Genomic DNA, 121,763 nt, shown 5'->3' with positions numbered 1-121,763 from the left:
ATTAAAACCCTTCTGCAGCGGACTACTCATGGGTAGTCTCCCCGCCCGAGCCTCTGCCTCCGCACCTTGTCCAGCACCAAAGCAGCGCATAGAGCACACAGTGCCTTCACTGTCTGGTGTTCGGCTTTGCTTACCACCCCCTTCCTCCTCTGCTTGTCGATGGGCACTTAAAAATCATTTTCAAATTATTATTTATGGGGAAAAGTATGGAACATGCAGGCAGCAATGGGTAAAAAGCTGCAGCTTACAGAATTTAGGCTTGTGAATGGCTATAGGCAAAACTATGTTTCACTGAACACATTTCAGGATCTAGAGGGTTAATAATAGCAAACTTCACTGTGAAGAGATCAAACGGCCACAAGGGCCTACACATAATTTCTCTTTGTGTTTGGAAACTGTTATCTGCCTATTTCCATCAAACATTGCTATCACTTTGGGTACAGAGAAAACAGTCTGATGTGGCATAATCTTCCAAACATGGGGGGACACAGTTCCACATTTAATTGCATTTAGCTTTTCATTCTCAACCTTAAACAGAGCATGAAAGGTTTGCTGACAAAACAGTTGTTGGAGCTGATATTTGCAGTGGCATATTTATTAGGATTATGCTATTTATGAACTAGGTTCATCTGACTGAATTCTGACAGTTTGACAGTTCAGTTTATCCAGAAATCCTATAAACTCCCAGAGCTCCTCACTCACTTTGTCCTCATTTTTAAATGCCTTGATGAATTTCTTAATGAAAAGAAACTGACTCATCTGTCAGACAATTTTCATTCTATGCTGAAGAATGTAAAGGATACAAAGCACCTGAGTATTCAGCATGGTTGTCCATTGGTTTCACTGTGGTGTTGACATAAGGGATTGCAGAACACTTTGAGCCCTCCTGTCCGGATGTCACCTACCAATAAGAAATGTGTTGAGTGAGCAAACAGCAGTGTCCGGTTAGCAAAGACACTTGGGTAACTTGCTGCAGAAGCAGAGGGGTGGAAGTTCTCTCCCCAGTTAACTCACAGGACAGGTTAGATGTTGCAGATTGAGGCTAGACTTTTTATTTCTCTTTTTTTTTACTATTATTTTTCTTAAGACTAAATGATTGATTCTGACCTGTGAAAATTCACCACTCTGTTAGTAAATGTGGAAAGTAAGAACAGTTGATCCTCTTTAAACAACAGGTCAGTGAGATTTCTTCCATATGTACTGCTCAGTATTTCCTTCCCCAAATACAAAGTACTGTTGGTCTTCGGGTAGCATCTTTGTTGGCAAGTGGCATTTGCCAGAACACGAGTTACACAGGGGAAACACTGATTCTCTTTAGAAACTGCCAGCTTCTTATCTCAAGTCATGCAGACAAGTTTAAGTGTCCCAGCACTTATCTCTGATCTGCTACATTATCTCATCAGTTTAGTGAAGCATGGCCTTGTTCTTTGCCTGCTGAGCATCTATGACTCCTCCTCGCTATCAGTAATTATATCTTGCAGCAAATCACAGAATCAGTTCCTAAATCCTCAAAACTTTTGCTGTAAGGACTTCACTTCTTTAATTTTCTGCCCAGCTTCCTTATAACACTCGAAGCAGGAGAACCCCCTCATTTCACAGTTGATTCATGTAAACAGAAAGTTCCTCATCTTGGAAAATACATTCCTTATTTCATGCATGCCCTTCTTTTCACAAACAGGTCCAGATGTGGAAAGGGAAATAACAGCAACTTATTTCTAAGTGAGATCATAGCTCCAAAATTAGAATGGCTGAGAGCGTACAGTGCTTCCTTTCACAAAACAGAAAGTAAAAATTACTTTGCCTCTTGTCTGATATCTTCTGATAGAAGATGAAACCCAGAATCTTCCAGAGCTCACACTAAACATCTCCTGGTTCTTACTTTCCAGAACAAGGGAACTACAGACAACTGTCCCCCTCAAACCCTCTCCCCACACACTGTCAGTGCAAACCTGCATGCTGAGATATAGGTTAAACAGTTACTTTTGTTCTATTTTAACCAATATGCTGCAGGTTCTTGCACAATTTTATCCCTGTCACTGCCAAGATAAATACTGTCAGACTGCTATAGCCTATGTAGAGCACTTGTACACAGTATTGCAATACATTATTTTGAAAAGTGATTGGTTTTGGCCCACTGTTATTTAAATTGAATTTAAACTGTTTAAATTTAAACTGTTATTTGAAGTTCAGGAACCAAAGGTTTTCCAAAGCTTTTTTTTTTTTCCTTTACCAATGGAGACAGACAGCCAAAAACCTTCTCCAAGTGATTGTTTCGGATGCAGTCTGCCATGTCATTCTCATTCTATATTTACATTGCCAGAAGAAATTATTTCCTTATATGCAAACAAGTCAGCCAGGGAATTACACGGTTTCCATATTTTGACTGGGGGCAATGTTTCATACAGCTTACATTCTCCGGCATTACTCTTTAAACACTAGATGGTGCTCTCCTCATTCACATTTGCCGTTTGTGTTCTCTCAAAATGAAAAAGATACAAACGTTGAATAAGCAGGGAAGTTTCTAATTCCGTATCAGAAAGACCTAATTTAACTTCGGTTAATGTCTCATATAAAAGCAGCTGAATATAGTAAAACATTAAATGCGTTGGATTTACTTTCTGTTGCACTGGATCTTACCAAGAACTCTCCACTATGAAAAACCAACAGTTACACAATTCAGTGAATGGCAGCATTGATTTCTAGTAACACATCTGTGATCTGACTTGTAAAGATACCGAGGCAAGTTGGTAGCCATGTAGAAGAAAGAGAGTCAAATTAGACCCCTTATGAATAGAAAAGCAGGAACTACTTAACTGCTGCAACAAACTGGGCAATCCGTATGCACATAATCATTGGTTTGTCAGCATTCATGTAGACCCAAGCTGGCTAGAGAATGGCTATAGAACTTGATAGGAATGCTGAAGAGGATAAGCAGAAGGATTTAGAGTACTGTTGTAGGGATGAAAAGATTAATGGGCAAGAGATATAAACACAGATAAGGACAGTATTACTAAACGACAATTGTTTCCGCTGCTTACATTGTAACTTATTTCCATATGTACACTCAGTTCTCAGTGGAGAACATAAGAATATGTACATATAGTGGGGATTTACAGAAGCATCCAGTAAACTGGAAGATTGGAGGAGATCATAGATTAGACTTTAACAAAAATCTTCACACAATCCTTTTTTTGTGTAATTCTTCACATAGAAGAATCAGGCAAGACCCACTGGGATAGAATGGATCACAGAAGTTTTATATCCACTATTTCACAGAGTGAGAAATAATTTAGTGAAGGCTTTATTCCTTGTGTAGCAGCTAAAGTGATGCTGGGATAGAGTTTAAAGATGAACCCAGAACATTCTCTGGAGAGATGCTCCAAATTACTTTTGGTAATCAGTCAGATTTTCTTAGAATAGGAAAGAAAGATGTTGAAGAGTCATCCTGCAAAGTAAGAGCCAAGAGAAAAAGCAAAAGAGGTGAATACAATTAATTTTGAAGTCCGTAATACGTAAATGTTCTTGTGGTCAGAAATCCATCACTGGAGTATCAAAATGGAGGAAGGGGATTTTTTTTGGATCAGATGGTCCAAACAGAGAGCTGGGCTAGTAAACAGGAAGACATGTTACCTTGGAGCTTCTGGGATTCCTTGTCTTGTTCTGTGTAAGCGGATTCATAACAGAATTGCAAAGTGTATAAGGAAAATTTCCATTCACCCTCTTTCAAGAAATAAAATCCTCTAGTAAAGGGTAAAAGTATTGGTCAAATGGGATAAAAAAAAAAACCCTGGAGACAATGAACTGAAAGACACAGAATCTATAGGTGAAATAATCTTATCTAAAGCCAGATCTAGCCAGACTCTTTGGTCAGGAATCCAGGCTACATTCATCACAAAAAAAAAAAAAAAAAAAAGATTTTGCAGGAAATATCTCTTGTTTCTTTTTCTGCTCAAGACAAACATGACCAGAGCAGCTTTTCCTGTGGTTTTCTGTTCTGGAACGTCAGGCCTTGGCTTTGAATAAAGCCAGGAAGCACATGGAAAACTGAGGAAATATAGGTTCAAGAATAAGTCACAACATTCAAATCTGGAGCCAAACTAACCCCAAGTCATTTCTAACTCAGACAGATAACAAATAATAGTGCCATCTAAGAAAATGTGAGGGGAAAATGTTCCTATCACATCCAGACAGCTGCTCTCCCGCACCAATATATGCTAACAACATATGCCAAATTTCAAATTACATTTAACCACTGGCTTACCTGGCAGTAACACACACTTGTCCTGATCCTGGTTTTTAATGTATTCCCTTTCTTGTATAGATCCACAGGTTGTTTTCTGCAAAAGATCCAAACAGTAATATTTAGCATATTATATGACCATTCTTGTGGGGATATGACTGTTCCTATGGGATTTGCTCTTAGGCATTAAAATTTACATTTCTTGTCTCTTGTTCCACATATATGTCAACCAGTGAGTTTTATAAAAATGTGGTTTAGCTTTTATTGATTATATCAGTTATAATTCATAACCTCCAAGCCCTCACAACTGGTATTGCTGGGAAAAGCGTGACAATCAGTGTCTTCTGAGAAGGTGTAATTGGCTTTGAATCGAAGCAGCAGGGATTTTTCCAGCAGTGTTATTTGGTTTTGATATACTCAGCCTTCCAAAGAGCAACTCCCTGTAGCCACTACCAGGCATGACCTGTAGAGAAAAGGTGTACATAGATGTCAGTCAGTATCACTGGAGACAAATGAGAACATACAGATAAAGACAGCTGTAAGCATCATGTCACACATTCCCACCTCTCTTCCAATTGCATGGTATGGAAATCCTAATGCACAATATACAAGCTATTCTTAACTTGCAAAACATATCCATAGCAATAAGGATTTATCCTCAACACTTTCTGCTTTAGTGTTTCTTGTGGTTTGCATTTTGTCTGTAGGATTTCAATTCAAAACAGCAAGTCATGCATCTCATTCAACTTATTTCATGAATTCAAGAAGAAAAAGATGAAACATGCAGCCAGCAACACTACCACAGCATCACCATTAGCAGAACTATTAAAAAGAAGGATGATATTAAGTGAAAAACAAAAGATTAGATTAGGTGAAAAGCAAATCCCATTCACAAGAAGAATCTTGATGATAAATTATCACCACAATTGCCTTTTCCCACTGTCCCTGTAATAGATTTCTAACCTAAAAAAATGTTTAGAAACTGGCTGCCTCAGCAGTCACAGAAGTGATTGAAGGCTCTACCAGGGGGCAGAATAAATCAGTAGATGACCAGGGAAGTGTCCTTTACTCTCTTTCCTTCTGCATACACTTCATTTACCCCTTTTTTAATGGGACATGAAAAGGAGATTAATGAGAATCAGAGGCCATATAGAATCACTTTTATTTGTAAATTATTAGACTCAATAGAAGGGGATTAGCCATCAATTTTTTAAAAAATATCTACCTGCTTTACATCTTAAGGTAAATCGGATATGGCAATCCAATTGTAGGTAGGATTCTAACCCAGCTCCCTGGGATTTCATTACAGGATTCACAACTACCTCAGTTTCTTCTTACTAAGTCCAGATTTATTTTAGGTTTTTCTAACATAATAGGCTTCATTTTCCCTCCACTAGTATTCTCAAGCTTAATACAACAGATTAATGTTGTATTAGTATTCAGTGCTCTACTAGTTCCTTGCTGAAAATAAGTAAAAATTAAGAAATAATGAGAATGTACTATGAATAGGTCACTAACTGCTTTGCTTTTCTAACAAAGCTATACTTAGAGTACACTGAATACAATGGACTGTATTTCTACAGCTGTGTGACCAGAATAAGCCTCAAACTTCTTGGCAAACCTGAGAGAGCTGGAGCCAAACTTACTGCACTGCATCAGTCCTCTGACTAGCATATAACGCACAAGAGAGACTCCGTGGGTGACTCTTCAAATGATACACTGACATGTTAAGGGATATAATAAATCTCATGTTTCTTCCCAGGAGGAGTTTGGTCAAAATATGTAGATACTGTTCAAATTATTTACTTTGGCTTTACCAGACTTTGTTTCATCAGCTGAGTACTCATCATGTCAAGGGCAGTGGTATTTAGTGGTAAGCCTGCAGCCTCTTTGTGTACAAAATGTACTCATTTTGAGCAAGCAGATGCGAAGGAATGTTATCTGAATTCACTGTACAGTTGTACAGGAAATAGCAACACAGTGCCAACTCAGATGCCTGTCTTCTTTGCTATACCTCAAATATTGTTTGTTTAGAGCAGCAAGAACATTCAAACAAAACTTGTAAGGCACAGATTAAATTATACAGGAGGACTTTTTTTCCATTTTTCAGTACTCTCAAATTAACTATTCATGTTTTAATAAAGTCACCAGAATCAAAGAGGTATACTAGACATCGTGGTGCTGTTTAACACAAGTAGTATGGTACTGCTTCCCCAGTTCAAAGGGCTAGAAGGTCTGGTGTCTGCCTCAAAATTTAATCTGGCATGATTTAGCTAACTGCACACTTGAAGAGGAAGGTGAGGGTATATGAAAGCCTATACCTTTACTGAGAAATGCATCTGCTTCATTCAGACTGTTCACCAAGGATGCTAATGTTTGTTATCCCAAAGTGCTCCTTGTGCCTGCTCTTCACTCACCACTGACAGGCACACTTCTGGCATCAGCGCACTGTATGATGGCAAAGGTTCCTCTCTCTGTTGTCCAGGACTCCTGCCTGCTTATTGGCAGAGCTGATGAATGGAGGTTGGAATAAAGAACTGTGGCCTGCAGTCTGGAGGATTTGAAAGAGACAATAATTAAAAAATTCACTTCACAGCCTATTAAAATGATATGCTTTTAGTCACAGTAACACAGTGAATTACAGGAGAATTTCATAACAAAAGAGAACTTTTGCTCCAGAAGGGAACACAATTAACACAACTAGTTATAAATACGATACTTGCATGAAGTTTGAAGTACCTTGTACATGTGGTCCTGCAGAACACGGCAAGAGCAAAGCTTTGTTTCACAAGCTGCTCAGAAAATCTTCACTTTCCAGTCTTTCAGTTTCAGGTTATTCCTAGAGGGAATTCTCTCTGAATCTACACAGTTTTTGTATGCAGAACCGTATATCTGCATGGACAAAAAAAAGTCACATGACCATTTTCTGAAAACCAAAAAGACTGTTTTGGTGAAAATCCCAATATTCATTTTCTTCTCACTGTCTACTAGGCCGTAATGACAAAGTTGAACAGATTACTAAATATAAGATCCATCTTACTGGGGAAGATGGAGGGGGGAAACCCGGGTGAACATGTTTATTTCTAAGTGCTACTGAAGTAACCCTGAAGATTAGATAACTAAAATAACACGACCAATGATCAGCCTCTGGGGTGAAATGAGGAGCAGCTCAGAACCACTAGGGATGAAAGGCCTGTTAAAAAGCTGGATCTGACTTCCAGACAGAAACCAGACAGATGAATACTTCCTCAGACTGAAATGAGAACCATTTACACAAAGAAAACAGACACCTGATGCCTGCTTTCTCACAGAGCTTTACATAAAGGACAAGACACCCTTCGAGGATCAGCTACCATTTCCTATAGTGTGTTAAGCTTTAGCTATGTGGAACTGCCCAAGCTGTGTCTGAGCCCACAGTAGTGAGTTGCCTTGCTCCAGGCAGGCTGCCACATCCACTGATTTCAGTTGAGAAAAGCTGTAGGAACACCAAGGAAGTGGCTAGGCTGGTGCCCATATCCTTCTTAGCAGGGTTAAAACAGTTGGCCGACATCTTCAGGCACAAGCAGCCTCAACCTTCATGCACATAGAACTGAAGGAGAGTGCTCAAATCATGGTTTGTACTGCAGGGCTTTTGAGGATGCACTCAAAAACATGCATGGCACATTAATGATGCTTGTGTAAAACATATGGCATGCATCATGGATCTATGTATAAACACACTGGGATCTGAACAAATCTTAACTGAGAAAGAATAGGGGGAACAAGTGATTTACATCACAACAACAGAGCACACAAAGGCTGACTGATCATGGGTCCTGCAAGTAAGACAATCAAAAGAACAGGGCAGGAGGGAATTTCATTTGGAGTTCAGATTGTAAAACGTTTTTTTACAGACAAGCAGGGCAGAATTTCCAGTTAAAGGTACCTGCCTCTGCAATACTGATGCTCTCTTAATTCTACCGAGAACAGTCTCTTTCTTTTCCCCACCAAAGAGAATTTGATAGTTGCTTGGTGTCATTAACATCTCTACAAGACAGCCATAACTGCAAAATAATACAGAGAGAAAAGCAGAACATCTGTTCACTATGCCCTTTACTTCTGTCTCAGATCTTTCTAAAGACATGAACAACTATAATTTTATTATCTTTAATGTCTTCCTCATCTAATTTCATTCCACTGTCTGTCCCAGCTGAGGTGTATTGGGCAATAACATTATAAACTCTTTTTAATCCTGCTGTTATTTCAGCCCACATTGATTTATTGTGGATCTTTAGCTGACAAGTGTCATATTTCTCATTCCACAACAAAACTTAGTCTCTAGCTTAATCTATTATTGTTATTTCAGAATATAATCTAAACCTATTAAATTCTCTAGAATATGTGTTTTTAATTTTTCTGCAACAACATTCCTATTTGTTTAACTTTTAATGTACATTTCAATTTTCAGATATTTAAAAAAAAACAAACACTTTTAATATGCTTTTTTTTCCATTAAGAACAACACTGGAACAGATTCCATCTCTGTAAGAAGTCACATAATATTGTATATGGTGCCTTACCTCAGAGTTTGACCTTAAATCAAAGAAACACACCTATTCAGCATGTGGCAACACACTGTTCTGAACACTAGGCCTGTGCCTAAGCTCCATTGAAGGTGAAACACAGCTCATCTGAGATGGAGATGTTTCACAACAGTCAAATACAGAATTTTTCAACACAAAACGTTATGGTAGAGAAACTTCAGTGCATCTAAAATGATCAAAGTTGAATTAATCCATTCTGATGTTTTCTCATACCAAGAAAAAAATATAAATACCACAGACCACCTATAAAGACTTCAACTTAGTGTTTGTCACTGTTCTCTAGGCAACAAACCAGCATAACTTATAAAAGACAGACAATAAAACTTTCTATAAACCAACATTTGCTATTATATGCAGCAGCTGCAGCCGCCAGATTTCTAGAGAACACATGACAGACGATGTGAAATAGTGATTTTTACAAACAAAACACCACGAGGCACTACTATTACATAAGGAAAAAACAGTAAAAAAATATCCAATGATACTAAAAGACAGCAAAATTGAACAGATGGAATTAAAAACATTAACTCATGAAAAGGGGAAAAAAACCCAGCCACTATTATTCTGATCAATATCAGATATCACTGACATCACACAAAACCAAATAGAATCATAGTATAGTTAGGGTTGGAAAGGACTTTAAGATCATCTAGTTCCAACCCCCCACCATGGAGAGGGACACCTCACACTAAACCATGTGACCCAAGGCTCTGTCCATTGAACACCACCAGGGATTGAGTAACTATGGAAAATTACACTATCAGCATTAGACACAGCTGAAAAGAGTATAAAGGAGTATTGTCATTATACTGGTCCCAACCCAACTGAGGTGTGCATCAGGAAAAAAAATTCTCATGTACACAAATTATTCTATAAAATCAGTCCGTTTTCATGTCCTGTTTCTAAAGCTAGTTTTGCCCCTTGTAAGATTTAACTTCATGAATCTGATCAAATATGAGACTTTCTCTGTAATTATGTGCAGTTCTAAAATCAATTCACCAAGTTTTCCTCTTTTTGTTTGTGGCATCACAGATCCTATACGGTACCCCACAGCTCAGGGAAGTTGAAACAATGAAATGAAGTCATGGCTTGATTCGATGTTATGGTGCCACCTTGTGATGCTGGATCAGAAGTGCCTCCAACATGTACACGGAGACAAAAATAAGCCCTAGGGGAAAAAGGAAGAAGACTGTTTCTATATGATTCTGAGAAATTGCAAGAGATTCCAACCCTGAGCCTGCTGCCAAAGAGGACCAGGTGGTTATTGACTAACAAAAGAGCATTCAGCATTTTAAGATTACATTAAAAGGGCATGAGAGAGCACAAAGAACTGCAGCAAAAACCCAACTGCTTTCCTCAATGCAGATCCAATTACAGAAATATGAGTTAATTCCACTGAACTCAGCAGAGTTAATGCAGATTAATACAGAAGAAATGAAGATCAGGTTTTGGACTGCAGGTTGTTATAAGTCTCCATTTATGGCATTCCTTTAAAACAATGATAAGCTAAACTGCATTAATAAATTACATAGTTGTTACTTGCTTTTTCACAGTGTTTTATGCACTTCCACCAGCTCATTTTTGTCCCTAAATTGCTTTGAATGTGTATAAGCTGGAGATAACATACACACACTCTTAGCTATTTTAATAGAGGCTTTAGGTAATACTTTGTCTATTTTTGAAGGCAGATAAATATCCATTCATATTCCAAACCTTTTCTGCAGTACAAAATCTATATCCTCTTTCTTTTAGGCCACATCCAAAATTGTTTTAAATCTCTTTTACTGTTTCAGTTTCTTTCTCAACAGCCTGATAGTTTCTTTTGAATAAATAAGCCAGTTGAAGAAACACTTGCTAGTTAGTGAATCCATCATGCTGCACTTCTAACTCAATCAACACTCTTGCTATAACAAAAGCTTCAGTTCTAACACAGACAACTTAGAAACCACAAATACAAAGCTTGTTTAGAAATGTATCCCTTACCTTTGCTATCAAGTGATATAAAAACTTACCTACTGCTGGATGGGATTCTTTTGCTCCAGAAGCATTTGGAGTACATCTCTCTCTCAGACTCCAGGAACACATAATGTTGATGAGGTTTTTGTTAGAGGAGGTGAATATCAGTCAAAAAAAAAAATAAAGGGAGTTAAGACAATTTCATAACTTGCATCTGCAGTATTCTGCAAGAATTCTCCCTTAACTATGGTCAAGCATATTCCTTCACAGGGTGCTCCTGATTTCTTTCTCTCTGTTTCTCAGCTCAGTAGGATAACTCAAGGGTTAAATACCTGACTGCAAGCCCAAGTGTCTCTTCAACTGCTTTGTGACTTTCAGGTCAGGAAGGACATAGGGAAAAATATACTGAGCAGCTCCAAGGCAACTGAGGTCTTCCTTTAAGAGAAGAGGAGGATCTAATCGTGGAATAACATAGTGTGAGGAAGAAAAGAATTTTAGCCAATAGAAGTTTTAAAACATAGAAAGAGAACCCTAATGTTAAAAGGAAGTGATCTATGTTATCAGCACTGGATCCTTCTTGTCTGAATCATCTGATCCAGAATCCTGCAACCTGGTATTTCACAATACATAATAATTGTGTCAGGAAAACACATCTGATGAGGCCTTCTTAAATGGCCTTAAGTGCCTGTCTTGAAAGAAATAAAAACTATTATGTTGGTATTTTGAGGAACAGGAAGTAATTTTTAACATAATCTCTCTTAATGCCAATGTCTTGCAAATTGTTTGAACCAAGCAATACATCTAACTTAATCTGTTCCTTAGAAAGATTCAGGTTTATAGTAACTGAAATAAGGACCAGAAAGGAAATTAGTATGTGCTTAGCCCAAGAATTCCCAAAGCATGATAGAATGCATCAAAAGGTTTAATTGTGATGACTTTGATACAGAAGCCATGTAAGTGACAGAGCCCTTCTATTGACTGTTAGAACAGTAATACACATATGATTGTCTTCAGGCCCCAGTACCTAAACAATACTGGAACTAACACAATGAAAGAACAATCTAGCTGATTTCCAGCTGGAGAGGGAAGAGAAATACAGAGCTGCATTCATGCATTTCATGGGAAGGATTGCATAGCTGTTTTAGAAAGAAAACGTCTTTTCATGTCCTTAGTAGTTGTTCTGTGCTTCTTTAACTTCTTCATGAGTTATAGATGATCAGATTCTTCCATTCTACATTATCAGCCCATAGAATGAGTAAAATGCAGGACCCCATTTGAGAATAAGGACACAGTTTTAACATTTACCTTGGGAAGAAAGGAATTGTGTATACAGTTCCCATATACAAAAGGCAAATATTTCAAGTTTCATAAGGACATGACAATCCATAAAATATCAGTTGAAGGTAAGCACCAAACCCAGCAACTGCCATTTCAAGAACTGAAAGGCAACCCAGGATGTGGTTGTCTTCAACACTGGGAGCTTCATCTTGACTGTAGTTCTTTCACCTAAGGGAATTTCCATGCAAGATCCCCAGCTGTACAACACAGTGATAGAGGCATCTCATTACTTAAGGCCCTTGCTTTCTTTCAAATACTTTGGGAAAAGTCATCAAAGCTAATCTTTCTGTCTATTTTTTTGCACTTTTCAGAGCAGTATTAAATATTCATAAATATAAAAACTATGTGGAAACACCTTTAACAATATTCTGAATCTGCCTGTTTAAAAAAAGACAGGAAAAAAAAAAAACAACCCACAACCCAACAACCAACCATCCTTTCCCCAGTGCTTGGCCAGCAGTGAAGATAAAAATGTGACTGTTCCAGCTATCCTATGGATCACATGATGCTTCTGTCTCTTCGAGGACCAGAATGATTTCAGTACATTCTGCTGAGTTCTAAGAAGCCATAATTAGAGGACAAAAGCCCCCAGAGTGCCTGAGATTCAGAAAGGCTGGACTGGCAAGTCATTTCTGACAACACTGGTCACAGAAACACCATCAGATTCTTATGTGGAAAGTACTGCAAAGGAAAGAAAAAGATTAAGAGATAGAAACACATCTATCATTATGCACAACAATTTCCTTCAAGTACAGAAAGGAAGGTGCTGTGTAATATATCTGAATCTCTTCTCTTGTGCTCCCAGGAAGATTTAAGCATCCTGGGAGAAAACTCAACCTTCTGAAAATGTGAGCTCAGGGAGGCAAGCTCAGCACTGGAGTAAATCAAGTGTAAGTTGACCTATTTATTGGATATACAGCAGAGCTAAATGTTTCCAAGTGGTACTTTTGCTGTGGCACAGCATTTGGGTTCCTAAGCAAGTCAAATTATATAGATAAATTTGTTGTTTCTCTTGCTAGGACCAAGTGATTCTGATTTTATCTTCTATTTGCCCTCTTAAATAGGCAAGCAGCATGCCTTACTACTGCCATCACTTTTCAGAAGAACTGCTGAGCATCTTATCAGGACAGTAAAAGGCAATTTAAAGAGGGCACACTGAAAGCTCACTTTCTTTAGGTAGTAATCTCTGTTCAATGTCACAACAGTATAAACCATACGCTTCTTTCTTCACTGAAATAAGAAGGGATTATTACATATTTTTATGTGTAAATTCTACCATTTTGATGCCTATACTGAAAGAAAACTATCGAGGTTTAAAGTATTTGGGAGGTTGAAAAGTTCTGGATATACAGGTTTTGGATTTCATTTAAAAAAAAATGCTCTAACTTAGCCACAGCTATTTGATGTGAGTCAGGAATTCACTGAAGCAAGCCCTGTATGTATTCAGAGGATACAAAGTGGTACCTAGGAACTCTGCATGTAGGAATGTCTTCTGTCTGGATGACACTGAAAGATAAAATGTACAGCAGTCTGGCACACTAGCGTAAGTACTGTGAAAGAAAGCACACAGTGATGTAAAGAGCTTACCAGCACTAGTGTTTTAGAAAAACAGAAAGATGAACATCTTGTTCACAACTCAGGCAATGTCTAGAGCTCCACATTAATCCAACCTGTTGGAAAGTTAAGTTCCACACAGGCAATATCTAGGAGCTAAAAAGTTCACAGCATTAGATGTGAAAACTTTCTAGTCATGACTCCGTAAAAACAAAAAATCAAGCCAAAACCACTTCAATGGGAATCTCTATTAGAAATGTCTTGTATCATTTTGGAGATTAAGCTTTTTCTAAGAAGCAGTTAAAATATTCTGTGAAAAACACTGACAAAAACTATTCTCTTCCTCTGCTTTCTCACTAAGCATCTCATGCCCATTTGTCACTAGCTCTAATTTTAATCCTTGAGAACTAGGTAATCTGCATGTTAGGATAGGTCTTATGACATGTACATTTCTCATAAGAGAGCTTCTGTTACTTAAGTTTCAGGTAGGACTGGAGTCAGGGCATCCACTGTTGTAAGGGTGAAGGCCCAGTAAGGTTTCAGAAAAACTGCATTTCCAGTAACACCTTGTTGTTTCTCTGTCTAGTTCTGGCAGCTCCCAGGTGTTCTAATGCCATATTCTGCTCAGATTCCATTTCCAATTGTTATAGTATGTTTCACCTTCAGGCATTCAAATAAGCTTAAACTTTCAGGATGATTTATAGAACAATTTCCTGTGGAAAACGTAACCAGTCTTGTAGAACAGAACACTTAGCTAGTGCCAGTTCAGACTGCTAATACTGCCATTAAACTACAACTGGCTTCTTAATGACAGCAAATTTGAGTGAAATAAGCCTACTGGGATCAAATTTTCTGAACTAACAACTGACATTATCATTTACAGCTTACTCAAGCTTCTGGGATAACAGCCAAAAATGCATATATCTTCTTCCCTGGCCAACCATTAGCAGTGTTTTCTTCTTGGCTTAAAAAAATTCCTCAACCACAGCAGTGCAAATCAAGCAGCAGCCTTGTACTGCAGCTTCATTTGCTTGACAGCAGTACAGAGCTTGCAAAGGCTGTCTGCAGGAGATTAAACTTGCACAGGGTCATTAAGTAAAGGCTTGAGAAATAAATAAGAAAAATCAGTTGATGTACAGTGGAGGAACTTTAGTTTGCACCAGGTCAAAGCCTGAATAATGGTGCCAAAACTAACACCTACTGTATCTATTAAGTATGCATGAAAGGATGACAGCTTAAACAGACCCAAACAACATATTGAGCTGTGAGAAAAAGGGCTTCAAAACCACAGTGCATATTGTTATGGGAGTCTGGCCTTCAAAGGTTTTCCACAAACAGAGTAAACAAGGTATTCCTCCTCAGTCATTTCTTACATTTATGATGATGATATTTTACAGTTGGATAGTTCATATGATAAAAGTTCTTAATGTTTGTCAGAAGTCAGGGAAGCACTGGTCCCTTGTAACAGAGTAGAGATCACCTGCTCAAGCAATGGCAAAGCATACTTGCCACTTCATCCCTCTTTTTACTCATCTTCTTGCATTGCTGAGTATACACCACTCCGGTCTTTCACCTCATATCCTCAGACTCCCAGAGCATCACAAACTTGGAAAACAAAAATAATTATGACAGTCATTCCAGTGACTACCGTGGCAAATGCCCCTCTGCTTTCTCAGGAAATGACTGGATCGCACAGCATCCTCAGCTTGGAATTTTCAGTCAGCAGTTTGCAAGCGTCTACAACACAGCAGTGAAGTCAGTCATGGCACAGGAAACTTCTGAACCTACAGCTTCTGCTGAGTCTTCAGATCTGCCTTCAATTCTTCACATTTGATCTCTGTTCTATACCAGATCTGCAGGTACACTACAGCCTTTTGACTGATTAAAGGAAACTACCTGACTCCAGCAGCTTCTAATATGGATAACAGTATAAAGAGAACATTTTCCTAGATGGGAATATATGTAAATAAAATATTAGAATACCAACTCAGCTGATCCTTACCATAATGACAATATGTATCTTGTTCTAAAAGAGTTTCTGTTGTTACACTTGATTAGTCAAGGAATACCTGACGTGTTTCTAATGTATAAAATGCATCCACAATAACTTTGTGGCATATCCTCCTGAGATGCTGATGTTTCTGAGGGTTCACAGGAATCATGTCCTCACACTCTATTGCAGAATCATTTTAATAATTTTATTATAATGTCTGTCCTCAGAAATTTCATTAATGAAAGAAATAAACTGTTCTGTATTCTGCAGGACACTTAAAACTTGCAGGCAGTTGTTGGATTATTCATTTTCCTAGATGTTAGAATTTAGGTGTTATCATCATCGCTAGACATACAGCAACAATATCAACTTCACAACAGTGTCTATGAGCAAAAACTTTTTCAGGTTATCAAGCATTTACTATTAGACACAGTTAACCTAGACCACTTAATTTTGGGGAGGAATTTAGACCTACATTTTAGCTTCAGCTTACTCTGCCAGTGGATCTAAGATTCAAATATGAACTTCCAGTCTGGGAGTATGTTATTTCACTGTTTGGTTCACTGTAACTTCTTAAAGAATGTATATCCCTCTATTTCTATAGGCTTAACTGTAAGTTTATGTAGGATGTTTTATTAAGGTGTAAAAATATCAAGTTATTGTCCTTTTCAAAAAGTCTCTTTAAATATGAAACATGCAAGAAAAACCTTCTTAAGATAGCAGGGGTTTATCTGCAGATTATTAGGAAGAAACTCAGCAACAATAAAAAAATATCAGTTAGAAGCAAACAAAAAAACACTGAAGTGGTTAACAGTGGAGATGGAATTACTGCAGTAACGCATCAGTTTAATTGATTTTCTGCTACCAGCATCAACTGTACCACTGTAATGTCCTCTAGCTCTCATCTTCACAGCACAAAAGATCAATGTGTTACCATGTGTATTTGGAATGTGGATACAGTATTTAGACCCATACCTATTTAGATAGCCTGGATCCTTGCTAAAGACTTGAGAGCAATATGAATTCTACCTTTTTTCAAAATCACACAAAAAAGAAAACAAAAAACAAAGATGATAAGCTGTCAGTCTTCAAGTTAGGAGAGATCTGGAGTGTGCTCTCGAAAAGTAAACTGAGTTAGGGTAAGAAGTCATCCTCTAGTCAGCTCTTTAGTGAAGTATTTATGTCTGGCATTTCTTATATTTCTTGTATTACACAGTGTTATCTTAAAAAAAGTACCTGATAACATGCAAGAGACTGTCTTTTCCTTACAACAATACCTGAGAAAGTCTGGTGCTTTGGAAATCATGTTTTCAAAGTCTGCAAATCCCAGTTTCCCATCACCATCCATGTCAGCTTCTTCTATCACTTTCTCGCAAACCAAAGTGATTTCTTCTGCTGTTAGCTCTTCTCGGGTCAGCTTATTGAGGGTTTTTTCCAAGTCTGATTTACAAATGAAGTTGTCTGTGTTAAAATCTAAACAATAAAAGAATCAAAGAAAAGATCACCAGCAACCCTCATACTAATTTATTTCAGATGAAGAAGGCACACAAAAGCATCCCAATACAGTACCATAGATCTTGAAGGCATAGATTGCTTTAAGCTCTCTGGGAGCCATTTCACTGAGCACAGAGAACATATCCACAAAGTCATTGAAGCTGAGGCTACCCTCTCCATCTTCTGAGAAAGATTCCACAATCCTTTCCTTGAAGGGATTCTCCTGTGAGAGACAGATATATTTTGGGTTTAGTATTTGGAAGGTCAAAACCCCACAGGTCCCATGTTAATGAGTATTTCACTCCATGGTTGGCTCTTTGAAAACAACTTTATTTTCCTTCCAAAATCCATCTAAAAATTTCCATTGCTGTACTTTTGCAGAAAGTGACAGCAGAAGATGCTACTGCTTTCTCAACTCCATTGCTATTCATTCTCTCTAAACACTTTTCCTGTGTGGAGCACATGCTCTGTAACTGTAAGGGTAAAGATACTAAGAATGTGAAGATCATTTGCACAGAATAGGCTCCTGACAGGGTGTAAGACTGTCATGGTCAGGAGAGTTACAGCTCCTACATTAAGAAGATAGCACATATGAACTGGACATGAGAGAAGGGGAAGGAAATGGGGAGACCAGGTGGAAAGCCAATGAAGCAGAATGAGGCCTTTATGCCACCTGGCCTAAGGCTGTAGGAACAAATATTATTTATGAAACCACTTTAGAAACCAAATATCTGCATTTCACACCTGACTGATGTGGCACTATCAACCAACCAGCAGCCAAACCAAACCTGTTTGTTAAGGATATAGAGTAACATCCCAGTAGAATATTGAAGTCTTCCATTTTCACTCATACACATCAATACCCTACCTCTGGTTGAACTGACCACAGACTCTGGAGTTTTAAATGAAACTTCATTTCTGCAGGAGATGATACTAGCATCTCTTTCTAACACTCCATCAGCCAAGTTGGTGTTGAACCTATCCTGAATAGGGCAATATCCTAAAACCATAAACACACAAGCAAGCACAAGTTGCTTCATTACGCTGAAGTCCAAACCCAATGTTTTTACAGTAAGAAGACATCTTCCTCACAATTATGTGAAAACCCAAAATGAATTATACCTACAGCTATAAAACTGGGAAAATCTATTCAATTCTTTACTGTGAGGGTGGTGAGGCACAGGTTGCCCAAAGAACTGGTAAATGCTCCATCCCTGCCAGTGTTCAAGGCCAGCCTGGGCAGGGCCTCAGGCAACATGGTCTAGTGTGAGGGGTCCCTGCCTATGGCAGGGGGTTGGAACTGGATGAAATCAAGTTCCTTTCCAACCCAAACCATTCCAGGATTCTATGAATTTAGCTGAAAATGAACAAACTGCACAAACATAATTTGGGCTGTGAGCAGCACCTCATCAAAGCTGTTCTACAGACCACACCTGAAGCCAAGACACTAACATACTGATGTCCTATAGCTGCCAGCAGCTTTGGTGGTAGCATATCATGTTCATTGTTTTTAATATGCATGCACCATTTTATTGGGCTTTAGAAAAAGCAGTATTGTGAAAACTCAGAGTTCAATTGTATATCCATTTAATTTCTTATTTTCCTATAAGTTTAGCTAACAGGCATTCAGAAATCACTCGATTACTTTCAATGAAATTTCATAAAACAGCTATATTTGAGGTAAATGACCAGAAAATATTATTTTTCACTTTACTTTAAGTCTTTCTTTATAATTCACACATAGAAGAGATGCATCTATAGAACACATTTTCTGCATGCCCATGGAGATTAAAAAAAATACAAGCAGCATGTCTCCATTTAATGTCTCCATTTAACTCCATTTAACTGGAGTGTCATCAATTTGATAGGTGGACCACTTGGTGGATAAAGAACTGGCTGGATGGTCGCACTCAAAGAGTTGTGGTCAACGGTTCAATGTCTGGCTGGAGACCAGTAACGAGTGGTGTCCCTCAGGGATCGGTGTTGGGACTGGTCTTGTTTAATATCTTTGTCGCTGACACAGACAATGGAATTGAGTGTGCCCTCAGCAAGTTTCCCAATGACACCAAGCTGTGTGGTTCTGTTGATACGCTAGAGGGAAGGAATGCCATTCAGAGGGACCTTGACACACTTGTGAGGTGGGCTGATGCCAACCTCATGAAGTTTAACCATGACAAGTGCAAGGTCCTACACCTGGGTCGGAGCAATCCCAGGCACAGCTACAGGTTGGGCAAAAAGGAAATTCATGGTAGTCCTGCGGAGAAGGACTTGGGGGTGTTAGTCAATGAGAAAATGAACATGAGCCAGCTTCAGTGTGCGCTTGCAGCCCAGAAAGCCAACCATATCCTGGGCTGCATCAAAAGGAGTGTGACCAGCAGGTCAAAGGAGGTGATCCTGCCCCTCTACTCTGCTCTCGTGAGACCTCACCTGGAGTATTGTGTTCAGTTCTGGTGTCCTGAACATAAAAAGGACATGGAACTGTTAGAACAAGTCCAGAGGAGGGCCACGAGGATGATCAGGGGACTGGAGCACCTCCCATATGAAGACAGGCTGAGAAAGTTGGAGCTGTTCAGCCTGGAGAAGAGAAGGCTGCGTGGAGACCTCATAACAGCCTTCCAGTATCTGAAGGGGGCCTACAGGAATGCTGGGGAGGGACTATTCATTAGGGACTGCAGGACAAGGGGTAACGGGTTGAAACTTGAACAGCAGAGGTTTAGACTGGATATAAGGAAGAAATTCTTTACTGTTAGGGTGGTGAGGTACTGGAATGGGTTGCTCAGGGAGGTAGTGAATGCTCCATCCCTGTCAGTGTTCAAGACCAGGTTGGATGAAGCCTTGGGTGATATGGTTTAGTGTGAGGTGTGTCTGCCCATGGCAGGGGGGTTGGAACTAGATGATCTTGAGGTCCTTTCCAATCCTAACTGTTCTATGATTCTATGTCCAAAGCAAAGGTACTTGAACAGACTGATGTTTTATATTTATCTAGTATCCTTCACCTTAAAGGAACACAAAGTACCTTACAAGAATTGGGCTACTTAGCACTAATATGCAGCTGCCTCTGAAGTGAAATTCAACAACTGTTAAATGGTGTGCAGCAGCTTACAACAAGAGCTGAAGATAAAGGTGTTCAACTGAATCAAGGGGAAACTTGGAAGAATAATGAAATCTGTCACCTACAGAGAGATAACATTTAAGATATATTTTGTTTTAGGCTCAAATAGTGAAAAAAATTTAAGGACTCTTGTTAAAAGACGAGCATAACATACAAAAGCTTAATTTCTCCAAGAGAAATGGAAGGTGTGCCAAAAGACTCCAATTGGAGTCGGCCAAAAAGGCAAATACCCATCTAATGACAAGCCATTTAAGTGTGTGTGTCAGTCTTCTGAGGATAGGTGAGATCTGAGAAACAGACATTGGAAACATAATTCCCTAAGACAGTCAGGATTTGAGTACTGTGTTCAGCTCTGTGCCCCTTAGCACGAGAAAGACATTCAGGTGCTGGAGCAGGTCCAGAGAAGGGCAACAGAGTTGGTAAAATGAACTGGGCTGAAGGAATTGAGTTTGTTCAGCCTGGAGAAAAGGAGGCTCTGGAGGGATGTTATTGCTCTCCACAACTACCTGAAAGGAGGAATAGGTCAAGGTGAGTGTCAAGTCTCTTCTCCCAAGTTATAAGTGATAGGACAAGAGGAAACAGCCTCAAGCTGCACCAGAAGAGGTTTAGACTGGACGTTCAGAGAAATTTCTTCACTGGAAGAGCTGTTAAGCACTGGAACAGGCTGCTCAGGGCAGTGCCCAAGTCATCATCCCTGGAGGTATTTAAAAGACATGTAGATGTGGCACTTACAGACAAGGTTTAGTGGTGGACTTGGCAGTGCTGTGCTAATTGTTAGATTCTACAATCTTAAAAGGTCTTTTCCAACCTATATGATTCTAAGATTCAAAATTCACTACTAAAAGCCAAGATCTTTTTGTTTCTGTCTTTCTGGCAGAAACAATGGCCAGAAATAAGGCTGCTCTAACAGATAGGTGAAGTAGGGACCACAAAGCCATAAGATCAAATGACAGCCCATTAAAACAGTCAATACTAAATTCAAATTCTCCTTCAGGGTTCCATGACCAAAGAAATTCCACAACAGGGAGCAAGATTACGGATTTCAAAGGGGACAACAGTAGTAAGCTTACTGTGCTCCGAGCTGAATATGTAAGGCTGAGCTCACAGGACAAATAAAAATAACTAAGACATTAAATAGAATAGAAAAGAGGGATTCCTGAAAATGAAAAGACAACAGCCTCAAAAAAGCAGCAGGGTCAGGTCTCTCTATAGTCTTAGAATGAAAAACAACACTCCAGAATTAGCCAGATGGCTGAAAGTTGGTGTAAAAGGATACATAATGATCACTCACATCATGTGAGCAATGTGTAGAGGAGGCACAGCAGAGGTGCATCTGTGAGTATTGCTAAGGCTAAAGTAAACGACTTGAGTGTTTAGAAATATGCCTGTTTTGGTATGAATATGCATACAGATACACAGTGAAAAACAATGGGTTCTATTGTTTCAAATTGTCCTCTTATTAATAATCCAAAGTAAGATTAATTTGGGCTGAAATACATGAAAAAGGCACATTTTCTTCCTAAAAATACAGAAATAAAAAGATTTATTTGTTAAATATTTAATATTAGAGATTACTAAACATCAGAGGAAATGAGAAAATGTATTAGAAAAGTAATTTTTATTTCTAAAGTATATATTGCTTTCTTTGGAACAAACCTCATCAAACTAAGTGTCATGGTAACAGTTGTAAAGTGACATCTTAGAGGCAGTATTGGGTAACAAACAGGGAGTACACAGATGCAAATGGCCCTATCAGCAGTGCGTATCAAACGCAGGACTTTCTGCATTAGAAATGCTAGGCATGAGCTCCCTGACTGAATAAGCATATTGCAGTTGCATAAGATGAATTATCTATCTGGCATGTGAGAGATCTTGAAAATATAGATGAATTAACAAGGAATTCAATAGAGATCTATTGGGCAAAGAGTTATTTAAGAAGCATGCTTAGGTCTAAAACCTAAATGAAAAATAAAATCTTTCCTCATATTGATTCCTTTAACTTTCTCATATTATGTGTCTTCAGGCAGTATATCTGCAGCTTACACAATGGAAAGTATTAGCTTACCTTCACAGATACTTTTCACATCCTTTCTGTAATTTCATTACCTCTGCTCTAAAGAGCACAGATTAGGGTTCCATCATATTTAAAGGAAAAGCTCTGGGGGAAGGGAGTAAAGGAAATGATACTGTTCCTTCAAAGATTGCTTTCCATCAAGCACCAATTGTTTAAAAAAGAATAATTTTAAAACTAGAAACTTACCCTTGTCTTTTTAAAAAGCTACTTCTGTCCTCTCACAATAAAAATGAGAGGGGAGACAGAAACAACAAAGAACTTTGTTACAGCTGAAACTCTGCTGTTTTGCAGATGGATGCTGCTGTAGTGGCTTTGGATAATCCTCCTAAATGTTCCATCCACCTTGTTAACAATCACTTTCTCTACTCAGATAACTGTGTGAGAACACATGACATAACTTTTTGAATGTCATGTGGCATCTATTCCAACACACATATTTAGAACACATACAACAACACATAGTCATTAGTTTTCTAAGAAATTATTATAGTGTTTACTCCTAAAATTACAGCTGAAAATTACCAAGTCACTTGTTACTTTCGCCTCTTTCCCTCACAGGCTCTAGGAAAGAACTGAGCTGTCTTTTTTGCCCTATCCATTTTGCAGCTTGACAAATTAAAGTGCTGTATCCTATTTTCACCAGCCGACTGTGCTTTGAAAATAAAAGGTTGCAAGTAAAGTTGTAAGACAGGTCAAGGTAACTGAGGTAGAGATGCTGAACAGTCATTACAAAACGCTTCTCAGTTTTATGTCTACAGAAACATGATGATTATTTTCTCTTTTGTATTTAAACATAAGTCCCCACTGACATTAGCAAAGATAGTTTATGTAGTTATGTAGAAAATTTCCTGATATCTAACCTAATCTCCCCTGTTTAAGTTTGAACCCATTGTCCCTTGTCCTGTTGCTACAGTCCCTCTCCAGCACCCCTGTAGGCCGCTTCAGACGCTGGAAGCTGCTCTGAGATCTCCATGCAGCTTCCCTTCTTCAGGCTGAACAGTCTCCATTTTCTCAGCCTGTCTTTGTATGGAAGGTGCTCCAGTCCCCTGGATCATCCTCATGGCCCTTTCTGGACTTGTTCCAGCAGTTCCAGGTCTTTCTTATGTTGGGGACACAAGAACCGTACTAGAAATAAACTGGATGCCGAGATGAGCTGCAGGCAAAGACTAGCCAGAGCAGGGGTGGGGGCTTGGGAAGAATGAACCTGCTCCCTCAAGTGTCATTGCAATTACATGGAAAGCTTGCAAACTGTGGACCCATTGAAATCACTTCTAAAATTCCATCCTATTAGAAATGTAGGAAGTGTTTTAATCTTTTTTTGAAGCCATTCACATGCAGTCATGTTTAGACTTACCAAAAATAGGGTGCTAACACTGCTTCTGAAATGTGTGATCAATTCACTGTTCCCTGTGTGTCCTTTCTTTCTCCTGACTGATTTCTGTGGTCAGTCTGTTTCCGTAGCGTGTGGATTTATGAACTACCTCACTCACTGCTGCAGCTAATGACAAGGCCTGTGAGGATCAATGAAGATAGTGCATGAGCCAAAAAAAGAAAGCAACGGACTGTAAAGTGAATGAAACAAAAATGGTTCCCCCCAGGAAGTCCTCTTATGCCCTACTCCTGACAGAAGAATTGCTCTACACTACAAAAACAAGATATGGGCCACATACCAATTTGAAGGTTCAGACAATTATGGATGGATGTGTCACAAAGAAGATGGCCACCCACTTGTACAACTCACACGTGATCTCTGTCATCAGGTTACATTCCTGCATCTCAGTTTGTGGGAATGATGGAATAATGTGAGTGAAATCAGTTTTGTTTTGAAATAAAGATTCTTTTGCTTTCTACATGGTCTTATCCTAAACAGCCCACATCATTGTTACAATCCTGCAGTATTAATTGCTGCAATCTCACAGGAGCCCATATGCCCTCAAGTTATTTTATTAGACTGCTGCCTGTGTCCAAGATTGTCAAAATTAGAGAACAGAGCCTGCACTGAAACAGATGGAGTAAACTAGCTCTGGTAACTTCAGTGTAATGGTAGATCTAATCAGCTTAAAGCATCTGCCCCTTATTTATTTATTTATTTCTTGTCCTGACTTTCAACTTTTAAGAATCATGAGCTGGTGAATAATTCATCACCAATTGAAGTAAGCAAGCATCAGCTGGGTTTTTTATCATTCTTTTTAAATCAAAAAATCCTGGCTCAAAACATCAAAGCCTGAGGTAAAGATCTTTCTTTATAGTAGCAGAATCTAATTTAGAAAAGTGCATCATTGATTCTACCCATTTGTCAGAACGTGCAGTGGTATTGTGCTCAGCATTGCCAGTAACTAGAAATGTAATGTGTATATGAAAAAAGCCAGGTGCATTGAAATTATCACTAATTTTATTAGAATTCAATAGACATTCAGTTCACTTAGTTCTATTTTAAAATTTAAATGTTGGCTTTGTCCTCACCTTGATGAAAATTTACTGAAGAAAAAAACCACCTCAACAATTTATTTAGTGCTCTGGTCAAGTTGCAAAGGTTAAAGATGTATTTTTTTACTTCATAAATATGAGTTAAACTTATTACCTAGTTAGCTTGGAAAATGAACTCTAGGGGAAAGACTCTTCCTGCCCTCTCCCATCTGGGCAGGTACAAAATGCTCCATGACCATATTGACTGTGGTTTATAACAGAGACTCTAGGTGGCATTTTAATATCTTTTAGTGTCAACGTTTTGAAAGAGTTAGAGGAAGATCTGCTCTCCTCTAACTGATGTTTTACTGGAAACAAGCTCACTAGCTGTTGAAAGCACTTTCCCTATGAACTGCTAGAATTCCTGAAATAAAATGAGTAGCTTGACAGCAACATTTCCAAGGTTCTTCCACAGCCTTAGGAGACTTCGGAGAGACTTAGTATAAAATCTGACATTGAGTATTGTCCTCTTATTTTTATAAAATAAAGTTAGATGACACTGGAGACATTTGCTAAAGCAGGGTCAGAAAGCCTCAAAGACTTGATGTTGTGCAAGAAGATAGATTAGGATCCACTCACATATGGAAGTCTATAAGGAAGCCTATTATCATTACCACCTAAGATTGCTAAGGTAGTGAGATATGCTCCTGTTTTTTAAATCTAATCATAGTCCAGTATAAAATTTCTGGTTTCTTTCATCTTAAGTACCAGGCTTCTTTGTAAATATAGTAATCTCTGTGTCCTCACAAAACAAGCTGTTCCTTAAATCATAGAATCATAGAATAATAGAATAGTTAGGGTTGGAAAGGACCTTAAGACCATCTAGTTCCAACCCCCCTGCTATGTTCAATCCTGTATCACTGAAGCCAAAAAGAACGTGTGTGATTATCATTTCTCACCTTCCTTACTGAACTCAGCCTTTACTTTTCACAAGGCAACTCTCAGTAACCTGGCAGCTCAACTCTGAAGTCACGTAACAGAGACAGAGAATTTCATACTGCACTATCAATATCCTAGAGATAACAACATAAAACTTAAAGAACACTTATTGTCCATTCCAGAAGTGCCAGTAGAAGCACCTAAGATGCTACAGTGATGAATGATCTGCAGACATGTTAGAGAGATAAAACCACTTGCAGTAATGGATGAATGAATCACAACCACTTGGAGATGATACATTTTACCACAAAGAGAATTCAATATTTATGCATAAGCAGAAATAATAGATGGCTGAAAACAATCAGAATACTTCAAGATGCTCCCACATATTTAGACAATACTATTTCATCCTCCCCACTACTAAAAAAAGCTGCATAGTTTATATTCACATAGTTAAGACTGTTAGTAATTTTTCTTGTACTGTATTCCATACAACACTGATTTGCATTTTTAATACAGCTGTCCATCCAAAGTAAGAGCACTTCAGTAAGTCAGGCAAATATTCCTATTTCAAGATGAACCATCTTCTTCCTTTTGTACTAGCTGGTAAGCTTCAGATGACTGGTTCCAAGTAACTGCTAAAAGCAGTCCTTTGATTAAATCACCTTGGGTAAATCCAGCAGGTCTAGGGATTGCTTCTAGGGGAGATGTACACAGCGATCCTTCTAATAGCAATCTGTAGCATTCTGCTCCAAAAAGCACTTAAGTAATTTTTGCAGACTAATGCTGTCTTTGCCAAAATGCCTTGTGGCAATGAGTTCCTTGATATATCCACACTATGGCAGCTGGCTGTAGGTAATTTCATGGAATACTTCCTTGTCCTTGTGAAAAGTTGTGCATGACTGTTCTCTATTCATCTGCTGATATCTTAATCTGATCCCATGATCTCATACAAAGATGACTTAGATCAGGCATTCCAATTCCTAACCTTTAGCTCCATTGAGTCATTTAATACTAGACTTCAGAATACAGCCCGAGGGCCTCATTAGGTCCGCTTGTGCTAGCAACTTCTTGCAGGCTACTGGTTTTGATACCTAGTTATGTCTTAAATCTAATTTTAGATAATCAAGTTTTAAATCTTTGTTGCTATCTCCAAATGGAACTCAATTTGAGGTAACTAAAACACAGGGCATTTTTCACAAGTGTTAGTCATTTTGCCAGTTGCCTAATTTCATTATTTATGTAATAAGAAAAACAATGCAAACATTTGTGTTGTACAAAACTTACGTGCAACATTTATAAGACACCTGAATGGTTATGGCTGTGCTTCCCCCCCCCCCCCCCCCCCATATTCGATATCTTACAACATTAAGGAACAATTTCTAAATCATTAAAATGAAGTGGAAGGCCATCAGTTACAAGGTTTTTATGTTATGGCTGTTAAAAAGCTTAACAATACTTCATGCAAGTGTAACAGTGAACAAATAGTTGTATCTACATGATAAAACTTTAAAGCTGTCAAATAACTGCCATCCATGAAAGAAAAGCAGAATTCGATGAACTGTTAAAAAAATAAATGAGAAAAATCTGTATTTATCCCACTGAAACCACATTAAACTGCGGAACTGACAAAATAATAACCAATAATCTGGTAAATTTCCTGTCAACACAATGAGGTAAGAACTTCTGCTTGCTAACCAGCTTTCACACAGAAATCCCACTGGCTTCTAAGAATCAATATATGCAAAGTGGAAAGACCACTTGATTTATATTTCCTACTCATTTAATATCGACCCTGAGTACCTCTGCAAGACAGACATCCACCTAAATATTTTCCAGTTTCTGTCGCTGGTTTTGCTATTGAACAGTAACAAGAAAGGGTAGACCTCAGCATGCCACATTGCTTCAGGATATCAAACTCACACAGCAAAACCTCTGGCAGATAAACTACACAACTTAAGATACAGTTTGTAAGCAGTCAGAAGTGATACCTTTAGCTCAGGCATGTTTATTATAAGCTGCATAGGTAGTTTAACATCTGGGTCCTTTGTATAGTCCATGGGCACAACGTTTGGTGCCATTTCATGGTATCGGCCATGCAACCTGGAAACAAGCAGAAAGAAAACAGCCAATAACCAATTTTAAGTAACCAATTCCTTTTATACAGTGATCAGACACAAATCTGTCTTGCAGCTCTCGTTATAATTAGTGACAAGACCGAGCCCACCAAATTCCCGTCTTTTTGACAAAAAGAGGGCTTTGATGCAGTATCTAGTGTAACTGCTACTAACACTCATGCATAACTTGAGGTACATAACTAAGTGGTGTTACACACTCCCTGCATATAGTATATAAACATTGTACGTATTGGCACATGCACAGAAGTAGACCTGAGCCAATGTACTAACACTGTGAGTATAACCCAGGGATCACATCTGAGTGTGATATAATTAGCATGAAGGTATGACCTGCCATTCCTCTATGAAATACCATATGTGTAAGAAGATAGGAAAGAAGATTAGGTAGTTGCTGCTCACAGAAAACTTAGAAAACATCATAAATGTAATGTACTATAAACTGTAACTTTTATAATATGTGAAAATTTTGTCTTACATGTAATTCTTAAACTGCTTAGGGCAGAAAGCAATCATTTTGTTGTCTTATGTACTACCACAAAGTATTCTGGTCTCTCATTAGGTCACATGTGCTATTTATATATATTTAAAAGCTATATTTATTTTTTTGTTATAATGAAAATAAGTCACAATACAGGGTATACTATAAACTGCAAAACAAGATTAACATGTTTGAAAGAGCAGAACATAAACAAACTGGTAATACAGGAAGTAATATCTCACCAACCCCTGCACCTTTCCAGCTCTACCTTCAGCAACCCCTCAGTCAGTCACACATGAAACTGAGCTATTTCAGATTAATAAGGGCAATAAATTTCTAAAACTAGGAGGAAATAATCCACAAGCATCTCTTTTCTCAGCATTTCTTTGGGCATGATTATGATGTGCCACACAACATGTGAAATGGAACATAGAAACATGTTTTGTCTGGATCTTAGGAAACTCATGTCTTTACACTGTACATCAATATATTGTGCCATACAGGAAATCAAATATCCACTGATCTCAGCATATTTCAGCTGCTGACCACAGCTCACCCTGACATTTCATCAATACTGTGTAATTCAAGATGCAATAGCCATTTCCCACTCCAGCAACTGATTTCTCTGTTGTAAACAGCAGCTACAAAGATGCCCCTGAATACAACAGAAAAAAACAGCTTAAAAGCACTTAAAGGAAAGCAAACCTTTCAAATCAAATATCCACCTATGGATTTTCCTTTTAAAGCCAGAATACTAAAATGGTGTTCTGGTCTTCATGAAAATAACACATTAATCATTGGAACAGCTTGACCATTGTGGGCACCATTCCAAAACACACCAGCCAGCAAGGCCTGCTTATTTTAACTGCCAGGATTGTCTTAACTGTTTTTTCCAGTATTAGACCTCTCTGCATTTGATCTGCCTCATCCAACAGGACTATGAAAACAGACACTGAACTGGGCATCTTAAAGGAGTAGGGGGGCTATAGGGATGCTGGGGAGGGACTATTCATTAGGGACTGTAGTGATAGGTCAAAGTGTAATGGATTAAAACTTAATCAGGGGAAGTTTAGATTGGTTGTAAGGAAGAAAATCTTTACTGTGAGGGTGGTGAGGCACTGGAATGCGTTGTCCAGGGAAGCTGTGAATGCTCTATCCCTGGCAGTGTTCAAGGCCAGGTTGGACAGAACCTTGGGTGGCATGCTTTAGTGTAAGGTGTCCCTGCCCATGGCAGGGGGGTTGGAACTGGATGATTTTAAGGTCCTTTCCAACCCTAACTATTCTATGATTCATAATGTGTTTCAGAAGACACAGATGGGATTGGGATAAAGTGATCCGTGTTTCATAGTTTACTAAGCTTATTATAGTAATCTAAAATGCAAGGTATGGAATTTCTCCTAGTTTCCAATAAAGAACTCTCAAGAAACCTCTTGTCTGCAACAAAAAAATATTGCTGCGTCAATTTCTACTGGGAATGAACATGTGACAAAAGTCTGGGAATGTAGTGGGAAAGTATCTGTTACTGAATCACAAGCATATCTCAAGAACCTATTAACAGTGACAAAAAAAACCACCCACAACAGTGGGAATTTAAAGTTCCTTTGTACTGGGAATAACACAGTGCTACAATAGAAACTGAATCCTAAGATGACAAATAAAAAGTACTTATTACAGGTGCACAAAGCAGCACTTGACTGTCACCACTGTGACCCACAGAGACCTAATACTCAGTACTATTTTCACAGAAATATTAGCTTCTTATGATGCTCACCAAATTAAGTAAGAGGTTATGGAACAAATATCTACAGAGCAAGGAACATTATTCTAACACAAGGAATACCTTCGTAAGGCATGTGACAGGTGGCAATGTTGTGTCCAAGGCACTATCTGCTGTGAAGCAACAATCTTGTTTCAAGGATGAAGGCTTAGAGGGAGAGAGATCAAAGAGAGGACACAGCCATAGCTCTACTAGCTACTTACTGACATTTCTCAGGACAAAGGTTTAGTCCCTTTACAACATGTAATATCAGTGCAAAGTAAACCTATCATTTATTTCTTGCTCCCGGAATTGACCATCTTGCCCACAGAAATGAAAACCACCTATTTATACTGAAACGATTCCAAACTCTACAGCAGCTGGAAGAAGAATCTGACTTTTCAGCTGGAAGGATTTGGGATGTTAATTGAAGGGCACTTAGAAGAGCAGCTAGGTTTTGCATTAGAACTGCCTTTCTTGTCCCTAGGTATCAGCTACTCTGTCTTTCCAGATAAGGCCAGCAAAAGCACTCCTCTTACTGTGGTAGGGCATCAGTGGTGGGTCCATCTGATGGCACCAGGGTAAGCACAATTACTTCGGTTTTCCTACTACTTCAGACAATGAGCTTTTGCAGTTCCATCAGGAAAAATGATCCTAGCCTAGCCCATTCACACCTCCACACAATGTAAAATACACTCATTTCAGAAAGCATCTCCCAAAAGCCCTCAGAAGGGATTAGATTTTAGCTAAAAACATTGCAAAAGGACACAGAATAAACAAGTTCCTTTAGCTTGCTGCCACAGATTATAATGGAACAAATTCCTCTTTCTTTTCTGCAAGGAGTCATAGCCAGAAGCACCAAGTTAAACACCACATCTGCTAACAGAACTCAATTTTTGCAATCAGAAAGGAAAATGCATGGCCCAGGGATGCGAGGTGGGGAAAAACAACCAAAGCAAGAAGACAACTCCCCCACCAAACATCTTTAGCATAACACACATCCCTACCTATACATGTTAGTATGTCCAGTTTCTACACCTCTATTCTATTCAGAAACATCCATAATGCAGATAAGATTAATTTTCACAGAAATCTGTTAAGATAATATGTTCCCAGTCAATCCCTTTAAAGTCTTTCTTTTATCTCTGAAGAGGAGCAGAAAGGAGTTGCCAGCCACTAGTAAGCAAACAGCTTTCCAGGACATAGCTCAGCAGGACTCTGCTAGGACAGTTGGAAGGCTTCTGATGGACACAGAAACCTGCAAATAACTAACCACAGATCTGAGGGCAGCTCTGGTACCCTGTTCTCCTCCCACTAGCTCTTCCATTGATTCACCAAATCGCTCTGATATCTGTAGGTGTAAGTGCTTTCCACCTGAGTGGATTTCACACTAAAGCATCCAAATGAGTCTGTAGCAAGTAGCTGTGATCCAACTTCTGCAAACTAAATTACAGCAAATTTCACACGATTTTATCTGCAAGAATCCTGCAACTCTATTTGTGCCAGCTTCATTACATGGCATGATTAGCTAACATCACAGTGAAAAAGGACATAAGATTTCTCTAGTTTAGGTTCCAAAACCAATATGCAATATGCTGCACAGGCTCCATTAGCCTTTATAGTAAAACAAACACAAAATCCCAACCAACTGAACAACAGAAAATAGTAACACCTTCTCCCACTCAAAGCTCTTTATGCTAGCAATTTTTTCAGGGACACCATGCACTGGTTTATGGCAAACTGCATTGCCAGTTTCTCAAGTGGCCAGATTTTGTAGATAACAGGTTAAAGAAATGACAGAGCTGCCTCAGCCTCTTCAAGGATTCTGAGAAAGCCACATGTCTTTTTGCATGAGTTTCAGTAATGCTTCTGTTTACTGGAGTAATCCACATTACACTGGGTGAATACCTACTTTTTGGCAAGTAAACTGGATGCATTTCTGATTGTTCTATACCACAATGTAAAGATCAGCAGACATGAGGTTTATTTACACCCACAATCCTCCTGGCTTTGTGCAATACATCACTACATCAATTTATCATGCCACTGCCATGCTTGGACCAAGTACCATGACCAGTGCTGTGAGTCAGACTCAGTAACCATCTCCCCAGTGCTGCACTGTTTGGTACTGTACATATTACTATCTCCTCTGACACATCTCTCAATAACATTAATTACTAACTATAAATAGAAAATAAACCAGTCTCTGTGGTAAAGGCTGTAATATTTCTCCTGTTCTTAGAGAAGCAGAAGGCACTTCAGGTGAGTTGAATACATCAGAGCAGTTGTGACCTACAGAGGAAAGGCTTTTTGCCCTTTTACTCAACAAGAAGCATCTCTGAAAATAACCTAAAGCTGCTTTAGTTGTCAGAGCTCATCACAGAAACATTTGTGTCTTGTCAGGGGTTTTGCAGTGTCATCTGAACACATAGATTTGGGAAGATTGCCATTACCACATACAGACCACTACATATGCTCAGAAGGGCAGGCCCTGCAACCAGCCTCACTGTCTTTGCAGTAGTAATTACAGATCATGGAGTGATAATCACTTCAAAACAATTCTTCTGGATACATGCAGAAGCATCTTCACCTTCCCGGATGGACTCTCTTTGTTTCCAGGATGCCTTATGTATCTGCATGGAAGAAGGAGAGGAAAAGCTGGCAGTGTTGGCTAGGGTCTTCCCTTCACAGATGAGAGCATTTAAGCTTGATGTACTATATTCAAGGATTAAGGCTGTGATTGTGTATCACTTTAACCTAGTCTAAACTCAAACTGCCCTTGCAGAAGTTCCAAGCCCATCCACCCACCTCCCTTGAATAAGCACTAACACTTCAGAAACTGCAGTGAGCTTCAGGAAAATTATGTGTTTGAAAACACAAAAGTTTTCAGTCATCTCCTTGAAGTAACTGCACATTTGCAACTGCAGCATTGCCTGTGCAAGTAAATAGGAATTTACTGTTTGTATTCAATTAACCTAATCAGTAAGAGCAGAACAAGTCTCACCCCTGTAGGCAGCTGAAAGTTTAAAATCTCTTCATCTTCCCATCAACCAATGAAAACCAGAAAAGCTGTGCTCAGAACAAACCCCCACCAAGGCACTGTACTGCCTCCAGACAGCTTACTGCTTGTCTATGCTAACTTGCTTTCTCCCACTTTGGGTATTTTACACAGTAAAAGGTGGGTCAGAGTCTGTCCCCAGTTCTCAAGGGTGAAGCATCCTGAAGTCAGCAAGGGTGACACTGCGAGGTTATTTGCTGGACACACTTGACTGGGATGTCTCTAACCTCACAGCAGAGCCTCCAGCTGTACCTGTGCAGACCTGGAAACAGAGATTTCCAAGCTTACACCCTGCAGGGGTTGTTTTAATTTGCTATTTCACTTGAAATCAGATTGCACCCAAGGTCACCAGTGGGTGGGTTAAAACACAGAGCAGTCTTCCTTGGCTTCACATACATAAATCACCATCATTAAATGGAGTGACAACATTTTATAGCTAGCCGGCAGCCTTTGTAATAAGAACTTTGCACTAAAGGAGTGCTGAAAACAAAAGATAAAAGCTTGTAACAGATAGTTTATTAGAAATAAGAAGAGGCCTTTAAAACCTAAGAAACATCTCACCAACTCTCCTGCCTTCATAGTACCAGTCATTTGATTTATGTTGAAAGGGAAAACATTTTTATTCAGCAATATATACCCAGTTTACTCCTAAATAACAGGAATCCACTCAGACTTTAACATTACAATCAAAACCACCCCAGGAGTAAATTCTAGATTGCTCTGCATATTCACAGAAAATAAGCAGCAAAATGGCTTACTCGGAACAATGAAAGAAACCCATGAATGCTGATGAACGGTCCCACACAGGGCTTGTGCATGACCTGACCACAGACTGCCTGTACAGAACAGAATAATCTAGGGAAGCAGCAGGTCCGGAGAAGCTTTCTTGCTGCTGTTCAGTTGCACTTTCAGTTATTCACCACTATCAAAGCTATAGGCTTTTGTCCTGATGCCAGAGTTGAGCAGAACAGCTGGAGAAGGACTTTTTGTAATATGCAAAGAATTCACCACTCCAGAGATCAGCAAGAAAGAGCACTGACAAGCCTACTCTAGAAAAGGACAGATCTCAAGATGGGATCGCACAGACCACAGAACAGAACACATCAGGCTGATGCAATGACACTGATGGGAACTGATTTACAACTGATGCTGCAAAGACTGTTGAGGTGCACATGCTCTCTTGTCCTATACTGTTATTATTGCAGATGGACACATGTGTGATTGGAGAGCTGGGGAACAGATCCAGAGAGACTTAATATCCTTAAGTCTGCAACACACAGAGAAGAAGTTGCCATTGCTCTGAGAGAAGGAGGTTCTTTAATCTGGGACTGAGAAACTGAGGAAGCCTTAGGAGCTGCCTGCAACTCACAAGGAACGTACTTGTAAAGTCTCACATTTATGCTATACATTCACAAACTGCTTTGGCAACAACAGTTAAATGTTGCATATGGCAACTAAGGCATAAATCTCTACTGCAGCATTCTCTCAGTGAATTCCTGCCTCCAAGGACTGCAAGAGTTTAGAACAGTCTATTAGGGAAAGAGGTCTACCATACGAAGCTAAAACAAAAATGACAGGAAACTTGGTGCCACATCTGAAGGCACCAGTCTGATGGAAACTGGAATCACAACTCACTAAATTGCCATCCTTTGACGAAAGGATAAAGAATAAAGAATAGTGGGAAACTCAAGCAGGAGGAGTTAAAAGGTGAAGGCACTTGTTTACATTTCTGTTACTGGCATGCCTTGCCCCTTCTATGCTTTCACTTGAAGTTATTAACTGGACACAGAAATCAGGTTGTTAAAAGGCAGCATAAAAGGAAGAGAAAGAGCCTTCTGCCAGCTCTTAGTTAACATGTTAAGTCTTCTTTTATCTCTGCAATGCAGCAGTGGAAATTCATTCCAGACAATACCAGGTAAAAATCCTCCTGAAGCATCTGCAGTAAAATTAAAAAGAAATTGTGCATGAGAAATGTTTGGGGCAGATCATTTATAATAATAAATTCATTCTAAAAGATCTAGTTGCACTTAGGAAGGCTTTGCTTTTCTGTGCATGCAACTGCTGTTCACTGTATGATGCATAGTAAGTATAGAGAAAACCACGTTGGAGTGGTTTTTCTTCCTTGAAGCATCATGAAAATCCTGCTCCCAGGCCTCTCTGCTGCTGGCAATTAAGTATTAAAAATAAAAATCACACAGTGAATGAGGCTGCAGGGGACTTCTGGAACCATCTGCTCCAACCCTGTGCCAAGCAGTGGCACCTAGAGCAGGTTGCCCAGGATCACGTCCAGATGGCTTTTGAATGTCACCCTCAAAGGAGGTAAAAAAGATTATTGTTATTATAGAATCACAGAGTGGTTTGGGTTGGAAAGGACCTTAAGATGATCTAGCTCCAACCTCCTGCAATGGGCAGGGATGCCTCCCACTAAACCATGTTGACCACATCTCTATCCAGCCTGGCCTTAAACACCTCCAGGGATGGAGCATTCACAGCTTCTCTGGGCAACCCATTCCAATGCCTCACCATCCTGACAGTAAAGAATTTCTTCCTTATATCTAACCTAAACTTCCCCTGTTTAAGTTTGAACCTGTTACCCCTTGCCCTACCACTACAGTCCCTAATGCTCTCCAGCATCCCTGTAGCCCCATTCAGATATTGGAAGGCTGCTATGATGTCTCTCCACCATGTTCTCTCCTTCAGGCTGAACAGCTCCAACTTTTGCAGCCTGTCTTCACACAGGAGGTACTTGAGCCCCCTTATAATTTTCATAGCCTCCTCTGGACTTGCCAGTACTCCAGATTCCATACACATCAACACTGAGCATTATTTTGTCCTCACCTGAGTCTAGCAAAACAGGTACAAACTGACTAAAATACAGTAAAATGAAAGCTTGATGGTACAGGAGATGCAGGAATTGTCTAGAAGCATTTTTTCTTTTCTTCATTTATAGAGGATACAGAAACATTATTCGTAACAATATTAGAAGCATAATTAACAAGAAGATGAAGAGCAGCTTCAGAATATATGTTCTTTTTCTATGTAGTGTTGCACTAAACTCAGGAAGATTCCCAATAGTATAGAGCTCCCCCAAACTTTATTCTCTTGGTACTCACTTCTTTTTTTTCCCAAGCTGACAATGTGGGAACTTCCCCTTTCTGCATAAGAACCCAAAACTGTTTGGAAAATTGGATGTTACAAAAACAGGAGCTGGATTCTAACCCTCCCTGCATCTGCAGATCAGCTTGTTCCACAGGGGCAAGCACCTCCTGCAGTTTGCTGCATTTGCTCCCTTATAAGGAAGGCTTTCCAGAGGCTTGGAAGGAACCAATCCTTATCTCCCCAGCTTCACTCTCAGGCAGGTCGCTGATTTAAAACCCAGATTGTAGCTCAATTGGCTAGAAGGGTTTCTCTGCACCTCACCTTTCACCCTTCAAGAACATGCCAAGAAACAGGCAGAGAAGGCACAGAATTACTGTTTTTCTTCTACAGAAAGGTTCAAAGCTGGTGCTCCATTCGGTAATTTAGTGCCATGTTCCCCCAGCAGTTGTCTTGCTGTGTTAAGTTAGTCTAAAGCTCTACAACTTGAATTTACATTCCATATTCTTTGGCTAGGACACACATCCAAGAACACCTGCATCTGAGTCCCTGGGTACTCGCCAATCACACTAGTCTGCAGGGACAAAGAGAAACAGATGTGCTGGCAGACAGAGGAGCCTTGTTCCTGGAGAAAAAGCTGGTCTGCTAGAAAATCAGATTTACAATACTGAATAATACTGCCTTGTAAGAGACAACTCAACTATTTTTTCCCATTTACAATAATAAGAGAAGCACATTATGTAAACACATGCATTGCCACAAATAAAGTGTTTTTCCAACCTTTATTCATATGTAATTGTCATCTGATATTCCCGTTTCTCTCCTGTTTTCCAGTATGACAAAATGTTTTTGAATGGTGATGCCCAAAACTGGACAGTTTCTTGCTACTGAGGTCCCAACAATGCTGACTGGAATGGAATTCTTCTGGTTTATGGACAGTGCTGAGATTAATGCATCCTAATACACATTTCCCTCTTCTGCAAGGGCAGCAGGGGGTTTTGTGTCTGTTACAATGGAGCTTGCATTCCTCAGACCAGCTAACTCCTTGCCCTTGGGGTTTTGGTTACAGTGTATTCTGTGCTTGAAAATTTTTCTCAGTTCCCTGTACTTGACTGTCTAAATGTACTGTAGCTCATTTTGGATCTAATAATTCTTCTAAGACATTGAGCACTGCAGAAAAAGCTCATCTTGATCTTCACCGCATCTGCACCCCTCTTCACCTCTGTTTCACACCATTCTACCATTCTTACAGATTTTTTAAGTAGGTTCAATAGCACCTTAGCCAAGAGATCAGCACATTTACACAGATACAAAAGGACTAACACATACAGGAATATATCAAAGGCCTTAGGAAAATAAAGATATGTTGCATCTGTTTCTTTTCTCTTACTCATAAGAGCAGCCACTCAAAGGAAGAGATTTGCTTTTCACAAATGCACAGTGGCTGCCTCTGGGCAAGTTCTAGACACTTAGGAAGTCTCCCAGTGTGTTTTGGCTTCTTTCCACGTACCAAGGTTGTGTCCTGAAGTTCTACACACTGATCCAATTTCCACATTCTCCCTAAGAAAAAAGGCATGTTTTCAAAGCCCTAACACACACACACAAAATCACTGCAGTCTAATTTATTTTTCCCTACATCCATTTTCATTACTCTGCATTTAGTTCTTCTTTACCTTAAATTCACAAATTCTACTATTTCCTAATTATTTGCAAATTATCCACACTCAGATCATGTGTCCTCAGCCCCTGCGGCCACAGCCTGTGTTTGTGTTTACTGAACTTGATGCTGGTACCAAAGACTTACACACTCAAGTTAGACTAATCCAGTCTAAGACCTTACTGGTACTGAAACTGGCACTCTCCTCATTTTCAGTTGCATCTGCTCACTCTGGTTCTTGTCCAGCTTTAGCACTCATCTGATCCCTTGGAGAGCTGATTCAGCTCATTAAACCAGCAGAAAATAGATTTGTTGTTGTTTGGGCTTTTTGATGGGTTACTTTTCCTGCAGGGACAGATAAAAACACTTAGACCATTTCACCTAATTGCAGTCTCATGCTGGCTTACATCAGTTTGAATCGATCTGAATTAGAGCTGCCGTCTTCATCTCTTTCCCCTCACCTCCACAACTGTGCCCTTTCCCTGGTACTGTCACTCCCACTCCTGCTAATGGATGGTGAGCCAGCCAAGGGGGTCATAACCCACCATATTCCCACTCACTAGAGCTTCACCTCAGACATGCAGAGATACCTCTCAAGTCTAGTCTGTTCCCCAGACAGCATCGGTATTCAGCAGTTTGTATACAGTAAATACTTTTGATTGTGTTACTATCTGCCATATCATAAACTGATTACTTATAGAGGCTCCCAATAAGCAGAAACATCACGTTCTGTGGTGAAGGCAGAAGAGGAAGTACAATGATTCGGAGTGACTATTCTTTCTCACATGATTTTAGGCTTTTACAGAACTACTCTTATGATTTTATTCTTCTAAGGTTTACACAATCAAACATTAATATTGAGCTTTATTCATTTTTCACAGTCCTTTATTCATTTTTCACAGTTTCACAATTTAATCTCATACCCTTTTACACAAGCACATTCTAATGTTGCACTGTTTCTCACACATATTTTGGGGTTTTCTCTTTTTGATACAGACAGGTTGCAAAGTCATGCAGGCAATGGCTCCCTTATTTCCTATACACAGCCCAGAAGCAGAAAAGTTTTCTTTAGCCTAACATCAATAATGTAATTGAATCCGAGTGCATGTTTTGCTCTCTTCTCAGCAAACAGATTGTTACCTTACAGCTTCATTTGTAACATACAAAATGTATTATTAGGCTTTCTCTGCACTCAAGCTGAGGGCCATCCCATATTTCTTATTAGAAGCTACACTTCAATTTCACAACAAATTATAACAGTTTGTGGTGTTATCATTAGCATCCCTCATGCCCTTCTATGTTACTGAAGAGAGAAAAGCAAACCAAGATGGAATTCTTCATCTATATTTCTATGCCTTTTAGACAAAGAGCACTTACTAAAAATCTGTCAGGGTTGGTTTAACTTGCACACTGTTTGCCACATTCAACGCTTCACTGTTCTATTTCAATGACCAGATATACCAGATGACAATACCAACTCCCAGAGATACCAGAAGCCCCAAAATAATATTCAGAACAGCTTTTTAAGTGCCATAAAATGTAAAAGCCACAGCTAAGACCACTTTCAGCACACAGTGTATGAAAACAGTTCTCATGATCCTTATCAGGCAGAGCCTGCAATCTAAACAGACACAGGAAATATTATCTTCATACTCAAAAGTCATAGAAGGATTAAGCGTAGTTAACACAAATTACATGGTAATTTTTCAAAGATGCTCAGAGTAATAAAGCAAATGGGAGCTTCCAATTCCCAAGTCCATATCCCACCCACAGTCCCCGTGTCAAGCTCTCTTAGCTAGAAAAGCATTCACTTCTTGAACAGTACACAAACCTTTTCCATAATGCAATGCTGCTTGCCTTATCATTGAGCCTTATGAAATACAGTGACCTCCTTTTCTCTGTCACACTTGTCATTCAAGGGAAAAAGAAGATTAGAAATCATCTGTCTGCAAATGTAGTTTCAAATTACAGTTTTGAAAGAGATAAACAGTGTTATGTCCAGGACGGTGGCATTTGTGGTACTGTCCAAATACTAAATCAAAGAGGAAAGAAAGATCCACTTCTACTCAGATAGTCCTTTATGCTGCCAACAGTCCTGCAGGACAATGGAGTGTTCTCACTTGCTGAAGTAAACTGGCCTGTTTTACTATTACCAAAGGTCCAGTATGCAGTCCAGCAGCAGGTTTTGGATATGGCGCATACCAACAAACAACTGCAGACTACTGGTAGGTAAAACACATTTGCAAATCCAGATCATTTATTGCTATTTTTAGACTGTTCTGACACGTTGCCTTCAGTGTCCTGATATCAAACTTCAGCACAGGTTCTGTCTCACATGTCTTCATTTCAGTCAGTTTTCACCTACTTTGTCCAAGCCACACGTTGCAAACTCATTCTCTACAAGTAGTTTTTTATCCACTGCAACCCACAGAAAGAACAGAACTTGCCAACTCTTCAGTTCACGGCCAGATTTTGCAATACTGTGAATTCTCTTTGCCAACCATACAATGGCATTTTCTGATTTCATTACTTTAGAATATCTTGCCTTGAAATTTACAGTGTATTTTTCAAGGTTCTCTTTCTGTGCCTTCTCTGTTGCACATGATGGTTCAGATTTACAGTCTGGAAATGTTTTCCAGATCAAAAGAATGTCTGCCTATTCAGATACAGCAGTTACCAATTACAACTTTTGTGGAGACCTTCAATTCTTTATTTTACAGTTCTGAGGCCATTCTCCCCTGGCCAATGTTACAGTCTTGCTAGAAAATTGGTTGGATTCTATGTCATATTCTTTAAACTGGGGCTATAGTACATATACAAATTTAGGTTAGATATAAGGAAGAAATTCTTTGCACTGGGGGTATTGGGACAATGGCACAGGGTGCACAAAGAAGCTGTGGTGGCCCTATCCCTGGCAGTGTTCAAGGCCAGGTTGGAAGGGGCTTGAAGCAGCCTGGTCTAGTGTGAGGCATCCCTGCCCATGGCAGAGGGTTGGAACTGGATGCTCTTTATGTCCTTTCCAAGCCAAACCATTCTGTTATTTTATAATTTTTATTTAGGCTGAACGACTTTTTGTAGGGTGTCACAAATCCAGAATGATAGCTCTTCACAGTCAGCAATTGCACATCATTCCTAGAGGTTGGCAGCCTGACATCTGCTTTGCCAAACAAGTTCCATCCAGGCTATGGTAATTCACTTTTGTGCACACTAGTATCTCCGCTGGAGCCATCCTGCATTAATCTGAGCTTATCTTTGGGCTAGCTATCACCCACTCACTGCACACATTCTGATCAATTCAGTCACACCATTATGTATCATGAAAATGTACTCCAGCAGTGTGAGTAAATTTTAAACCATAACAATTCTATGAGAGGGTCCTGGACCAGGTTAAATCCTGGCTTAGGTGGTGGTTTGCAGTGTTCTTACTGCATAGTGGTTTCAGAGATATCGTGCACTGCTGAGGAGTGCACCATACCTCTGTGTGTAATGAGAACAAAGTATGCAAGAAATGAGCTTGAATACCACCTCCTTTTTTTAGCAAAAGATAAAGCACTCCACTCAAAGCCAGACCATAAGTTTTTGCATTTAACAGTCACTGAAGATCAGTCTTCCTGAGGGTTACAGCAACAGAGCAGAGGCAAAGAATGTTTCTCTCGGAGACAATGTCTATTTTTGATCTCAAAGCAGTTACTAATGTTTATGGAAAAAACATGATTTTTTAATGACTGAGAAGATATTCAAATTTGAGAATCCTGAAGCATTATGAGGTCCAAGGTCTAGATACATACCACAGATTTATTCTCACTCCCTAAAGGGGCAGACATCCTCTGAGAAACAGCAGCAGTACTGACAGGACAAGATCTATGTCATACTTTTATAGATCCTTAATCTGAATGGTTAGAAGGTGAAGAACCCACGGCAAGATCCAGGGCAAGAAGTCAGCATATACATAAGCAGGAATTATTTCAGTTTGGTTCAGTCTATCACCACTGAGAAAAACCCAAGTCCCTTCTATTGCAAACAGCATCCCCAATATTTATGATTTTCTGTAGGGAAAGTCTGTGCAGACATAAACATTCTCAGTGCTCTGTAACTGAAGTTCCACCGGTTGTTCCCACACTTCAGCCCATACCAAACCCTGAACTGACTGAATGGTGTGCACTCATTGGTGTAACTGAGCAGAAAGGCAGCAAATGCCTTTCATAGAAAGCTGCTGGCTCGCAGCTGTTCAATGGCTCATCCCTAGAAAAGTTGATGATATTGACATTAAGCTGCTCACTATCTGTTTTCTTAGACACATTCAAATATTGTAAGTATATCTTGTGTCAATCCTACACTCATTCACTCACACGGACTACCTGGCTTTATGTGGTTTCCTCACAAGTTAGAAAAGATTTAGTCCCTTCCATACTCATCATGAAGAAAAAAATGTAATGCAGTCTACTTACCGAAGGATTTCCTTCCGAGTGAAGAATGTGCAATCCTGTTAAAAACCAGAAAGTATTATTGTACTAGAGAAATAGTGAAAAACAATCCTGCAAATAATCACTTTTCAACCTTTTGGAAGCAAACTTAGATCTGGTAGAAAAACATTAAAGATTGTATTTGTGTACCATCTGCTTCTGACTCAGAAACAATATACACTGTAAAATAACTGAAACATCCTAAGGACAGGGCTATCAGTAAAAATATATTGTTAATGTGAAACTTTAGGAGAAAAATAAAACGTAAAACCAACAGGCTGCTGATGTACTTCTCCACTGTGGAATGACCAGACCAGAAACAAAAATAAACCAAAAAGTAATGTATAGGCCAAAAACATTCAATAAATGGATCTAGAAAGCTACAAGTAACAAATAGGTAAAGGAAACTATCTTCTACCTTGGAGTATTCCTCTATTAAAGACACTCAATTTAATAATAAAAATAATGTACTGATTTATTAGTTATTAATTCTTTTTGCTAACAATGACTTTGCACTGTAGTCACTGGCAAAGGCTGCAAACTCCCCAAGTCAGAAACATGGATAAAAGGAAAGGCCCTGCTCCAAACAGAAGGCAAACTGTCCAGCCTCCCCTGTGTATCAACAGAAATTGAAATAACTTACTAGAATGCAAAGTAGAGCTGGCTGAACCTGAAAGAGGAGCTTACAGGCATTAACTTGCATTCTAAATGGCTCTGTGGTGGGACTGCATTTACACTGGTTTAATATTCTCTTCATGAACATCTTGGTTTTGCTCGAGCAATTCTCATACTTCACAGAAGAACCACAATATGATCAGAAAAATAGTTTGCATTCATGTATTTCTGCATCAATCACACAAGCAGTTATATATTCAGGTGCTGTGAGGAATAATAATCAGTCTCATCTCATTAACAGATATATTCCCTAATTCTCACTATTTTACCCAATATATATTTAGGGCATATTGTGCCGTGCATTTGAAGCTAGGAACACTGGCAGCAAGGATATATTGGATGGCCAGTTTAGAACATTGTTCAGGCCATAAATTCAGAGAATATGCATCTTCTCGTCTTAGAACTAGTGGCTGATGCGCGTGTGTGTGTATATATATATATATATGTATATATAAGGAGCAACAACTAAGCCACAAAATTCTTCTTGATTATCCACTTCTTTCACAGGCCCATCTGATGTGATAAGGCATTTGCCTAACAATTCAGCTCTTAGTCCTTTTCCTCCCTCCGTGTAAACACATTTAAAATATCACTAGATGACTTAAAAATACCATATAAGACAACATGAGAAGTTGTACATACAAGTAGTATTACTCCCCTAGTCCTGCTCTTCAGTTAACTAGTGAAAAAGTATTTCTATCCTAAACTGATAATCATTCTGGCTAACTGCCTGTTTCTTCTAAGAAGGGGAAAATGAAGTGATCACAGCTAGCTGAAGCAGTCAAGCAGCTTGTCTCAGGTACCCAGCTATGCTATCAGTCCTTCATGGTATCAATTATTGAATCTGCTTGCTCTCCTCCATATAAAGTGGCAGGAGAAGCAGCTCCTCCTTCAGTGTATTGTGTAGCAGAATAGCATTACAAGGCATAATAGGAAGCACCTTGAGAGCTGCTGACACCCATGTCACATTGTATGGAACTGCACAAAGTGAAATAGGAGCCAGCTGGCTAAGTTTTCATTAATTCCAGCACACTCAACACTTACAGGCAAACTGTCACTTAAGGATGCTTCACTTATTAACTAAAGGCAGATGCAATCTCACAAATAATTGTCATGCCCTCAGCAGCAATCATCCTGTAATTATATAGGCTTGAGAAAACACTGTTACTTAACTAGGAAGCTGACAGGGAATTGATATGCAAATGGAGATAAAGATGAAAAGGTAAGTTACCCTTTGCCTTCCAGAAATCGTGACAAAATGCCATTGGAAGACACACGAAGGGGGCAAACCATAAACCTGTTATGCTCAAGATCCACAGAATTTGGTTTTAATCCGAATCATTCTTTGACAAACACTATTGTCTGAGGTGTTTTTTTAATCAAACTTTTTTTTTGCTAATATAATCCAAAACCCACTGATACCAGAAACCTTTATAACAGAAGTAGTTGCAAGTATTTGTCTAACCATGCTACTGACTGCAGTGCTCCAATTATGTTTGCCCATTACATGGAACTGTGTGTCAGGGATGAGGGGATGTCAAAGAAATAGCACAGTGGTTTCACAGACCACTTGTAGAGATCTTAAAGCTACTCGGGGTCACAGCACCACAAATAATTTGTTACTTGGCTTGTACTTTCAATCTACAGCAAAGCTATAGACACCACTCAAGAAACGCTTTTCCATTAAGAAGCCTGTCTGGTCTCCAATGGCTAATGTGAAAGCCAGGGCTCCAAGTGATCTCTGAAAGGGAAGTCCAGCCATCCCTCTTGCTTCTCCAGCTTATTATTTCTGCCTCTTCCTTTATTCGGACTTCACACCAATGAGTAGTATAACTGCATCAGAGGATGCCAAAGGAAAGAACTAACGTGTTTGGAAACTAACCTAGCAAAATGGACTCATTTCCAGCTTGGATAATTTCTTTTTAGTGGCTTAGAATGTAGCATCAGTAGTGCTGGTAACAGGAGGTAAAGCTAAGACAAGTATCTACTGGTGGCAGGAAAGAGAGGGGTGCAGGACTGCCCTAAATCAGATTAATGTCATGATGGAAGAAGGGTCTAAAGAACATAATTACATTTTATAGTTGCTGGAACTCCAGCAGTTTAATTCCAATTTAATTAAAGACTTTTTGGGGAAAGAAACACGGAGGTGAATCACCCAATTTTCTTCTGGCTCCTTCATTCATACAGAAAATACACACTGATGGACAAAAAATAGAAAATTACCATGCAAAATTAACTACCTCATGGGCAAAGGTGAAGTGGATCCTAGAAAGTATTTACCATTTATGCATGCAATGACATTCATCTTCTTTCAAGCCAGAGAGATCATGGACAAAAAAAGCATACGTTTGCTATTATATGGACTGTGTTTGAATTTGTTATGACCTTAAAAATCAACTTATCTATTCTGTCTGGACACTAAAGCCACTGGGAGTCCTGCTAGAAAAGCATGAACTAAATACTGAAAACCACAAACATGTTACCAGAGTTTCCATAACCCTTATCAATTCAAGATTCCTGGCAAGAATTTATCTGGACAATCACTGCTTTTTATTTCTAATGCTATACAATGGCCTGAAAAACACTACCAGAAGGCTCCTTGTGGATTTTAGGTTATGGAGAATAGAGCTTCACCTTGAAAGTTCATTTACTGCAGCCTCTGAGAAAATACATGCTCTTTTCTAAGATCAACCATCCCCACTCAGTCTGTCCTTGTACCCTTAATAATCAAATTAATTACAAGTCCGACAAAGGATCACTGCTGTTTTTTTGGAGGTAAGATACCACTGAAACCCATCTGTAATTACCCACTTAACTTCCTTGTGTTTGTCAAAGTGAATAAAATGAAGCAAACAAAAAATCCCATTGATTTCAGTAAGCTCATTAGCTTATGTAATGGGACTTGGTTCTCAAATTTGCCTCTTAAAATACTTTAAAGAGAATGAGACAGACAGCTGGTGTATTCAGGTGCCATGGCTGGCTTTGCTCTTGGCTTGTAATGTGACTTTCTGCAAGTCATTCAACATTACTTGTAAAGTAGGGTTAATGGTCTCTGCTCTTCGAATTTACTTTATAAAAGAGCAGAATGTACATGCTGTTTGAGTTTTAGTCTTTGATTTCCTATGTCAGATGAATGCAGGTTTTGGACAAAACAGGAAAAGAGTGAAATGTTGGTCCACTACCTTTTCCAGTACTCTGCAAGACTTGACTGCAGACTCCTAGCTCAGTTCTGCTTTATGTTTAGTTCTACAGTGATTTAAACAATAACAATAACAACAACAACAATAACAACAAAGAATTAGAGATAACTGCCCTGAGAATGCTGACGCTTAACTTCACGTACAGTGTGCACATACAGCGTAACAGGAGGTATGTCTCCAGAATCAGAGCACATTAATTTGTGCTGTTGGATAGATTGCCAATTCCAGATCACAGCATAAGCATGCAGTCTGTGAATGGCAGCAGAATCAAAGATTATCACTTACCACTTCTGGAAGCAAGTATCGGTGTGCATAAAGCACAGCTTGTTATAAAACTAATTTCACATAGATAAGCACAACACTTGTCTGCAGAAAACAAGAAAAACAGGTGAAAGTAACAGTAGAAGGAAAAACTAGCAATGCTCAAGTATGCAAAGCTCCTGTGAAATAATATTTCTTAAACCCATTAGATGTATATTTCTCCTCTAAGACAATACTTCTCTATTCTCCCCTTTATACATAATGTTTAAGGGCAGGTTTATCCTGATCCTGCAACAGCTCCATTGGAAAGTTTTATAAATAAGGAAATATTATAAAATAGGCTTAGCAACACAAAAATAACTCTAAATTAGAAAAACAGTCTCAGACAAAAGCCAGCAACCCACAGATAAAGTAAACCAATGACTAACAGAAATATCCTCAAGGCAAGACAGATTACATCCATATAGCTACCTGACTGAGCAGCTTTTAAGAAATAAGGAGTACTGAAGACTGCAGCATTTTAAATTTTAATATCTTAAAAACATAGAATCATGGAATAGTTTGGGTTGGAAAGGTCTTCTAGTCTAACCCCTCCTTGCAATGAGCAGGGACATCTTCAACTAGATCTGGTTGCCCAGAACTACATCCAGGCTGGCCTTGAAGTCCTCCAGGGATGGTGCATCCACTGCTTGTCTGGGCAACGTCCCAATATTTATTGCTCTCATTGTAAAGAATTTTCTCCTCACGTCCAGCCTGAATCTCCCCTTTTTCAGTTAAAAAGCATCACCCCATATCCTATTGCAACAGGCCCTGCTAAAAAGTCTTTGCTTCTATGATCACTGTGAAGATATAAATATATATAAAGAGTCACTGGGTATCAGTGAGACTAGCACCAGCCTTTAAATCTCATAGCTGTGCAAGTTCTTTAGTGAATCCAGATTTGAACACTGACAAAAGAATTCCTAATAGTATTCAGTAACAGCATTGGTATATGGACTTCTATCTTAAAAAATAATGCTGGTTGCATCAGAATGTCAATGGAAATTTTAACATCCAGCCCATCTTTAGTTGTAATCACATATATTTTACAGCTACAGACAGAACAACTAACAGACCTACTGAGTCTTAGGAGACAAAATCTGCAGCTATAAGGAACCAGTTTGTATATTTATAATGCCGCATGGGAGGAAAGAGTTGGACGTTAGCAAGGTCTGAGGAAGAAGCAAACTGTCAACAAATGTAATTTTGCTCTATAATCTGTATATACATCAGTTGGTAACATGAAACCAAAATCTGACTAAAGAATAATTGCACAAAAACCTTGTTCTATTATGCCAATTAAGTTTGAACATTAACAGTAATACTCTACCAAACTGAAAAGTATGTTTTACAGGAGATCCTGGGGAACCTGTGATGAATGCATTTTCTGTATTCTTGTGAAAGGTTCATTTTCACCAAAGATCCTGATTGAGTCAAGCACAGCTTTTTAAAATCAAAAGATAACTTGATGACCTAGTTTCACTTTATAAGGAGCATTTCTTGACAGATCATAACCTAATTTGTTTTATCTGGTATTGCATAATTCTCATTAAATGCAGTTGAATCCCACTTTGACTAAAATTTTAGTACAAGGAAAACAGCTCTGTCATAGACAAATCCTTGTGTAAAAAATGCAAGTCGTTATTTCATATAATATCCTTTATTGCAATAGTGCCTAAAAAATAGCCAGGGTAAACATCAGCTTGTTTTGAGGGTGCATTAAATAACATAGAGGACTTGATCCCACAAATGAACAAATACAAAAAGAAACAGCTTGCAATAAACTCAGTAATATCTGATATAAAATATTTATGCTCTACATTCTCTAGGTTCTGCCTATTAGGAAAAACATTACACCCAAATTTATGTAAAATGCAGACTGCTTATTTGAGTAACCCCAGAAAAGGCAATGAGTTTGATCAAACAATGGAGGGGGTTGTCCACAGCCCAAGCACAGCTTCCGTGCATTTCCTACTCAATGGGATTGCTTCTCAGTGAGAAATGCAGTACACTGAGGCCAGCCCACAGCTCTGCTGCCACTGTACTACCTCAAGTATCTTTAAAGAGCATCACTCAAAGCGCCCTAAAACACCTGTTCATTTTCTTTGCTTTTTATGAGACTTGACCTCCAAAACCCTGAATACTGTCTAAAGATAATTTCTTTTAAAAGCTTAATTTTAAGATGTTCTTTGATTGCAATGAAATACATGGGTTTTGCTGATTAAAACTTAACCTCTTCCCCAGCCAGACCTTGGTTAGATTTGCATTTTGTGTATAAAAAAACCCAACCAACCAAACAAAACTCTGACCCACAAAGCCAAACCAAACCACACCAACAAATAGCCATGTACTGTAAAAGGCATAAAAGTCATGAGTCCCCAGTAGAATTCATTTCCTTTCAAGGCTAAATTTTAAAATGAGATGAAGCTTAATGAGGAAACCAGAGCTTACAAAAGCCTGATTTCCAAATACTTCACTAAACTTATGAAAACATAAAGAGCTGCCAACTAGAACGCTATTTTAGTAACAGATAATACAATCTTAATAACAGGTGACATGCTAAGGTGTCAGGAGATTTGCTGCTTTCCAGTCTTTAATTTGCCTCTAACTATTTAAAATAAAAGAAGCCGAGAGGTTTAATTTTATCAGTTCCTACTACACATCTCTTTTACAGTTTCAACTGGCCACCCATCACCAGTCATAATGAAGAGTATTAAAAACACTTGTTTGCTAAAGAAATTGAGGTAATCTTGTGGGTGACCAGCTTTACAATTACTTAATTTAAATTTAAAAGTTCTGCTAAGGAGTGCCTCTTCTATATGATAGTTTATATGCAAAAACAGTTCATGCATAGGCATGTCAGAAAGTTAAAGACAAATCAAATCAGGTTATTCTGTTCATTTAATATTATATTAATGATTTGAGATTTATGCAAGCTAGCTCTTCAAGCAGATGATTTGCCTACAGCTTCATCTTTACTCCTGAAAACCAATGCCTTCATACGGTTTTACCATATTTTAAGCACAAAAATGTCTCAATTCTCCATCTCAGCATCTCCTTTGGATCAAGAGTTTAAACCATCATGCACTAAAAAAAATAATAAAAACTTCATTACTAAACTAGCATTTAGGTGCTATAATCTCAGAGCAATTTGTCTTGAAGACAAAAATGGTAGAAGTTACAACCAGATTATACAACAGCCAGAAATACATTCCAATAAGGAAATGTTAAGTCTAACCATGAGGTGAGTGAAGTTTTGAAGAGGCTTCTAACAGAAACTGTGGGGAAGTCAAGAAAACCCAAACAACTATATTACAAAACAGATGGAGTCAACTGTTTTGCTTCTGCCATCCCAATACTATGGATTCTGTAGCCCTGAGTATTATTGTGAAGAGAACAGCACTAACTTACAGACATACAAATGCCTGGTTCTCAGATGCTGGTACATAGTGTTTGGTTCAGAGGACCTGGCAACTCAACTGCTGGGTCAAAAAGCTAAAAACCCCCTTTTTAAACATTATGGAACCATTACCTCATTCTCCCTTTTCCTATTCTGAAGTAATCCCACAAATGAGAAAAAGCCAACTAAGACAGCAAACTCCAAGTCAAGCAGCTCCATTTATACTACAGCAACCAACCACACAGTGCCCCAGAAGAGGCAAGAGGTCTGCATGTCAATGGCTACAGCAGTGAGCCCAGGATCCCTGCATTAAGAGATTGTATGAGGAGGTATGCAGGAACTAATGGATCAGAGGCTAATCACCCTACAGCTGAGGTCTTGATCTGACTGTTCATAGCATGAGGCTAATATTCTTTCCTAACAAATTCTAGAGGTTTTTGTCTTCAACCTTCTTATCTTTTTGTACTTACCATATATGACAAGTGATAATTACTATTCAAAAATTACCTAGCACTATAGTAACGAACTACAAGTCTGCCTGTAACAGAGAAATCCCACAGGCTAACTCAATCCACTGGACCAAACTGCTGCCAGGCTTTGAGATCAATTACCCAGCATTATGAAAGGCAGGGGTTGCAAAAGCCATTAGGGAAAGGCAATTTCTACATGAAGAGTAGTGAATTAGGTATGACATTTCATCTTTTGCATTTGCCAGTTTATGTCAAGAAGATAACATTAATTGCATTTGGATTTTGTTTTGTCTCACTGCAGTTGTGCTCTGTTCTGTGTTCAGTTTCATTGTTAGTAGAAAGACAGACACTGGTATTTTACAGATCTTAGATTTCTCTCTTGCCTATCTAGCAGGGATGTAAAAAAAAACAAAAAGCCTTTTTGGATCTTAGGCTACCAAGTCTAAGACTGTTAACATACGTGAATATATTACAGTATCACACTGCTGGTGAGGGTGACATGTGCGACCAAGTGGAAATTAAAGAAGCTCCATTTTTGCATTTCCTACAACAGCAAGAAAAAGGATGGGCATTTAATAAAAGCATTTAATTTATGCCTTATTTTCAGCATGGGGTGACATTTTAAAGCATTTTAGTAAATAACCCTAGCCTATCTGTGACTAAATATCTACACCTGTGAGAAGTCCATGATAGCAGTAACTCCAAAGAAAATTGGTATTTAAAATCAGTTGCTACTTCAAGGGCTTGAGCCACAGATCCTGAAGGTAAAAAGAAAGTTATTTACTTCTGTGTGCACTGGATCTGTCCCTTCATTATCAGAAGTTAAACTAAACCTCAATTTCCTGAACTGTTAGTTCTGTCTGTGTTTATTGCTTCACATAAGAGAACAGAGCAGTGCAGCCAGCCCTGTCAAGCTGCCTCCTCCTTCAGCACACTTCATTCCATAGATTGCCTCACCGTATTTTCACAAACTTGTTCAAGATGCCCACTGTGCAGCAAGCTTCCTGCAACCCATCTCAGTCAGATCTGTGGTGTGCTGAAACATGACCGAAAACTGGGAATTATTACTTTTTTTACCCTATGAAAAATCCAGTTGATGTGACTTGAAGTACCACCAAAATGATATGCCTGGACATAAAATAAAGACTTTCTTTATAAGGTAAGAAACTGTCATCCAGGAATGGATGCAAGCATAAGGATACCTGTTTTGGAATTACATTAAGCATGTTTCTAGGACTTATACTTTGGAGAAGTTAATTTAGACAACACCTTCCTCCCCTCCCCCCTATTGTCAACAAAGGCATCAAGGAGAGAAAAAGAGGTTATTGCCAGTTTCTTATCTACAAAACACTCAGTAGAAAGATTCTACTAAGAACTCCTGTTTTCAGGCTGATCAGTCTTTTTAATCCTACTTCCTAGTCCAGACATTGAGGATTTGACTCTTTTCTCTGTATACAGAAAAGGGAATTAAACTGAATATATCCAACAACCCTGCCTTAGAATACTATTCCAGTTGCTGAAAGGAACAGTAGAATACATGCATGAAGACTGCAAATGAAGTTTTCATTTATTTCTGGGAAAAACACCCCCAAAACAAAGAAACAAGATCCAAAACCACAAACATATGAAAATTATTCCTTCCCTGCCCCCAACGCAAACTAAGATACCTTACCTGATAGGCATCTAGCTGTTCATCAGTAAATATCGTTTGCTTATTACCCATCTTAAATGAGGAGTTCTTCCTCTATGCAAATACATCCCATTAGAAGTAGTTGGATTCTTCTGTACTGTAGGCATTTAGGTCACGTATACTCCTTGAGAGTGCTGAAAAAAATCCCAAAGCCTGCATTGAACTGGTTTTGGCTGTACCTGTCCAATGAGGAAGGACGCAGGATCGGGAAATCTTTGCAAAGGATTGACTTGAGTGTGCCAGGAATGAAAGTGTTAAAATCACATACAGGTGTCACCCAAAAGCAGCGATGCCATTCTCCATTCTCCCCCTTTTTTTAGATGCTTTTCTAAGAGGCATACAGAGCTTTTAAACCATAAACCCCGAGGAGCCAGTACCAAAAGAAATCAGCTCTCTATTGCCTCAGTTCACGCTCCCTTGTTCACTTCAGGGCTCTCCTGCTCGGCACCTTCACGTTTCAGAGCAGCTTTGCGTCACCCTGTGCCGTCGACAGCGCAGTCGTATTACACGCACACAGAGCAAACCTAATAACTAGCAAAATAGATTAGCAAAGACAAGGTTTCTGCAGCTGCTCTCCCCACAGATAAAAGCAAGTCCTTGTCAGTGCTTGGATCTAACCTGCACGCAGCTACTGATGTTAAACACAGCTGGAAGGCGGCTCAAAGCGTCCAGAGCATACCCACAACATGCCGCGGGGGCTCCACACTAAATGCTTATCTACACTGTGGTTATAAAGAGCCCTGACTATCAGTGATGTGAGCTCACTACCAGAGGTGCCAAACTCCCAGGTATACCAGTGAATGCAAGCATTCCTTCTCACGTTAAATAATTATATTGGAAAAAAAAAAATAAATCCGAAGGACTGAAGTAGTTTAAACAGGCACTAATCTGACTCCTTAGGCTCCAGCAAGCAGAGCTGGTAAGAGAAAAGGCTGTGACTGCAGCCCAAAGCAAAGGTAAAAGGTACCGCTAGAGGGCACAGTGAATTGCAACTATTACAACCCTGATTCCAGATTTCCGGGGAAATCTTAAAAATGAAAGAAATAAACGTGTAAGAGATACAGTCAGACACAATGAATAGTTATCTGCAAGATAAGCTCTTACAAGAGCAGGAGAAAGAGGGCTGAGCGGGAAAGAATTGAAACAGAGAGGAAAGATGTAGATGTAGAGTCAAGTTTCTTTGAACTGCTCACTTCCCGTTTGTGCACGTCAGAACAGGAGAGAGTGAAACTCTTCCTACCTATGTATTCCTATGTACATCTCTGCCAATGGCCATGATCCTCTCAGCAAGCTAGCGTCTCTAATAAAAACACCTTGTCCTTTTTCCTACACCTTCTAATGATCCTGACCAATAGGATTGGGTAAACAGCAACTCAATTTGCCTTCACGTATAAGAACACAGAACAAACATTTAATAATACTTAAAGTAAATCTATTGTATACAAACTAAAAACTGTCCTATGAGGTGTTGGATATGTACTAAAAACCTCCTGTGAAGTGCTGAACCACAGACTGCTGCAAGAGCCAACTTCTTTAGATTGTAACATTTAGAAATGCAGATTTGATTCAATGCAAACCAACAGTGCCCTGAGCAACAAACCCACAAGGTATTACCATAGACACAGAATAAAGGGCTTAGGATAAGAATGTTTTCACCAAGGCAAATTAGCAATAAGCAGACATCAGCATTTTAACAGCAAAAGAAATGGACTCTAACAGTGTAATATACTGCAGAACAATTTCAGAATAATTTGAGACTAAAAGCTTTTGCAGCTTTGAAAGTTCATACATGTCCTCAGCTCTGAATGAGCTTTATCACTGGCTTTGGTGGTTACTGATCTAATGAAGCATGTTTCCTATCTACTGTCTGGTGGTACTGAAAGGCAAGAGCTAGCAGCTGTTCTCAGTGAGACCAGACCAATACTTAGCTAAGTGATCTGATGAAATAGGCACTCCCTTCACAGCCACCTAATTCAAGCTGCCTGTCTATGAAATCAGATTAAATATAAATGGCCAAATTATCTTTAATGCTATTATACAGAAGTGAACTGACACCAGGGGTGCATTGGCCTCCAGTATCTTTTAATCAGGAAAATTTGTATGGCTAAAAGAGCTAATTGCTTTAAAAGAGGTAGAAGTTCTTGCTTTAAAAGAAAGACTCAGGTTACCAAAGTAACTGCACCCACTGGGTAGATGGACAGAAAATAAAGTGTTTCTTAAATTTTTCTGTCTGCATTCTGGAGAGTATCTTTTATTAGTAAATAAAATTTAAGTGTCTAGATTTTTAATAAGAGGATTAAAATGTTGAGTGTTGAGGGTTTCACTCTACTAGTTAGCTCTTCTGAAACCTGCTATAATGGTAACTATTTCACTGCAAAATTGTATTACTACAATAACTGGTTAAAATTTAAAGAGAGTATAACGTGTAAACTCTTTTTCACTCCTTTCTGTTTGTATGTATCAAAGATCAGATAATCTTTCTGTTTTTCTTTACTTCTTCTATCTGTGTTTATCAGAGATTAGCTTTATTTGCCAGTTGGGTGTTAAGCAGTATTTACTTCTAGTGTAACCTACTGCAACAAATCAATACTTTTCTGTGTGCTCAGCAAGACCTGATCTTAACACTGTCAGCACCAGCCTTTCATCACACTTTATTGTATTTCAGTTTCTCTAAACTGTTTGCCAAAGCAAGTGATTTTAAGCTATTAGCAACACATAGCACAGGGCATCTTGCAGTCAGTGGCTAAGTCTACTGAGGAGGATAATATATACACAATAGTCTTGCCATTATACTGTCCATCATACCAGAGAACATGGTGAAGTAGTCACTGTTCATCTGCTTTAACAGTTTAATTAATGGAACAAAAATCTGCTACCAACCCCATACGCCAGATTTAGTATTTTATAGCAAGATGTCCATCAGCTGCAATGGCTCAACATCCACCTAAGGCTGCACTCTGAACTTGTTTCCATAGCCACAGCTCAGGGAGTGGGACAAAGTGGGACCAGCACTTCTGAGCACCCTCAATGCAGTGCCCTGTTCTGAACTGTTGGTAGCCATGGCACCAGGTGACTTTGATTCATTAGCAGAGGTGTAAGTGCAATAACCTCCAATGGACAGGTTGGAGGTTATTAAATTAATTTGCCTCTGTGAATTATCCAGTAGGAATTTGACTATGCTTTAAGTATGGAAACTCTGATTCCTCATCAAAGGAGGATCAAGCTACTATGAACAGGTCACTTTACCTGTTAGTGATTGGATCCACACAGAGTTTTAACGATAAAGTTGCTTATCTAGTGCCTTCATTGCTCAAATTGGTTTGCTGCAACTTTTAACTGGGGAAAAAAGAACCTGCAAGATTTCACACCCATTACACACAAAAAAAAAAAAAAACATTAAAAAAAAATCCGATTTTTCTCTCCCACAGGTGTTTCCTGGCAGGTTAGCTCTATATAAAGGTTCACTCTGTTAGCAAAAAGAACAGTTTTGACCTAGAAGGGCTGCCTGCACATTTATTCTGTTGCTATTTTCTGGGAATCATTAAGACCCCCTTCTACTGCAAGCATAAGTAACAGTGATAACTACTTGCACTGATTATAAAGCAGAAGCTCTGTCCTCCACTGACACTGTAGAAATTCCTCTTGAGTCTTTGGGGCTTGTTTTATTTACTTGAAAGCTATTCACAATTCTGTTTGCTCACAGGTAAATGAGGAATAATAATGTTCACCTACATTAGGTGCTGTGGAGGTAAAGTAATTAAAATGCTTGTGAGTTCCTTAAATAAAGATGCTATGGAGCTTAATAACATTACCATTGTAATATGCTACAACAACTGTCACAATTTGCCTCTTATTTGATCGTTATTGCAAACTATAAATACAAGATTAACTGTAAATACACAGTTACAAAGTACAAATCCTAAAGTAAGTGAAAAAGACAGTTTGATGCTACTGCAGTACATAAGAAAGTTGCTTTTCCAGCACACATACAACATGAGAACTCTTAGACCCCACTAGATTTGTCTGAAGTCCTGGGCTGTAAGAGAATGCTTCGTGGGACCAAGCCCTGCTGTACAAATGACTACCCAGAGCTGGAAGAAGATGCAAAACTCATAGCCCTCAAGCACATGAAAGATGCAGACTATCTACCTTAACTACATTTGTTATTGGGATAGAAACCTTTCTGTAGAGAGTTTTCAATGCTAAAGTAAACAAACAGAAATTGTGCTAAAGTTGTTGTATTTATAATGTTATCCCTCTAGCTTAATAAAATATGTAAGTAAAATATAATATCTTAGAAGATGGAGGTTTCTGACTGCATTTCATTAAGCCTAATTTAAAGTAAAAAAAATAAATTTTCTAAGAAGTTTTATAAAAGATAATGCTTTGCATCAGGGACAAAATAATTAAAAAATTAATGGTTTCCTATGCAGACTGAATTGAATATAATTTATTTCCTCATATGGAGTCACAATACAGTGATCACCAAAGGGAAGAAACTACTGTTACTTCTATATAGGCATCTATTTCCAGGCAAAATAACTACTGTGTTGTTCAGCCTTTCTCTGAACAGACCCAAACTAGCTACTGCTAATGGCATAGTATTGTAGTATTATTATGGTAGCACCTGTAAGACATAGATCAGAAACCTGCTGCAGCAGCTGTTAATATATGTAAAATAGAATTTCTTCTCTCCCCTCAATTTAGAATCTTAAGAGCAAATCCAGATACAGAGTAAATGCAAATACGGCTAGGAAATAGCAGGAATGCACTGGTCAGCTTAGTATAGCACATAATCAACTTAACACCCATGGAGTTCTTTGGTAAGCATCATGGCTAAAGAAATAACAGTAATTAAGAAAGGAGTAAAGCAGATGTATACATAAAGTGAGAAGCAGTGCAGTAAAAACATTAAACATTCAGCTACTGTGTCCTAGAAATATTGCAGATCAATCCAAGATAGGAGCAACCTTCAATTTACAAAAGGGAAGGAAAAAAAAGCAGAGAACAGTATGTGTATACTGTGGAAATCAAAACATACGTGTAGTAGGCTGTACCAACAGAGGAAAAATTGTGAGTCCCTCTGGTGCCGTCGCTAAAAAACAAGAAAAAAAAGCAAGTGACCCCCAAAAAATAGGGGCTACTAATGTTGTATATTGTCAAATATCAGTTCTGAGAACTTCTACACACACTTTAAAGACAACAGTAATCTGAACACAGTCTTAGTCCTTAGTTTTCAAGCATATACAGGATAGAGGTAAGCAAGTGGAGGTAAGACATACACAGGTAAGAGGTAAGCAAATGGAAAAGCTGCAAGTAATCTGATGACTCTGTCACCAAAACCTGGCATGAAATTATACTGAGAAAGAACCCGAAGCTTTATGTTGCCAAAGCATGAGAAACCAAAGTTAGATTTGGTTTTCTTTTAAATTGTCTTTTAAGCTTAAACTTCCAGGAGATACTAGACTCATATTTTATATCATCCTTTGCAGGCACTGGCTTTAGAAATCCAGTCTTGATTTTGTAATCAAAGCTGAGAGCCTAATTTACTCCTGTAACTGTCTGAATTGACTGCGAGGGATGGGGCAGCCACAGCTTCTCTGGGCACCCTGTGCCAGTGCCTCAGCACCCTCACAGGGAAGAGCTTCTGCCTAAGAGCTCATCTGTCTTCCCTCTGGCAGGTTAAAGCCATTCCCCTTGGCGTGTCGCTGCAAGCCCTTGTCCAAAGCCGCTCTCCAAGGGATATAACACATTCCAAGCTCCCTTACCACCCTCAAGCACACAGACCAATGATTCCATGGCTGCTTGAAGCAGGACTTCAAGGCTGCAGTCTGTCTCTGCCCCCTGGGGCTCGGGAAGGCGCACTGCCCGGCCGGGGGGGTCTCCCACCGCCACAACCTCGGCGGAGCCTGCAGCTGACACACAGTATCAGCAACGTGCTAACAAATAACGAGACAAAGCCTATGTTTTGCACTGCCCCGACGCGAACAGCTTTGGGTTTGACACTTTAAAGTGCATGGGTTGCTTCATTTTTTTAATTTGCTGCAACAAATACCTGAGACTGTTGCTTTTTAATGACAACTGCTCCTTCCCGTAAACGGCCCAGTTCTGGAAGCTAAGATTTTATAGGAATACCAAACGCTTCAGAACCGCTTTGGAAGGCCGCTATGCAGATGCCATAACGGTACCTCCTCAGATAGGCACCGGGCTCCCCGCAGCACCTCAGGCACCACCGACAGCAGCGGCTCCCCGGCAACATTCCCTGCGGCCGGGCCTGGCCGCGGTACCTCAGCGGGGCGCGGGGACTCAGGCTCCGCTCAACCCCAAGGGGAACAGGAAAAACATTCCCGACCGCCCGGCGCCACGGAGGGAGCTGAGGTACTGCCGGGGGAGGGGCCTCACGGCTGCGGGGGCGGACCCTGCCGCTTCTCCGCACGCCGGTTCCGGTCTCGCGGCGGGCGCGGGTGTTTTCAGGCCTCAGCGACCCGCGGTGCCCGGGAGCATCATGGCCGCGGCCGCGTGGATGCCGGCGGTAAGCAGCGGGGAGCAGGGACTAGCACCTTATCCGTGTGCCCTGGGGGGGGGGCCCCGACCGGGCCGCGCCTGTGACCTTGGTCGCGGCTCGGTGACGCCCGAGGCGGTGCCGCCGAGGAGGGGGCCGCCTGCAAGGTCGCGGTGGTGCCAGCCCCGGGCAGCGCAGCCGAGGGCGGCAGGGTTGGCGGGCCCGCTTTTACCTCATCCCCAAGACGGAGTCCCGCCATGGGTGGGTGCCGGGCGGGCCGGTACTTCAACGGCCGCTGCTGCCCAGGGGAAGGGCCGCGGAGGGGCCCGGTAGGTCGTGCCGTAGAGGTCACGGCACTGCAGGCCGCGAGGGGCCCGGGCCAGGCGGCAACGGGGGCGCGCGGTGTGCCTGCAGCCGGGCTTGTCCTTCTCTGCGTTCCCACAGCGAAGGCAGCAGGACGGGTCCCTGTCCCTGAAGGAGGTGCCGTGCCTGTCACTACGGAGGCTGCTGGGGCAGTGCTGGGTACTGCCTTCGGCAGGCTTCTGGCCTGTCCTCGGAGATCTTCTGAGTCCAGATGTTCGGAGATGGAGCCCTATTGAGGCGCTGCATTTTGCCTTTAGCAAATGGCATTTTTTAGCGCCTTTAAATAATATAAAATAATAGCCCGTGGCGGCCGAGTCATTGCAGAAGTCCCATGTCAAGTATCTGCTGAAATGCGGAAGAACTGTCAAGAGGGTTTAATGGCAGAAGACATCAAGTCTTTCTGGCCTGATTCTTTGCTAGCATTCCAGATGTTGAACTGAAGTGTGATGTACCAGGCCCAGGATTTCTGGCAAGCTCAACTGTTCCTTTCCAGGGCTACTCTGGAATATGAATCCTGACTGTGCATGCAGGAACTGTACCATGAGGGCACTTACACTTGTGTATTCAGTGCTTTCATTTAATCGCTTCAGCTGCTGCTTCAAATTCATGGCTTGCTGTGATGAACCTTGCTTGCCTGTCGCAATGACCTTGTACATGTCATGTCAGGTCATGAGTAAAAATAAATTCTAGCTTAAATTACTTCTCCCACAGCATTCATTACAACATCCCTGAGAACTGCATAATTTCTAATTGTTTCTGTGAGTGACAACATGGTTTGTCCCCTTTGCCATATAGCTATGTTTAAGCATACGTGTCAGTAATGATAAGAGATTGGAGAGGAGTACAAATTGTCCAACACATTCCAGTCTAGCCTGGTAGCTGCAAAGAGGAATGTGGCAAAGTCCTCCAAGTGTTGGCACTAGAAATCTTCTGACTCCTAAGTCCCAGAAGCATGAAAACCCTGGAGAGGAGGGTAAGGCTGGGAGGCTGTGTTTTCTCTGCAGTTCAGTATTGGTACTGATACAGTTAGGGATTTTGTCTGTGGTGTTCAGCCAGGCAAGAGCTCAAGCTGAGATACCATCCCAGTTGTGAAGCTTAACGCCAGTTTGGAATATTCAGATGTCAGAAAGAGCAATTGTTTGACTAGGCCATGTCAACTTGTTGCTATGATGGATTTTGTCTTTAATGTGCATGTCAATTCTGCTTTTAAATACTGTTGGGCAAACAGAAGGCAACAGCACAAAACCTGCTTATGTGAAAGGTGGAAGAACAAAACCCACCGCAGTCAGAATGGAAGAAGTGACACTAATGCAAAGCAGTTTTTAAAACGTTACTTAAAATGTATAAAGATACTGTCCACCATATTGCTAGTGAAAGTGTGTGATTTTTTCACTTTGCTTTCCATGAATGTTAATCCTTAGCATATCCTCTGTTTAGTTACTAAAACCTTACTTCAAATGTGTAGAATGCAATGACTCTCTGTTGTGCCATAACCTTGCCTCACCGCAGGCAATGTTGCATTCTGGGTTTACCTTGTGCTAAGAATAATCCCAGGATGTGCCAGTGCACAGAAGGTTAGAGAGTAACACGGCTAAGTGTTCCTTACTCGTGTTTCATATGGATCTTTATGCTAACTTGAGATAGGGTGTTTGAAGCAATATGATTTTAAAATGCAGATTTGCTGCAATACTGTTAACTTTGAAAAATCCCATTTGTGTAGTAAAATAGCATCTCCTTGTTTTATATCCTTGCAGGTTTCTCGATTGCTAGGTGCTTTCAAAAGCCAAAAACAGGTGACCAGAAGTTTTAGTAGTGCTGTGAGTATAATAGTACCATTTTTCCTTTCTTTTTAAGAAGTTTCTCAAGAAAGTGGTTCAGATATTTATAACATCAATGTTGTTATTTTTACATTCTCAAGAAACAAGGCCTAAATAAGTGAGCATACATGCTCTTAGTGCCATGCTGGATTCATATTGGCTTACTGTCTTTGGCAATCGCATATTAAAGCCTAAGTGATAATACAAAAGGCTCCCACAAAAGACAGAAGTGGTATGAAAACTTTTCACTCAATCTGGACATGAGCCATCTTCTGAAACTCATCTGGCATTGGGCAAAGGAGACAGATTGTTGAGAAGCTTCTCATTTTCTTTACTTTGCAGACTTCCCTTCAGGCACTATGGTTACTTTACTGTTGCTTTTAGAATACCTCATGCTTAAAGTTGTGATTCTCAAGGTTCTCTTTGAAGTACTTTAGATGCTAGTGGCATATTTCCTTATAGATGTTTTACCTTCTTCACATATATGTATTTGAAGTGCCCATGGGCTTTTTTTTTCCAGTGAAGGCTGCCCTCAAAATGGCTTAGGCAGGGGCAGGCCTCAGCACCACAGCATGCACCCTTAAGCAGGACTTAATTTTAAAGAGGAACTGTGGCTTTTAATTATAAGCCTTGTAGAACAGCATGTGGAAGGCCTGGAAATGAGACTGAAGGGTTGCTCATATCTTACACAGTTTAAAAAGGTTGTAGAAGGTGGGGCACCCCTGGTTCTGTTTTTACCACAGTCCTGTGTCAGGCGAAACATTCTCTGGCTCAGGCGGAGTCCTAAGACAGCACAAAACTAGTCTTGAGGCATTCCATCAGCTATGTGCTTGCTCAACAGCAGGGTTCTTGTATCTGAAGCTCTGCTGCTTTTGTTACATACAGTGAATTTCTTTGGCTCACATTCGTTAAAATATCAGTCAGTATATATTGAGATCCTGAGTATTATGTGTGGAGCAGGATGGAAGCATATCTTGTGATTCTAGGTCTGATGCTTTATCTGAGTTGCCTTTTCTGGTAGGTAATAATGAGCCCTGACAAAACCTCTGGAGATCTTTAAATAAAGCAAGAAGAGTTGGTGGCATGGAGGATTAGTGACCACCATCTATTTATATTTTTTGATCAGAGCAGAGTACCTTCTTCCCCTGTTTTTCAGTGAGTCTGAGCTGTGCAATTTAGTTCATCTGTTTGATGATGATAAAAGAAACAAGACTGATAACATAATGGGAGGAAAATAACTAGGTACTGCTAAAACTGGGTCTGAGATTTTTAGGGAGTCACTTGAGAAGTTTGGATATGCATGAGATTATTTGTTTTTAAGCTTTTCATAAATTTCATCATTTCTAGCATGTGTCACTATTATGCAGCCTGTTGCTAATACGGGAGACATACAGGTAACAGAGCCATAACTAGGTAATAGTATCTCCTCCAGATTTCAAGAAGGCAGCATGCTGAGATGATTTTTTTCAAGGAATACTGAGCAGGAACCTGCCCTTCAGGTTAAACCTCTGTGTTTTGTAATAGCAGTAGATAGTAGGCAGATTTTAAAACAGTTTCTCAACATATCTGCATGCTGCCTTTGAAAGCAAGCCAGTCATCCTTCCTTCTGTCCAGTGCTGCTATTCTTCATAGTGCTCATTTAGTAACTGAAACTTCCTTTTCTAGTTCCTTGTTTCTTATAACACATGAAAATGTTTTCTTCATGGAAAATAAGCATTCATTTGTTGTGCTACTGATATTTCTATACCTAGGTACAAACAGTAACTTTAATCCCAGGAGATGGCATAGGACCTGAGATTTCTACTGCTGTCATGAAGATCTTTGATGCTGCCAAAGTAAGTCGCATTAGTCTTGCTGTAAGCATTATAAATTTAACAACAAATGTTAACTAGTCTTATTAAAAATGTTTTGTCTCTAACTTCCAAACGATCAAGTCATGTTTAAGCTATTAAAACTTCTTGACAACAGAAAGTCTGAAGCTGCAGCTAGTAAAAGGTGGGATTGGGATATTGAGGCAGGGCTTGAAACTGTTAGCTGGCAGAGGAGTAGACAGCAAATGCTGTATTCAGTTTTGGAAATATGAACTCAATACTCATAGGAAATCATCTTGTTGATGAAGTGATCCTGAGCAACTGGGAGAGATTGTTGTCTTGTTCATTGTGACTTCCAGTGCAGATGAAAGCATGTGTGAAAGGACTGGCATGTTCTTAGAAATCAAACTGCTACACTACTGAGCATACTCACTTCAGTGATACAAAAGTAGAGTATGTCCAAGAACTCTGTTATTGCCTGTCTGAGGAACCTCACCAGAATTTGTCCAGTTTCCTTAAAAGGAAATAGAGCTCTTTCAGGAAAGATGCCTGTTAAAAGGTTCCACATTAGTAACAGCACCAAGACATATTCCTTTCTGTAACAACTATCCACCTTGGACTGGGAAAAAGTCAATTTCTCTTTATCTAGGAAGACCTTGTAATAGTTTTGGTTGTTTCTGGGGAGTCAAGCAGGATGAGTGGAGGAGTAAAAGCTAAGTTTGTGCATGGATGCATGCTTACAATACTTTATCAGATGTGTTTGTTTTAAAAGGGATTCTCTAGTGTGCTACACTTACATTGGTTTGGTTTGCAAAGCCCTTGTATCTTTTCCTCTATGGTCCTTCCTGATGAGCCTGTCTCCACTTAACAAGTGGGTGAAAGGAACATTTGCAGTTTTCAGTTAGAAAACAGATATGTTGTATCTGTTCTGTACTGTCTTCCAGGCAGTATGGATGACAAGTTCTCAATGAATTCAGTTTTCAAATGTTTTGTCTCTTGTATACAAGGAACTCAACAGCTTTAAGAACTGGAAATGTGTAGAATGTATATTGCAATTCTGAGGATTGCTGAGTATATGGCACCTAGGGAAGCATCATGGTATTTAAGTTTATGATGATGTGTTGCTCATACCATTTCATTTTCACTTAATTACATTTTAAACCAAAACGTTTCTTTTTTTACATCAGAAATCTCATGGTTACACTCATTTACCAGAGAAAAATTGTTTAGGAAGGCCTGCACAAATTCCTTATGCATCTTTTTATGAAAGAGAAGTTAAAGCTTGAAGCAAAAGTGATGATATTTAAGTTAACATAGAGTGAATGTGTTTAGACTCCTATTCAGTGGGAAGAAAGGAATGTTACAGCTATCCAAGGACCAGGAGGGAAGTGGATGATTCCTCCAGATGCCAAAGAATCCATGGATAAAAACAAAATGGGATTAAAAGGTACATTAAAAAGGGTTAATACAAATATATTAAATACTGTTGTTTTTATTGTGACTCTTATTTAAAGCTGAAGACCTTCATTTGCATGATAAAATGGCTTATTATAGGGCACAGCATGTCAGGTAATTACAGTCTTCTGTAATTTTAAAACCATCTGTCTTTTTGAAGCCATAACTTTCATAGATCTTCTAGGAAGTACATTAAAGGCAAGTATTCCTACAAGCCAGCCTTTGGACTCTGTGCAGAATGCATTTCTAATGGTAGTATTAATAAATATATTCCTAATGGTGTTTTGTTTTTGTTGTTTTCAGTCAAAAGCTTTTGTAAAAACTCCTGTTCCATGCAAGGGTGGCAGTTCAGCCTGATTAATATCACTGTAATAGTACTCAGTAGCACAGAGCATGGCTGTGGCATTTCAGCAGAAGGGTTCAATAGCAACTTTGAGATCCTCTAAGAATACCACTCTAGGTTACTAGAGTTTCAGCTCTGAAATTCATGGAGGGATTTACCTTCTCATTCATTCTTGGGTTTGTTTTTTACTTTTTCCCTTTAGGGCCTTTAAAGACCCCAATTGCTGCAGGCCACCCATCCATGAACCTGCTCCTGCGTAGAACCTTCGACCTTTATGCAAATGTCCGTCCCTGTGTCTCAATCGAAGGGTACAAAACCCCATACACAGATGTGAACATTGTCACAATTCGAGAGAACACAGAAGGTGAATACAGTGGAATTGAGCACGTGGTACGTTGCTGGAAGTGGTGTGTTTTCTCTATTTCATGAAAGATAACTTTGCCCATCTCACTGGCCTAATACTAGAAGGTTCAGTGGTGTTCAAGTTTGCTACTCATCAAAACTATCAGTGCAATTCCTGTCTTTCAGATTGTTGATGGTGTTGTGCAAAGTATCAAGCTGATCACAGAAGAAGCCAGCAAGCGTATTGCAGAATTTGCTTTTGAGTATGCCAGAAACAACCACAGAAGCCATGTTACTGCTGTGCACAAAGCAAACATTATGTATGTCGACATTTCTTCTTGAGAAGAATAACAAATAGTAATATGCATTTAATTATAAGTAACTTAAGTGTCCCTCAAATGTATACCTTGTGTTGGTGTTACTGGGAGTAAGTAATGAGGCAATCCTAACCCAGTATTGGTAAGACTAATACACCAATGTTATTGTTAGAAAGCTTGTAATCCTGTGACTTTCCTTGCAAAGGTCTTATTTTAAAGAGTGTTAAACTAGGAAAATGAATTTAAAAACTGAGGATGGAAAAGGCACTTTGTACTGAACTGATTTCTAAGAGGTGATATTACCTGACACCACCTTTAGAAACTCAGGAAGCCTTTAGTAAATGAACAGGATTCATCCTGAGAATCAGTGTATCCCTGTTAAACTACTGATACAAAAGTATTTTAGGAGGCAATTTGAAAATTGAACTGCTCTGACTGCAATATATTTAAAAGATTATTTAACATAAGGGATAATTAGTAACAAAGTTTCTGCTAATTCTGCTAGTATTTTAATCTAAATTTATATACATATTTAATCCTCTGTTGCATGCAGTTTTCTTTACCTTCAGTATTGCTTTTTAGAACAACTGCAATATTCTCTTGCTTATTTAATTGCAGGAGAATGTCTGATGGGCTTTTCTTGAGAAAATGCAGGGAAGCAGCAGAAAACTGTAAAGATATTAAATTTAATGAAATGTACCTGGATACTGTGTGTCTGAATGTGAGTATTGATGTGTCTTAATTGTGATTAGTTTTAGTTTTAAATTCTTAACCTTAATGAAAATATACTTCTCTCTAGATGGTTCAAGATCCATCGCAGTTTGATGTGCTTGTTATGCCAAACTTGTACGGTGACATCCTCAGGTATGGATATTGTAATTTCAAATACCTCAGTGTGTAGAATGCTGTTGCTTTCCAGACAGTTATTCGGGTTATGTGCTAGCCAGATGGGTGATGATTTTATGCATTCAGAGTTTAAAACTTTATACCTCAAACTTTAAATGGGCAGAAAGGATGCTATTATTACACTTCAATTATTACTGTATGGTTGGGAGGAGCTGCATGATGAGAACATGCTTCTTAGATTAAATAAAGTTTCTGCTTATGGAGGCTATTAATGTATTCACATGGGTTAGAAGAGAAATTTCTCCAAATATGTGAAGAATTTAATGGCTTAAACTGTTACAAAGAATGCTTAGTTAGATTTTGGGGGAAAACTTTCTAATTGTAAACACTAAAATAGATTGTATGAGGTGACTGTGGGACCATGATGTTTACAGCAAGCTAGCCGTACAGCTAAAGGATCATGCATAGTCACTGAAGAATGAACCATGGTGCCCCTTAATACCTTGCCAACTCTTGTTTTACGTATTGTATTTTTCCTTATTTTCAAATTAAATTGCATATCTGAGTAACATTAACACTAGAGATACTTGATCTCTTGAAGGCAAAATACATCAGAACACTGATTCCATTCTGTTAAATGCTTAGGTAGAGTGTAAATTCAATTAAATGCTTCATATAAAATTAAGTATCTTAATCTGAACTTTTAACATAACACTACTTCCCCTTGCACCTCCAAGGAGAGATTTAGAAAACAGCATGAATTGGAATTTACATCTTAGAGCCCATCTCCTGCATTTGTACAGATAACAAAAGTAAAGGTAGCTTATGTATAAGAAGAAATGCTTGCTGAGCTTCTCTTGAAATGGCACTCTATGATAAGGCTGTTTGTAACTTCTAAGAAAAATCAAGACTCCCAGCTAATGCTTCTTGCATTAAAAACTGTTAAAGGAGTGGACAGGGCCGTTACAGCAGCTGTTAACCAAAGGAGATCAAATCAAATGAGTCCCATCAGTACTATTTCAACTCACTTTATCTAATTCAGCGTCACTGATTTTAAAGTTTAAAATTTTGAAGTTCTCATAGAAATTCTGGAACCAATTTCATAGTTCTAAGCATTTTCAATAAAAGTGTGTTCTTGAAGAGGGGACTTGAGTCACTGAGGATGGTCTCACTTGCACTGTTTTTTTTTGAAGTGTGAACATCATGCCAAACAGGTTTCTCGGACTGAATAGGTACAGCAGGGAATCTCTTACCTTGAACCATTAAATCCCTACTGTGACAAAGTTAGATCTTATCCGTTTTTTTTTTTCCCTCCAGACTATACAACTAAAGCTAATTGGGTTATTTTAGCTTAAACTTAAAATATTATTCTGCAAGGTCATCCAAACTTTTCTGCTTGTGAGTCTTTGCTTAGCTAAGTTGTAGGCAATAAAACAGTATGCTAAAATACCAGAGTTTTAAGAGCCTTGCTTATCTGTATGCTCAGCTTTGAGGGTACAGGATGATGACTGTAGGCACAGTTGGTTTTTTCTTCCCCATGTTAATTTTGCAGGAAACCAAATGTAAAGTGCTTGTGTAAACTGCTTGTGTCTGATTATCTCATTATGTCAGACTTGTGGGCTGTTTAAGAAAGAGGGAGAAAGCTAGTCTGGTGTCACTGGAACACATTCCATAAACCAAATGCAATAAGCTTTAAAACTACTAGTAATTCATCTACCTAATATCAGCTATGTTCTAGTATTTGGAGTTACATCGTAATTTTCCTTTATTAAACTGTCCCCTGTTATTAGTTCTACAAATTTACAAATTAGCCACTTGTACTCCGTTGGAAAACAGCATCTGTTCTTCCCAGTGCTATTCTCAGATTGTGTGGGTATATCAAATAAGTTCTTGTTGCAATAAACTGAGAAACAAGAACATCTGAATACCTTGCAAAGAAGCAACTGTATATGGAAAACCTTGTGGGTTTGTTGTTTTTTATATCTCCAGTGACTTGTGTGCTGGACTGATTGGGGGTCTTGGAGTAACACCAAGTGGCAATATTGGTGCTAATGGAGTTGCCATTTTTGAATCGGTAAGTCATTTTCTGTAAGGCATGGTATTAACAACTGATTTGTCTCAACTGGAGAACCTCAAACTTTTCCATGACATACAGTGTGGTTATCATTTAATTAAGTTCTGTGTAAAACTGTTCTTTACTGTGAAGATGCTGAACCTTTTACTCAGAGACAGGAAGTACGGTATGTATTACACACACAGTATGCATTACACATAGGTTTTTTGCATGTCCTTTTAAAGACACTTTGTTTTTCCTTTGTTTTGTAAGATAAATGCCCTCTGTGAAATAGAACTTCATGGGCACAATTGAGAGATACTAGGTGACTTAGTTACCCCTTTCTGATGTCTTTGAATTGAATTATTCTGGTCTTTCCTGTCTCCTTTCTGACAGCTGTATCACTGTGAAGTAAGTCCTATCTTAACTCACTTGTATGAGGATTATGTTTCAGGTTGCTTGCATACACTTGAATTGCCTAGGCCATTTTAATCAGCATTATTGACATCATAACAGATAGGTTCACTTTTATTTCTAGGTTCATGGAACAGCGCCAGACATTGCAGGAAAAGACATGGCAAATCCAACTGCCCTTCTGTTGAGTGCTGTGATGATGTTGCGTCACATGGGACTACACAAGTATGCTGCAAAAATTGAGACAGCTTGCTTTGAAACAATTAAAGATGGAAAGGTAATCTAAGGGTGTGCAAATAAATGCACTGAACTGAAATCATCTTCTATCATAGCAAAAATTAACTTCAAACATTACCACTCAAAGAGTGTGGTAATGGAACACCACCTGCTCTGCTGGCCTGATGCATGAGCAGTGCCACTGTCCTTTGATAGTAATTTTATTACCTTTGGTGGTATTAAAGCTGCCTAGCTCAGCAATAAAGATAGGCTGTAGCATTCCTTGTGTCTCAGTAATGCTCATCTTACATTTCCACATTTTTGTTAACTCTCAGAGCTAGAACTGGATGTCTGTTTTTTCATGAATGAGATTAGAAGTTTAAGTACCAAATGATATTTCAGCAGTGAAGTTTATAATGTATACAAAGGACATATATTTAGGTATGGGTCCTGAAGTGAAGGATGCTCATTTGCCTTTCACAGGCTTAGTTGTCCACTCCTTTTATAGCATTTCAGTCCTGACTGTAATATTTCTGCTCCTCTTTTCAGTTCCACTGGTTTGGGTTTTTTTTACCTTCTAACTGCTTTTACTCCTTTTTGGGCTACAAACAGGTTTTATCCAGTATTTACTTTTGAATCCAATTTCCCTTTGGCAGCAAGTGTCTCCAGATTAGAGACTCAAATGGCATATTCAGGGACACACATGCTCTGAAACCTGACTTGAGTTTGTCCTCTTAAAATTGTTGGTTCACTCATCTACTTTTACATCCACCTTTTCAAACATAGCTGGAAAGATTCTGAATATTGCAGTTAAAGAGGATTAGCAGTTAGGCTGGTTCAGTTATCTTAGGCAAGAGCTTAAGAAGCTGCTTTGTAATGAAAAGTGACAAGGATGCTTGAACAAAAAGCTGTCATCATTTCGTAAGTGGTCTGTTTGCAGCTATATTACTGTGTGTAGGAGGCAGTTAAAAATTTCTAAACTTACAAGTGAATAAAGAGGTGCTCCTGTAAAGATCCCATTTACTTCTCTGGAAATGAAATATCCTCCATCTGCAGGTCAGTTACTCTATGGAAGATAACATAGTGCAAGTTTTGTGACATGGCTACTTGTTTACTAGTTACTTACACCATTATGGTTATATGCTCACAATGGAGAGAATCTTTTTAAATTGGCAAAAAGCATAATGCAGTTAAAATGACAAGATCCTAAAATAATAACCTTAATTCCCTCTCCTGCTTTCTGTTTCTCCCTTTCCCTTCCCCCCAGCCATTTAATTAAGATCTCTCTGTGTGTCATGTAAGGGGAAAACTCATGATTTTAAATTACCTTCTGGAGTGCTTTAATCCAGCAAGGTTGGACTAGCAATGTTGCCCACTTCTTTCTTTATTTTACTATCTTTATGCTGCCAGATAGGAGCTGCACTTGATGAAAAGGTTTCTTTAACTCTGCATTTTCCATCTCTTAACTGAACTAAGCAAACTGAAAGAAGTGTTAAAATTCAGCATTAAGAGCTATGTGTGCTTTTTCTGGGTAGGTTTCCTTAAAAACAAACAACAAACACATTAAATTAAACAACAACAACAAAACAATCCAAACCCCATACAAATCCCCCAAAACTAGTTAGTTACCTTTGTGCTGAGGCTTCATATATAATTTTTACTTCCAAAAGACAAGGTTCCTATTGAAAACTTAATAAAATCAATCATTAATAATGATTAGTAAAATATTAATGATTAATGACACTGTTATTTGGACAAGAGCCTTTGCAGAGCTTTGGTCAAACATATTTTCTTCCTGTAGTTACGGTAAAATCATGTGGAAAACTGATAACACGTGGTATTGGTACTCAGGTTTTCTTTACCTCCTTCAGTCCATACATTCTTATTAATGAAGTCCATATTGATATCGGATGCAGAAAACATCAAACTGGATGTATTCCTCCTCGCTTCTATTTAGTATTCACACACAACATAGAAGAACATAATCTAGAACTGTTCAGACAAGACCAGCCCCATAAAACAATTTAGTAATGGTTTTTCTTTCTTTCTTTCAGGTCTTGACAAAAGACTTGGGAGGTAATGCCAAGTGTTCGGAATTCACAGAGGAGATCTGCCGCAGAGTAAAGGACAAAGACTAAATATTTTCTCATACTACCTGTAATAACTCCAACAGGACACAGCACACAAAGTACATTATATATGATATGTATACACGTACAGTTTGCTTGTCTTGAGAGCAAACTTTTTAGTTAGGGCCTCTCCATTAATAAAGTCAGTCCAAATGGCTATGAATGATGCTTGTGCCTGCTTTCAGTGAACTTGAAGTGCTTTGTCATATTTATTTTTTTCTATCTGGTGAACATTTTTATGTCAGTGAATTCTTTCATTGCCACTGGAGCTGTTCTACCATTTCCCATTTCACCTGGAGGTTTTTACTTTCCACAAAGAAAAGAAAATGCAAATGAACCAGTAACAGAATTAGTGAAATATAAAAGCACCTTAATGGTTAAAACCTACTTTATTGATCTTGCTGGAATTTATGACATAGGTTTTCAGCCTAACAGGAGCACATGATGACCTGCATAGACAGAAATGGGTATGAAGTAACTTAAAATGGCAATTTCATGTTAAAAGCAATGAAAAAACCACTTTAGATACTCTGGTAATTCATGAAGTATAGCCTTGCCCTCCAAGGGCACAAATAAAGGAATACAAAATCCTAGAGATTTAATCTATTTGTGTATTTTTAAAAGCCCACAACCATTTACCAGCCAGGACTGAGAATTAATGAACTAAAAATTATTGTTCAAATCCATATACCAAAATACTTCTTACAAGTTTTCCTCTCTGAAACACACTTGACCACAGAGTTCTAGTGAGAGTAAATTAGTCAAAATTAGTTCTGCCATTTATTGCAAGGGGAAAGTATTAACTTTGCAAATTTATACTATGTATTTCATGCCGGAATGCTTTTTGTGTTGTACTTTCATGCATTCTGTTCAGTGTGTCTTACTGTATTGACCAGTAATTTTATTCTAGAAACCCTGAATGTAAAAGACTAGTCCTAAATCGGTTAAGAGAGAGTGAAGGTTTGGCTTTGGTGACTACGTTCCAGAAATATCTTTCATCCTATTCATGAGGATCTTGGACTATTTCTTTCAGGCTTACTGAGCTTAACGCACACAAAAGCAACTCTCCCTCCCTTCCTCTGCACATACAGATCCTCATATGAGTCATTTGGATCTGTATGTCTCAAGGTATGCTTCCATTGGTACACCCTACAGGAAAATACGTGTTTCAAAACTCATGACTACAGCACAGGATTATCCCTACTGCCAGTACCAGGCTTCTTAAAGCTTAATTCTATTAATAGATATCACTCCACTTAGTTACTTTCTTTTAAGACTGTTTAGACTGGTTGTTCAGAAGTCAGATCAAGTTCAAGTAACAGCTTCTAATGTTGCTGTATAAAAGTAAGCATCCCAGCTCTTTTTGTACAGTCTAACACCACCTCAGAGGCGGGACAAAGAGCTTTATTCCTTGTGCACTCTGCTTCTGGTGAATAGAGCATTTCTTTCTGTGCTTTACAAGCTGCTGCTTCCTTGTTTCCTTCAGATTAATATTGTTAAAGAACTTTGGAATTACCATTGCGCAGAAATGGGGAAAAATAAACTTTTCAAAGTCGTACTGCTTGTTTTGTTTTTCTAATCCCAGGCTGCTGTCTTGTGTTATGTGTTGATGTGCAAGACTGGTAATGGAACTTTCCTGGAAACAAGATCCAATTCTGCATGATTTTTCTGATCAAGAATAGTGGCTGTGGCCTGGCTGCTTGTGTTACCTATTACAACTCTCTGCCAAAGATCACGTACTAACAGCAAACCCTTTAGACAACCTTCTGGCACATGTGTCCCTTACATAGTATGGTTTAGTTTTTATATGGGGAAGAAGAAATGCAGATCCCACGTGGCAGCGTTAGTACAACGTGCATATTGAAGCATGCAGATGCACACTGACAAACATTGCTCCAAAACGCTTTTGCTTTATAAAAAAAAAGTGTTGTAAACAATTTGAACAAAGTTTCTGTTCTCAATAGCACTTAATGTGAGACCTCCCGTGTTTGCTGCTTTGCCTTATAGTCTTACGGAGCTATTGCCCCAGCTTTGGTTTTGCTTTATTTGTTTCTGGGAGAGATAGTAATGCTTATTTCAACATGGACTTAATAAATTACTACCTGCTGTTTTCACAGAAGTCTGAATTCTAACCGCCGTTAACATGGAAGAGGATTGCCTTCAGATTCTGAAATGTGTTACTGGGCAAACAGAAACTTTGGGAGGAAAAAAACACATCCCTTTTGATTTTAATTTATTAACTATCTTATTGCTGGAGTGGTGGAACTCCAGCACTCTGCAGGAGTGCTAACTACTGCTCTACCCAAATATAAGCAATGGGCAACTTTTGTGTTTCAGTATAGAGGAATTAAAGAATCATAGAATAGTTTGGGTTAGAAGGGAGCCTTCAAAGCTCAGCTAGTCTAACCCCCCTGCAATGAGCATCTCCAACTAGATCAGACTTCCAGAACCACATCCAGCCTGGCCTTGAATGTCTCCAGGGATGGTGCAGCCACCAAAACTCTGGATTATAGCCACTTTATACAACACAAGAGGACATTTTTCATTTTAGTCATTTAGGTCAAAGTCAGAACAGTATTAGGAAATGGACATACTCTGTAGATGCTTCTGTAAAGAGGGCAAATGATCAGGTGAGTATCAGGAACACATAAACCGACACAACAGTTTTCTAGACTACAAAACCAAACCAAGTGTAAACCTTTGTTAATGCTTTTGATTAGGAAATTCTTTAGCTCACAGATCTTTCTTAATGCTTGGATGAAAAGACTGCTCATTCTTCATAGAAGGAGTCTACTTCAGTTCTGTATTTCTCTAGCACAGCGAGCCGCTTCAGCTTCATCGTCGGACCTTGAGAGAGGGAGGGAGTCACAACAGCAGAAATAGGAACAAAAAATCCTACTCAGTCTGAGCTTTGGTTCCTATGATTTTCTACTGAAAAGCCTGTTTGGAAGAACATCTGCCACTCTGTAAGTGCAGATAGCTGCTGAAAGTGAGAAGCAAGCGTGGTATGTAGGGCATGAGGACTTCAAGGGAGCTGCAGGTAAGATGATGCCTGACTCCTGCTACTTTTTTCATTAAAAATCATTAATTATTTTTTGAAAGCTTTTAAACAATTCCCAGTTTATTCAAAGAGCCTGGTAATGGGCTTGCAAGCTCTGCTGTCAGGCTTTCACTGCCTTTCACTTTAAAACAATACATTTTCAGTATTAGGGAAAGTTATTAATACTGTAATTAATACTGTAGTGCACAAGGGATTAACCAGAATCGATTACTTAACTGTCCACAGCAATCTGAAATTTAACTATCGAGCTGTACATGTAAGTAAGCACAGAAGGATACACATGTGCACAAAAAAAACTTCCAGTTTTGTATTCTTTAACACATACTGCTAATGGCTTTTTCCTTTCCCTCTAGTGGCTGAGCCCAGAATTTGGCACACAAAACTGTATTTGAATACTCTCAGATCAGCAGCCTCTTTAACTATGTGTAGACCTCAACAGAAATCAATAAATCTTACCTAGTTCTCCCCCAGAAATGGAAAAATCTCTTGGCAGGACTACCCATTTTTGGATACAATGAACCCGATTAGTGGCGCTCATGTTGACTTTGTCGATTCCCTCCTGAATGGCTTGGTAGATTGCCTGGTCTCTTGTGGCTACAATCTCTGACACTTTAGTGGCTTTACTACCAGTCTTCTGGCAGAACTCTCTAGCTTGCTCAGTGAGAATGTCAGTGGGCTCAGATGTATCTGGGTCCAGCAGGGTCTAAAATATCAAATGAAGTGAATCATCACATGCTCACTCTTACAAGGCATTAAAAGTTTCTCTGATCAGGTCCTTCCTGACTAATAAGAATCAAGCAGCTCAGCACCAACAGACAAACATCCTGTAAAAACATTAAAACCCAGAAACACTTGCAGATGACAATGCTTTTTTCTCACTACCAAATGTAATTATTTTTGGCTTATATGTGGATGAAATGAACAGACTTAAAGGTGTCAATGAATGAGGCAATACAGTCCATCTCTAGATCTTGACTTTCTACCACATTTTCTAAATTACTCCAGTGTTACAGGGGAACATTTAACTCATCATTAACTTGAATTACTGTGGTGTAATGTAAGCAGCTTGAGACAGAAGCATTCTTTGAAATTAAGACTTAAGTTAGTATTTCTATTGTACCTGTAAATAGGGAGTTTCAGTCATAGAGGTAAACAACTAGAGAAAAACTAAAGGGTCATTCACTATGCATGCACACAGAACATAAAGTGCAAGTGATTTCGCAGTGGAAGTATGTACTACAGCAAAGCTACAAATTATTTTATCCTACATTAATTCCGTGTTGTTTGAAAAGAACATATCATAGGGAAGTGTTTCGGGTGGAAAGTTTATTTCTGTTGGAGAGTTTCTGTTAGAAACTGAGTTTGCCCCTAACAGAAACACTTGCTGGCTTCGCTCATCTGTAAAAATCAAAGCTATTGTTGTGCTCTGCTGCAGATTTCTCACTCTTCCAACATTTCTTAATGGAAAATTTCAATGTAGTTAAGAACTATATCTTACTATACATATAGGAGAAAACAGCAGTGACACATAGATGTTTCACAGATCATATAACCATATGAAGTTTAGATCCACCAGGATTTGGTCTGTAGTTATGCATTTTTTTCCCCCACAAATGTCCTCATACCTAATTTTGTGTCTTTTCAAAAACACATCGAAATTACTTTGTTAGATGCCCCCTGAAAGCAGTATTAAAACTGGTTTACCTTTAGAGTCAGCAACATTGACAAAAACTTCTTTTTATCTCCAATCACCATAGCATTGCTAACAATTGGGAGTTCTTTCTTAACAGCATCTTCAATTGGAATTGGAGGCACATTTTCACCTCCAGCTGTAATTATCAAATCTAGACAAAAAAGAAAGGCTGTTAGTTGAATTCAAATAAATTCTGATGATCAGATTCATGTCTCTGACATAAAGAATAAGAGATTTTTTTAACACTATGTTTTCAAAGAGAACAAAGTCTAGAAGTTCATTATCTTAAGAAAAATGCTAGTATTTTTCCTATATGTGCTCAAGTTCTCCCTTATGTAGAAGATGTCTGCTCCAGATCACTTTAACATCATCTAGTACCAGAATAGTTATTCTCAAGGAGCTGTTACATAATCTGCAATTTTGGTGTGAACAATCATCTCTTCCCAATTAGTGTAGGATTTTACCGTTTACTATTTTACTGTTGCCACCTCATCATAAAGTAAGTCCATTGTTAATGTCATGTTTAAAATTAATTCTTAAAGTCACCAAGAGGGGTCAGACAAAAGTAAGTTACGACTACAGGAAGGCTCCATAAAAGCAAGAGAAAGGAGAGAGGAGTGTGAGAAATCAGAGGAGGAAGTCTGCAGTGTAAGCGGTGACTCGTGCCCAGAAGGAACAGAATGACACACTGGAATCTTAATGTTTTTAACGTTTGCATACAATGGTAGTCGTACCTTATTCTACTAAGAAAGGAATGTGCATTTTTATTTGAATGCATTCTGTCTGAAGTACAGTACATATATTCATTGGAATTACCACAGATTTTAGTATTATCTAGGTAAATTCCGGCTCTTGGCTTTAATTACACTGGTGACTTCTCACTGTCCTCATATAACAGTTTGTAGCATATCAGAGTATGCTCCAACAAATAATGCAGACAAATAGTACACCAGTCCTGTGTGTAATTAAGGATTGGGTTGGTAGCTGTTTCCCTATCAGTGATAAACTGGAAGAATTTAGATGCGATCAAGGGAATGTAGCACCCTTTCAGCATTCACAGATTTGGGCCCTACTATCTCTACTGCTTCATGAGAACTATAACAAGAAATAACTTCCAGTCTATATTCAACCTTCTGGTATGAAACAAGTATTGATCTCCTAATTATAAAAGTTATTTTTCTCCCTATCCAACACACTGCACACACTTGAGGAAGCACAAATAGTATTTATAGAACGAGAGACTTTGTCAAGCCACAGATAGCTGCCGAAACTAGTTGTGTATCCAAACTTGTCTAGGTCTATTTTTTCCTTTCATTCCACCCTCCTTTTGCCTAAATCCTGTCCTTACTTTAGATCATCATCCAATCACTCTGGCACTTGCGTTTTCATAGTTTGACATCTCAGCTTTATAGCAGAGGATCCAGACAACTGTAACAGTGGCAGCACCTTTTTCCACCCCTCTACAAATACTTCCCTGTATGGACTTCTCTAGCTACATCTTCGTGCTTTAGAGTAATTGTTATTAACTCAGCAACCAAGGAAGATGTAAGTGCAACACAAATGTTATGAAGGAAGGAGACTAGGAACTGGTAACTGCTATGCTAAAGGAAAGCAAGAAAGCAAGCTAAAATCAAGATAGCTGCATTTGGTGCAGGCTATTAATAGGACCTACTTAAGTTCTGATTCTTAAGAGGACACTGCCATCCTATTGACAAATCCACCCATCCATGCTACCTCCCTAGTGATTGACCATATATTCTAAGATGATAATTACTCAGTTTTTAAATCTTCTTCAGTTACATCTTGACTGTGACCAATCCCACCTTCTGAATATAAATTGTGAAAACAAGCTTCCAAGTAAGCAAGTGACCAGGCTTACTCTTGTGAGACTTAAAACTATGTACTGTAATAATACCTAGGTTTCTTGCGTTAGCTTTCCCAATATTAGTCTCTGCAAACACACTGCCTAAGGCATCAGAGGAACCTAACTCTGACCTACAGCAATAACTGCTGTGTAACACAGCACTTTATTTCATTACTGTCTAAACATTCTAACGTGCAATTAAAGCAATTTAGCAAGATTCAAAGGGAGAATGGACAGCTTAATGGATTATTAGAATCAAAGATTACACATTAAACCTGCATTAGTATTTTAGATTACTAATTGTAACTAATACCAAATAAAGGTCTGGAAGAGAAAAAGACTCATTGTAGGAGCTGAATCATCTCCACATCTTACAGACTAAAGGGAAACCTTTCCTGAACAGGGCACACTGTGGTTTCCTCGTAAGAGAGTTTATTTTGCTTTCCTATTAGTCAGTGTCACTGGCACTGGAGGAAAGACACTTAATTAGATGGACCAAATCTGACTGAACAGTTACCATTAACATGGAGCAAGGTTTTTACTTATTTACCTTTAATTCTTCCAGTGACATAGAGAAAGCCATCCTTGTCCAGTTTTCCTAAATCTCCAGAATGCAGCCACCCATCCTCATCAAAGGCTTCTTTTGTTTTGTCTTCCATATTTAAATAACCCATGAAAACAGTCCTTCCCCAGAAACAGATTTCTCCATTGCCTTCAGCATCTTTGTCCACCAATTTCACTCTGCAGCCAGGTGCTGGTTTCCCACAGCTACCAGAGAAAAGCATAGGGATATTAAACATAATACTGATAAGACTTCTAACACACCATATCTCCAAACCCATCAAAGTAACTGCAAGTAACACCCTGCTGTAACTGTTAGAAATCTATGGGGTATTAATACACTAGAGTACATATGCTAAGAGTATCTAAGCATTTTCTTGCTGTCTATATTGCTCTGTGCTCCCTGATTTGGTTTTTTTCATCCCTCTGTACCTTCAGGTGTAAAAACACTTCCGTATTTGAGGTCTTGCATTTGAAAGTTAACCTACCCTGGGCCAGGGCTAGGTTATATGTCAGATTTATTAACTGTGTTGTGCGTATAATGCTGTAGATCCTTTTCAGTGCTCTTGGTGTGGCATGCTATGGAGGCAATGTGCTCAGCTTCTGACCTGGAAGTTATTTTCCCTCCCACAATAGAATAGCAATGCATTAAGAGAAAATAAAATCAGCAATGGGATCTGTGCTGAACTTAGTAAAAACTCTTTCGAAAGATATAATGAAACATACCAGAGTTTAAAATTAAAAAGAAAAAATGAAAAAATAGAAGTAAAGTTACCTGTGCTGCCTGTAACTGGTTGGCCCAGATAGGCAATGTGGCCCTGTTGTCTCACTCATCCCATAGGCCTCATACAGGGTGATGTTCAAACCCAAGAAGAAATAGAGTGTTTCTGTATTGAGAGGAGCAGCACCAGAAAAGTGCTTCTGACAGCAAGAAAACCCCAGTGCATTGCGTACTTTTGAAAGCACAAAGTAGTCTGCTAACCTCATCCAGAACTGCTTTAAATCACTGCTGAGGTAAAAACACACAAGAGAAGGAGACAATAAGTTAGAGCAACCTTGGAGATTGCCGACATGAAACTGGACACAAATTTTGCTTAGAGATTTATTTGCCGTTTGGTTTTGGGTGTTGACAGAAGTTACATCAGTAAAACCAGGTTACATCTTGGTCTTTTTCTCATTTACTGTCTTTCCTTGCTAGTGAACTCCAGCTCTTGAGATGTCTGAATACTGCAAAACATCAAGAATGTGTAAAGCCACATTGTATGAAACAAACTCTTGTACTTCAGATTCTGTATCGATTAAATCCATCTCTGAGAACTTCTACCACTACAATGTGAGTTGCACAGGACCTATCTGAGAAGCTGAATGATCAGACAAGCAAAGCAGCACCATTTGCACAAGCTTTTGGGATACAGTTTCTGTCAGCAATTTCACACTTCATTTTGTCATGCAAGTTGGGGGATGTGTTAGTAGGAGTATACTTTAAACAGTCACCTGTGTTTAAGATCAGCCTATTGGGATGGATAACTTGCATTGTATTCGCTATTTTGTAAGGCCAAACATTACATATTTACACTCAGGAGTTTCACCAATGCCTCATGGTTTATTACAAGCAGATAGCCACTTTCAAGTTGATGGGAAACCTCACTCACTATAATACATACCTGCTTGAGCAGCTTATGTTTCTCTCTAAGCTAAGTGACATAGCCCATGACAGCATTTTCTTCTTCATAAATCCTGACTGAGCAGAAGCATCCTTTAATTTCTCCATGATTTTCTCCCATACTCTGGGAACTCCCATGTGAGATGTTGGCTGCACTTCTTTTAGTGTGTTGACCAAGCTGCCCTATTAAAATCATTAAATCATTTCAAAGCATTGCAGAATGTCCACAGCAGTGATAAAAAGGTTTGGTGATACAGTCTATATCTTGCAACACTAACATGCAGAACATCACTAAACATGTAGGACACAAAGAAGGACTGCTGAGCCTGCTTCAGACAGACATATGCACTAACATTTGCCAGCTGACACATCAGGGAGGTATATATACAAGAAGGAAAACACACAGGTGGTTTAGGTCCTTCTGCCTCCCTTTCCTCCAGAAATTGCTTATACTTCTTTTGCTTTAGATACAAATTTTTCTGCCTTAAAAGAATCTGATGGAGCTGGATTATCTATTTTAACTGGTGTCTACAGCACTGTATCACAGGTCTAATGGATTTTATTTTTTCTTAACTGTTACAATAATGGGTTCTCAATCTTCATCCTCTTCTGAGAACATATTCTCTACTTGGGATATTTTCTAAGAAGAAGAAGCTGAATTAGGTACAATGCAAGAAAGATACCTTCAGAGCATCTGGCTCAGCAAAGTAAACTTGCTCTCCCCATTTGATTCCAGTCCACAGGTCATATATCTGTGCAGCTATGTGGCTGAGTGGGAGATAACTGACGATAGACTCCTGTTGGACCTCTGCAGGTTGCATTTCTCCTGCTCTGCTGCAGTGTGCTGATGTCCAAGTTATCTGTTCAAACCAATTATAAAATACATTAGGTATTATGGGTTTTGGGTTTTTTTCCCTTTAACACAAACTAAGGAGCTCATGCTATGCTAATGTAACTGAAAAATCTGTGCTCACAAAAATTGGTGAAGACACTGCAATCCTTGACAGCACAACAGACTGTCAATTCCCTGGGGAATGCTCAGTCAAAAGCAAGATGAGTTAGCAGCAACAAAGTCTTGCATATATGTCCTGGTTTGAGCAGTAGCAGTCATTTTTCTCCTTCTTGGTAGCTGGTGAAGTGCTGTGTTTTTACTTGCGGGCTGAGAACGGTTGCTGATAGCAAGTATGTTTTGAGTTACTGCTCGGGTGTTTGGTTTGTCCAAGGCCTTTTCTGAGCTGCAGGGGAAGGAGGGAGGCCGGGAGGAAGGAGAGATAGGACACCTGACCCAGGCTAGCCAAAGAGATATTCCATACCACAGCACATCATACCCAGGATGTAACTGGGAGAAACCTGGAAGGGCTGGAGCTCTGGGGGGATGGAGGAGGTATCGGTCGGTGCTCAGTCGGGCAGGGTGGGGTGAGTTATGGGTTGGTGGCTGGTGAGGTGTTGTATTCTCTTTACTTGTTATTTGCTTTATCATTATTGTTTGTAGTAGTAGTAGCAGTAGTGATTTGTGTTATACCTTAGCTATTAAACTGTTCTTATCTCAACCCGTGGGGGCTACATTCTTTGGATTCTCCTTCATAACTCTCTGGGAGTTGGGGGAGCAAGGGGGGGAGTGAGTGAACAAGCTGTGAGGACTTGGTTTTAAACCAACGACAATATAACATAAGTAAGTGTAGTCTTTCTGTTCCCTGACTGGGCTATGAACGCTACAGCTCTCTGTATCCTAACGACATGCTGAGCAGGGCAGCCATGGGCTGAATGGGCAAATTGATCTTCCTCTTTTTTTGCAACTCTCCTACTATGTATATATACATATATATACACACGTATCAACCTGGCACTTTTCACCAGTGCTGTATATCTATATGTTTACCTAAAAAAAGAACAAATAACACAGAGTGATCAGGGAGCTCAAACGACAGTTTAGTATCAGCAACAAGCTCATTATCTTGTACTGATCAGTAGCTGGCTAAGCACTAATGAGGAAGACAGATGCTATATTCGGCTCCTCTGGAAGCTTCAAGGGTGCCCACCACAGTGGTCCACAGGTCACACACACACACCCCTACCCTGACCAGTGGCATTGCATATGTGAATGTTTTTGAAGTTGTGCTGTGTGACTTCATAGTGAAACTGAACAATGTTCCCCTTCTCCATAATTCTCACTTTATCTCAGAAGATGCAGTTCAAGGATGCCAGATATGTAGATCTTCATTATAAGAATATGGAAGACCCACAAATACATGCAATAAGGGGATTGGGAAAAGATACACATGCAAAGAAGAAAAACCAAGAAGCCCCAAAACAAACCAAGAAACAGCTCTTTCTCAGAGAAGTCTGTAATCTTAAATGGGTAAGGCAGGACACAGAAGTGAGACTTTTCCAAGATGGGAAGAGATAACAGGTACTGCATCTATTTGTACCACAGGATGTTCCTGCCAGCTCTTTTTCCTTGCAATATATTAGATGGTACAAAATGTACATTTGGTATAAGGAAATATAGGTTCTCAAGAGAGGTTTTTAAGGAGCAGCATGTTGTCAGGCCAGGACACTCCAAGTTTAGATGGCACCACTGGGTATGTGGCTATGGGAGACTTACACACTAGATAGAATTGGGGTGTCTTCGAGATGCAGCTATATTGATTTGCTTATGCTCCAAGCTTGTGGCACACAGGCACACTCACAGCAGATCTATGTGGGTACACATATGACTGATTCAGCATTGGTTTTGCACATGGACACTGGCAAGCATCTTTTGACTAAAGAAGGCAGCAGCACAGCTACAGGCAAGGCATGTTTTCCACTGTTCATCAACACAAAAATAGCCTGCTTGTGATCATCAGCCAGGAATAGCTTGGCAGCTAACATGGAAATGACACCAGACTCCTTTGAGATGGAAGAGCATAGGATCTGCAGTGTAAGATCAGTCTTTTTGTCTATAAAGTCCTGTATGTTCTGCTTTGAAGTATTACTTTACTAATTCCCTACATTTTGGTGAATTGCTCCTCACAGTGGACACCTCTGCAATAGTTTCTGCTTTATTTTGAGAGGCCACAGATGAGACCAGCCTGTCCACAGATTGTCTGTGTTCAGAAAGGCTCCCTACCATTTTCCATTCCTGCTCAGCCACCTTAAAAAAATTATGTATGTATGTAACCCCAAAACAACTGCACTTCAGATCTTTGCTAGTGAACTTCCATGGAAAGTCCTTTGCAAAAGCAAAGCTGTTTTAGTAGTGGCTGGCTGATGTGTATGATTTGTCTCTTTCAGGATGACCTGTGACATCACCTGAGAGATTTTATGGCAATCTGTGAATTATATTTACAAATACATGCCTTGGATCTTACAAGAAAACCAGTGAATAAAAACCCTATTCATAACAAACTGTTCAATTTTGTGAAGTGCTAGTTTTGAATGGAGTTTCATCTTTCACCTTGCTTATATTTCACCAGAAAGTATGAGCATTCACAACTTCACAACTGCATTTTGAATACTGTTTTGTAGTACACTACCCATGTTGCAAAAGCAAAAGGATTTCAAGGGTCTAGTATGTACCAGTCATTTCATAACACAAGAATAAATCTCCTCATACTCTACTATTTTTAAGCTGAAGGAAGGGCCTAAAGCACATACATTGTCATGACTCAGCATGGCTCCTTTTGGCTTCCCAGTTGTTCCGGATGTGTATATTAGCACACAGCACTGATTTGGCTCTTGAGAGTTAATGATATCATCCAAAGTAGTATCAGACACATCATCTCCCAACGCCAGAAACTCTTCCATCTAGAACATGTAACAGAAAATACAGGATATCAAATGGCTTCTTACAAGTGGGAAAGATTCAGTACCTTACCAGTCTCCAAAATGGCAGACAACTTCAGTGCCTTGCTCTGCACATTTCCAAGGCAAGTTTCCCCAGGTCTTGCCTATGTAAGAAAGATGGTAAGACTAGCTTAGAACTTGATGGGTGAATTGCAAACAGACTATCTGAAACTGTGCTGCCACGAGTCTTTTCAGTGTCTAAGGGAATGGTAATACTCCTTCTCCTCCAAGGTGGATACTATGGACAAGTCACAGAGACTAACATTCTGTTACTATGTCACACGGTCAGAATAATTCTGAGTCTTATTCAAAGGAATCTGGATGTACTGTTTTTAAGTAAGCATATACTTGTGACACTCTATCTGTAATTCCTTGTCCTTTATATCAATACTAATATAAACAATTGGATGAGAGCTTCTTTGCAAAAGCCTCATTATCTATATGTGGGAATGTTTGCCCAAATTATCTGTTGCTCTATAGCAAACAGAACATATGGTGCTGGACACAACTTTCATGCAAATTCACCTCAATCTAGAATTAACTAAAGCTTTTATGATGCTGGACTTTTGTGCCACACAGATAGGCCTGGAAGGGTGCTGAACCAGATCCTCTATATTATATTGGCTGCTCCAACACAATTCTATTGCATGCACCTGATAGGCTGCTAAGGGTGCCATTGCTTTCAATGCTAATTGAAAACTATTGTATAACAAAATCTTAGTCAATAAAAAATTTTTAAGATAGTCAACAACCCAACTGTCAGTTTCCCACTGGAATCATATGATTTATACTGTGCCACACAACTGTGTTATTCAAATGCAGCACCTCCATTCTTTAATGATTTCTTGGAGATATATCTAGGACTACATAGCAGTAAAGGGAATGACGTGAAGGACAGCAGAAGCAAAAAAGGAAAGCCTGTGCTTGAAGGGGTGCATGTTGTTTCTTTCAGACCTCTGCCATTAGGGTTACAACTGTTAGCTTCTTTGGCACTGAAACTTCATTTTCTTGGGTGGCAAGGCTGTCCTAAGTATTTGCCAATAAATCACATCTCTGAAAGGAGAGGCAGTACACAGCTCTGTAGCAGGTAGAGAATTTGTCACATTCTATCCCTTCCCACAGAATGCTGCCGCATAGTTTCACTAGCTCCGGGAAAGTCTGAGCCTCAAGGATGTAATTGTTTCTATGTGATTTAGCAGTCATTCCAAGCAGACAGGCCTTTCTGACCTGTCTTCTCATTCTAGAATGTGTTAATCACTGTAAATCTGTTGCCTAGGCTTTGTTTACTGAACAGTACCTGCAACAGGCAGTGTTCCCATTCCACAGACCATGAAAGGTACAGTCACACCACTGACATTGCATTTGCCGGCTGGAAACATGCTCATCAGAGATCCAGGGCTCTGCCCTCACTGCAGCAATAGCTCATTACATGTTACTTGTCATCATGCAATCCTTTCATCAAATGCCATGTGGTTTGCATGGTTTGATTTACATCAAACCTAAAAAGCAATCATTTCCCAGGACAGTGAGGTATCTCTGATTCTTCCTTTACACAACGAACTATGGAACTGTCAGACACTCTCACAGCTCCCCTTCGCCACTCATAAAGTGTGTCCAACATGATACCTGAACAGAGCAGTTCTCAGGCATTTTGGTTTAAGCAACTGAATGTTGTTCCAGAATTAACTGCAAGCTTATTCTTTTTATGAAAAAATATAAATAGTAAAATCATCATCTTTTTTATTGTACTGAGATGCAGGGCATACTCTGTACCAGTACCTACAGCACTGTAACAGAAACCATTTGTTATTAAGTTATATGCTATTCAACATAGTAAAAGATGGTTAAAACAAGTGCAGAAGACTTGTTTCTTGTGTACCTCGTAACCCCTCAGATCACCAAAATTGCAAGTATTTGTGAATATTTCTTTGCTGTCCAGTCTTCATTAGTACCTCCCCTCCCCCAGCTGAAGTTTTACAGCTTAAAACCTGACAATCTGTAGTCCACTTAAAATGCTGACTTTTGTATTCTAACTTAAATATTTTCAGAACATATTGGAATAACATGCTTACAAAAATCTGTTTTGCTTGAAGTGCTCCTGTTTCTTAAATTAAAGGCTAGACTTCTACCACTCAAATTCCTGATCCTGCCTTTGTCCTTTTTTTCCTGCTTGTTTTTTACAATGTGATGTGAAGATTCTACATATACTAAGAACATATGCTCCTCTTTGTGTAGTCCGTATTTATTTCTCTTCAGTTGTTGCCTGTCACCCGGAATGTTTTGTGTACAAGCACTTCCACCTTGGATCCAGTGTGACTAATCACAGTTCAGGTTTCAATAGCACCAGCGGACAACTTTGATTTTTAACCATTTGAGGGCACATGTTCCCATTTGCAGTCTATAGGTGTTTTGCTAATCCAGTCAAGTAAAAAGCCAGGAAGGCATAAGAGACAGTTATGCAAGGTACCTCTAATTTTAAATGTCAGCTATCAAATGTGAAGTTACAGGTAACTTAGACAGAAACAGCTAATGAAGCTTCTGAATGTGCTGGATGCATTCTAAATGGCAGACATTCCACAAATTAAATGTAGCAGAATTAATCAAATATCTAATACCCCAAGAATTATAACTCTGTTCTAGCATTCACATACCGTATACAAATTTGGATATCTCTTTGGAATGGAGTCCTTATACAGCACAACAGCTTTCAAATGTGGCAAGCGATTCCAGACCTGTTGGATTGTTAAAAACAAATTTGTTATTTATTACTCACATATTATGTGGGTTTTTTTCCCCCACTGAAATACTGTCAAAACTATAATGGCTTGACAGTCACAAAAACCCTCCTGTTTTCCTTCACCTGCAAATATTCTCCCCTAAATTCACAACTAATGAGGGAGAGAAGGAATAAAAGGAAACACTATACAGTCTCTTCTAGAAAATCTGCTTTAATCTGTTTCCAGTCAAAAAAAGGAAAAAAACAAAAGTCAAACCTCCAGCCATGGCTGCTCAGCATCCTCAGATACCAGATTTCCAAATAAAAACACTCCCATGAGAGCTTTCACAACAGAGATAGTGCATATGGAACCAACCCAGCATTGAGAAATGGGGAAATGATGGCATTTCAATAACCCCTCAGCCACCCTATACCTGCATTATCTTGTCCAGTTGCTTCCGATCTTCCACAACCATGATATTGGTTTTGCTGTCGTGAGCAATGTAGTGACAGGCCTCTGGAGAATTGGTTGTGTATATCCCCGTGACAATTCCTCTGCATCAAAAATGTGTATATATATAAGAACATGTATTTATACACACACATAACTTCACTTAGTATCAAAAAAGACAGTAATAATCAAAAATCAGATGAAAGCTGAAAGAGTACGAAGGTGTGGAAGTAAACAACAGTAGAGCTGTCATGTTTATTTTAAGCATTCTGATACACACAGCTATCTGATATATGCACATGGCAAAAACTAATCTCTGAACTCTATTTAGTAGAAGATGTCATGTCTAGAATTCAACATTTTGACTTACTTGAGGCTACAAGAGAGTTAGCTTGGAAAGTGGTAAAAAACCCCAACAGTCATGTCTTCTTTCTGCTCAAGCTATACACAGATACTGATTTCAATTTCACTGGCAGAGGTAAAATTAAGAGGTAAAATTCAAATTATATAAACAGGTACCAGGACAGAAGGAATCAGGCTAATTTGTATTTACCTGTCACTTCATCTACTTGAACATATCCTGCTGTAGACAAGCACTACTATAAAAAAGGAAGTCTCATCTGTTTCCCACATCTTCCAGTGATAAGATACTGTACCACAGCTTCTGTGTGACTGTCACAGTTAAGCCCATAGCAAAAAAGATCAGTTTATGAGTGTCTGCACTATTTTGGATATACTGAAAGCTGTGAGACTCCAATAGGTTGCTGAATATGCCAACCACCTGCAGCAAAGCTTCCAATACACCAAATACCGATTTGCTACACTTCCAGACCTAGCAAAACAGAAATCCTCAAATCTGCTACAAAACCAACCAACCAAAAATCTTACCCAGCAAATACAGCTCCAACAGCTGAGATGAACCATTCTGGAGAATTAAATCCAAGGATTGCTACACTGTGGAATCGTTCAAGACCAAGCTTAAAAATAATAAGCGTAAGTTCATATAATATAGGCACACTGGAGAGAAACATATAGCATGAAGCATGCACAAAAAACATAAACCATGGAAAGCTTTGATATATTATATTGGTATTGACAAGCCATGTCCATCTCTTGTTATCCATAGCAATACACATAGCTATCAGCATTTAACATGAGCTAAACTTTCCACACCTTCTCCTGTCTGTTTGAGCCCTGCCGTCCAGAAAGGCGTGAAAAACAGAACTTTTCAATAACAGCAAGAGCATAACAAATACTAATCTTATCCTATGTTTAGAATGTTTTCAGATCTGTCTTTATCCCACCAAATTCATGACAGAGCTGCTTTTACCTGTTTTTCTGTTTTTAATCTTTAGGCCTTCTGCTGAGCTTTGTACTCAGGCCTCAGTGAGACAGTGTAATACAGCAGCTCTTCACCTGAAGTCAAGTTTCCTTGACACCAGTGTAATCTCTTTGATCAAAAGAAATTTACACCATTATTATTTCCATAAAGAATGTGACTGATGATCTTCAATTAATAAGAAAAGCCTCTTATAGGGTGGAATGGGGGTTTTGTTTGTTTTAAGAAGACAAAGGCAGAAAAAGGAATGGGTTTTGTTTCCTGTACCTACCTTCAAAAAGCCTTTGGCTGCTTTCCTGGAGAGGCAATAATACTCTGAAAAAGTTATCTTCTCCCACTTCCCATTCTTTTTGCTGGCCAGAGCATTAAGGGATCCATATTTTTCTAGGCTGTCCTTGAACATCTGATGTACTGTTATAGGAGTCTGAGGACATGAGTTATCTATCCTCAGCCTGACTCTGCCATCAGCTAGGGAAGTCCACAGAGACTCTGGAAAGTAAAGCATTATCACCAAGGTATTCCATCAGTGAAAAATACCATGTGACTGTGTACCAAAAGACAAGAGGATTGAATAAAAACTGCAGGACTAAGCAGAACTCTGGCACTTGTCACCTTTTGAGAGAAGGGCTTTCCAATTTTATAACTATCAAATAAGCCATGCAGAAAGAAAAAAATCTTTATTTCTCACACTTTGTTTTGCATCTTGAATAAAAGTGCCACCATAAAGAATTACACTGATCTTTTGTGTGTTACCGGCACAGCTCCAGTTCCAGAAGAATCTGCTTGCCTATGCTCAGCCCTGCACAGCCACCACCCCTTGAGCTGGTGAAGTAGCTGGTGAATCAGAAGGCTACAGAGATCCTAAAGACTGAAACCTTTGTCCTTGATCAGCATCCAAGCTCCTTTTGCTTGTTGCAGCTCTTTCCTCCCTCCTTCCCCCCCAGCTATTCACCTTCATTCTGCCCCTGCTCCTCACTACTTCCCACAGTTTTTTCCTTGGCTATCATGTGTTCCAGTGTGTATATCCACTCCAGACATTCCTGTCTCTATTTCCACATCATCTTTCACCTTCTTCTGCTTCTCACCCTGTATTTTTGCCATCCACATCCTGTATTTTTCCTCGCCTTCCTTGACAGGACTCAGACAGAGCACCAACTAATGTCACTTGGCTCTCAGCACTGGTGCCAAGGACTGGGGCAGTCCCTGGCATTCACAAGAAATTACTGCCTCAAAGATTCTTCTTGGCTCTTGCAAACCCAGCAAGAAGCAGGCTGAGTATAAATATACTCCTTGGAGGATCCAGGGGTTAGTAAATTGGCAAAATTGAGGTGAATTCTCACAAGGAAGACAAAAACCACTCACAACTCCCCTATCAAACACTTAGTTCCTGTACTTCTGAACAAAATAGTACAAGAACATTTTAAGAATATTTTTTCCTTACATTTACTTTCCTAAATGAAGCAATTTTTTTAGCATAATAATTTTAAAAAATCAAAAGATTCCACACAGAGCTGGTGGAATGTTTCAGACTGAAGAGCTTCAGCTTGTCAGAATTAAGAGTAACAGAAAACATTACTTTTGAAATTTTCTCCAGTAACTCGTGCTACCTGCATTACACTTTGTACCCCAAATACTTTTTCATTCACTAATATATGACCTTGGCTTATGTCCTTCATATGAACTCACTGAACATCAGAGATGGAAAGACTTATTCCTAAAAAAAAAAAGAGGATTTTGTCAGATAAAACAAAAAGTGGCAGAGATTTTATTCAGACAGGTAGCCTGACTGTCACTCTGAGTCTCTTGAAGTGGTTTTTTCCTCATATCATTCTCCTCCAAGACCACGTTCCATGATCAGACTAAATTTTCCTGTTCACTGTCTGTTGCTGAAGGAAAAGATGGCTCAGAGGAATCTTATACATACAGTGTATGCAAAAACTGTTCTACAGTTTGTCTTAGGAATTGCTCCAAGGACAGCTCATCTAATTGTTTGGGATTTTAGGTGTGCGGTTTTCCCACTGAAGTAGAAATGTGTAACAAGGAACTTTACAGGAGGAAACAAGTAGTTAAAAACTTCATACTTGCTAAGTTTTCAGCTGATCTTTCTCAATATGATCCTAAACACAAAACATTGTTTTAAACAGGCAAATAAATAGCAAGTCTTTTTTCTTTTTTTCAGAACTACTCCCATCTGCTGATACTGTTGGACCTCTGGGATATATGAAGGAGACTGTGTACTAGTTATTAAAACATATCCAATACACTAAGCCTACAGTTTAAAGCTAATATGTGAATGAAACCTTCTCTCTATTCACCACCCAACCTTCTGGTTACAGCCAGGATGGATTTGGGAATGCAAATGAATTCTAATATTTATGAAAGAACAACTCTGAGAGCCGTGTAAAATGCAAAAGAACCAAGGTCACCTTTAGACAGGTAAACAAACAGGCTGACTGGTATAGCCCCGTGTATGACCTAAGGAACTCCAAGGGATATTCCATAGGTATATCCTGAGAAGCAGAAACTAAACCAGTGACTTAACTTCTGCTTGAAACTGATTCAGATGTAACTCACAAAACAGTTTCTTGATTCTATGCCAGTTCCTGCAAAACATCCCTCTGCTCTAATGGTGAGAGAAGGTATTCAGCTCTTTGCTGGAGGCTTTTCTGAGACAGTCATCATCCCAGATTCCACAGCTATGATGCCATCACATTCTGCTGACAACACAAATACATCATTCTTCCTCTCAGTCATTATTTTGTTGTTTTCTTTAAGATGCCTTTGGCCCTGAAAGCTTAACTTCTCTCTAGTAAAAGCTGGAGCTGAGTACACACAGCTTGGTGTCTGAGAGCTTGACATCTATGTCAAACCTAGCCCTGTGCCAATGGACAGATTAAACAGAAGTGAACATGAATGTGTCAGCAAATACAGAGTGATGCTTTTAAATAACTCAGAAACCAGCTTCCTTGCCACAGCTGGGAAGGGAGGAGGGCTTTCTGCCATATCATCCTTTTCCCACAATAAACATGCAACTTTAAACTCTCAGTCAGAGAAATATACATTAATAGTGCAAATATTTTTTACATGAATCAAAACATACAAATATTTCAGTATGTGGAAACTTGCACCTTTTCCATTGGAGGAAAAAAGAACATTTAAGAACTGCAATAAATATATTGATCTTCACATCAGTAAACTACCATCAATGTTGATCAGACAAATAAGATCCCCTCCAAAGAGGGCCTCAACAAACTGACGTGCAGGGAATGATGCATCAGAACAAAATAAGCTTCATAACAACCCTTATGGTTCCAAAACTGATTACCTCCAAAATGGAAGCATGTGGAGGGAGTAATCAGGAAGAAATATCACTACAGGAACACTGTGCAGGCATGCAGGAAAGGAAAGTAAAAATTCACTTGGAATTGAAATTGGCAAGTGATGTTAAAAGCCACTTCTACTGGTACAGCAGCAGCTAAACAGAGAATCAAGGCTATCACAGGCAGCCTACTGACATAGGAGGACTGATGCACTTAGCGCCTTCTTCTCCTTGGTCTTCATTAGCAAGATCAAGCTTCCTGGGTCTTGGTAAGATAATTAGTCTTCCAGAACAGTGGTCAACATTTCTGAGTCTACCTATCAGCCAATTGCAAGTGACATTCTTCAGGGGTTAGTCCCAAGAATGATACTGTTTAATGACTGCATTATAGTCTTGGGCAATAGAATGCACCCTCACCAGCTTCAAAGATGACACCAAACTTGGGGAATGGAGCAACATGCCAGAAGGCAGGGGCTGCCATTCAGATAGACCTTGGCAAACTGGAAGATTAGGCTGACATAAACCTCAAAGCTCAACAAGGGTGAATGTAAAGCTTGTGCTTGGATAACCCCATGCAGCAGCACAGACTGAATGCCAGCTGGCTCTGCGGAAGAACTCCTGTGGCTCCTGGTGGACAAGTTGAATTTTAGTCAGTACCATGTCCCAGCAGAATCCCAATCTGCATTAGGAAGATTATAGTCCGCAGAGGAAAGAAAATTATTATTTCCCCCTACTCACTACTTATGAGGGTGCAACCTAAGCAGTGTGCAGCTGGAAGCCTCTGTGCAAGTGAGAGGTCCTGTCAAACTGAAGCAAGCCCAGAAGAGGGATTCCTAGATGGTCAGGGGCCCAGAGCATACTATATAAGAAAAGCCCCTAAAGGAACCAGGTTTCTTCCATCTACAGAAGATAAAGAATGAATGTAACTGCATTCTGCCACAAACTGAAAGGGGTGCTATAAAGAAGCACCTCTTTTCAGAGGCATGCAGCAGAACAGGAGACAATGAACATGAGCTGCAGCAAGGAAGATTCTTGCTGGATAAAGAAAAGTAATTTCACAATGCAGGTGTCAGCCTAAGAAAAGGGATGAAGAAGCTGTGGAATCTCCATTACTGGAGGTTTTCAAAAGTCAGCTGAATAGAGCTGTAAACCCTCCTATGAGTAGAAAGCTGGACTAGTGGCCCTTCAGTGTAAGTTATTCCAACATAAATTATTTTGTGATTCCATCAGTATAAAACCAGCATGAATGATTTATCCTTTAACTTAACACAGGTAAATGTAATGCCAATGTAATGCTTGCTGCCAACAGTAAGGTTACATATGCATGAGAAAAAAACCAAAATCTAGCCTGCTTCCACACAAACAAGCTTCTACATATTGGTGGAAAAGGATGGGGTAAAAGTTCCAGAACAATGGCATTCATCAGACAAATCTGCTCCTGGGGTTGCAGAGCATATCAATTATCAAATGAGAAAGACAGTTCTGTACAACTAGAATATACCAGAATTCCCTTCTTTTCTCCTGATATTACAAAGCAGACCCACCACAACCTGACACTTAGCTTCCTTCTCCCAAAAGACTTTCTGGAAGAACTTTTTGACATTCAGTCTGCACTTCATCACTCAGCATCTGCATAGCTGTGTGAAGTGTCCAAGTCAAACATTGCTTCTCATTGAAATGGATAACAAGTAGTTCCACAGATTCCCAAAGTCAAATAAAAGAAAGTCTAAGTTAAATTGTAAGCTCCTGATTCATCAGCTTACAAAAATATCTAAACACAAGTAAAGGAACTGCTTAATTAAAATGGATGGGGTGTGACTTGTGTTTGCAGGAAACTGATGATGGAACAGCTGGAACAGCTTCTACCTTCAGTTGTTCACCTCACCTTTCTTCCAGAGGCTGTGGTCACCTCTGCAGGAGTGGCTGAATGACATGTGCATTCCTTCCTGAACACTGTGGTTTACAACCCAGAATATTACTCTCAACTGCAGCCAGCAGCAGCCTCTGTGAGAAAAGCAGGGTAGATAACTGACAGCAGGAACCAGTGTCCCAGATAAATTCTTAGTAAAATAGGTCAGAGCCTTCACAAGCACACAAGCAAGTGCTCTGCAGAACCACAGCCTCAGTAAAAATCTATATATACAGTGTGTGTCTCAAGTAGTTCAGTAAAATACCCTGAACATTTGAAAATAGAGGTTTGAAAGTTATCACTTTCAGCCATTCAGATTTATTTCTGGCTTATGGAAAAACAAAAAGCAGACAGTAAGCAACTCAATTCTCAGAAAGAAACCTACTGGGTATCAAAAAATTGCCTTTTTAAAAGTCAATATATATGCATACAGATATATATTTAGACATATGTCAAATATAAAGTCTGCATGTGAGTTTCCTACATGTATCTGTTAGTTCTTCAAAAACCACTTGCAGCCATTGCTCCAATTGTCCCATAGAACAAATATTCCCTGTTTAAATGAGCAAATTTAGACACCAGTAGCAGACTCATCAAGGCAACAGGGAGCTCTCTCAGAGCTGCAAACCTTCCAAAGACTCTCTGCAAGCTCTGCTAGCAAAACTTTAAGGCACATGGTAGCAAACAAAGGTAAATTTACCACTGTAATTGGTTTAAAATTACAGTAGTATGCATATGCTACAGTGCTACACAGAACTCATCAAAGTATAGATATTCCCTTACAGCCTCCAGTTCTTACACAGTATGCCAAACCCTCAATAGCTGACAGATGCTAAGTAAACTGTGGTGCCAAAGGTAACACAAGAATTGGTATGATGTTCCATGGGAACAGACTATTACTCATTTCTATTTAGTAATCATCTGCAGTAGAGACAAAAGCTGGGAAAAACTACTGAATTCATACAAGTTTACAGAAAGCTCCTGACAGTTTTGCAGTTGCTCTTATTCACTTCCGTTTCATTTTACTTTTTTGGCTGTCTCTCTTTATCCCAACCCTGAAAAATTGTCAGTTGTAACTTGCTAGAATAGACATAAACATTGTATTACAGGAAAAAAAATCACCTTATAAGAGCTCAGATTTCCAGGGATCATCTTTTACATGCTTACCTGTTGGCTCTGTGCCTTCATCTTGGGTATCCTCCAAATGAAGCAGTGAATCTCTGCAGACAGACTGTGCATCTGTAAAGGTTCTAAAAGAAAACATATATATTAAAGATTATTCAGGAGTGCTAGTAGGATCCACTACACTCAAAATGCAATAAATCCAAGGGGAAATAAAAACATAGCTTGCAAGCACTTAGAAACACAACAGGAGAAAACAGAAAGCTCAAAAGAACAAATAAGATTTTGATTCTTTGTTGCAAACACTACAGTCAGGTTAAACACAGAAATACCTTCACTCTAAGGATGACATTCTTATTTCATACCAGTGGACTTCCGGCTTCAACATCATGGCATATAAAAGATGGAGATAGTAATTTTGAATCATAACAGAGAGGTCATGAACCATGCAAGCATACAGAAGGAATTATCAATTTTAACCTTGATCATGCTGCTACTGTACTAGTATAATACCTTGTAAACTGTCAAGGTTTATACCTGTTGAGGCTTCGAGGTTAGGGGCTTTTCTGTTGACTGGCTGGCGTTTTTTAGAGGCTAGGAAAAGGAGATTTACTTCCTAATAATAACAATAAAGCCTCTGAAAAATGTCACCAAAGCAACAAATTATCATTATCACATGGACAAAAGGAGCATTTCTTGGCTTAAATTAACCAGACAAAGATTATAGCACAGATAATACAGCACAGAAAGTCTGTAAGGTAACAGAATGCAGAGGATTATATGAGCAAACCATATAACCAATAACTAAGCATTTGACTGCATATAGAAATACACTGCAGATTATTTATGAATAGCAGCATGCGGAGTTTTTAATTTAGCTGACTTCATTTAACAGATCATGAGGTGGGAATCAGCAGCCTTCAAAGGCCAAGAACAAATTATGGTTACCTTTATTCCAACAGCTACAACAGACAAGTCCTGAGTGAAACTCAAGAATTCCCTCCCCTCCACAGTGTAATAAACACAAAATGTAGAAAGTACAAACAAGGCCCTTCCCAGCTCTCTATTAAATAACAAGCAACTTCAAAAGCAGTTTTGTTACACAGTAGTGCCAGGTGCCCAACACTACGTCAGACGTTATTTCCTACCTCACATTAACTACATTTTGTAGAGTATCTATTACACATATGTGGGCACTCCTAGAAATTATTATTGTTATTCACAATGAAATCATCCTTTAAGCAAGCTGTAAGCAAGCTGGATCCCTGCTACAAAAGTTTAGCAGATTGCACAATTCTTCACCCATCAGAAGTGACAATCACAGTTCATTTCATCTCCTGCTACTACCATGCTGCAGACCTTTGTGCCTCAGAGCAGAGGTACAGGTCACAAAAGCAGCTGAAGGAAAATGAGGAGTCATCACTAATCTTGCTTGTGAGGGTATTCCCTCTCTTGTTAATGGCATAATAGGACAAAACATGAAAGGGCTTGTCTGATGAGCAGAGAGGTAGGGTCTGAAAATAGTCACTGGCTTGGTGAAGGTGGATGTTGATGAGAAACTGAGCCATGTAAACATAGAGAGGGATTATACTGCATTTTGAAAGGTAAGCCTGTGTTTGATAGATGGGAAGATGGTGACTTAATTAAGTGGGATTGCATGACAGAGTGACAGACCAGGAAGACACATTAGGGAATAAAAACAAAGCATCTGAAATTTGCCATCTCAAAACTTTTCCTAGTTTTTGAGTATTTTCCTATTTCCTATTCTCTCCTATTGGAGAGAAACTACATTTGATGTTTAGAAATCTAATGCAAATCTTTTCCTTTAAATACCTTTTGAATACTAAATATTTAACAACTTTTATTACTTTATGAAACAAATAAAACATCATCAAAAAATGAACAGTAAAAGAAGTCCTCAGAAGAACACAGATCTAATCAGTAATATATTAGAAGAGCTTCCTTTGAAGCTACTCAAAACTTATGATAATCATCATTCATGACTTTTCCCAGATGAAAATCTCTTTGGTTTGTTTTGTTCTCATCTGACTATTACAGATACCAGTTCAGTTTATATTATGTTCCCTTAATAAAGAATCAACCAAGTCTGAACTTCTGGACTGGCTCTGTGGTAATGTTGCAACATGCAGAAGCTGTTTGAGGAGCTCTGTGCATCCACTATCTTCACCACTAGTGATGCTGTGTGCAAAGTAGTTGCCACCTGCCTTGATGGACATAGCAGTCCATTTGGGAGTTGGTTATTTGGGGGTTTTTAACCCTGGAAGTACTGTTAGGCAATTTTCTCTTCCATCGACAATATATGCGTATATTCAGAAGCATCCCTTCTGAGTGAAAGAGTATGTTTTTAATGTTGTTACTTTTAGCTTTTGTTATGATTTTTTTTTTAAAATTAAGCAAAGATCTAGGAATGGTTATGGTATCTGAAACTGTTCATGTAAGGCTGACTTGAGCAGAATTCAGTGGGACTGCTCGATCAAGAGCTTACTGAGCATCCTGCAGCAAGGAAAAAAGCAGTGCAGAGTGATGCTTCAGTGGCAAGACACCCCAGCAAAGCCATAATGCTTTGGAAATCTGGACTTGGGCTGCTAAATTTGTTATTAAGGCTAAGGTTCCCCATACATTTTTTAACTTTATTAGGGCAGGAACAGCATGTTCCAAAACCCAACAACCAGCTTAAAAGTGGATTCTATACATACAATTTGTGCATTACAAGTTTATGGCTCTAAAAGTAACATGGAAAAACCTCTACAAAGCACACACGGAGGATTTCACAGTAGAGGCCACTTTAGTAAGCCGATCAGAAACACAATGAATTCTGTGTTACACAACACTGACCATCTAGAACTAAACAAAGCATACTCCTGCACACCTCCATTAGCAGAAGCAGTTTTTGAATGACTACTTCCTGATGTAATCTGGGACTTAATTTCAAGGTACCTTTCTATCACACATGACCTCATCTGCTGCCTCAATTCAATGCTTGCACACACCCCCTTCACCCGAGAGAGAGGCACAGAATGCTTGAGTTGACTGGCTTATCCAGAGGCTTGCAACTACAACTCTATGGCAGCTCAATATAGTATCACACTGCAGCTGCCCTCACACAATCTAAAAAGTGAGAGTTTGAACATTCTCTCTCCTTTCCTTCTTTGTTTCAGAGGCTGTAACAGCTCTAGCAAGATCTATGTTACAAACCAGTGGAAGTAACACATGTGTGACTGATACTATAATGGTAAAATAGCAACTGACAGAATTGACAATCCTCACCCCCAGAAGCAAAGCAACCCATCTGAATTTGCTGGCATAGCAATTACTTGTTTTAACCAAGTGTATTTGATGGAAATAAACCCGAATACAGTACCAATTCTTATCGTAACTGTAGGAACTAAATGTAACAGCTAAATCTCTCCACTTTTACCATTATGAAATGGCAGGGCGCTCTCTTTTAATGAAGTTACACCTTAGGAAAAACTTCTTTTTCTGTTACCAAAAGGACACTGAGTATCTGATTAACAGCACTACTTACTGTGATACTAATTTCCATGAGGTTTCTAGTTTCAAGGGACTTCGGAATTAGCCCTCTCCTTCCACAGGCTCTATGTTTCCTTCTCTGGTAACTGGAATTTCTGCTTACATCTTATATTCTAGGTCAAATACATCCAGATATATGCTGCCCTCTAAATTCTCTCCTCATAGGAAAATCTTGTGAAAATACTAAGAATAAAACTGAAAAGAATCTATAAAGTCAATTTTTAAGATGATAATAAAGCAATGATCTCCATGGATAAAATGCTATACAGAAACTCTCACTTCAATAAGCCTCACAGAATACACCAATTGTCCTGTATAATTAGGTTGGAATCTTTTCTTTCTCAAATTTAAAACCTATGAACTTCACGTGGTAGCATACAATATGTTTTGGCCTTAATTCTGCACAGCTATTTCTAAGATCACAAATTGCACCCACAGAATATGAACACTGCTCTGCAGCAGTAATATTATCATGGGCTTTAAGGGGAAGCTACTCATTAAACAGATTTTGTACAGTAGCAAATAAAAGGACATCTCTTTTTTTTTTTTTGTATTCCTATTCCTTGTCATTCTGCTCTTGCAGTTTTGTCAATTTTAAATATTTTACCACTTGGCTCTCTACAGGGGGTAGAATTTCTGTAAATAAACCAGTTTTCTACAAACTTGCAAAAATAAAACAAGCAGTTCATCAAATAACTACATGTGTACTTTGTTAATACACGATTCAGTACAAGGTATTCCTTTAGACTTCAGGATATTTAGTCATAACCCTTTATATACATGAACCAATTTGAAGTACCTGAAGTCTGAAAATCATATTCACAACTGCTCTAAAAAAAGAGACTTAAACCCCCTTTTTCCCCCCCTTTATTTTGACAACTAAACCAGCTGGCATTTGAGACTATGCATTCACCCACAGTCAGTTACCTCAGCTTCCAGATCCATGCTGTCTGGATTCACAATGAAGCCCTCATCAGCGTGACCAGCAGGCCGAAGGAGGTGATCCTGCCCCTCTACTCTGCTCTCGTGAGAGACCTCACTTGGAGTACTGTGTGCAGTTCTGGTGTCCTCAACATAAAAAGGACATGGTACTGTTAGAACAAGTCCAGAGGAGGGCCACGAGGATGATCAGGGGACTGGAGCACCTCCCATATGAAGACAGGCTGAGAAAGTTGGAGCTGTTCAGCCTGGAGAAGAGAAGGCTGCGTGGAGACCTCATAACAGCCTTCCAGTATCTGAAGGGGGCCTACAGGAATGCTGGGGAGGGACTATTCATTAGGGACTGTAGTGATAGGACAAGGGGTAATGGGTTTAAACTTAAACAGCAGAGGTTTAGACTGGATATAAGGAAGAAATTCTTTCCTGTTAGGGTGGTGAGGTACTGGAATGGGTTGCCCTGGGAGGTAGTTAATGCTCCATCCCTGTCAGTGTTCAAGACCAGGTTGGATGAAGCCTTGAGTGATATGGTTTAGTGTGAGGTCTCCCTGCCCATGGCAGGGGGGTTGGAACTAGATGATCATGAGGTCCTTTCCAATCCTAACTATTCTATGATCTCCTCTTCCCTTTCCTGGTTTTTCTAACAGAGGAGATTCTCCCATTACACAGCTTCTCCACTCTCACCTTGTTCCTGGATAGCATTGTATCATGTGTGGGCTCCCCACATAGCAAAAATATTTTTATTAATTAATTTTATTCTGGTTTAATGTATGGTAAATATCCAGTATTGAAGATCCTGCACTCAGGCATATACATCATCAGATAAGTTGAGATTAATGTAATGCCTAATTTTGTAAGAGTAGTATGTTCAAGGTGCAAGGCTATGTCTGTGGCCAACCATGTTACTGCAGTTCCTGTCTGCTTAACTTCCAAAGCTTTACTGTAACTATTGCAGCATTTTAATTCTTTTGGCTCTTCAAGATAAATTATCCTGCAGATTGTCTGCAGCAAAGAACATAGGCAATAACAAGGGAATGCTCAGTTACAGCGTCTGCTGAGTGCACACAATTTCTCTGTCACTTACAAGCTTTTTACAAAAAGCAATCCATAGAGCTTCTCCTGGGAATGCTCTTGTAGCAGTGCTTTCAGACTCCAGGGCTCTCAGGAAGGCTCACTTGTACTTGTACACACCACAATGATCCAAACCAGTGCAGCTCCTTCATCTGCTTCACTGTTCCACTGAGGATATTATTTACAAGCTCACCCACTAGGCAAGTGGCAGGAAGCACATTACTACATATTCCTTACAACACTGTCTGAACCTTATAATTAAACTCTGCTTGCCTTGCCCAAAGAAATATTTTGTAGTATGCTGGTGTTCCCCTTACAAAGTGTGCAAATCCTCATCAGCACAAGTACTTTTTTGTCCAACACTTTGGCTGAATTGGCTTTCCAAACTAGGACATTTGAATCTTGTTTAATACACAAAAAATAGGCTCAACTGAAAACACGCATTTTTTCCACGGCAGAACTTCTTAATAAATTTTGTTTTCATCTTTCACTGTTTGCCTCTCCTGAGGATGATTTCATCGATTCCATCTCTGAACTCCTACACCTTGGTTGTTTGATTAAGTAATCCATAATAAAGCAGATGAAAAAAAAAATCTTACTTCCAATCAGTGTGTCTCTTTTGCTGCTTCATTCTGTGTGACAAGTGTCCTAAATATTTATCTCTGCTCTGGGAATTACTTTTTTTCCCTAAGCTTTTGTTGCATGTTCTCCAGGACAATGCAGCTGTACACATTCCACCAGCCTTAATCTACACTAGAGCTGCTTTTGGTAATACGTTTTGGGTCTACATCTGCACATTCCAAAGTACTTTTCATTGGGTGTCAGGCATTTTCAACAGTTCACTGGGACATCTGAATTCAAGATGGAATCACTAAGTAATCATCTGACAATTCTTCTGGCAGCAAAAAGTGATGGGTTAAATTACCTGTGGGTAGTTCTTAGGGTTTAATGATCCTGGCACTTTGCCCAGAAACTTCAGAAACTAAATATCTTCATCTGGATCCCATTCATGAGTAATCCTTTCCAAATTCCCCATGCATCCTGCAAGTGCTGAATCCAGTATTTTAAAAGAGAGCTCTGGGGAGAGGTTGTAGGAAGGAGCACAAGACAATAAATTCAGAATCATGAATCTGCCCTTAGAGTTCTAGACAAAGACAACAGAGTCACCCTGACTGAAATCAACATATCAATATAGTATCAAAGCTTTGACAGCTCAGCAGCTAAACAGAGATCTGTGACCAGCACATAAACAGCCAAGTAGCAAACACTGCATCTCCAGGCTCTGGGGGGCTGTGAGTTGTCACCCAAGACATTTTGAAGATGTTTCCTCATTTTCTACAGCATAAGGTAAAAACCCCACAGTAACTACACACAACATTTGCTCTTTAAAGCCTCATTTCATATTACATGTAACATTTTCCCTATATTAAGGAGCAAAGTAAGGAATCACAAGAAGTCCTCGTGGTCCTTTACAGGGATGTTGCTGTCTATCATGATTGGCTGTCTTATTTACTAATTACTCCTCTCTTCAAATTAGGGCAATATTATAATTCAGTCCTTAGTCATTCTATTAAAAGTTTCTCTTTGTCCTCGAAGAACAGGTTAGATTTAAGTTTTAATTGATTTTCATGTCCTCCAGAGTCTTAAAAAAGGGGCCACAAATGAGCATAAATACATTCCTACTCTTGCAAAAGGGTCAGCTGCCATGACAATCAGTTTGCTTTTCATAGTACACAAGAAACCAGTCTCAAATTACTCATATAACCTCTTCCCACACAAAGGCATATTTAATAGCCACAGACAGGCTTAATGAAGAACAAGGTATTAAAGTTAACAGCTGAGTCCTTTTTGCCATGTAACACAGTTGGCACACACAGAGTAAAACATACAACTGAAGTATTTTTTCTGTTGTTAGGACTAAATAGCCTCAAAAGCCAGGCCATTTCTTTTGGTGAGCAGACCAATTCTACAGATAGCTGAGAACTCTGTGGGTGCTTGGGAAGGAATTAACAATGTACCCAGCCTTTATTTATCCCTCTCTCTGCAAAGGCTCTATTCAACACTTGGGAGCATTCTACAAGCCTTCACTGACCTTGGTACAGATTGGCTCTGTTCTCCCCTGCACAGCACAAACCCAGACCTGAAGTTGAAATTGTTCAGTAAGTGCCTCTTTATGGCTATTTGCAGGGAGTGCAGCAAAGTTAGGTCACACAGAACTCATTATTTCCTCTCTTTCTCATTTTTTAGGTCACACTGGTTTGATTCCAGCCTTAGAAAAGGTCTTTTTTCCTAGAATTTTAGTTTCTTTGTCTAGCCCTTTCTGCCTGGAATCCTACTTCCAGCATACAAAATGAAGTATGGAAAGTTACCTGCCTGACTTCTAACCACACCAGGTAAGCACTACTGTTTAACACGACAACATGCACTGACTACATCAGAAAACTAACAAATAAGTATTATGCTATGGACTTGAAATGCATCAGAACTAGCTGTGGTTCTAGTCTCTGTGATATTCTTTCACTAGAATTTCAGAAACAACTCAAAAGCTCATCACCTTTTTAAACTGGGAAGCTTAAAGTTCCCATTTGCAGGGGGTGCAAACCACTGTAATTTTAAACTCTTTTACCTTTATTTTTCTTTTAAGAAGGAAAACAAGGAAACTTTTTTTTTTTTTTGCTTAAGCATGTCACCAATAGAAGCATGCATGGACTAAAATACAGGCATTATTACAAATCAGCAAAATCCTAACTTTCAGGTGTACATATTACCCATACTAATCACAAGCCTAGTACTGTTTTATGATCTTTGGCCAGATTAAACAAATTACAGTTCTCGCATTAACTGCATTAGGAATCCAGCAGCAGCAACAACACAACTTTCAAAAGCGTACAGAGATGTGTGGAACTTTTTTCCTTTCCAAAAACATTAAGTCTACAGTTTGCTTCTAATGATTCTTATCCTGGATTACAAAGCTCAGAACAGAAGAAACCATTATGATAAAAATAATCCCAACCAACTGTTTGCCTGACAGGGTCAAGCACATCTTCCAAGCAACATAATATGCAAATTGTTACCTCAACAAATGTGAAATTAGATTTAACTTAACAGAAAAATATCTGCCTGATACAATAGTTCAGTCTCTGGGTGTGGATAATTAGTACTCAGCAATATTGACAAAGTTCTAATAAGCAGAGGTCAAAGTATTCCTGTGAGATGTGTTGTTCTGTTCTTAAAGCAGGTATTTCTAAAACCTGTAAGGATGAGGAACTTTCTGTAACAGAAGACACCATTCCAGTGATGGAGTAACAGGAAAAATAATGTTCCTTTTTGTGCTGCCTAGGACAGAAAGAAGACAGCAGCCAGTAGGGTTATCTTACACATACCTGGTAACCTGGTCAAGTTTTACTGCCTTTGATGGGAAGAAGATGCTCAGCTACAAAGGCTAATTACGATGTAAGGATTATTTCTGCAAATTCCAAAGGGAAGAGAGACCTATCTGCATAGCTGCAGCTCAGGTATTTTTGATAGCCCATTCAAAGTAGATTATATGCATTGTAAAAAGGCAGAGCAACTGCTACTGAACTTCTAAAGCCTTTGGGGCCACTCTGACCCTCAGAGACACAGGAAGGGATGGCACAGGAGCACTGACTGCTTTTTTTACTTGACTATCTGAACTTTGTTATATTCCGGTACTTGCGAACACCCTTTACCTCACCACACTGCTGAAAAGCTTATATTGAAGCATAAGAGCCTAGTAATTTACCAGTATTTTCAACCAGCCTTCCATATTTTTGCTAAGCTGCGAGCAGCTGAGCCACAGGAGCTAAACACATCTCTTTTTGGAACTGATATACACAAACTCCTGCTGAGCCCACCTCTGGGTCTAAGAACCTCTGTGCTATAAAATGAACGCTGTACAGCTAGATATATGCAAACAGGATACAAGCAACATAGTCCATACTGAATGATGCTATTAAGTTTAATGGTAAACTAGAAGCAAGCATAGGAGAAGAAATCCATTTAGAAACTTCATTACAATTTTTCTCATTCTAGCTTCAACAGACAGACCTTATTCTGCATTTGCTAGCAGAGACTCCACCAGGCAGACAAGGTCCTTGTGGACCTGCACAACTGCAGGAGACAAACTCAAGTTGTGAAAAACTGGCAAATTGGTTTGTTAAAATAAATACTCAGGCTACTTTACCCATTTTCAAAGCTTTCTGAAATATTCTGTGCATTTTCATCTTGTGATGTTTTCATAAGAGGCTCTCCACTCTTAGGCATGCTGAAAAGCCCTCTAAAGCTGGTCACAAAAATGGTCAGGAACTGTGCAGGTCAGGCATAAATAAGCTACTTGGACAACTGAAGAAACCAACAGTAACTGGCTATTTGTTAAGAAAAGCCAACACGCAATACAAGAGGAGGAGACTACAGCTACAAAAGCTGTTTCTTTCTGATTTTAACATGCTTGAAATGTCGCAGTGCTTGTGAGCTGCTTAAACTTTCCTTTTAATTCAGTTTTCTTCAATTATCCATGAGAAGAATTTTAATGAGTCTACAAAGCTTTAAGATGCAAATCTTTTCTTTTGCCAACATTTCCAATAAATTAGTTCAGAGAAGTTGAAGCAATTCTAACTTTATTAACTCTAGTTTCAAAATAGAACATTCAGTGATTTTCTTAAAGAAAAAACAGATTAATTACATCAGGAAATGCCTTCAAGTCAATTATACGTATGAAATCCAGTAGTGTAACAGCCAAGTGCCTCTTCCAGCATCACAACTGCACCAGCACTTTGACTTCAGCAAATCAGGCCTGTTACATACTGTGGAAGTTTCCACATGTGACTAAACAAATTCCATCCCAGGATGTAAGCAAATCTAGTTCAGCTCCTTAGGCTACTTCGACACTAGTAAACAAAAAAGATCCAGGGAATAGCTGAAGCCACCTACTGTGAGCACCTTCCCTGGGATGGTTTTGGTCTGTGAAAACTGGCATTCCTCTAAGTCAGGGGATAACCCAGGCAAAGGTCTGTCACTGGCAGACAACATTAATGACTATCCTTTCTGCAAGAGGAAGAGAGGGATGTAAGCCATGCCATTTCCCTTCAGAGCCAGATAATATGATCTACAATGTTTCATTCAGCGGTACAAAACAATTGAGAATATGTACAACTAGTAAAACATCAACCTTTCTATAAAGATGGGAACTCTATTCCAGAATATCTTACACTGTTTCCAAATGTCTAACTGTAGAGAATACAATTTGAAATTAAAAGAAAAGAAATAACACTTCACAGAGGGATTCTAAGGGTTCTATTCTTACACCAGAAACTTGCTTTGAAAATACTGAACGTGGAACAGGGGCATTTCAATGGCAAAAATGTGTCCAATTCAGACATGTGTGAAAAATAAATTTTGTCAGGATTCATTTAGTTCCTTCATTTTGGGATAAGTCTTCAAACATCCTCTTTGTTCCGATTATCCTTTACAGAAAGCCATTAGGTATCTTCTATGGGCTCGCAACTAGATTTCCTGAAACATCATAGAGAAAAAACAGGATTCAACTTGGTTGCCAGAAATCTCATTGGCTTTTTAGTTCTTCTGGTCATCTGTTTTACATGCTGTTTTATATGAAGGAATCCAATTAGATCAGCACTAATTACCCTGCTTTGCTTGTACCTTGTGTGTTGAGTGGCTAGCTAACAGGCTAGCCTCACGGAAAGAAAATGGCTGCTAGTTCTCTAAAACTCGTACTTTCAGTGAACAAACAGAAAACCTCAAATATACAACTCTTCTGTACATACTGTATTTAGAAAGGATTTTGGTTTGGTTTTCATATCATCTTCCTTTAACTAACTGATGCTTAGAAAATTCCTTTGTTGCAATCAAGTATTCCCTGATGCTAAATCACTCCCTAGGTAACAGAAGTGGCTGCATGGCAGACAGGCTGTGAAGCAAGGGGAATTCGTCTGCAGGAAATAGTGAAGATGATTTGGTTTTGGACTGGGTATCGTTTGATTGTAATAGAAAACTCACAAGATCATTATAAACTAAGCTTCCTGCAATTGTCAGCTACAAACAATCCTGTAATTTTAACAATAGGCTTATGAATGACATGCTGCAAGAAACAGTTCTATACAGAATTTGCCTTTGTAGTTCTGGTACAACATTTCTAGGTATTCTTCAAGTTTCAAGTAGTAAATCCTACCAAATGGGTCTAGCAACTTATGTAGAGTTTCGTAAGGAATGATCTTCATCTTTAAATGATTTTTATATGCTGCAGGTTACATGATACTATCTTTTATGCCTATACCTACCTGCATGCAACTTGCCCAAGGCTGCACCAGACTCAGACTGGATTTTTGCAGCAGGATGGGCTGCTTTTTCCAGCTACAGGTTAAGATGTCTTGGCGTTGATAGCCTCACAAAGTTAAAAAGGAAATTAAGAAGCAAATAAAGCTCACACACCGTTCACATCCTTTGCTTTACAATTGATTGATATCTTTCAGGAATTAACCACTGATACTTAAAAAGATACTGTCACTACAAACTTGCACTGTCACAAGATCCCCAACAGAAATGTTACAGAAGCCAAAACAAAGCCATGTTACTAAGGTCAGTAACCAACAGAGCTGCAACGCACAGATCAGCCTCAGTGCGGGTGGAGTGCATGGCACTGCTCTGTTTGGGACAGGGTGATTCAGGTTTAACTCACAATGCCACTATGGCAACTTCTGACTGCTCTTAGCTCTGTACTCCCCCATTTCTTTACTTGTAAGAAAGGAACGTTTATGCTTTGCCATAAAACTTGTGTTTAAAATGAATGGAGTATATTAACTCTGAATGCTCCCTGCTGTTCATCCCAGTTAGTTTAAGCAGGTTGTCAATTCATGTAACAAATCAAGTCGGTGTGACTGGCTCTGGGTTTTTTTCCCCCTTTTTTTAACCATGTAACAACATCTAAGTGTAAAGCAATGCTTTTTGATACATGCAAGATGGTAAACCCCTAGTTCTATTGTTATTCCAGACTTCCAGCACTGAGCCAAAACAAAAAACTCAAAACAACCCTCACTCCACAACAAGCACCAGCAAAACTTCCAATAACTTTCAGTTTCTATTTCAAAGCCTTTGTTACATGCAAAAGAAACAGCACCACTTCTCTCTTTCCCCCCCCCCCCCCCCCCCCCCTTTTAATTATTATTATTTCAAACCGTCCCTCTCAAAGCCTGGCAGTTTTTCAACTTGCTACTAATTGCAGCCTGCTGTGTTCCTGGATGGCTGGAAACTGCATTTACTATGATTACACATTTTGATACCTTTTCTCCTCCCCAGTGTTTTCTCATAAAATTAAAGATTTAATTCTGACCCCTAAAACATCTTAGCTCAAATAAAAACATCACCAGCTGTGGAATTACTCTGGAAGGAGAGTAAGTTTCAGGGTTTAAGCAAAATTCTAAATTCAAACATGTCTTTCAACATGACTGTGCCTAAGCCTCCAGCAAGTCTTAATAAACAAATGAGTCTCAACACATACCTTAACGATCAACACATTTATGGGAGTTTGGGCTAAGAAGATGATGAGGGCAGATTGCATAATAAAAAGCCTCAGGCAAGCGACATCTTTTTAAACTCACATACACTTTTATATTAATTCATTTCTAATGGAGGAATTCATGTCAGAAGGAGGACTTTCACCCTCAGCTCTGCCTCCCCACTCTTGCAGAACAAGAGAATTCATCTATACACAAATCAGCACCTCTAGGCAAAACCAAAGAGACTACATCATACACATTTTTCAGATGAAGCAGTTTATCCCACAAAACACTTGGCTATTCACAAGCACAACCACCTGCTTGTATTAATATTTCACAGATTTTCCAGTAGCAATCTCTCTGTAAAAGTGTTTTCTCTCATTGACCATGCTACAGCAAAAGGAATTTCATTTTGCTTTTCTGAACAATGCATTCTGCTTCCCAGGGAATTGTTCCGCAACAATACAGGGAAAAAGGCAAATTAGTTTGTGCAAAACTTCTGGATTGTCAGTAACAAAAGCATCTTAGAATTGCCTATTACAACCAGTTTGTACTAAGGAAAGAATCATAAAGAAAACAAAAGTAGCTGTGAATACATATCAGGAGAAAGAGGCAGATGTTTGTGAGCAACTGGAGAGAGGAATACCCCATCAGGTCAATACAACAGTTGGTCTGAGAACAGGAATATCCAGAAGCATTTTTGCTGCTTCTTTCTGAGGAAAAGATTGCTTTAGACTCAAAGCAGCTGCTCTTTTCATATTTACCTTATAGCTGTTAATTTATCCCTTCGTATTTGCAGTCAAATTTTCTACAGGCACAAACTACTTTGGAATGCCCAGGCTTTAACTAATCACTGCTGTACTATGAAAACTGGTCTTACTCCTTCTGTATTACTAGCAATTAAAATTAATTATTACAGATTGTTACAATTTTAATTAAAACTTGCCTCAGAAAATCCCTGTAAAGATGGTAGTCACTCACTACACACTGCCCTAAACCAGCTCAAAACAAATGCCATTATTATCATGAGGGAAAAAGTTGCAATACCATTAAAGGTCCATTATATGAAACTGTTATTCCTCAAATAGGCTTTTAAAAGTGTATTTTAAAAAAGGCAAAAAATCGTAGGTTAAATAGATTATTTAAAGGGTGTTTTCCTAACAACTTTGTAGAACTCATGACACCTGTTCAGGATGCTGAAGAATCAAGCTCAACACCAAGGAAAGCCTGCTGTGATTCTCATTTCACCTTCTGGAGAGACAAGTGAAATTCTTTACACAAATTTAGTGTGACTGAAAACAACCACAAGTTGCAAGCCCTGGGATTCCTGATTTAGTCTTTTTCAGGTGTTTGTAATGAAATGTATTCCTGGAACTTTACACAAATCAAGGGTGCTGTAAGGAACTGCAGCTGCAATTCAGCAGACTGCATCCTCACCTGTGGATCAAGGATGCTGCTTCCAACAACAGCTTCACAGTTTAGAAGGCATGATTGATGAGAAAGGGTAATATGACTTGATAAACGACAGAAATGCAAACAAAAAGGCAGGGCTTTAACTTGTTTTGTGCTAACAGTGGGAATACCTGTTCCAGAATTGAAGGCAGAGTCTTCTGGTGGTTAAAAGAAGAGGGCAGTAGGGTCTAATTATTGGGCACTCCCAGTCCTCATTCCTGTTCTCTGTTTACCTGCAGAGAACAAGAATTCTCTGCTTCTTTTTCTGTTTCCATCTACACACAAATTCGATACTGTGCAAGTAAAAAGTGACAAGATGAGGTAAGGAAAGAGATCAGCTGCTCATTTGAAATATGGGTAATCAATAGACTGCTGGTTAGGAACACCCACAGACTTAAGGAGGCAATGTATGTAGTGAAAGAAACAGAACTGAGCATACACACACTTGATCACCAGCTTATTTGAGTAAAGTAACCACTGCTGTAATTGCTCAGAAATATGTCTGCATGTGTAAAGGCAGTATGACATTTATTACTAATTATGACAAATTAGATGAGTAAAACCAGCTGCTGAGGATTCCAACTCTGTTGCATAAATACAGTACTGATAAATAGGAAATGTTCTGCTTCCGACAACTGCAGAAGCAGAGTATTCCCCTCCGGTGTCAGGATGACTGCAGTTCTCAGACTGGAGTGATGCAGATCACTGAAAGAACACTGAGGAGCTGCTGTATCTATTTTTCTAATCCAAAACCCAGCCCTTACCACCTTTCCCATTAATTCTTTGAATACATAAGGAGTTCGTTGTACCAACTGGAGCCAAAGATGGAAAAAACAAATACTGAGAATTAAATATAATCTGATAGCTCCCTCTGAAAAATGATGGAGTAAGGAAAGAAAAGCAAGCAAAGCAGGATGCTCACTCCTCTTACACAAAGATCCATATCAAGGAAGGTTTTGGCTGTTACTACTAGTATCAACAATTACTAGTAAGAAACCACTCACAAGTCCGAGTTTGTATTACATTTACCAACATATACATACACCTAGATTAAGGTTTCTAGTAACTGAAACTATATGCTATCTCCTTGCAACATATTATAAATTGGTCGTTGAAATTAAATTCTTTGTGAATTTTATTACATGCTTTGAAAGCCTATCAAGTGCTGAAGCATTCAGCTACTGGTAGCAGATTTATAATTTCTTCTTAAACAGGAATATTATCTTCAAGACTGCAAGACTATAAAAAAGTAATTTGCAGGGTGAAAGCCATTAGTAGAATAAACTGTTGGGTTTTTTTCCCTTAAAGGGATATATAGTTCTCAGCCTGAAAGTTTACAAAGTACCTCACAGTAGTTATTTTAGAAAATAATGTGTTTACTTGTCAATATAGTTTCAAAATTGCAGAAGGTATTCATATGTTCAGTTGCTGCTAATTATGCTTAGAGAAAGTAATAGTTACCAACACTGATTTCTTCCTTTGATATACTGTTTTTCTGTATATTAGCTCCCTCTCCTCCAGTAAATTAACAAGCAGGAGTACCCAAGGAACAGACTGCATTATTTCAATCTGACAATAATATTTACCTGAAATTCAGTAAAAAAGTCATTATAATAGCACTAGAGATTCAAACCATTAAAATGTTTCATTCTAAACCTACATTATTGGGCTTTTTTCCCTTTTCTTTTTTGCCACCTGTCGTGGTTTAAGATCAGCCAATAACTTGGAACCACGCAGCCACTTGCTCACTCCCCCACTTTTTCATCCCCCTGCTCCTGGAGGGATGGGGAGGAGAATCAAAAGAATGTCACTCCCATGGATTGAGATAAGAACAATCCAGTAACTAAGGTATAACACAAATCACTGCTGGTACCACTAATAAGGGAAATAACAAGGGGAGAGAATTCAACCGCTCAATCACCCACCAACTGATAACCAACCCAACCCGAGCAGTGATCTAGCCCTTCTGCGTAACTGACCCCAGTTTATATACTGGGCATGACATGCTGTGGTATGGAATACCTCCTTGTCTAGTTTGGGTCAAGTGTCCTGTCTCTACTTCCTCCCGGCTTCCCCTCCTCCCTGGCAAAGCATGAGACTCAAAAAGTCCTTGGTGAGAGTAAACATTACTGAGCAGCAACTAAAAACATCGGTGTTATCAGCGCTGTTCTCAGGCTGAAAGTCAAAACCACAGCACTGCACCAGCTACTGAGAAGCAGAAAAACAACTGCTACTGCTGAACCCAGAACACCACTGTTAGACAATACAGTAATGTTCTGTTCCTCACTTATCAACTTTTTACCTCCATTGTGGTTGACAGAACTCTGCAGCCTTTGGGTTACCATAACCACAGGAGATTTCTTGGTTTATAAAAACATTTCCAGGAATAAAGACCTGTTCCCTTAAATGCAAATCAGCTTCTTAGTGTTTCTACATGAACTTCAACAAGCACCATTTTTGTTTCATACAGGTTTGCTGCATTTATTATTTGTGATTTTCATCATCAACCTCTCTTCTTCTATGGGAGTGATTTTATTCAGCTCATCTCCAGCACCGGAACTCTCCTTTCACCTGAGCCATAAATAATTCGTTGGAGACCTTGGGTTGCTTGCAGAAACATGCAAACCAGCCGGAGTTTCCAGCCCACACTCAACACACCCACGTAAGAAAAAGGCAAGTAAACAACACAAACACAAAGCAGAGGCACACTGTTAGCTCCGTGTCTGTTTAATAACCCACAGCACTAAAAGCGCCAGAACCTATTAACAAACTGAACAGCTTCTAAGGTACAACCAGCACTCGTTTCCCACGAGCGAGAAGCTTACAGGAGGATGCTCACAGGCGACTCCTCAGGCCAGACACGAACTAAAGCACCTCCCAGAACAAGAGGGAGGAGCAACAACTCCCAGCAGAGACGTCTGCCCGAACACACACAAACCCCGCGATACTTGCCGGGAACAAACCGCCTTTTCCCTCAGGCGGACTGGAACCACACCCCACCCCCTCCTGCCTCTGCGCAGAGCAGCCAGGCCCCGCCCCGTGCGCGCACCGGCGGTGACGTCACGCACGGGAATTCTAGACCGTTCCAGGCCCGTGACGTAGGGCGGCGTCATTCCAGAAGATTCGGCCGCTGCCCATATAAAACCCGAGGAAGAGGCGGGGCGAGCCTGAGCGGACACCGGAGGCGAAACGGGTGGCTCTGGCGGTGAGCACGGTTCGGGGGCCCGCGGTGCGGCGTGGGGGGGAGGCCGTGGGGTGGCGATAATGCGGCATAACGCGGCATAACGCGGCATAACGCGGTGTGTTCGCTCACAGGGCACCATGGTGAAGGAAACGGAGTACTACGATATCCTGCAGGTGAAGCCTAATGCTTCTTCCGAGGAAATCAAGCGCGCCTACCGCAAGCTAGCACTGAAGTACCACCCCGACAAGAACCCCAGCGAGGGCGAACGGGTACGCGGAAGCTGGGGCTGTGAGGCGGTAGCTCTCCTGGCAGCAGCTGCGGCACGTTCCCCTCGGGCACGCCACTGCGGCTGTGTGGGGCCGGGGCTGGGGCCGAGCTCAGGTCTAGGCCCCGCATGCCCCGGCTGGGCCTTACGGTGGGGAATTCCGCAGGGTCTGGTGCAGGGTGTCTGGGGCACGGCGGGTCTGGTGCTGGCCGGCCGTTCTTACCGGAGAGCTGCGGAATGTGCGCCCTTGACTGTAGAGCTCTTTTTTTTTTGCTTAAAGGACCGACATAATGTTCTTCCTACAGCGTGTTGTCATTAAATGAAGACTTCTGTTTAGCAGAGCTTGTAGAAGGTATCTGTAGGTGGCAGCAGGCCACATGGCCTGGCCATGGCAGGACTAGACACTTCAGTTCCTCTTTCTAGATGCAGTTCCTGTCATTCTTCATAGTTGCTAGCAGGAGCTCGTTCTTACAGGGATGCTGCTTAAAACAGGCAAAGCTGGAAAGATTTGTAGTGTGTTGATGGCCGTTGTGCTGTCAGGTGCTGCAAAAGTGGATCCAGGTGCCAGCACTTCCGTATGTGCTGTATTTGTGCTGGATGGCTCTGTGTTCCTGAACAGGATGAGTTTCCTTCAGAGATAGTGCTAATGCAGATGTGTAAGGTAACTATTCAAGGAAATCATTGGGCTGCACATGGGTGGACTACTACAACAAAGCCAATTCATGCATTATTAGCAGAGAGCCACTCAACTCTGTATTTCCTGGGAGGATAAGTGAGCACCACAATTGGAGAATGATGGAAAACCTGAAAAATAGGAATATTCATCTAAAAGGTGGCCTGATAATACTTTAGCATGAGAATAGAAGCTCCATGTATGCATATCTAGTACAGTAATGGGAAAAAAAAACTAGGTTGTTAAATAGTAGCATAGTTGAAAGTGATCTTTTCTGCCTTTGGCCTGCCTTTTTTTTATTTGTATGTCTTCACCTGATCGTGAGTAAATTGCATTCAAAATGGAAATGCCCATTTCAATAGTGGCAAATTGTGCTTAAAAGTCCTTCTAGTTATCTTAGTAATAGGTAGTTGTTGATAGCTGTTTAAGAAAATTTCTTAATCTTTATTTAAAACCAGATATTTTGATCTATCTGAGTCCTTGTGATGAGTAAGCATTTGTGTCTGGTCACTTAAATGTGTGTTTAGTTGTAGCAGGATGTAGCAGCTCAGCAGGCATGAAGGACCCCTGTGTACCTCTAAAATGACTAGCACTGCTGTGGCTGTGAGCATCTGGGGACCCCTAAGACTTTGAGGATAGTATCGTGGCCTTTTCTAAGTGGAATTTGTTAGCAGTGCATAATGATGGCAACTATGACAATCATCAATTTCTAGCTTGCATATGCTTGTAAGTTGGAGATGGCTCTGAATTTAACCCCATGTATAACAGGGGAGGAGGGGGGAGAGGGAGAAAAGGGGTGGTTTTGCTGGACAAAAGTGTACTATTGTGGTCTGTTACATTTGTTTAGGGAGTTTCCCTTTTGAAAAAGACAAATGCTAAAAGAGAGTGCTACAGTGGCTCAGTCTGAAGATGGAGTTACGTACGAGAGGGTGACTTTTCTTCTTGGTCATAGTTGTTCAGAGCTTCTTTTTTCTTTTTAGTTTAAACTCATATCCCAGGCATATGAAGTTCTGTCGGACCCAAAGAAAAGGGACCTCTATGACCAGGGTGGGGAGCAGGCTATTAAAGAAGGAGGCCTGAGTGGCGGCAGCTTCTCTTCACCCATGGACATCTTTGACATGTTCTTTGGTGGTGGAGGCCGAATGAATAGAGAGAGAAGAGGTACACAGTTCTAAACAAGTTCTAGAAACTAACCATGCACTTAAGCATAAGACACTTGTGCTATGGTACTGCTGTTCTGCTAAGTGCACATAGAGTGGTTATTACTCACTACAACAATAGATTAAGTAAACCGTGATTTCTGTAGTTATTCTAGCATTAAGATTCTAATAAAGCAGATAACATGATGTAGCCATAGCAATCTTTGATGCCTTCTGTTTATTTTTTGTTGAAGTGGGTGTGGGTAATCTCTAGGGGAGGGGGAAGCATGTTTAGGTTTAGAACAGATGAATTAGACCTGGTTTAAGTTACTTCTTTTCCAGATCTCTGTGGCTCACTTGCTCATATGCTTTGGGCAACTTGCTTCAAAGGACACCATCAACTTAAGTCATGCTGTAAATTGGCAGAAGTGATGTGAAACTCGGCACAATGCTGTTAAAAGCACTGTATGATTTGTCTGCTTCTATGTCCAGTGTCTGTTGAAGGAGCAAGTAGTAACTTGCTTTTGAAGCCTTTTAAATTATGCTATGAAGTGGCATGGAATTTTATAGGTAGGCAAAACAGCAACTTCTGAATTGACCAGATGTGAAGCTGGTAGTGTCCTTGCACTTTGCTGTTTCAGTTAAGCCTATGAAATTAGGGGTAGGAGCAGGGATAGGGTGGCTTTAATGATGCTTTGCTTAATTACAGCTGAACTTTTCTGTTCTTTTGTTATTAAGTGGGTGCAGCACAGTGGAAGCTGATGAAACTGCACGTGCTTTTAAGGGGGCTGAGCCGTGTTCAGAGTTCGTAAAGAGCTTTTTTTCAGTGAGACTGTGCATGTGTGGACAAGTGTAGAAGCCTTTAAATAAACATTGGTCCTTACAACAGCTGAACCAGGATTAATCTCTCTCTTTTTCTTCTAAAGGCAAGAACGTTGTACACCAGTTAGGTGTATCTCTTGAAGATCTGTACAATGGTATTACAAGGAAACTGGCGCTGCAGAAGAATGTTATTTGTGCCAAGTGTGAAGGTAAAAACAAGTAGTGGCTTCACATCCCCCTTACTACAGTCTTCTTAGTTCTTTTTTACTTGAGTGGGACTAAGAATTAAGAGTGGGTGTTCTGCTTTCCCCTCTCCTTCATCCCCCTCTGAAAGTCTCAATTTATATTCTCATTTATGCTTATGCAAAAATGGATATAAAAGTGATACAAACTTAAAATGGATATAAAAGTGATATAAACTTAAAAGTGATATAAAAGATATAAAAAGTGATATAAACTTACAGTTCTAATGGCAGACTTAGACTCACTGTGAATTACAGTTAAGGGTACCTAAATTATAAGTATCTTAATCTGGAACTTTATTAAATGTCTGTTTTGTTAATATTTTTTAATTGCTGTGGGTAGCAGTCTAGCTTGTATTACGCAACCATTTTTACCACTGCTAAATATCCATAATGACTGGCCTTGTTTGAGGTAAACTTTAATGAAGTCTTGTATCTTAGCACTCTGTTAAATGTTTAGTAAGCAGATTCTTTTGGAAGTATTAATGGAATGTAGGTGTTGAAATTGGGATAAATCCTTGAAATCTGTGCTGTATTTGGAGGTGGGGCAGAGGCTAGTTGAACAAGCTGTGGGTAGATAATTTGACTTTCTTTTGCTGATAGGAACTTCTTAACCTGTGGGGCATGTTTTGTGATGGAAACTAAATTATGTTTTCATTGGAAACAAATGACTGAATGACTCTTGAATTGCCAAAAAGGTGCTTTTGAAGTCAGTGAGTTCCAGCCTGACTGCAGTAGAGTAACTTCTCATCTTTGGAGACTGAGATCAGATTTAACTTTTTTGTCACAGGTTATGGTGGAAAGAGAGGGGCAGTGGAGAAGTGCCCTGTGTGTAAAGGAAGAGGAATGCAAGTTATAGTTCAGCAGATAGGACCTGGCATGGTACAACAAATTCAAACTGTGTGTCCAGAATGCAAAGGCCAAGGTGAAAGAATAAATCCAAAGGACAGGTGTGACAACTGCAATGGCTGTAAGGTTGTAAGAGAGAAAAAGATCATAGAAGTTCATGTTGATAAAGGTAAGGACTGTCTGTTTGTTCTGTGTCCTTTATTGTGGTCCGTAGTGCTGCGGAGAATAAATGGCTTTGTTTTTCTCCAGGTATGAAAGATGGTCAGAAGATAGTATTCCATGGAGAAGGTGACCAGGAGCCTGATCTGGAGCCTGGTGATGTTATAATTGTGCTTGATCAAAAGGATCATAGTGTCTTTCAGAGACGAGGGCATGACTTGATCACAAAAATGAGAATTCAACTCTCAGAGGCTTTGTGTGGTTTCAGAAAGACCATTGAAACTCTGGATAACAGAGTTCTTGTTATATCATCTAGGCCAGGTGGGTCCTACAAGAGTTCTGGTGCTATATGAACTGCTTGATTGTGCCTGGGATTTTTGTGCTTGGGATTGTTGACTGGTTTTTTTTGGGGGTGTTTATGGTAGGCTTTGTGGGGTTTTTTTGGGGGGGGGTTAACCAGTAGATGCAATGGATTCAAACTACACTTGCAGTCACTTTATTTAGCTGGTGGTTTGTTGTTCTTGTCACTGATTCTAAAACGTTAGATGCAGAGTTACAGCTGAAGCTGTCAAAGGCTTCTTAATAAACTTTGGCCCCAGTTGGAAGAGAGCCAGGAAAATACACAAGAGGCTGGAAACTTCAAATCTACTAGATTAATCTGTGAATTCAGCATGAAGCCTGTGCTAAGAGAAGCTGAGCCTCTTCCAGTAGAGGAAATGGCCTGTATAGTCTGGTTGTAGGACTCCTCAGTCTGCAGCCTTTTCTGTGAGTTAGTTGTTACTAGTCTGTCTTGATGCTGTGGGAACACTGCTTGTGCCTAACCCTGCTTTTCGTGGTTATGAAGGAAGCGTCCATCACATAAGCTTAAAGCTGTTACCTCTGTGCAGGTGAAGTGATAAAACATGGTGACCTAAAGTGTATCTACAATGAAGGGATGCCTGTCTACAAATCTCCAATGGACAAAGGCAGCTTAATTATACAATTTCTGGTAAGTTGACTGCCTTTCTTTAGCAAAGGTGGCTGTGTTGGCAGAAGGAGTAACTATTAATTAAAAAACCCATGTGAAATTGTAGGTCCAGTTCCCAGAGCACTACTGGCTTCCAAGGGAGAAACTGAGTCTGCTGGAGGCCTTGCTTCCTCCCCGAGAAGATGTTATGATCACAGATGAGATGGATCAGGTAGACCTTGAAGATTTTGATCCAAGTGAGCAAACCTACCGTAACAGTGGGGGAGAGGCATATGAAGAAGATGAGGAGGGTCCAAGAACAGGAGTACAATGCCAGACATCTTAAAGCAAGGTGAAATGGATGTCATCTAAAATGTAAATTTTCACAATGAAAACTGCATGGCTGTAATAGCCACTGCTTGTGGTTTTTGTGTTCAGCAAATTGAGTTGCTGCGCTGTCAGTATCACCTTTTTGTAACTAATTTATATGGTGTTCTTGTAGTCTTTATATAATGCAAATGTCACACAGCTGAGAGCCAATTCAGTTGGTATACATTTTCCTTTGCTGTGAAGGTTCTCACTTTATTTCACCTATGCTATTTATATAAGACTCGGGCAATACTGATAGAGCTAAGTGGAGTGTCTTATGTAAATACTTTCATACTGGAAAATTAATTTCGTAGGATAAAACATAGCAGAAATAACTTCTAATAAATAGAGCTCTTCACATTATATTGTGCTTGTCTGGTACTTTTTGAGCTACTTGAGAATCTTCACCTAAGTTTCTCATCACCTAGCCCTGATTGTTCTCCATATTCAACTCTAGTAGCTGTCTTTTGTGTTTCGGAAACATTTTGTGCCTCTTCCTGTGTTCTGTTGTGTCAGAGTAGCATTCCTGCAGCTGCTTAGCTGTATGTAACTTGGGGTCATAAGATTCCAGCCTCTATATAGAGTGTGCTCCCCACAATTCTAATTAAGATACAGGCAAATACTTGGAAATAAAAGTTTGATCTTTCAGATGCTAAGCTTTGTATTTCAGCCTTTCCTAGAAAAATGTTTTTACTTTCTGCTATGTTCTTCAGCCTTCACTAGGATGAATTAAACTGAAACCACATTGCTTTCAGCCTGACCAGTGCAGTACACAGCTGCTCTTCAATAATGTAGTAAGACCATTGTAGAAAAGAGCACATGAAAGGGAACAACACTCTCTCCTAGTGAAATTAAACCATGATGGATGAACTATGTCTCCCCCTCTACTTGCTGGAACAGGTGCTGAGCTTAAGTGACCCTGTTGAGTGCAGGCTGTCATCCTCCATGCATACAACTTCTGCCAAAGTAAGCTGCTGTAAGCCTCCATTGCCAGTTCCCAGCTCTAGCCTATTTATGTCTCGAGACAGGAGTGATTAACTGAGCAGCAACTTCACCCATGACTCCATAGTTCCAAAAATACATTTTTTCTGAGTTACTTGCAGCTGTGGCTTTTACTTTTTCAAAAAGTAAAGCTTTCTGTCATGCCAAAACTAAAGTTACATATGAAACAGCTAAGATACTGGACATCAGCAGTATGAAAATGCTTTTATTGTACTAAAAGAATGACACAGGACAGTAGTATTCCAAACTGCCCCAAGAGTTAACTGGAGGGAATGAGTGAAGACATTTAAACAGGACAGTCATAAATATGAATTTCTTGGTCATCTCCAACAGACACAATTTTGGACCCACTTCCATTGTATTTTACTCCCCAAACCTGTAAATAAGGACATAGCCAAGGTTACTGACAGGAGATTAAAGGAAATTTCCTTCATAGCAGCCAGATTTACTGACCCCAACAACAAGAACAGGGACCATTTTATAAGACCACCTTGTTAGACCTGGTGCAGGTATGACTTCTGCTTTCACAGCAGATAGGACTGATGAATCACAGGACTGCCATCTCGTAGCCTGACAAGTTCTGACATTCTACTCTTCCTGACAGCAGATTACACAATCTAAAGGTACTTGCACAAGCCTGAGAAGTTTGCAGAAATCACACCTAACATCCTCACTCTTGCCCATCCTCTCTTGCTTTCTGAAAAGAGCATTTTACAGGACTTGGACAAAAGCAAGAGAGGAAGCATTTTTCATGCAGAATGACACATTGTGACAGAGTGATCCAGTTTTTCTCTGGGCTGCTTAAGAGTCATTTACTTACCAGTACAAAATTAAGACTAATTCAGGTCGTACTTCTGACTTGATTTAAACCAGTTATACAAACTCCTGTTACCATGGCACTGGAGTGGGGGTGTTGAGAATACTGTGTTTCGGCCATCTCATATGCCATTTTACCTAAAACCAGCCTTCCCAAGAGCTGGTAACATCTCTGCCTTCCACAAACTTGCCAGGTTATAGACAAGAACTAAAGCAAAACTGCAGACCCAGTTCTGCTTGGTCCTTCAATACTAAAACCCCCCATAGCTGTAGATAACTGAAAAGAAGGTACTACGGAAGACCCCAAAATAAAATCTGAATTTCCTTGGTTAAGTCTTTCTCCATGATCCATTCAAAAGTGACATTGTTCTGACACCTAACATTTGAGAAGACAGTAACTTGGTAGATGCCAAACCTTCCCTCATGGGTAACTGTGACTGAGCAAAAAAACGATATTACAGTCACTGTAGGAGGAAAAAAGTTCCAAGGGTGCTTTCAAGCATCTTTTGTAATAATCCCATCCTTTTAAATAAGTATTCTTCCCCTTTCACATGCACACACCATGTAAATATTTGATAGAAATAAGCAAGACCATAGACAAAGATAAAAAACAAGTCTGGTAAGAAGCCTTTTGGCCACACAGGATTGCGCTTATTTGGACCTGGAAAATATAAATGATTACTTGGAAGTGCTCAACCTACATGCTTGGAGTAATAGTCCAATACTGAGTGTCAAATAATCGTTAACAACCTTTATTTCATTACAGAAAGCTGATGTCCAACCCCAAAGCTATAGCACCAAGCTGAAACACAAATGTGCACGACACAACAGAAGTTCTGTGAACAGTGGCCTCAATGAAGAGTAGACATACCTGATCTTGGTGGTCAAAGAATGTATGAACACAGGTTCTCGTTCCAGCATCCCAAACTTTAACGCTTTTATCAGATGAACTGAAGGAAAAGGAGTAGTGATGAATGTTTAAATTAGTAGGTTAATTTAGGTGCAAAGCTTGAAAGATCTTATATGAGAGACAGAAGAAACCCTCTTTCGCCCATCAAATACAGGGACAAATTAACATCTCCCACCAGGCTTCAGTGACCTTTAAAACACATTCACTGTTTTCATATCTGCATTTTACCCAGAGACTTCTCTGATGCAAGTTCTTTGGATAAAGAAGGTCCTGCTGCACACATCTGGTCCCCCAACTGCCTGAGCTGTTTTAAGAAGCAGCACTAAAGTTCAACTAGATGAATGTACCACTACATTAGCTTGTACTTTTTAATTCAACTACAATTTTTCAGCTATTTAGAATCAACTTGCCCTTCTCTTAGGTTTAGATGTTCTTCACTTGTAGGGAACTACACTGCAGTACTATGACTTACACTATAAAATGCTATTCACTTACAACTGGTATCACATCACAGATTGGCTCTTGAGTCTGTCATTGTTATTCCATTGTAAGTTCCACTGAAATCTGTACACATTTACTTTTTGTGATCCATCCCCCTTTATAAATACAAAATACTTGTTTTTTTTTTCAGTAAACATAATCAAGTTAAAAATCCTCAATACCTGGAAACAAAATGGGTGTCATCAGGACAAAATGCTACGTTTAATACCCAGGATCCATGACCACTTAACGTGCCAGCCAGGTTTGCATGTTGCCTGTGGAAACAACAAATTTCAATACTTGGTTTGTGAATTTCAGCGAAAAAAGCAACAGGAATATATTGTATATAGTGCAGTCAGGAATGGTTCAACACAAAGTCATGGAAGGTGGCTTCTGGATATCTGTTCATCCAGGCTGAACTTGTGTTACAACAGATTCCAGTTTTCCCATTTCAAATGGTTAACATAAAAAGTCATCAAGAAGATAGGCTGGGGGACAAAACAGTTTCACCACGAAGAAGGCGAAGTAATGCAGGTTTAAGAAAGTTAAGATCACTGAAGCAGTGCCTTTTCCTCTCCAGAAAAGGAATAGGTCATAAAACATCATTTCTTGGGTACAGAACACATCTTTCAGGCAAGTAAACACAAACACACAGGACAGATACACAAAACCCTTTGCTTTCAGGGCAAGTATGAGGAAAGTAATTTGTTTTCAAGTTAGGACTGTCATTCACCTTTACATTTCTCGAAACTATCTAAGGGTGCAGTCTTTTATCATTTATTGATTATACAGAGAAGTCACCAAAAGCTGAAGTGAATTATAGAGCAGAGGGTTTGATGTATTTTTTGTTATAGTATCGGCCTCTCTGACAATTCTCCTGTTAGTTTTGCAAACTAAGTTTCTTGTTCATGTTTTGCTCAAGCACAACTTACACATCGTAGATTTTGATATAGCCATCATCTGAAGCAGTTACAAGTAACTGAGAATCTGGAGAAAACGTTAGTGAACGAATAGGCATCGCATGACCTGCAATTCAAAGTTAGACATGGCTTAGAATGTAGCTATTCCTCTTGGTAATGACAGTGCTTAAGAAGCTACACCAGACCAGCATTTCCTGGTAAAAGAAAGCAACCTCTGAAGAGCCTTTCCCTCCATGCCTC

At 39.4% G+C, this 121,763-nt stretch overlaps 5 protein-coding genes across 7 annotated transcripts in view; 2 read left to right on the top strand and 3 right to left on the bottom strand.

The window, feature by feature from the left end:
* Window positions 1-12,514: 12,514 nt before the first annotated feature.
* CIB2 (calcium and integrin binding family member 2) lies at window positions 12,515-58,577 on the bottom strand. Its single transcript, XM_034066175.1, has 7 exons — window positions 58,560-58,577; window positions 58,126-58,185; window positions 42,321-42,355; window positions 27,681-27,792; window positions 17,234-17,381; window positions 16,942-17,137; window positions 12,515-12,798 (listed from the first exon to the last, which is right to left on the bottom strand). Exons 1-7 carry the CDS (start codon window positions 58,575-58,577, stop codon window positions 12,777-12,779), a joined length of 591 nt encoding a protein of 196 aa, XP_033922066.1. The 3' UTR covers window positions 12,515-12,776.
* IDH3A (isocitrate dehydrogenase (NAD(+)) 3 catalytic subunit alpha) lies at window positions 58,473-70,844 on the top strand. Its single transcript, XM_034066055.1, has 11 exons — window positions 58,473-58,602; window positions 60,690-60,752; window positions 62,504-62,587; window positions 63,896-64,010; window positions 64,564-64,751; window positions 64,890-65,023; window positions 65,639-65,741; window positions 65,820-65,884; window positions 67,856-67,940; window positions 68,458-68,610; window positions 70,604-70,844. The coding sequence occupies exons 1-11, from the start codon at window positions 58,576-58,578 to the stop codon at window positions 70,685-70,687; spliced, it is 1,101 nt and encodes a 366-aa protein (XP_033921946.1). The 5' UTR covers window positions 58,473-58,575; the 3' UTR covers window positions 70,688-70,844.
* A 203-nt stretch (window positions 70,845-71,047) lies between these two features.
* ACSBG1 (acyl-CoA synthetase bubblegum family member 1) lies at window positions 71,048-104,229 on the bottom strand. The gene is given in 16 exon segments (XM_031045961.2): window positions 71,048-73,525; window positions 74,196-74,442; window positions 75,444-75,583; window positions 77,847-78,064; window positions 78,633-78,866; window positions 79,522-79,703; window positions 80,204-80,380; window positions 83,160-83,309; window positions 86,000-86,080; window positions 86,499-86,619; window positions 87,404-87,492; window positions 88,126-88,343; window positions 94,250-94,332; window positions 103,968-104,086; window positions 104,088-104,177; window positions 104,179-104,229. Coding segments are annotated over 16 exon segments (2,277 nt in total). The 3' UTR covers window positions 71,048-73,448.
* Window positions 104,230-111,804: 7,575 nt separating this feature from the next.
* Window positions 111,805-117,758, top strand: DNAJA4 (DnaJ heat shock protein family (Hsp40) member A4). 2 transcript variants are annotated; one of them, XM_005145708.3, is made up of 8 exons: window positions 111,805-111,952; window positions 112,063-112,200; window positions 113,850-114,030; window positions 114,935-115,039; window positions 115,863-116,090; window positions 116,171-116,401; window positions 116,968-117,068; window positions 117,154-117,758. In XM_005145708.3, exons 2-8 carry the CDS (start codon window positions 112,069-112,071, stop codon window positions 117,370-117,372), a joined length of 1,197 nt encoding a protein of 398 aa, XP_005145765.1. In that variant the 5' UTR covers window positions 111,805-111,952; window positions 112,063-112,068; the 3' UTR covers window positions 117,373-117,758. The 2 variants fall into 2 exon arrangements, with proteins under 2 accessions (XP_005145765.1, XP_030901880.1); XM_031046020.2 differs by lacking the exons at window positions 111,805-111,952; window positions 113,850-114,030.
* Window positions 117,759-118,498: 740 nt separating this feature from the next.
* The window catches only part of SKIC8 (SKI8 subunit of superkiller complex), a 7,355-nt gene continuing 4,090 nt past the window's right edge, over window positions 118,499-121,763 (bottom strand). The window contains exons 8-11 of one of the 2 annotated variants that reach the window (XM_005145709.3): window positions 121,536-121,629; window positions 120,786-120,878; window positions 120,085-120,163; window positions 118,499-118,773 (exon numbers count right to left, since the gene is read on the bottom strand). In XM_005145709.3, the coding sequence (XP_005145766.1) occupies window positions 118,684-118,773; window positions 120,085-120,163; window positions 120,786-120,878; window positions 121,536-121,629 (356 nt within the window). In that variant the 3' untranslated portion in view covers window positions 118,499-118,683. The remainder of the gene's footprint in view (window positions 118,774-120,084; window positions 120,164-120,785; window positions 120,879-121,535; window positions 121,630-121,763) is intronic. The other variant, XM_031046021.2, reaches the window with a different exon arrangement.

The sequence above is a fragment of the Melopsittacus undulatus genome, chromosome 9 (genome assembly GCF_012275295.1).
Source record: "Melopsittacus undulatus isolate bMelUnd1 chromosome 9, bMelUnd1.mat.Z, whole genome shotgun sequence".
In the NCBI taxonomy this organism is placed as follows: Eukaryota; Metazoa; Chordata; class Aves; order Psittaciformes; family Psittaculidae; genus Melopsittacus; species Melopsittacus undulatus.
This window is presented reverse-complemented; position numbering and strand designations above follow the sequence as displayed.

Coding starts and splice junctions, on each gene's coding strand:
- IDH3A (XM_034066055.1), top strand. CDS start 58,576: ATGGCCGCGGCCGCGTGGATGCCGGCG. Junction 64,752..64,889: donor ACAGTGGAATTGAGCACGTG/GTACGTTGCTGG, acceptor CCTGTCTTTCAG/ATTGTTGATGGTGTTGTGCA. Junction 65,742..65,819: donor TGGATACTGTGTGTCTGAAT/GTGAGTATTGAT, acceptor ACTTCTCTCTAG/ATGGTTCAAGATCCATCGCA.
- CIB2 (XM_034066175.1), bottom strand. Junction 27,793..42,320: donor ACTCGGAAGGAAATCCTTCG/GTAAGTAGACTG, acceptor GCTTGTTTCCAG/GTTGCATGGCCGATACCATG. Junction 17,382..27,680: donor TAAACATGCCTGAGCTAAAG/GTATCACTTCTG, acceptor TGTCTCTCACAG/GAGAATCCCTTCAAGGAAAG.
- DNAJA4 (XM_005145708.3), top strand. CDS start 112,069: ATGGTGAAGGAAACGGAGTACTACGATATCCTGCAGGTGAAGCCTAAT. Junction 114,031..114,934: donor AATGAATAGAGAGAGAAGAG/GTACACAGTTCT, acceptor TTTCTTCTAAAG/GCAAGAACGTTGTACACCAG. Junction 116,091..116,170: donor AGAAGTTCATGTTGATAAAG/GTAAGGACTGTC, acceptor GTTTTTCTCCAG/GTATGAAAGATGGTCAGAAG.